This window comes from Anser brachyrhynchus, assembly GCF_964034855.1.
Source record: "Anser brachyrhynchus genome assembly, chromosome: 11".
In the NCBI taxonomy this organism is placed as follows: Eukaryota; Metazoa; Chordata; class Aves; order Anseriformes; family Anatidae; genus Anser; species Anser brachyrhynchus.
Genome location: NC_137706.1, coordinates 21,551,112 through 21,673,007, shown reverse-complemented (window position 1 = coordinate 21,673,007; position 121,896 = coordinate 21,551,112). Strand labels below are relative to the sequence as shown.

The 121,896-nt window shown below is 49.4% G+C and overlaps 2 protein-coding genes across 9 annotated transcripts; both read left to right on the top strand.

The window, feature by feature from the left end:
- The first annotated feature begins 211 nt into the window (after positions 1-211).
- On the top strand, positions 212-23,857 carry MORF4L1 (mortality factor 4 like 1). 6 transcript variants are annotated; one of them, XM_080551608.1, is made up of 14 exons: positions 216-368; positions 4,375-4,421; positions 7,225-7,292; positions 9,095-9,121; positions 9,537-9,623; positions 10,454-10,534; positions 13,119-13,181; positions 17,676-17,701; positions 18,293-18,381; positions 18,677-18,778; positions 20,354-20,442; positions 21,690-21,862; positions 22,166-22,250; positions 23,157-23,857. In XM_080551608.1, exons 1-14 carry the CDS (start codon positions 329-331, stop codon positions 23,239-23,241), a joined length of 1,062 nt encoding a protein of 353 aa, XP_080407734.1. In that variant the 5' UTR covers positions 216-328; the 3' UTR covers positions 23,242-23,857. The 6 variants fall into 6 exon arrangements, with proteins under 6 accessions (XP_080407737.1, XP_080407734.1, XP_080407732.1 ...); XM_080551606.1 differs by having other exon boundaries at positions 9,056-9,121; XM_080551610.1 differs by lacking the exon at positions 9,095-9,121.
- A 17,385-nt stretch (positions 23,858-41,242) lies between these two features.
- Positions 41,243-72,915, top strand: UACA (uveal autoantigen with coiled-coil domains and ankyrin repeats). 3 transcript variants are annotated; one of them, XM_080607469.1, is made up of 19 exons: positions 41,243-41,407; positions 54,137-54,270; positions 55,841-55,929; positions 56,932-56,996; positions 57,148-57,205; positions 57,659-57,729; positions 57,836-57,942; positions 58,887-59,068; positions 59,542-59,579; positions 60,869-60,955; positions 62,084-62,191; positions 62,958-62,990; positions 63,502-63,600; positions 63,788-63,824; positions 64,702-64,754; positions 65,832-68,534; positions 69,090-69,242; positions 70,210-70,275; positions 71,046-72,915. In XM_080607469.1, the coding sequence occupies exons 1-19, from the start codon at positions 41,351-41,353 to the stop codon at positions 71,115-71,117; spliced, it is 4,212 nt and encodes a 1,403-aa protein (XP_080463595.1). In that variant the 5' UTR covers positions 41,243-41,350; the 3' UTR covers positions 71,118-72,915. The 3 variants fall into 3 exon arrangements, with proteins under 3 accessions (XP_080463595.1, XP_080463597.1, XP_080463596.1); XM_080607470.1 differs by lacking the exon at positions 41,243-41,407 and adding an exon at positions 51,297-51,347; XM_080607471.1 differs by lacking the exon at positions 62,958-62,990.
- The last annotated feature ends 48,981 nt before the right edge of the window (positions 72,916-121,896 follow it).

Below are 121,896 nucleotides of genomic sequence, written 5' to 3'. Positions count from 1 at the left end.
TCTTAATCCCAGGGTCGTGGGTTCGAGCCCCACGTTGGGCGTGTGATTTTTTTTTTGTCCCTCTTCGCTTTTTTTTTTTGTTTTTCGTGCAGCCTCGCATCAGCGGCGCCGCTCCCCAGCCCCCCGCAGCCGCCACGACCCGGGGCGCGGAGGGGGGGGGGGACACGACACACACACTCCTGACGGGGCGAACTACAACCCCCAGCGTGCCTCGCGGCGCGGCGCATGCGCGGCGCGGCGGGGGCTGGGGCCGGCCGGCGCGTGATGCGGCGGCGGCGGCGGTGAGGCCGCCGGGGGAGGGGGCGGGCGGCGCGCGAGGCGCTCCTAAATGGCGCCCAAGCAGGACCCCAAGCCCAAGTTCCAGGAGGGTGAGCGGGGGGCGGCCGGGGGGGGGGCCTCGGGGCCGGGCCGGGCCGGGAAGGGACAAAGGGAGCGGGCGGGGGGGCTCGACACCCGCTGCTGGGCCCCTGCGGCCTCCTCTCCCCCGGGGGTGCGCTGGGTTTTAGCCTGCGCTTCTCAGCCCCAGCGCTCCGGGAGTCTGTGGGAAGCGTCCGTTCCCTGCACCTCAGCCAGAGAGACTGTTCTGGAAGGGCTGGCGTCCCTCCGGTCCTCTTCTCGGCTTCCCTGCCCATAAGGCCCGAGACCGCCCTTCTCCCCTCGTTCACACTACGCTCAATTTTCTTGCAAGCGTGGGCATTAAAACCGCTGGAACCTCCTGGCTGCGTCAGGACTTTCGTCCTCTCAGCCTTGAGGTGTGCTCGTCACTCGCCCTGCTTGAGGGGGAGCTCCGGTGGGCGCCGTGCTGGGGCCACGCAGCAGTTGGGGTGGGCTCACAGGATCCACGCTTCCATCAACGCGCCCGCCGTTCTAGGACAATAACGGATGAGGTTACGCTTCTACGGGGCTTCCTTTGCACGCATCTCGATTTTTAGGTAGTGGCTGTGCTTGGTACTGGTACAGGCAAGTGAAAACTCGTTTCCCCGTCCCTCACCGTGGCTCTGTCTCTAAAAATGCAGCTCGCAGAAGAAGGACTGGAAGCCGGCTGTTCTGCGTCCCTCACCGCACTGCTCGGGTGTGCATCGGGGCAGCTGGCGGCAGGACGTGTTTGGTTGTGCGTCGGCGTCCCCATGCCACGCGCCAACACCAGCGTTGTTAACCTGCAGAAATACACAGGAGTTTAGCCTGCGATTCACGTTGTAATAACCGAGTTAATGCGAGATGGAATGAGCTGCAGAAGCTAAAGGTCGAGTAGAATTCCAGACAAACGGTTCATAGCTGTAGGAATACATGCAGCGTAAATTTATAACAGACGTTCAGATTTGGACTTTCTTCCCTAAATGTAGATGTTTGTAATCTCAACATTAGCATTGAAATGGAGAAATGTCCCATGAATAAAGCTTCCTGCAGGCGTAAGGCTTAAGTGCTTTATTGTGGGCATTCACAACATGACGAGTAAAATTATTTTAATTGTAGATTTTTCAAGCGAAATGATAGGTGCGCTTAGAAGTTGTCTGTATTGGCACTCTTCACAAAGCAATGGCCGAGGAGGAGACTGCATTTGTCGTGAAAATGTATGAAAGCTAGGAAAATCTGAATGTCAAACGGGAAGTGTGAGTACCCTGTGAAACAGAAGGGCTGTGCGTCGATGTTGGCGTCAGAAAGGAGATCGGCGTCTGGTCCGGTGTGAGTTAATGGCGGCTGGTATCTCGGGTGTTAATCTTGTCACTGACTTTTTTTTAAAAGCAAATGGAAAATGTATTGGGAGTCTTCCTCAGACATCAAGTTCAACTTCTGAGAGGCTAAAAGCAGGTTTTTCTTCCTGATGGTGCTGATGCGATTTGTTTTTTGTCTGTTCTCAAGATGCTGGTTACCGAATTGTATGTCAGGGCCGTGACACAAACCTTCCCTTCGATGTGAACGTGGAACTTCTTGTTTCTATAAATGCTCTGCATGTAGAACAATTGAAGGAGTGGGCAGTTGAGCTCTGCCTTCCCCAAGCTCTTCTCACCTGAAGGTGTCGACAGCGGGGCCAGGAGAGCTGCCCGCTCCTGCCTGGGTGCAAGCCGTTGGCGCAGCAGGGATGTTCTGTGTCGCGTGGCGTTCTCGAGTGTTACAGAGCATCTTCAGCGAGCTTCTGCCAGCTATTTTAGCTGAAGAACTGTTCTCTTACAAACCCCGTCTCTGGGATAATAACTAGGTGTGGGTGTCTCTGCAGCGCAGGAGAGAAGCGGTCTGTAGGTGCGGGGGAGAAGCCTTGTGCCTGCCTGCGGTAAGCCGAGGAGGAGGAAGAGCCTGTTGGCGTTCCTCTGTGCTCGTGGTAACCTTCCTGCGACGCCGAGGTTCGTGTCCTTGCTCATAGTAGATGTGGACATCTTGCCTAGAAGGACTTTGCGTAACGACTGCAGGGGAGGTGTGGCTTCCAGCAGTGCTCGTGGGCTGTGTGAAGGATGAGGGTGCTGCAGTCCGCAGTTGTTAGCCGTGACTGTAAAGAAGTTCGGACTTTACGACAAAGTACTGAATGTACCGAAATGGGCGCTTCCGTTAACAGCTCTCTAAATACTTTTCTATACATACAAAAGCGTTTTACAGGTTGAAATACATTTACGGCACAGTTTTGTGTTCGTAGACTTCACAGTGAGTACTGGTTTCGGTTCCGTGGAGAGCGTGTGACCCCATGGGCGAGGTACGCTGTTCGTCCTACTCGAGGTAGGAACACGGCGGTAAGCTCACAGCTGGGTATTTCCAAGTCTGGGTGGGCGAGATGACGTCCGAGTGTAGTTATTGTGGCGGGACAGGCCGTTGCTGTGTCTGCTCGTCTCCCAGTCTTGCTGGTGAAGTGGTGCCTGCATCTTCCCTCACCTGTGTCAAGCAGCATCAGAAGAGCTTCGCTGACCTTGCCAGACGTGGGCTTTGGGAATGCGTGCAGGAGCTGCTCCGCCACCTCACCACAAGGCCTTGGGATGCGGCGATGTTCAATTCCTGCAGCGGTTTGTACGCCGATCGTCCTTCCGGAGTCCAGCTGGTTAAAAGCTACGCTAACGTTGAGTTAGTTACGTGTCTGTGGGGTCAAAATCGAGCCAGAAAAGTACAGGTTGGAAGAGGGATAGGAGCTCATGGCTCCACATGCCGTTGGCTGTAATTTATCCCTTCGGTACGCAGAGATGGGTTTTGAAGAGCAGAGTAAAATTTACAATAGAGGGCACCTCTAAACCTGCAGCCTGTGCTCTGGTCGTTCCCACCTTAGTCACTGCTGAGCTGCTCGCAAGGAGCTCAAGATGTGTCCCTGATGGGGCCTCCTGCTCCTGGGGGCCGCTTTCCCAGCCCCCTGTCCGCTGATCCGCGCTGTTAGAGCTGTGACTGCTGCAGCACTTCTGCCCTGCACGGCCTGGAAGTCGTGGCAAGAGCTGGATGTGTGCCGCACCCTGGAGCACGTTACGCAGCCCCTCTGAAAACGTGAGGTACCGCGGCTCTCAGGAAGGAAACATCTATCCCCAGATATCCTTCGTTAAGCACGCCCAAATTCCTGCAGTGGCCCTGCACAATGAGCTCTCCCCATTTGGGAAGGGGCGGATGGACGGACCTGAAGAACAATTTCTTCCCACTTCAAAGCACAAAGCGAGCACTTTTCTTGCTGCTGCACGAACCTGGCGCTCTTCTGTCCCACGAGTGGGGTGGGAAGAAAGTGCGGGGGTCTCTCTTTTCCTGACTTCCTTGTACTGGAGATCCTGGGTATTCTGTCTCCTACCAGAGGAGTAGGACAGGTAACGTTGCTTTCCTTTGTGCCTGCAGCTTAAGGTAGAGGGGTGACAACTCATCTGGAGAGCTAATTCCCCGCTCTGAGTGAACTTGCAACGTTGTGAAGACTGAGGAATCCCTCACAGCAAAATGGCTTTACCTGCTGGAGTCGTCCACGTGTAGCAGACCGGTGTTTTAATTTCTGCATCCGAAACTCAAGGCTTTGGGAGGAGCTCTGCGTGCCAGCCTGGCGACAGGACGGGGGGGTGCCTGTGGCTTTGGCTGGCAGCGGCCAGCAGTGCGGGCAGGAGCACAGGGCTTGGGGCCGGTCGTTTGCCGGAGTAACCAGCCCTTCTGGCAGGCTCGGACGTGGCTTGTGTGCAGCTGTCCTGGCATGCGTGCTCTTCGGGGAAGCCCTCGGGAGTCTTTCCTTCGTGGCTTCAATAATCGGCCGTTATCCTCTTGTACGAGAGTAAGCTGACGTTCCAGACACCAGCCTGCTTCTCAGATCAGACTCTGCCTTCGAGTTTCTTGCTTGGTTGACCTGGCATTCGTTCTGTGCTGCACTTGATAACGTATATTTTGCAGAAATGATATATGAGGATTATTCTAAGACGCTTATCTGCAACTTTCTTTCAGGTGAGCGAGTGCTTTGTTTTCATGGACCTCTCCTTTATGAAGCAAAGGTACGTGTGGCTGCTTACTGCTGCAGGCGGTTCTGACTGCTGCCCGGGAAAGTAAAGAATTGTGTACATTACCTGCTATGCCTTACGTTGTTGGCCTGAGGCCAGAAGCTAAAATGAAGGAAAACCTGGTAATGTATGCAATTAATTAGTTTTAAACCCTGTAGCTCTATATTATAGAAAAGCTTAATTTAAAAAAAAAAAACGCACCACAATGGTACCATGCAGCTGTGCTGGTAAATTACTAAAGGCTAGATCTTGTGTTCAACTTCTATAATACGCATGTTCGTAGGAAAAAAAAAAACAAAAAACACTGGAAGGCATTTGTATCTGTAAAACTTGGTGCTGGAGCTAATGCATGACCTGGTAGAGAGCAGTTTGAGCTCCCTCAGAGGTGCGGGTGGCTGAGTACACTCTGTGGTCTTCACGTGGGACAGCACTGAGGAAAGTGCTGCTGCGTTAACTGGACGGAGGAGCTGGCATTCTCAGTTCTGTCCCTTTAACCTCAGAAGCTGCGAGTTACAGACTTGTGGCTTGGAGAAGTGTCCTGACTGCTTCAGCTGCAGCTCTGTGGTGCAGCGCTTCCAGTTAGGCTGTTTTCTTCCGGGCCTTAAGCAGATGCCACTGCCACGCCACCCGTTTTATCGGAGGTGTAGCTCCTGATTTGGCTGCCTACCCCTGCTTCCTCTGAAACTGCCGATGGGGCTTCTGTAGCTGTGTGGATGAGAAGACTTGCAGAAATTTGTGGGATGCTTTAAGCTAAGACTTGCTTCCAGTGGGTTTTGGCGTCAGTAAATGTTACCTGGTATCACAAGAGACGTGGTGGTAGGGAGAGCTTTCGGCTGGCTGTTTACACCGAGGATCTGGATCCTTCCAGGCTCCTGAAGTGGCAGGAGGAACTGGGTTTTGATTTTTACAGGGATACTTGAATGGTTTGTAATGGATAACAGCCTTAGCTTTCTGCTCTTCCTTTGATCTAATCTTGCTCAGTGATTCTCGATGTGCAAGTTACTCGTTTTGTGGTGACCGCATCCTGAGCTTCCCACAGCAAGAAGATCAGAGAAGCACTTGTGTTTGCATTAGAATAGTATCGAAAGTTATGACTATCAACGTGTAGGATCTGTTTGTGCAATGCAAAATTAAATGGGGTTTACTTAAGACCCTTCCAGCTGAAAGCTGTTACCTTTCAACTGCTCTAAGCTGACTGGAAGTGCTGGTCACACGTTAATTCTCTGCTTCCTAAAATAGGTGCAGCCAGGAGGGAAAATATTTTGGTATAGGAATATATTTGAATTTTTTACTTTGTGCTCACTTATATTCTTCAAAACAAAGAGACTTTTTTAGCCTACAGTCTGTCTTTGGCTTTATGTCCAGGTCTGCAGTGAGCTAGCAAGTCAAAATGAGCAACCAGCGCAGCAGTGTATCAGACAGGGTTAGGATACCCTTCCTCCTCATTGCAAGTCTGGGTGACATTGAGTTTGTTCCATGCACGATGGTGTTGAGTTCAGCAGTAAAATACAATGTTCTGCTCTATGTTGACACCTAAGTATTAATGCTTTTTTAAATTGGAGAAGGTACGGGGAGGAGTTATGACTGTGGTCTTGAGAAAATGCTGTGCGGCAGAATGCTCTGGATTCTCAGCAGTACTTAAAGGTGACTCGATCAGCGTGGCAAGAGAAAAGGGATTAGAAGTTAGAGCCAAAGAGGGTGTGCTTTCATGTTTCAGTGGTGAAGTAATTTGAGGATGTTGTGAAGTGGTACAGTGGCATCTGTATCCCAGCACCTCCAGAGCAAAACTTTACCTTTCTGGATGAAGTGCCTTATCCAAGATGAAGCTGGCAGATTTAATTTGGCGTAGCTAGGACTTCAGGAACATGGACAGGCACAAAGATAAGACTAGGCAGGGTTACGTAGTCTGTCTTCTGGGTTGTGTTTTTGCAGGAAGAGGCATGTCTCCGGCTGTGTTCTCCTTTTATACAGATGTGGTAGCTTGAGCTCTTACCTGTCAGGGTGCAGGAGGAAGTTCAGTTACTGAGCCGTGTGCGTGCTTGTTCCGGCTCATCTCGTTGTCTTCCTCTGGCTGAGCTGAGGCGATGTCCTGCAGGCTGCCAGCAGGGCCCTGCGGAACTGTCAGACAGAAGAGTTTCAGGGAGGGATGCTTCGGAGAGGTGTTGTGGGCTAGTTGGAGCAACCTTCTTCACTGTCACCTTTTTGAATGGTCTCACCTTAATCTTGGTGAGTAAGGAAGTTGTTGTCTTCATAGGCCAGTCTTTAACAGAAATAACTGTTTTTACTTACATCATTTGTACATTCTTAATCTAGAAAAAGCCTTTACTGCAACCCTTTCTACTGAATATAATGCGCTCTCTGTGACTGCAGAGATCCGTATTATTTATTTTTTACTTTTGAAGACTCCTCTACTTCAGCCAGCTTACCTGTCTGTGAGGTAGGGGCCTGCATGTGAACAAGCTCTTTAGTGAATGGCTTTTGGCTAACCTTGGGGTAGTTAAGTGACTGCTTGTTTGCTCTTCTGGTCATCCTCAGGGGGTTCCGATCCTTCTTGTCAATGAAGGTGGCCCTTTGGATAGCTGAGCAGAGTTCTTTGTTTGCCTAGCCCTTCCAAATCTGCAAATAGGCAGTGACTTGTGTTAGACAACTTCCTTGCTGCTGTGAATTTGCTGCCAGGTATTTCATTTGCTTGCATGAAGTCTCCGCATGTTTAGAGTCTCTGGAAGCTTGCAAAGCAAAACTCATTCAGAGATCTTTTTGTTCTCATTGGTACTGACCAAGCTTTTCTCTGTTCCAGTGTGTAAAGGTTGCCATAAAGGACAAGCAAGTGAAATACTTTATCCATTACAGTGGTTGGAATAAAAAGTAAGTATTTCCATAAAATGGAAGCAGACCTTCATTGTCTCTTTTCATCAGTTTGAATACTGTCTTGATGGACAAGCTCTGCCCTCTGTGTCTTCAGAAGGCTCTATAAAATTGACCTGACTATTTCTGTACAGCTGAGTCAATGATTGATAGTAACACAAAGAAAACGTTGCCTAACTAGCTGTTTCCTGCAGACCTTGGTTATCTAGACAACCTAGCTTAGGGTGTCAGCAGACTAATGAATGGGGAGGCTTTGCAGTACTCTGTTCAAGTTTGACAACAGTTATTGTAATTCCTCCCTGGCAGAAATATTTAGTGCAAAAACTTTCCTGTTGCGTGCCGGTATGAGACGTAATCCTTGGTGCAGTGGATCAAAGTGCTCTACTCACAGTGTATTTCACTCTTAAATCGCTTCTGGCAGCAAAGATTTGGGAAAACATGCCTTTGTGAAGGCTGCTTTCAGAATGGGAAGAGCTACCTATTTCAGTGTTTCACAGGAGCAGTTTTAGCCTGTGTTTTGGTTCTGGCCTTTCACGCAAAGGTGCCATTAGAGATACTTTTCCCTTCTGCAAACATAATAGAATTCTTGGTAAGATACTTCTAAAGAATAAAGATATCTTCATGATAAAATGTTCAGCTCACTAAAGATTAGTTTTGTCATGAGATTGTTACGTTTGTGTAGTTTTTCTTTAATTTGAGTTCTGTTCTGTTACTCAGTTTCAAATTTAAGAAAAGGAGGGTTTTAGTGAATAGAAGCTTTAGCTGTTCAGACTCCAGAAGGCTTTCTGATTTGTTTCATTTCAGTGCTGCAGGCCCTTGAGTGAAGATTCTGTTGCTAATATCTTGATCTCGCTGACTTGAATAAAAGCTGAACGTCATATTTTAATGCCTACTGCTTTCTTTAAATGCATCTGCCTGCCCACCCCCTGCCCCTTCCTGCCAATGGGCAGATAAATGTTTTATTGTAAATGCTGACAGCTACAGGGAGTGTAACTGATTATTAAGCGGGCTGCTCTGTATCAATGAGGCAGCATAAATATGATACTTCATTTCCTAGTTTATCTCCAGTGTTGAAAGGTGCCGTAAATGATGTGACTCCTGCTTTTCTTTTCATGCTTGCATTATTTGAGGGTTTTTTGCCTCCAAGCTTCCAGTTAGCTACATTAAAAGTGGCTTTGCTGCAAGATCTAACAACTGGGACAATATGATTCTTTAACTTTGGGTTCTGTAATTACGGTCCTTTGTTACTTGTTAATTGCTCAGCTTATTTTTTTTTCTGCAAATACCAACAAGATATGAAGTTTCTTCATCATACAACGTAACGTGTACGGCAGTCGTATAACACTTCTTTGGAGGTCTCACAGCTGTACAGACAGGAGTAAGATAAGGAGCTTACCTATCTGACCAAAGCACTATCCTAAAAATGTAACCTTAGAATACGTACAGCTGTGTGTCTGTTTCTCTAACATTTGGATGCAAAGCTTGGCTTGTCTTGATCTTGGAAACTTTATTCCTGCGGTGGCATTGGTTTTTGTCACTTTGGTGTTCCAAGGGTGGCAGCTATTGCCATGTAGTGAAAATGACACAGGACTCATATAAAGAGCTTTAACTTGCATGTTTCAGAGTAGCTTGGCCACTTTTAATGTGCTTTTATTTGAAATAATTTGTCAGATTGCTCGGATTATCCACTCTTTGTCAAAGTGGAATTCTTGCTCATAATGGCAATTTCCCCAACACCTGTTCTCTTAAATCGTTCACTTCAGATTCTTCAAATATTCATGCCATCTTGGTTTCCTTCACAGACAGAAATCAGAGCTCTTCTTCTTACAGTAAGATCTTATTGCTGAATTTGTTAACCTATAAAATGTTGGAATAGATAAAGGAAACTCGCTTCATAATATAGTTATGGCTACAGATGCCCCACAATTTAATAAGTGTAGATTTTTATTTTTCCTGAGATTCTTCTGTATTAAGACAGTCCTGTCCCTCCCGAATTGCTTATCCTTCAAGTTTGGGAAACTTTCAGAAATGACTGAGGGTTACAGTTCCCTAGAGAAGCTGTTACAGCTTCAGACAGTGGGGAATGCGTTTAGTAACTTACACTCAGTTGTGCCAGTCCCTGACTTGTCACAAAAGCAAAGTTCAGTCTCAAATTCTGCAAAGCTTTTAATTGATCTTATTTTATGTAGAATGTAATTCTGTGGTGTTTTTGAACGATTGTTTGATTTTTATTTTTTTTTCCAGCTGGGATGAATGGGTTCCGGAAAGCAGAGTGCTCAAATACGTGGATACCAATTTGCAGAAACAAAAAGAACTTCAAAAGGCCAATCAGTAAGTATTTGTGTTAGTCCTCGTCAGCAGAATATTTTTCTCTATAGGGCTTCAATCCAACAGCTATATATCAAAGGAGGGCAGTAAGTTCAAAACAAACAAAAAAGAAAAACCACAACACACGCCTTCAAGAAGCATGTCCCTGTTCTTTGCGGTGCTTTGGCCTATAGAAGTATTCTGATCTCCGTGCTCCAGAAATTTGAGAGTTTTACTTAGTTTTAAAACTTATTTCAGGTTTCAATGAGGAGTAGGTTGATGAAATGGAGAGGCAACCTGACTAACCGCAAGTACATTTTATAACACAGAAATTAGGTGACTAAAAATGATCCTCATGCAGTATCCCTAAAATACATTGTTAACTGCAAAGGATATCCCTCCTAGGGGATATTTAAAAGCTGTCTGGACATGTTCCTAGGCAACCTTTTCTAGGTGGCCCTGACTGAGCAGAGAGGTTGGACCAGATGACCTCCAGAGGTCCCTTCCAACCTAAACCATTCTGTTATCTTCTCAGACAGCTTCAAGATGCATACAAATACTTTGATTTTTATGAGTGCTAGTCTTTTAATTCTTTTTTTGTGTAACAAAAGTGCTTTTATCTAGAATGCCCTGTTTTTCAGAAGCAGTTAGTGTGTTGCTAACTAGTTGCATCTAGTTCAACCCTTAGAGTCCTCTTCTTGCTATTGAGTTGAATTTGTTCCTCCTTATCCCAAATAAGACTTGAAATCACTTACTAGAAGTTTTGTGAATATTCTTTATAACCTATTCTCTTTTGAGGGGAGAACAAGGTTCTTTTCCTGTTAGTCTTATTGCCAAATGTATTCTTTTTAAAGGGAGCAATATGCAGAGGGGAAGATGAGAGGTGCTGCTCCGGGCAAGAAGACATCTGGTCTGCAGCAGAAAAATGTTGAAGTGTAAGAAGCTTTTTATTTAAAAACAAAAACAACAAAAAAACTCAAACTTTTGCTTGTAAGTTCTACTGTTGATCTTTAAATAGTTTTCTTCTTATAGTTTAGCCTAAAGAACCATTCTTTTACTCCTGACACGACCCATGCAGACAACTTACTTTTGAGGTATCTGAAAGGCTTTTGTTGAATTACTTTATTAAAACTGTCTTCCAAGATTGAACGATGTTTAATCTCGGATTAAGGTACTGAGTAGGTTAAACATTAACACTTCATAGTTCTTTTGCATACTATTCCTCTCAAGTTAGTTGCCTGACACTCAGTTATGACATGTCCACATAAGACTTGTGTATCTTAGTGAAATTGGTTTCTGTGCAGAACTTTGCAGCTCTTCCAGGCTGCACAAGCACTTATGTGGGGGGAAAAAAAATCCTTAAAATACCTTGCCTTCTTACTGTACAGTTGTTAAAACTGTGTTTAGGAAGCCTTTGGTGTTTTCCTGTCTTTTCCAAATCTAAACACATGCTATTAAAATGGTTTTGCATCTCAAGAGACCAGAAGCAAGCTCAGATGTTTATTAGAAAAAAAAAATCAGAATGTAATTGTCAGACTTCTTCCATTCCATCTTTTTTGTTTTTCAGAATAGGCTTGTGTGGCCTTACGCTTAGATTCTCATAGCTCTTTTGCTTTGCTCATGTGCCATGAAACCCTTCTGTTTGGGGTAGTACTTCAGTTTTTTAATCGTGAATATACTCATTTCTAATGTGATGTTTTAGATGTTTTCAACTGCTGACTCCTTTTATGATTCTAGCCTTCATGAGGAAGGAAGGGATGTCATTTCAGCAGCTAAGAGCATTTGGCAGCAGCCTCGCATTTCATGCCTCACTTATGGGTAACTTTGCGTTACAAAATAAGTATCGTTGGCTTGAGAAGTGCAGTGGCGGTGGATAAAGGCTTTTTTGCTCTAGATCCTGAATGCAGATTTCACTTTGCAGCTGGCCAAAGTCTACCCAAGGCTATAAATTGTCTTTTGCTCTCCGAAATGGGGAGTCAGATGGATCTGGTCATAATGCTACGTGCATATTCCTTTGGTCTGTTGCTACAGATTCCGAGGTGCCTTAAGCACTCTGGTTTCGTGTGCTTTGTCAGCTTGGGACGGGCTTCTGACAGGGACGTAGTCAGTCTGTCTTCATTTGGAGGGGGTGGGGAAAAAAGCCTGCTCAGACAGTTCCTAACGAAAGTCATTAAAAACTAATTAAAATATCTAAATTGTGGTAATTACTAATGGGACTGCTCGAGGGGTTGTTGCACTTGAGTCTGCTTGTGTTTTATTCAGTAGGAGTAGAACTAATTTAATGTATAATTTTGACATAGGTGGTGATGACTCAATTGTAAATGTGTTGATGACTACAAATTGCATTACAGAGAACATCCTAATAGTAACTTCAGGAGCAGGATCCCCGTACTGTCAGCTTCGGGCATCTTGGGAGCTCAGGCTGACTGCAGTGGGGTGGTGACTTGCTCTCTGGGGCTGAGAAAATGCTAAATGTTAACCTCCACTTGATAAGCAGTAGAACTCAGTTGGCTTAATCCTCTCCACCACATGTAATAACGTTGCATCCAACGTAGACTGACGCAGCAAAAAGGACTTCATCTTAAGCTTCTGTTTCAATTCAAAGCTCAAAAGCATGTTACCGGGTCTGTCTTCACTCTCAGTTAAAACCAGTTGGGCAGAGGGAGTGGTTTTGCTTTTTGCTGTCATCACAATACTAAGCATTAGCGATCATTTCTGGTGTAGCAGAACGTACAGGAAACTAATTCTCTGAAAGCATTCCAACCACCATGAAAATTTAATTTCTTGAAGGTGGAAGATGAGAGTAGTAAAGGGGAAGGAGGAAAACCTGTCATTAAAACAGCAGTCTTGCGATGTGAAAGGTATCTATCACAGGGTCCCATATGCTTGTTGCACTGATCTTGCTCCTAGTCTCTAGCCATTACCAGCATCCTTCTAAATTAGACCTCTGGTTCTTCCAACAAAGTCTCCCTGTCTTCTTCCCTACCTGGAGGCTGAGGGGAGGAAATGCTTTGACTGAACTTAGCAGTGATGTAGGGTTGCGATACTGTACATTATTGACTCAACTGCTGCTGCTCACATCCTGCTTACACCTGAAGTCAAGGTGGCTTCTGACAAATCTGGGGATACAGCTCACGCTTCGGGATTGTTCTGTTGTTATAAATCTAAGGTCGCTGCAGGTACACAACGTACCGTTGGTGGGGAGGGGGAGAAACGGATCAACTATTCTAAAAGGGGAACGCTGTCAACCTATTTAGGCCTCTAAATTTACCTTTTGTAGCATTCTTGGAGGATTGAACAGAGGGAACTGTTCAAACTTATCTTTAGAAACTTAATCCTCGGATAGCGAAACAAGAATGCAAAGGAAATAAGTCTAAGAAACATATATCCTCCAGGAATGTTCAATAAGATTGTAAAACACCGCTAAAAAGGTAAATTTCTGAATCTTAAATAGATTCTCTTAAAGGCTGAGCACTAGGTCTGACATTCTTTCCTTAACTCAACCCCCATTGTGCCTAGATTTTTCAGACGAGATGGAGCGCATACTGTTTGCTGTTTGGAGACCCCTACAATATCGACGCGGTGAGTTAAGGATGGATTGTCAAACCAGGATTTTCATCCTGAAATCCAAATCTCCTTGCTTTCATAGATTTCCTTTAGCGACTCTTAAAGTCGTCAGCTGTAATGATGTAAGCTCTGGTAGCAATTCAGTTAACAATTCAAAGTGCTGCAGAATATTGTGTTTTTTTTTAAAGCTGGCGTGGACTAACAGTACTTAGTTTCTCTGGAATGCATACGTTCTCAGTTGGGAGAAGGGTTATGTTCTGAGCAGCTAAATGCATTCGGTGCCCGCTGTTTAAAAAGTGGAAGACAACTGACTTCAGGGTTTTGAAACTGGATTGTTCTAGAAGATTACAGTTGTTCTGCATGTTTACTGTAGCCTGGAGTTCTCTTTCCATGGAAATCAGTAATAAACGGCACTGTGCTCTGTAAGTCTGAGAGCTCGGCTGCTGCGGTAGGTGGTGGTACAAATGTGAGGATTGATCTTGCTCTGTAATCTACTGTATTTTTGTCATGGCGTGAGTCTGCTCAGAGTAACTGTTCTGTAAATTGCAGCAACTAGTACAAAAGGTTTTTTAAAGCTATTTATAAGCGTTATTTTATCAAATAGAAATATGCATGAAATGCAAATTGTACACAGTTCTTTTGAAATTAATCATCATATGGTAACTAGAAAAATTCCGATTGTAAACATACAAGTGTCTTCTGTGGGTTACCAAAAGTAAAATACAACCCTACAGATTCTGGCTTTTCCAGACTGTCTTATATATGGTGCTGCTGAATTCCAGTTTCTAAGAATTGATGCTACCTTTGATGGGCCTAATGTGATTATCGTGTTAAAATCAGTGACCTGAGTCAGCCTGTGCTTGGAAAGGAAGAAGGGCAACCTAGAGTACTAGAGTGAAGGTACGGCACTGAGTAACAGGTTTGAGAAGATGTGTTTTTTTGATGTATTTGCAAGCAGTGTCACCAGAGATGCTCTCAAAGCAGTATCTCAGCTTAAACATGAGTTATTGTTACTTTTTCTAACAGAAGTCCTGTTCTTAATCTGAACACGTTACTCAAAAGCATGCGCTCCTGCTGCGTGTCCTCCGGGGCATCCCCTACTACCTTTGGCGTAGCTAGTAGCTCTCATGCGAGCTGCTTCGTCCTCCAAATGTCAGGCAGCATACGAGCACTGCCTGCATGCCAGGTGCCTGGGGCTGTAACAGCACTGGAAGCGCTATTCTGGCTCCAGCTGGAGACTTCCCTAACCCGCTGTGCTGTCTGGTGGTCACCTGTAACACGTACCTGGGGACCGTCCTCAAGTGAGTCAAGTCTGCGATGCTTTTCTACCGAAAATATCCTCTGCTCCTAGCAGCCTGTCAGCAAGGGACTTCTGAGTTGGAGGCTATATCCATGTGATGGGTTTAATAGTCCTTTGTAGGACTGTTTTACACTTACCCAATAAATTCTGAACCATTTGGGCCTCTGGCCTCCACGGCATCCTGTGGCAGCGTGTTCCTCATTTTAATTCGTTACTGTGCTGAGAAGGGGGAGGAGGATGATGACTCCTGTCTTTTTTAATGCTTTCTGCTTGGGTTTTTGGTCTTTTTCTTCCGTCTTGAGGAAGGATTAATTGGTCCATCTTCACCCTTTATCTCTAATGATATCTCTACAATTTCCCCTCTTCCCACCCACTGTTTACTCCTGGTATTGAGCTGCTCTGCACTACTGACTGTTCCTGCTCTCGTTACCTCTTCTACTTCGGTGTGCCATGTGAGGTCAGGTTGCCTGACCGTGCAGGAGATGTGTATAGTTCTGACTTTGGTATTTATCCTTTGCTAATAGCGTTGGATGCTGTAACTGAATTTTGACAGGAATGCTGCTCCCTGCAGCTGATTTAGTAACCAAGCTGCTAGAGCAGTAGAGGGCTGGCAACGACCATTCAACGTACTTGCTTTTCACACTTCAATATTTTCATGTAAGCTTTTGTTACGTCCAGTAACTTGTGTTACCTTGTGTTAGGAGAGACTTCAAGATGTTGGACAGCTTACTTGCATCTGTGCTGTTGTATTGTCAGTAAACTGGCACCTTGCTGATCTCCCTCTTTGGCATTTACAAGAGTCTTAACCTCAAATCCCAGAGCCCCAAGTGGTAGCCCACCTTCGTTCTGCTGCTTGCATCCTAACCAGCTGTTGTAGGGAGGTTCTGAAAGATTTCTAAGTCTTGTTAAAAGGCTCAAGAATTTAGAGAAAGGAAGAATTCTGTGGATAATAGCAGGTATTTGATCTAGATGGTCACGGACTCCTAACAGTTGTAGAGTAAGCAAACTTTCCCATGTCTTGCTTTTTCTCCTGATGTTATTTATGTGTTGAATTCTTCACTAAGCTACTCTTGTTTTCTCCTGACAATTCTCTAGACATGACCCTGAAAGACACTTAATGCTGCTCTGTGTTCCGAGGCTTGCTGTTCGTAACGTAGGTGTAAAATGGCACGGAAGGATGTGTTTCAACCGTTCCTAGATGTTTCATCTTTTTGTGTCACTTCGGGACTTGAATTCCTTTGCAGTAAGTTACCTGCCACCGTGAGGAACATGCATGATGTTCTTCAGCTGTATGTCTCGAATAAGCCTGCTGGGTCTGCGTAAAGTGCTCTGGTTAGCTAAGATGTGCTGCTTATCGTGGGCTCCAGCTTCTCTCGATAAGGCTGTCTACAACCTCTGATGCAAATGCCGCATCTCTCTCCTGGATATTGAGTGCACTGCATGCTTACGGTACTCTGCACAACAGAAGCATTTCATCCTGCACAGCTGTCTTAACCTAGTGAAGAGTATTATTCCAGCCACTCTGCTGTACAGGCATCGAAAATCTGCCGAGTGGCAATGCTTTGTCTCTACCCTGAGATCTTTGTTCCCTAAATCAGATTCATCTTAGACTTTGTGAACAGACGGCTGCTTTGACTTGAAGCACGAATGTAGTAACTTGAAATGTAAGGAATCAAGAAATAAGGAATGAGGCTGGAGTGCACAAGCAACTGCCCTGAATGGGTTTGTGCTAGGCTTTGTGCATCAGTAACATAGGTGTGGTTTTCTGTCCTAATTGCAGTGGTTCTTAAAGTACTTTAGATTCTGTCTGCTCCAGTTTTCGAAGACTCTGCTTCTAGACTGTTCTGATTTTATTTTTATCTTGTGACATTAATTCTCAAAAGAACTCCCTGTTTCTACTTGTTTACTCTAGGTTTGGAAGAAAAGGCATTCTCTTCAATACACAAGTCCATTATCAGTGACTTCACTTGGCAATCGTTACCTCTTCCTGGAGAGGGGATTTTTATTCTGCCCACAGTTCTTTTTAAGCCTAATGATTGCTTGTGACTTGAAGCTTGAAAAAAGTGTTGCTTTTCCAGTCTTCAGACCTTTCTGAGACTGACTACTTCCTGACTGACATAATCCCAGTTCAAAGACTGAATACAAATGTCTTTTGACGTTGTGATGAATTAACAAAGAAATAATCTTGTACTGGTAAAGAGTTTTATCCTCACTATCTGGAATCCAGGCCACTGATTTCTGTTTTTTTGAGAGAGGTTTAACTGGATTCCTATCAACAGTGAGCAAATGGAAACGTGGCTAATAGACTCTTAATTCAAATGTTCTAGAAAAGGTTAGTAAATGTACAAAGTTTAAGTTTAATTTTAGTTAGTTTTAATAATTTAGTAGCTTAATTTTTGTCATTAACACGTCTTGACATATCTGAATATTTGCATATAGTGTTTTTAAAATTCTTGGGAGTTAGCTTCTCAGCATAACTGTTGGAATAAAAATAAGGGCTAAGGAGAGAGAATTTAGACAAGTCTGAAGTGTTTAAGTGTTAAGAGAGCAGCATCTGGAAGATGATAAAAGTTAGGAACAACACTCTTCAATATTGTTCCAAATGTTTCCAGTAAGTATAATCACGATCTCCCTTAAACTTTGGACTGCCTATGATTGCATCATCATGCAACTTCATGCATATAATTAATTCTGATGGTGATATTCAAACTTTCTTACGCTGCTGTAGTGGTAAAATTGTTTGTTTTTTCAATACTTTTCTGGAAAGTCAGCTAGTTGAGACTTATCTGATAGTTTCCATCACCTCTGTTTCCTTGTCCTGTATTTTGTCTTTAAGTGATGCCTGAAACGCTGAAGTAGAACATCTATAAGCATTTGGAAAATATGAAATATCTGTAGATGCTACTTGATAAATGTTGGTCAGGTCTGTTCTAAAATACTTGTTCTTGGCCTGTCTTCGGGACTTCTGTAGGTTTACGTTTAATGAATCCCCCAAATGTGAATAGTACCACTTGTACTGGAAAAATCTTAAAGCATCATAACTGTAGTGATAAATCATACCTGACACTTCTCCTTTCTTTTGCTGTTACCGAAATACTCCATAGGCTAAGTATTTGATCATGGTTCTGAGCTTAATGGACAATTTTTCTGGCTTTCAATTCTTTAAATACTTGTCTTTATATTTGCAATAATTTGTGTTCTTCTTGCAGGAAAACAAAAAAGAACAAACAGAAAAGTAAGTATATCTTTATTTTTTTATGGAAGTGGATGTCCTTAGTGAAGGATTCTTAGCTGGAGTAAGATCTTAAATCGGCCCCCACCAAGTTTGGTTACACTATCACCTTGTGGTGTTCCTCCTGGATCTTAATGTCCATTCCCCCGCAGCAGGAGGAATGTATAACTTGCTGATTTGCACATAAACTATTTGTCAAGATTTTGAGTTCCTGCAAATTAAAAGCAAAGTGGTATCCACATGAATCTGAAATAATTTGGTAAGTTAGATTTGTTTTTTTATTAACATGGGGCCCAATTCACAAAGCTGAGTTACTGGCTCCAAAAACGTTCTTCCAAAGAATCTTACAGATACCGATGCGCTGGTTTGTTCTTAATGCAGAAATCTCCATCTTCAGATAGGCATGAATATAGCAGTTTAGAGTCACAAGTGTGTGATGTTCAGAATACAAGTAATATTAAAACAAAAAGCACGTAAAAGATGACTTGAAGTCGGAATCTTACTTTTAAATCCTTTATTTTTTTTTCTTTATAATGGCATTTCTTACTGACTTACCAGACTCCTTAAGCAGCATAATTTCTCTTTTCTGTACAGCTCCTGGAATTGGAGAGGGGAGCAGTACCAGTGAGACTCCTCAGCCTCCTAGGAAGAAGAGGGCTCGAGTAGATCCAACAGTGGAAAGTGTATGTGTTTGTGATTCTCTTACAGGGTTTTTGACAGAAAATAGAGTTGCTTTGCTCAGACAGCAATGTTTGTTCTGTGGTACGGCAGCGTGAAATGCTATGATTTTGCAAAACCCTAGGGTTGCCAAGTGGCCTTGCAAAATCTGAGTTATTTCCCTGTTCCCTCTGGAGTCTACTTTGGCAATTCCTTAGTCCAGTGATGTATTTGAATTGTGGAAACAAGCGATATGCTGACTCTTATCTTGGACAGTTATCTGAAAGTAATTAGTGTCGCTTCATTTTTTTTTTTTTCCAGGAAGAAACATTTATGAACAGAGTTGAAGTAAAGGTGAAAATCCCAGAAGAGCTGAAACCGTGGCTGGTAGATGACTGGGACTTGATCACCAGGCAAAAGCAGGTAATTTCTAAAAATAAATAAAAAATACATTTTAAAAATCTGTGTATAGGCAAGGACAATAAACTGGAATTTTATATCCTCTTCAAGTGCAGGGTAGCTAAATCTCCTGTAGAGTTTGACAGAAGCCTGCTGGTGTAAACAAAGGTCACCTGTGAGTTATGACCATGCAACAGAGCTGAATGTAAATTTGTAGAATAGATTCAGTTTAACTGGGCATAAGCTTGAAAGACGAGTAATTTTAAACAAAGTGTGGTGTTCCTCAAAGCATGCCAACAGGTCAAACATGCTTAGAACAGTTTGCTTAGCTGGTAGAGAATTAGTCTGTAGGAACACTGCACGTGGTAGATGTTCCATCTCAGTTCCTTCCTGTCTTGTTTACATGTCACTCATTGCCAAGTTCTTAAAGTATCTCAAGTTCTAAAGCTCTGACAGAAAACAGTCTCTTAGAGCAGTGATTCTCAACTTTTCTGCCAGGTAGAATCTATACAAAGCTTCTTGATGCAGGAATTTTATCTAGGCAAGACAGTCTTCCATTTTAAAAAGTATAATATACTTCCATAAACTTGTTAGTAAGTCACGACTCTAATGTGGAGCTGCTTACTTAAATTGGCAAGAAGCATAGAAAATAGCATTGAAAATTGTATGTTTTTGATTTGACAGGCTGCAATTGCAGGCTTTGACTTTTACTGCTGCTCTGAGGTACTGTTTTCCCAATGAGCAAAAATCTTGTCCTACATAGATAAGGCTGACTTGTGGTGAATAGAAATGTTATGCTTGCACCAGCAGGAAAGGTGCTTAAGTACTAGTATGCGTTACGCTGACTCCAGTTCTGCAGACTGGATTTTTTTTTACCTGAATATCTTCAGACTATAGTGAAAAGAAAATGGTAAGTGAACTGGGGCCCGTGCCTCAAAAAAACAAAGCAAATCCGTGAATTTACTGTACGCTTAGCCTTGCAGTGTATGACTGAACTAGTATCTGAGTACAGGTGATCTGTGTATGGTGTTTAAGATGGAAGATAATCCATCTTAAGGTTGGTCTTTGTCAGAAAAGTCAATCACAGCTACAAATATTTGTCTTCAGTCCCGTAAGCTGTGATGTAGCTGTGATAGTCGTTAGATGGTGCAGGCAGTGAAACTTCCCAGCATGTGCCTAGTGGCATTGTTTGCTTCGCACAGTAGTACCCGTTGCTGAACTGTAGAAGCAAGAAGCAAAGCAGACGAAGAATAATCAAAGCTGTCACCGTTGCTTTTGCAACAGCCGTGTGACCTGTGCTAGGCAGGTCTGCACTGGCATTTGTGTGCTTTGCTGCATACCTTTGGCTCTTGGGTTGACTTTGGCAGTTCAGGTTGCTTTTGAGCAGCAGAAATGTTAAATGGGAACACGAATGCAGTTGCTGTGGAGTATTTCAGTATGCACAACTAAAACAGTTGATGTTCCTTCGGTAAGAATTAACACCTTAACCTGTTAATTCTAGAAATATCCTTATCTCTGTCTGTTTAAGGCTAGCATGTAGATAGAAGTGTCTGTGCAATTTAGACAACTTGTATTTATTCAATTTTGTTTCTTTCCCAGCTCTTCTATCTTCCTGCCAAGAAGAATGTTGACTCTATTTTAGAGGATTATGCAAACTACAAGAAATCACGAGGAAATACTGATAACAAGTAAGTAGCAGTCATTTCAAACCTTAACTACATCTTTTGCTGTTGTTGCTGCACTTGAAGTTCATGGAAAAATTAGTAAAGCTGTTTAACGTATCCCAGCCCTATGCCCAGGTTAATGTTTGAGACCAAGGTGATCGAGGAGTTAAGAAATCTGAGAAGGTAATTCAAAGCCGTGGTTCTGCTTTCTGGATGTTTTTTCTCCTTCATGCCCTGCCCTTCCCCAGGCTTTTTTCCTGAAGGAAGCTGACAGAAGCCAAGTCAACCATTCTCCATCCCCTTCGTTCTAGCTCAGTCTTCCCACACTGGGTGAAGAAATTAGGTGTTGCTTGCTGTGTGTAAGCTGAACAAACTATCAAAAAGGCCACACAGCAGATGAGCAAAAAGTGTTAGTGTATTGGCAGGCTTTCTCACTGAGGTAAGGGGTGGAGGACAGGCAGGTAGATGATGACTTCTTTTAAAAGAATCGGATGGGCAAAGCTAATCCTCCTGAGGTGGTACTTTGAAGATTCTTGCTTGTAGTTGCATCAGCAGTCCAGCTGTGACAACAAACAGGGTGTGTTTATTCTTAAATGAAGCTTTTTCTTTTCGCAGACAAAAGCCTGAAATGTGAAACTATTCTTCCATTCAAGAGGAAGTATATTATTAGCTTGTCAGGGTGCTTTAATATATTTATCTAGTTGTAATGGCCACTTTAAATTTTTGCTGGGTGGAGTGACAGTTGTACTATTCAAGATGTGTAGCATGATTGCTTATACAGAAAATAAATTCCTATACAGTTATTCTTCAACTAGTTGTGAAGTTGAAGGCCTGCAGGAGTACGGCACTGAGAGTTACAAAGAGCCAATTGCCTGAAATATTGGATGGCTGTCCCCTTCCATGAAGCAGTAGTTCAGTCTGATTACTTTAATCAGACAGTTTTAAACTGTTGTGAGTTAGGATTAACTTCAGTTGAAAATGAAGAGCTGGTAAGTGTCCTTAGAAGTTCGCTGCTTTGAACGGACTGTGCAAGCTAATTTGAGTAGATGACTAAAACCAAGTTTTCTTCAAAACAGTCAGTTTTTAAAGGAGGTCTTGAAATGCACCATTCCTCGCAGCTGTACATTTTTAGGTCTCCAGACAAATTTCCTGAAAAAATCTGAAGGCTTGTAAAAGACTTCCAGAACTTTGACAGACTCACCAAGCCAACTCCAGTCTTGTGTTCAGCCAGGCATTAGAACAAGATCTGCAATGTTTTCTCTGTTTACCAGGGAATATGCAGTCAATGAAGTTGTGGCTGGAATTAAAGAATACTTCAATGTCATGCTGGGAACACAACTACTGTACAAGTTTGAGAGGCCCCAATATGCTGAAATTTTAGCAGATCACCCAGATGCTCCTATGTCTCAAGTCTATGGTGCCCCACATCTACTGAGGCTATTTGGTAAGTATCTTGTCTCTGAAGAGAGGTTAGAAGAATTAAATGCTTATAATTCCGTCTTGAGTATCAATGGGGGTGAATTGCAGAAATTTGACAGGCAACTTTGAAACCTGTGGCTTCATTCTTTCTTTTTACTCCATATGGCTAATGGTCAGTTATTCAAGGACTTAGAATGGAAAATAATTGTTTTAGGTTAGGTTCTATATAAAAACAGATTCCTGGGCTTTATATATATGGTAGTATAGGTTTAGTCTTATTGAAATACTTAAACATCTCTAACAAGAAGTGCTACTTGTTTTGAAACAGTACGAATCGGAGCTATGCTTGCTTACACACCTCTTGATGAGAAGAGTCTGGCTTTGCTGTTAAACTATTTGCATGACTTCTTAAAGTAAGTACTTTTTAAAGCCTTTTAGCAAGAAAAAACTTGGGTCGTGTTACAAAAGTCTGCTTATTTTCAGTGAATAGGGGTGTGTGTGTGTATATGTATGCGTTAGGCCTGTGTACGGTATCTTCAAACATTGCCGTGAAGTTTCTCAAGCTGCTGTACGGTAACATGAGTAAGTTTAACTTCTCTCCAGTTGTACTGAGGTTATTGCTGGTTAAACATGTTTATGTATCTGTTAGTCTGCAATTTTAAACTGTCCAAGTTTGCTACTTTTTTCAAAATAAATGTTGAAGCATTTGTCATCTGCTTTTTTATAGCCACTACAATTATAGTGAACTATTAAATTATGTAAATTTATCAACAATAAGTAGACATTTGATTTCAGATAAGTTAAAAAACATGAAGCCAGTGCATTGACCAGAAATACTTGAATCTGTAAAATGAGAATTAATGGCATACAATGCGTATTTTGTTAACACATCCAGATGGCCATGGCTCCTTTTGCTCTAGCCATCATTCATTTACCCAGGTAGGTTCTGTATTTGTGCAAATAGGACACCGCACGGTTCTCTCTTGTCCCTGCCCCTCTGAGTACTGGCCCCAGTAGCTTGACTTCTGGTGCAGCAGCTGACTGAACCTCAAATGTAAACCGTTTCATCCTGTTAATCTTAACCTCCCTGTGCTCACTTGGAGCCAGAGCTGCTTGACACCAGCTTGTTTGGATTTGATTTTTGGCATGAGGTGTCAGATCCTTAATTGCTTTGGACAGCTGGCTTTCTAGTAGATGAATGTTAGATTTATACTCTTGAAATCATTCATTATGATCTCAGTTAAGCGCCTTTTGATTCACTTGTGATGCTAAACAGATTTTAGGAAAAAATCATTTAATCTTCTTAATATCTTTCATAGGTACTTAGCAAAGAACTCCTCTGCGTTGTTTAGTGCCAGTGACTATGAAGTAGCCCCTCCCGAATATCATCGGAAAGCAGTATAATGGCGTGCTGCTCTGCAACAAAGTGATCGTTGGATCCTTGTAATACTGTCCACTTCTACGTCTTGTTCTTCACCCTTCTATTGCACATGTCTCTATTGCACAGACTATGTAAACATAAAGTGAATAAAGTTGTGTGTTTAATATGGAACTGGCATTTTTAAGTTCTGAAAACTTTCTTGTACTAAAATGGATGCTTGGAGTTTAGTGGAAACTTTGGTGTTTCTGGCTTGCTACTGTTTGCATCAGTGGAATGTAAAAAGAATGCAGTTATATTTCATTGTATGAACTCTTCTGTGCTCATGGGTCTGTTGACGTTAAGATGTGCCTAACGAATCTGCTTTACGGCATAGCAATGACAAATCCAGACTCTCAGACCCATGAGGGTTGTGATCACCTAGTTGTGGTGCTATTAGTCTGACTCTCAAACCCATTTTCTTTCTTGGTGTTGGAAGTAAAATGTTTGGTCCATAAATGTATGTTTTTGTTTAGGTAGTTGAAGGACTGTGACTTTTTATATTCTAACAGTAGGAAAATGCATTATATAGTAGTGTCTTGGAAATGTTGGTCTCTTACAGAGCTGTTTTACAAATCTTCAAATAAACTTTTTTAATTTCAAGTATTGTTTCTGGTATTTCTCTTTGGACTGGTCACTTATGATAATGTCACGTATAATCAAAGTGCATTGCTCTGAATATAAAGATCTGCAGTACTGACTTGGAGATGTTTTGTTTCTTTTTAACTCTAGGGATTATTAGTTAAAGCTAATGCATCCAATTTCAGTGAGGTGGATTCTTTTTCTCTGGGGTCATTTTGGAGTTTGTAAGTACTGATAATGCAGTTTTACTACTTCTGTCACAAAGTTCTTAGCAAGAAGCGTAGTTATCTGTAACTGATTGTGTATGCTCAGTGTATGCTTTTCATGGAAAATATAAAGTCAGTATTGAGCTTATCTAACTATGCCTTTTCTATTCTTTTCCTTTTGCTTCTTTGTAAATGAGGCCAATAATTTTCAGCTAGTATTTCTGAAATACTATCTTCATAAAACTGGTTTTGTAGGAGTTCTTAACTTTTTATGACACTGGAAAAGCCAGAAATCAATACAGAAATAATTATTTTAAATGACCTTATTATACTTGCCATTTTGCGTACCACCAAGTATCGAGTTCATCACTCCATGTAGCCTGTTACAGACGCAGAACACATGGTGCTTCTTCAGTGAAAAAAGGCTTATGTAGTGGCCTTGTCCTATTTCTGAGCTAGCTACATTTTTTTTACAAGTCTTTTCCTGAATACGGATGTTTTATTGTGACTTCACTGATCTGTTCTGTAGCTGTGTCTTAAGATGAACATTTTAGTAAAAGCATGTTGCATCACCTGTCCTCACCTCCAAGGTTCAAACGCTTTCTCCTGTGTAAGGCTGGTCAAGGGCAGAACAGATGTGGGAGCGTAAAGCCTGGACCCTGCGCATGCACTCCGCCGGGCTTCTGTCATTTTTGTACTCTAGTTCAATTTTACATGCATAGTAGTATCTTAAGGGGTAAAGTGGAACGCAAGGGAGTTATACTGTGAATTGCACAGCTGAGTCAACTTGCTGTTTGTAATGTCTTTCTGGAAGCTGTTGAACTTCCTCATGGGTCCTGACTCTTGTCTCAATCCCATTGCAGATAGAGCTGTGGCAAGAGGTAAAGAAATGGTTGTAAGAGAAATGTGAAATGTTAGCTAATGCTGGCAAGAAAGAGGGTCTTATACTGCAAGGTGCCTTGCGTATATTATCTTCATGAGCAGATTTCTCTTGTACTTGGCCTTGATCTCTCAGTATCAGGCATGTGAAGTTTATCTGCTGTCTTGACATTGCAAGTTCCCTGCAAGTTGACTTACTTTTTTGGTCACTAACAGAATTAACTCCAAGCTGCATGATTGTGTTGTTTAAGACCGTGCCCTGCGTGGATGTTTCTTTTCCTTGCTTTCCTGTGCATTTCCCAAGGCAGCTCGTATGTGCTCGGGCGTGGTGATGAACGTGCATTCCAGCCTTCTCAGCTAAACTCCGAGCCATCTTCTCTTGGATGTTTTGTCTCCATCTCCTTCTACCCTTAGGCCGATTAAGAAAGCCTTCTGTAAGGGCTCATCTAGGTCAACTTTCTGGTAGCTCACTGCTGTTTGTAAATCATGTGCAGCACACAGCGTTATTTCATGGCAGAAGCTAATTCCCTAACCAGTAAGAAAAGAAGCCCCTCGACCGCTTGGTACGTCAGCTTTGCTTTGTGTGGCAAAGGCTTTCTTACCTTGATTCTGTGTGGCAAAGGCTTTCTTACCTTGATTCTGTACCTGTGGGACAGGATCTGGAACTCCCCTATGAACAGCTTCATCCCATGGGGATAGCCGAGCATTGCATTTCACTTGGTGTGTGTTCTGCCCCCCTTTCGGCAGGAGAGCAGTGCTGCTTGGGGTGAGTACAGGACCGAGCAAGGCCTTAAAAAGACAGTTAATAGCATTGCATGGCTCCTCTGTGACCTAAGCAATTGCTTTTTCTAGGCAAAATACCAGGTTTTCATCAGCGATGTTATTGCAGGAAAGCACAGCACCTGGGGACCCGTGAAGGGCTCTGCCAAGGGCAGGGTGTGAGCGAGCCCTTCCTGCGGGACCCCCTGCTGCTCCTGCTCGGGGGGCCTGGAGGGAGGCTCCCCGGGCACGGCCCCGCTCCCCGGGCACCTGCGGGGATGGGAACGGGCTGCTCCGGGCCACGGGGCCAGGGGAGCAGGCTCAGGTTCTCAGGGGCTGTCTCTGTCCTTTGAGTTAGGAGCAATGAGAGGAAGCCAGCTGGGTTAGGTCACCCTCTGTCTGCCCTTCTGTACCCAAGCACAAAGGCGTACGAAATTGATCCTATTCCGTACAGAGTGCTGCTGTTTCGGGGATGGTCTCTCGGAGCACAGGAGATAATGAGCTATTGCGAGGAGCAGCAGGGATCTCTGGTTAAATGGAAAAGAACAATATTGAGCAATTACAGTGGGAGTTGCCATGGAAACCCCGAGGCAGCGCTAGGGTGCAGCTGCAGCCTTGGGGCGATGGAGCAGGGCTGCATCGGGATGGATCAGCCTCCATCCGGATGGATCAGCCTCCATCGGGATGGATCAGCCTCCATCCGGATGGATCAGCACCCTGGTAAGGGCCGAGGCAGCTCCCAGCCTAGCGCTGGTGTCCTGGGTGCTGCTACCTGCTGGTGGGAGCAGAGGGCCTGGAGCTGGGTGCTCCCTTTGCTGCCTGGTGCTGTTACAATCCTCGTTACAATCATTACAATCCTTTCGTTTTCTCAGCCTTTAATGAGCAGCTTTGTGAGGTTAACTAGCTACCGCTCTTCATTTACCACGGCCATTACCCAGAAGAAGAGCCAAGATTTTATTCTGAGTTTGAATGATGGGTTTATCGTTTGCCAAGTCACCCCAAGACTGAAAGCAACCTCTTGCTCCCGTTTGTAGGATATTTGCACCCAAGCCCTTGTGGTGATTTTACCCAGCTGGGCAGCTGAGCTCCACCGCAGCCCCTCCCCCCCCCCCCCCCCCCCCCCCAAGTAAAAGGGAGAGAAAATACAGTGAAAAGGGCTCAAGGGTTGAGATAAGGACCGGGAGATCACTCAACAATTACCACCATGGGCAAAACAGGCTCAGTATAGGGGAGACTAATATAAATTATTACTTATTATTAACAAGCTAGAGCAGTAAGAAACTAAAAGCAAACTAGAACCACCTTTCCCACCCCATCCACCCTCTTCTACATCGCCCTTTTCCTTCCTTCACTCTAATCTGAGGGTGGTTTCTTTGTTTTCCTGCTGCAATTTGAAGTCTGCCCTGCACGATGGCCTCGTGTCAAAGGAGATCCCAGAGCTCCTCCGGCCCTGCCTCACCGGTTGCTCCCACCCCATGGGACGGGAGGCAGCAGCGTGCGTTGTGTGGCTTTGTGCTCAGCTGTGGCATCTTCGCAGGTGAGCATTTTCCCCCCCGAACACGTGCCCCATGTCCCCCTGGCCTGTGCCCCTGGTGCGTGCCCAGGTGCTGGGGGCTGTGCCGGGACGCAGCGGCAGAGCTGTGCCCGCCAGCAGGGGCTGGAGCTGGCGGCATCCCCCCACCTCGGAGCTAAGGCGCTTACACCGGGGAGTAAAGAGCTAATGGATCCCCCACGCAGCCCCAGCAGGGCTCGAGCCAAAGTCCATTAAGTCTGCGTGTGGCTGCCTCTTACCTCCAGTGGGCTTTCCGTGCAGGCTCTCCCTGAGCTTTCCGTGTGCGCTAATGCCATACGTGGGGATTACTCAAAGCCTTGCCCGAGTCACTCCTGTCAATCACTGACACAAAGTGGAATTAGTGAGCTAAATGTGGAAAAACGTGGCGAGCGATCTGCAGAGCGTGTTCCCCGAGCACCCAGCCCGTCCCTCCAAGGACGTGGAGGTGCCCCCTGCCAAACACCGCCCCGAGCCCCCCGCTCGCAGCCCTGCTTGCCCCGACCCCCACCGGTGTGGCAGCACGGGACCTGCTGGCCCCGCTGCCTTCCTGGGTGTCAAGCAGCCGTAATCGGCTTCTGTCCAAGTAAATCAGATTTCTCCAGCTGCTGCGTGACAGGGAGGGAGAGGGGCCAAGACGTGCCTGCAACACCCGAGGTTTTTACCAGCCCAGCTCCCCTCTTGGCGCACCGCGGCCTTTGTACCTCCCTTACTCGTGTGCGAAGGAGGTGCCCGAAACGCACGGCACTGCGAGCAGCGCGCTCTGCCTGCCTGGGCCTCGTCTCCCCGAGATCTTCACATCTCGCTCACCTCCTGCCTGCCCGTGGGGACACCCCTGGCACCGGCCCTTCCCTGCGGCCGTCACCCCCGTGCCACAAAGCCCCGCGCACGCACCCGGCCTTCGGAGAGCACCCGGTGCGGTGAGGGTCACGCACGGCTCAGCTCCGATGCCGCTCGTCACCTTTAATTTGCACCGAAGGTTGCTAAATCTAGAAATGAAGGCTGCTCGCTAATTAGTTTATTTAAAGCAGTCTTTCAGGAGCAGCTAAATCAGCCTGGAAATGCTTCCTTCTCCTGGGGTTGGAGGGATGTCATTACCTCGCCGGGGCAGGTAATGGAGCTGGAGAAAACAAACACGCACCTGCGCATCTCCCGGAGCCTGGGGAGATCAAAGCCCGTGACAGAGCACGGTGTCACCTAATGAAGGCGGGAGGGCAACGCCATCCCTTCTGTCCCCGCAGTGCTTTCATTTCAGGATGAGCAGTAAATGATGCCGTGGGATTGCTTCCCGAGCCTGCCAGGCGTGCAGCTGTGAGCACTGCGCGCCACCGCGCCGCCTCGTCGCGGGACGTGACAAACGCGTCCTGCTGCGAGCGCTTTGGAGAGGAGGCTGCTGAGAATCCACCTTGTTTTTGGGGCTGCTCGTCACTGAGAAGCGCAAGAAATTGCGGTAAAGGTTGTGCTCAAGCTGTGAATTTGAACAAATTCTTTGTATGAAGCGCACAGCCGTGCCATTTTTAGTTCTTTGTTGGGTTCCTTCTCGCTGTTTTCTCCCCCCTGTGCCCCTCTCCCCAGGGAGGGGGGGCTGTGGGAGCCCACCCTGCGCAGAGGGGACAGGGTGGGCAGGGGGCACCAGCCCTTTAGGGACTTCTCTTTCTATGGAACACTTTGCACACAAAGAAAGAAAAACACCTGAAAATAGACACGTGTGCTCGCACAGAGGGACAAGACTCGGGGAGCACGGCAGGGCAGGCTCTGGGCCCCCTGTGCGGCCCCAGCAGGGACCCGGCCGTGCTGGCCCCGTGGGGGAGCTGAAACGTTCTCCCTGTGCCGCCGCGGTGAAAGCCTGGCCTCGCTTCAACCCCAGCGCACAACAGTGCTCAGGTGCCCTCCGCGGCCCCGCAACAGCCTTTCCAGGGGCACTTGGCTGCCTGGTAAGGCTTGCAAAAGCGCCTGGGTGCCCAGACATGCCCGTGCATACCTTTTGTGTTTGTTTGCCTTATGACAGTGCCGAGAGCTTTTGTGTGGGCAGGGAGCGTTTCATGCCCGGCATGCCAAGGTCCGGGCCTTGCAGCCATGTCCCTGCAGCTGCCCCCGCACCACCCCCCGGCCTTTCTCCAGCCCCGTGCGGGGGGTTCAGGATGGGGCCCGGTGCCAGCCGCAGGGCTGACGGCAAAGACCCGGACCCGTGGGGGCTCGGGGACCCAAACCCCGGGGTTTTGGGGTGTGGAGGTTTCCTGTGGGAAGCCAGAGATGGAGCGGGGGGCTGCCCTCCCTCTGCAGCCGTAGCTGGCAAACACAGACCCGGCTGAGGAAATCCCGTGGTTCCCCTAGAGCCAAAGGAGATGTTTATTACAAGTCAGTGGAGAAAAATAGATCGAGCTGCAGTCATGCCCTCAGAACAGCATCTGTGTCTCATTTTGATCCGTGTGCTCTTGGTGCCAGACCTGCTTTGTCAGCCCTGCGGTGGCTCCCGCTTGCCCAGGAGGGCTCAGCTGGGGACGGTGACGTGGTGGCTCCGGCGGCGTCCACAACAAGGAGAGGCGGCGCTGCCCGGCGCCTGGCTGCGTCCCTGTGGCTGCCTTTGTGCCCTGGCAGGGCTGGGAAATGCCCTGGGCTTTGGGGCTGTGGGCAGGGCTGGGAAACACGCGGGCCAGGATTATGGGGCAGTCTCTGCCCCGGTGCAGGCCAGCCGGGAGCGATGCCTGGGGCCCTGACGGCTCCGGTGCCTGCCCCCTGCCTCCTGTTCTGCTCCCGCCTGGGTCCGTGTTTGGGAGGACGGGGGCAGCAGACGCCCCACGGGCCTCCCCAGGGCTGGTAGATGCAGACATAAAACCAGGGGGCTGAGGCTACCCAGAGAGCCCACAGCCGCCTGTCCCCTGCACCAGAGCCCTCAGCGGGGCAGGAAAGCGCAGACGAGGCTGGAGAAGCCCCGTGGGGAGGCTGCGTGCGGCTCAAAGCATTCCTGTGCCCCTGGTGGCTCGTCCCCCCGGCTGAACGATGCCCAGGGGGCAGGGGATGGGGCTTGTGTGGATGAGGGACCGAGCCCAGTGAGCACACGGGTGCTGGTGGGGCCTGTGGCGAGGATCGCCCGCACCGGAGCCAGGCTCCAGCCACGCTGCCGGCACGCATCCTGGAAGCAAAATATCCGCTGGTCCCAAAGTGGGGACGGTTCCTGGCAGGGCTGCTAGCTGTTGTTCCAGGAATATTTCTCCTCTTGCAGCATTTGTTATTGCTGGACGTCGCTACCCGTCGCTGTCAGAGCCGCCACCTCTCGGGCCGCAGCACGCTGAGCACCGTGGAGCTGGCGCTGGGCTCCTGACTGCCTGGCTCCTGCCCCAAAACTGCCCCAAAGCTGCCTCCTGCACCGGCCCCATGCCAGCTTCACCGGGTCCTGGTGCGATGGATGGGGCTCACCCGAAACTGGGAGCAGCAGCGAGGCCGCGGCCGATCCTGGCCCCGCGACAGCCCCGAGGTAAAAGCAGGGCGGCCTCGGGCTGCGTTATCAGCCGCTCCACTCACCGCTTTTGTTTTTTAATTGGGTGGAGAGTGGAAAACCCTGCGGCCCCTTTTTTGTATAAACAAGAGGGATTTATGGTCCCCTGGCCCAGCTCTCTGAGTCGGGACTAACGAAGTTTCCACCCCTCTCTCATCTGCCCTGCCTTTATTGCCGAGCTCCCTGGGGGAGCGGGCTGAGCGATGGCCCCCGTGGCCGGCCCCAATCACAGCACCTTTGTCAGCCCTTGTGGGTCCCAGGTGTGCACCCCAGGGTGTTCAAAGGGCCCCGTGCTGCAAGCCCCAGCATCGCAGCTTGCTGGTGCTCGGGGACGAGGCCGAGTCAGGCCCCGCACACCGCGCCACAGGCAAACCCTGCTGAAGGCACAGCGGGTGCCCTCCTCTGCCCCCGGTCCCAGGGGACACCAGGAGCATGGGGCCGTCCCAGTGCCACGGGGCCCCCGGCAGAGCACACCTTGGCCTCCACCCCACAGCCGGCATCCCTCGTCCATCTGGACATCCTGCTTCTGCCACCAGCCCTGCCCAGGGCTGGTATCGGCGCCGCACCCAGGCGAGCGTGCCCGGGCTGCCGAGCAGGAGCCCCTGCCCCACGGGGAGCCCGGGGGCTCCGCCTGAGCCCAGCTGCAGGGAGGGCCACGATCCCCTTCCAGCTGAGGGACAATGACTTGCTCGGGCCTTCCCTGCGTGCCTCTTGGTTCATTACTCTCAGCAATTAGCCCTTGGGAGCGGCTGGGGAGTTGCTTCTCGCGTTCATTCTTTCTCACAGGAGTTTCACATCAGAAGCCCTTCCCCGTAATTTGGTCTGATGTGTCTCCTTGCCCCGGCTGAACCTGCGTGGCTGCTGTGACCTCAGCTGCCCACACGCCAGGATGAACGCGGCGCCGGTCCTGCCCTAAAACCCCCGGCTGCAGGCGGACGGGCGCTTCCACGAAGCTCAAGCTCCGTCCTGTCGCTGCCGCTCGCGAGGGGCCGTCTGCTTTCCCGAAACCGCTCCTCTGATCTCCGGGCTGCAGAGGTGCTCCCGTGACCGAATAGCTACTTGCACACAGACGTAGTTACACGTGCTTAGAGGCGTTTTCCCCATCCTGGGAGGCTGAATGATATTATTCTGATTACGAACTGGTGTGTCACGACGCGTGCCTCAGGCAGAGGTGGCTGAGGGCGTAGGTGGCCGACCTTCGGAGCCCGTCCTGCAGACACCTTCCTGGGACCCCCTCGAACCCCGTCAGCCCGGCTGGGTGCCCAGGGCACGCGGCACCAGGCAGGTTACGCGCTCCCGCACGGTGCCGGATTTGTCTCACCGCCGCGGCGCTGTAACAAAACGCGGAGGGATGGAAAAGCCCCGCGGAACAGGAGATGCCCAGAGCGGTGTCTGGTATGTTCTCCCCGCCCCGAGTGGAAACAGGCTGGAGAGACGGGCTGAGAACGCTGCGTCCATCGGCATGTTTCTACTTTTAACATGTTAAAGACCATGTCTGTAACCTGCTCTAATTTTAGGCTGCAGTGTATCCGCGCTGAATTCCTAGCATGGAAGAATGAGTGCAGGTGTAAAATTAGATGCATTATTTATGGGCTGGCGGTTACCAGAGCTCCATCACTAAAAGCTCTGCGCTCACTCGTGTCGGCGCTTCTGCCGCCCGTGCCTCGTACCAATCGCCTGCTGCAGCTTTCCCACCCCGGGATGGATTAGTGTGATCCCGACCTTGTTACCCAGGTTTATAGGGAAGGGGCACCATTCCCGTGTTTAGGAATTGAGCCATGTTGGGATCAGTTAAACATTTAAGGGGCCTTTCATTCCCGGTGGCTTTGGCTGCCAAGAGCTAGAGCAGCGTGCTCAGTCGGACGCTGAGCAGGTATGAACGGTGGGCGGCTAGCCTCTGCCACGGCTGGGGAAAAGCTCGTGCGACCTAACTAGCACGAAGTGTTAATCAGCATTAGCGTGGTCCAAATTCCATGATCAGGAATGCTAAATACAGAGGGGGAAAGTGCTCGGATTATAGCGGCTTGGCAACGGGCTCTCTTCCCCGATGTCTGGGTCTTGTGCTCCAGGATTTCAGCTTTCATTCCAAATACAGCCCGCTTTCTTTCCCCCATCGGTATGGATGACAGACCCAGGCGACGCAGCAGCCCTAAGCCTGGCGGTGATGCGTGGCAGCCCGGGGCCCAGCACGGTGCAGCCCCCACTGGGACCTGGTGCTGGACGGGGCTGTGACGCAGGAGTGCGGCTCGGACAGTACCCGAGGTTTTTCTCCCGGCCTGATCCCTGTAAACAGTAATTGAGCATGCAAAATAGGGGAAAACTCTTCCTCTCTTTCCACTTACGTGCAGCTGGAGCACATCGTACACACCTGCCAATTTTACTGGGAAAGCACTGAGGTGGAGGGGCTTGTTTGTTGTGGCAAAGTTTGCCAAAGGAAAGGTTTTGCACCAGAACACGGTCTCCTGAGCTTCTCATTTTGTTTAATACTCTTATTTTGTGTTAGATTGTTCAGTCCTCGGTTTAAATGCTTTTCACTGCTTGCTTTATACCGACCCTTGTTTTCCAGGTCTCCGTAGCTAATACTTCTGAAGCAAGCCAGACTTCTGCTGCTTTCCTTCAGGCTGGGACTGCGGGGAGGATGTGGGTGTGGACGCCGCGCCGTCTGTTGTGGTGCAGAATATGGCACTGGGACGTCCTGGCAGCCGAGTTCACCGGACCCCAGCAAAACCAGAGCTACAGTGGGCTTACCCATGCTCCTGCCCTGCCTCACACACGTGGTGCGAGGCTGCCCGGGACGTCCGGGCGTGGTGCAGAGGCAGTGGGGTCACCCCGGCTGGTATGAGCCCTGCGTTTGGGCACCGATCTGGGAGCAGCAGGTCCCAGACAGGGACGTGCGCTCCTCGAGAGCACCGGGGCAGAGGTATAGATGCTCCAAGGTGCTGTCCCAAGGAAGACGTGGTGCCCCGTGCTGTGGGACCTGCCCGGTGCCTGCCTTGAGCCCGCCCTGGCACCTGGAGCATGGAGAAGCACATGGAAGGGGCAGCAGAAAGGGCTCTCTGCAGCGCAGGTCCCAGGCTGCCGGGATGCTTTGACCCACGGGTGCTTTTTTGTCTCTTGTGGTGACGAGACTGAGAAAATCTGTCCCTGAATAGCTCTCCAAGCTCGTGCTTCGTGGCTGCAGAACCAAACGGGCAGGTATTTCAGGCCGCAGCTCGCTGCCTGGCCCGGCGAGGCGAGGCGGGGAGGCGCGGGCAGCAGGACGCGCTGCGCCTCCTTCCTTGGCCACTCCACGGGCCGAGGCCCCCGCTCTGCAGCTGAACCAGCTCCCGGATCTGTGTGCGGATCGCTGTCTGCTGTGAGCCAAAGCTCCTTTCCAGAGCTGAATCCCATTCACAGGAATTTCATACCCCATTTTACCACCAGTCAGCATCCAAGAGGGAGCAGCGAGTGCAGGGGGAGTTGAGATGCATTTTGCAGGAGAAACACAAAAGTGGCCTGCGTGGGACCTGGGCAGGGCCAGCAGGAGCAGACGGCCGCGTGCCAGCCTCGCTGGCCTCCTGAGGCACTCCCAGTGCAAGATACCCCAGGGGTCTGTGCACGGCAAGGGCTCGTGCAGCCACCTCCCCGTCCCTCCGCTGCAGCTCTGCTCTGATTCCTCCTGTGAGCCCCAGGCTGCCCCAGGTTTTGCTGCTTCAGGTTCAGCTGCTCCCTCAGCAGAAGGCAGGATCTCAAACCCCGCTGGTTTTCCGCTGATCAGACAAGATGGGGAGCAGACAGGGTATGGCAGTGATAATGAAGCTGTTCTGTGAGCTCGGAGAGGTGTGCGCTGCTTCTCTGGCTTCAGCAGAGTCTGCTGCTGAGGATTATTGTGGGAGGCTTTGCAGTCGCTGCTATCGCATTGCAAATGCCAACCTGAGACCCTGCTTGCTTTGTTCCCCCAAAAAAGAATCGGGGTCTCTCCTGTGCTGCCAGGATTCCCCAAGAGACACGGTGTGAAGCTACTCAAGGTCAGGGGGCTCTGGTTCCAGTTTATCCATGCGAACTTAAGCAAGGCTCCGACCTGTCAGTGGTCCAACCCCAGGCTTCCTGCGTACAGGGATAAGACACTCGCTGTTCCCCACGGAGACCTTTCCTTCTGCTACCGACTCCACCGCTAAAGCTTTGGAAACTGCGACCCGCGTTGCCTGGGAGCCCGTTTCCAGCGCAGGCAGCCAGCAAACGCGGCCCGTGAGGATGGAGGCAGACGTGCTGACAGCAAGCAGCTGCCGGAGACGGCTTCCTCCAGACCCGGCTGGCACCCGTGCGCTGCCGCTCCCCGCAGACAGCACCGGCTCCCTGGAGCTCGTCTGCAGCTCTGCCGGTGTTGAGATGGATTTGCACGCTGTCCGTTCGCACGGAGCCGTGTTTCTCTCCCTCTTTCCCTGAGAATGAATCAGCCGTTGGATGGGAGCGTGGTTCCCCCCAGCCAGCCCGTTCTGTCTTGCCTGCGAAGGCACTCAGGTCGGGTTATGGTTCGCTCCCTTTGATCGTTACATTCCTTTCGTCTCCTTATCGCTTCCCTTTATCCCTTCTATTTGTCTGCCCTCCGCTTTATCTGTGTGACCAAACCAGCCCGCGGGTGACGGGCTTTGTCCTGCCGCTGCCCTGTTCCGCTTGGTGCAGCCCCAAAAGCGCCGGTCCCTGCAGGGAGGTCCCTGGTGTTCCCTGCCAGGGCCAGCGCCGGGGCTGGAGGCCCGACAAGTGCGGGGTCCCACAGAGGGACGGGACCCCTGGCAGAAGGCTCCCGGCCGTCCCCATCGGCTCGCTGCCGTAAGCCCCCGGGGACGCGCTGCTCGTCGGGGAGCGCTCACAGGAGGGGTGCAGGGCCCCACGTAACCAGGGGCTTGTTTCATGTTGTCCACCTCCACAGCCATTCCAGAAAGTCTTTGCAAGCCCGCCGGACCTCGTGGCACTGGGCTGGGCTCCCGGTTTGCACCCCACGAGGCTGCCTGATAGAAGTGCTGCGGTGCGGGCGTTGTGTGAGCTGCTCAAAGCCCCTGCCTCCTATTGCTGATTGCTCCCACAGCTGAAAATGCCCCTTTTGTTGCAGCGTGGGGAACAAGACTCCAATGGTTACAATTTCCTGATGCGTGTGTGAATGTGAGAAGCTCCTGGTGTGCTCTCGCACCCACTCCTGTTGCTAATTCTGGCTACGAAGCATCCACGTCCCTGGGGCTGACCACAGCACGAGTCACAGCGCTCAGACACAGCTTTCCGGGGCGGGTGCTGCACTCTGTACCTGATCCGTCGCCCTTAGTTTCATTTGGAAGTTCAGCTCCCTCACACCCGTGCTGCCCAGTTAATATAATTTACCATAGATGCGGGGGACCACAGTGCTACCAACTTCCCAGCTTTACTGGCTGGCTGTCGGTGCTGTTGCCTCACCTCAACAATTTCACTTCTCCGAGAACATATTTGCTCTCTCTGAGCAGCAGAGGTGCTCAGCAAGGCTTGGACAGCCACGATGAGATGCCTTTACACGTTCACCTTCCCCAGCTGCATTTCAAAATCCTCCCCTTACAGCCAGAGCCAGAGTCCCACGCAGCCACGAGAGCTGCAGCCACTTTCTGCGCGTGCGTGGGGAAGGCTGAGGAGCTCTTTGGTCCCTGCCTTCCCCCACAACCCGAGCTTTACCCAGCTCCACTGCCAAAGCAGATTCCCTGCCTTTGGGGCGTTATCTCCTTTTGGGGTGTGCTTGAATCAGTAAGGAATACTCGGGACATCCTGTTCTCTTGGCTGTTTAGGTGGCAGGCAGCGCATAGTTTCCACACCCACCTCTGACCTGATACACGGCTCTGGCAAGGCGCTTCCCACCTGTTCCCTTTCCCACTGCTGCCCTGCTGGTGTGCGCTGGGAGCTGCTCGCGACGTGCACGGCCTCGTGCCCGGGCTGGGTGCTGTGCCTTGTGCCCAGGCTGGGTGCTGTGCCTTGTGGCCGGGCTGGGTGCTGTGCCTCGTGGCCGGGCTGGGTGCTGTGCCTCGTGCCCGGGCTCGCTGCCTCCCAGGCCAGCCGGGTGCTCTGACACAGCCCCGAGGAAGCAGTGAGAGCAGCCAGGCTGGCGGCCGAGCTTTTGTCAAAGTGGGCTCCCCAGAGGCTGGCACACATTTTGTCTTTTTCCTAAAACATTTTGTTTTTTTCCTAAGCGTGGCACCGTGCCGGGCAGGTTCAGGAGCACAGCGTGTGAACCCTGGCTGCAAGGAGGTTGCCACCTAAACGTGCTTCCTCCCTTCACCTTGGAGTCCAAAACAAAATGAGGGTGAAGCAAACAGAAAGCGCGGACGCTGCATCACGTTGGTGGTGCGTTGTACAAGATTTCCCAGTGCCTGACAGCACTTCTCTGCTGCCGTGGCTCCCCCATCCCCAGGGGAGCGGCAGCGTGGTGCTGAGCGGGTGCCCCTCTCAGGCGCGCTGCGTCCTGGCTGCCAGCCTGGGCACGGGCAGGGTGTAAGAAGGGCTCGCAGAGCGAGGGCTCGCTGCATCCTGCTAGCAAAGACTGTGACTCCTCATGGGCTCGAGAGCAAAGGAGGACAAAATTATATCCTCCTCCATGCGGGTGCTTGGCATGGAGGTTAATTTATCTGGGTGATTAAGGCAGCAAGTGGTGCAGGCATCGGCTGGGTACTTCAATGACCCAAACAGAAATAGTGAGGGGTGCGCTCCCCTTTCAGTCAGGTTGGGGTTTGATTTCTGTGTCCCGTTAACAAACTGATGATAAGCCAAATGCCTGCAGGAGTGTAACGTACTCTGACTGATCCATTTTTCTCTCTGATAAAATGCCTGAGAAGCAAAGCTTGTTGAGACGCGGCTTTTTGGTGGCACACGTTGCCACGCAGAGGTCTGCTTAGAGGGTGCTCCCTGGGGGAGACATCCCTGGGTGCACGCGGGGGCCCAGGAGTCCCGGTCCATGTGCAGGACTGCTGCTCAGCGGTCTCTCCTGCTCATAAGCCCAAAGTCAGTATCGCCCATGTTTGTGGAGTGCGTGACCACCAAGCTTTGTGCTGGTTTGCAATTGATACAAATATTTCCCTCTGAACTCTGGCTGAGAGCATTGCCCAAATGTTGCTCTTCCAATAGAGCAGAAACAGACCTTGGCAGTGTACCGCCCTGACAAGCCTCCTCCGTGGCGAAGCCATTCCTTCCTCCGTTCTCACTGTACAACTTGGCTCCAATTAGTTCGTCTTGACTGCTAGATGTGCAGGCCAACACTGCTTCTATTTCACAGGAACCTGCCAGAGATTAATTAGATTCCAGGCCTGTTAGAAGACCAGCCAGCAACTCGTGTGTGCCATTAGCCCCGTACGTATCACACAAACATTGCTGGAATAAATATACCCTTTGTTGTGCTGCAGGAAGCAGAGATTGTCACAAAAAATGAAACACTTGAACAGATACAGAGTGTGATCGCTTCTGAGCTACATAAGCAGCTTGCCGAGGTCAAACTTTAGCCACGGTTACTGAAATGGCACCAAGTGTGCATCGGTGTGTGCAGTCCTGCCGCGCTCAGCAGTAGTTTGACGATCCCAGGGCTGAGCACCCCTGGCAGCACGGCGGGACAAAGGCTGCGGTGTACACAGCATCACTGATGCACGAGCACCTAAAGGACGTCCACCAAACCGTACGTCGGTGTACAAGGAGGCATGCAGTCAGCGCCAGCCATTGCTCCAAAGAAACCTGTGGTTTGAAGTCCTAGAGAAAGAAATAAATGAAACGGAATTGGGAAGAGAGTGGAACAAACACCCAGCAGGAGCTGCACGTTTCCATTTGGTCCCCGTTTGTCAGCAGTGAAGTGACCTTATCTCACCGCCCCCAGGTTGTGCTCTGCTGTTTGTGCCCGAGCAAAGCAAATACAAGCCCCAGCAGATTGGCTTGTGTTGGCTTGTCTCACTCACAGCCGAGAGTTGGGAGGAAGTCTGGCCAGACAAGTGGGGAACGAGGCGACAGGAGCCAAGAACCAGTAACAGTGATGGTGAGAGCACGCTGCAGGACAAGCGAGGATGCGTCTCGCTAATAGGCAGAGAGGGATGGGCCGTGGAGAGGGGCGATGTACCGGGAACTACCTGCCAAGAATCTTAGCAGCAGCAGCTTGAATTCATTTGGGGAGAAAAGTGAGAAAAAGGCCGTAGTCAACGTGGCCGGAACCTGGGAAAAGTGCTGGCACCGTGGCCAGGGGAAGGGCTAAAGCATGGACATTGGCACTGCGAGGGCCCTGCTTGGGCTGGCGAGGCGGAGTGAGAGCTGCAGTACGTGCTGCTGAGACAGCGAGATCAGCTGGGTGCCCTCCTGAATCGGTACAGCCTGGATGCCAGTCAAATGCACAAGTCAGCCCCCAGTAATTTGACATGAAACATCTTGTTCCCGTGCTGATACATGCAGCACTAGGGCTGAAAGATGGTGTTCGCGTGGGGAGCTTTCTGCTTTGACAGGAGTCAAAAAAAAAACGGGCAGGCTCTGCTCAGGCTGCTCTGGCTCACCGCTTTCCCCTGCACAGCGCTGGCGACGAGAAACGCGGTGTGACTGTGACAGGCGTCACCCGCGGCTGACTGCAGCAGGAGGAAGCTGGTTGACAAGGCAGATGCCGTCGTAATGCCCTAGCTGCTGAGCCTTCAGAAGAGCAGAGACCCAGCTGGTTGGTGCAAATTCATGCGTGTGTGTGGTTATCTGTGGACGGGGAGTTGCTTTGGAATCGGCTGGGCACTTGGAACTGCTACGCGCTGTGTCTCGGCACTGAAATGATAGCAAGGAGTTATTTTTAAAATTCTGATTTCCCTCTTACTGGAGCGATTCGGAAGGAGCTTCCATTAAACAACATAAAGTTGGTGGAGGGAGGAGAAAGCTACTGCTGTTAGTTTGCTCCCAAAACTTGGATATTTTGGAAAGCTGAATCTTTTGGTAATAGAAACGTCTTTTTAATCAACCAACCATATTCTGCAACAACTCAGACTTGAAGATTTGAAGAACTGATTCTGATTTGAAGAACTCAAACCAGTTCATCTGCCCCAGGCTAGACCGGTGCCGGTGATGGGGCTTAACTTTCTGCTTGGATTCGTCAGTGAACATGAATGTTACTTGGTCATGTTTGCTCAAATCCTCATGCAAACAGCCCTTTGGGGAGCTGTGCCTTGGTGCCCTCTAGGAATTTGCTTTTGTACTTTTGGCTAACTGAAGGAAACCACTGCTTGTATTGCCACGGGTAGGGAACAACAGGGGAATCCTGATCTCACCAGCTTCCAGCTGCTGTTGTCATTTTACCAGTCGCGTCGCTTTGAGTTGTGCCGGGCAGAATCAGATTACCTGTGCTAGCAGGGACAGGAGGGCAAGGCCTGGCTGCACTGGTGGGAACCAGGGTGCAAAGGGGACTTGAAAGCCTCAGAGTAGGATGAGTACTGTCTGGCTGCATGACAGAGAGGTGTCCAAAGGTGTTAATTTCTCTGAGGGGAAGCTGCTCTTTGAGTCTGTCCCGAATGTGTGGGGCTGGAGGTGTCACAGATAAGGGAGTTGGCTCCTGGCAGGAGGGAGGCTGCATCAAAGGGCAGCTCTTCAGGGTGGAGAGCCCTGACAGCGTTGCGTAGCATTCGGGACACGAACACCTTTTCTTTGAAGAGTTTAAACCCGGACCTTTTAGGTGAGGCTGGGCTGGGGGTGACTTGCTGGGGAAGGTTTTCGCTGAGGAGCCTGCCGGTCCCTCCCAGCGACACGGACACGCACGTGTGGCTGCGGGGCTCTCGGCGGGGCAAAGTCAGCCCGTAGTCTTTGGGCTTCTCCAGCGTGTATTTAAAGACATCGAGCATCTTTCCCTCCACACAGGCCACCTAGAAAGAAACTGAAGTGTTTAAATATGTGGTTTGCCAGAATTGATTAAAGAGCGCCGGCATTTACCTTGCACATTTATTAGAGGGAGATGTGTATTGGTTGGATTTTTCCAATCCTGCCGCAACAAGCAAGGTTTTAGGGTTTAAACACAACAGGACTTGTAATTAAATAACACGCAAGCCCTTAAACTCCCCAGCACCGCGCCATTGTGCATCGGGGCTGGGAGTGAGGTGACAAAAAGGAAACGTTAAACGTGGCTCGGGCTGAAAAAAGCTGAGACCGAACTGAGGGAGCTGCTTCCAGGGTGAGGGAGCTGGAGGCGTGCGGCGGGACGGGGGCAGCCCCCCTCAGGGCCCCCCTCAGGGCCCCCCTCAGGGCCCCCCTCAGGGCCCCCCTCAGGGCCCCCCTCAGGGCCCCCCTCAGGGCGCTCCCGCCGCGCGCCCCCTGGCGGCCGGGCGGTTCCGCCCCGCTCCGCCCCTGCCCTCCCTCCCTCCGCTCCGTCCGCCTTTAAAACGAGGAAGTCCCTCCCCCCTCTCCGCCTGCCCATTGGCCGCGGCGCCCGCGCGGGAGGGCGCCGATTGGCCGCGACGCCCTCGGGGGGCGGGGCCACGGGCTAGGGGTGGTGCGGCAGGGGGCGGGGGGGGCGCGATCCTGTCCCGGCCGCGGCGGCGGGGGGCAGGGGCCGGGACCGGGACCGGGGGCGCGGAGCGGGGCCGGGGCCGGGGCCGGGGCCGGGGGTCGCTGCCCGCCGCCCGCCCGCCCGCCGGGGCCGCGCCATGAAGAGCCTCAAGTCCCGGCTGAGGAAGCACGAGGCCGTCATCGCGGGCAGCACGGTGCGTGGGGCTGCGCCGGGGGGCACCGAGCCCGGCAGCGGGGCACGGGGGCACGGGCTGCGGTCGGTGCTGCTGCGGCGGCGGGGCTAGCGATTTTATTTCATTTTCCCCATTTTATTTCATTTTCCCCCGTGTATTATTTCATTTCCCCCCCCCGTATGATTCCCATTTCCCCCCCCGTATGATTCCCATTTCCCCCTCGTATTATTTCATTTTACTTTCCCCTATTTTATTATTTTCCCCCATTTAATTTTATTTTATTTCGCCTCCCCCAGCCTTGCCCTCCCGGAAGGCGATGCCTGGGGCAGGGGCAGGGCACCCTCAGCCCCTACCCCCCCACGCTGTCCCTTGCACCCTCCGTGCGTCTGCGCCTCCCCAGACCCAGGCTGGGGTCGGGCGGCCTCGTGGCTCTGCTTTTCCTTCGCTCAGCCCCGCAGGTGACCTCCGCGGTGGGGTGCCTGCGTCGTGGTCCTTCACCCACCGGGACCCCCCGGGGTACCGGGACCCCCGGTTGTTGCTGCCTGGGCCCGGTCCCCAGCCCCGCGCTGGCCGGGGACGTAGCGTAAGGGCTGGGCTGCTGTGACCTGCTGGCTTCTGCCCCTTCTCCCTCAAGGTGCTGCATGTCCCTGAAACGCTGCTGCTGCACATTTGTCTCAGAGCTGGCAGCAGGGCTCGGCAGTACCGGCCCGCTTGGAGACGTGGGGGTGCTCGGGGGTGACCTGGCGGCGGCTCCCCGACAGCTCCGCGTCCGGGCGCCTCGCCTCGCCGTGCTGAGCGCCGCGGGGTGATTCAGAAGTCTGTTATGATAATTCGGGGTGTGTGGGTTCCTGGTTCCTGCTGCTCGTTAGTCGCCCGGTGCTTCAGGACCGATGGTTAGGTGAGAGTAAGCCCGCGGTGATTAAAAGGCAGCAGGCCCTGCGGAGGTGATCCAGCATCTGCCTCGAATAGGTGTTGAGATGTTTCACGTCGCGGGTGAGGGCTCGGCAGGCCTGCCGTTAGCAGTGGGTTTGGTCAGTCAGCGCCTCTAAGATCTGAAATTATCCCAAAATGCGCGAGGGGAAGCTGCTTTCGCTGAGGTCCTTGAGGAGCTGCATTCTGTACCCGTGATGTACTTTGCTTATCTAGTCGTGACATATTTTGGTTGCACAACCGCTCCACCAGCTACTCAAAATGGGAAAATAATTCTGCCCCGTGTGCGGGTGTGGATGGTGAGGCTGGAGGGGGCGCGTGGATAGACCCCGGCCCTGCTGCTGCTCCGGGGGGCGGGTGTGGGAGCGCTGCCGAGGGGCGCTGGGTGGATGGAAACTTCTGGGGAAAGAGTTAGGCGTTTTGGGAACTTCATCCCTCTGCTCTGTCCCCACCCAGGGCTGTTTCCTGGGGAGCAGAGAGAAACTTAATCCCTTCATCATGCTTCTGAACGCTTTCTTCCAGGTTAAGGTAACAATTACGTGCCCTCTGGTTTTCTGACGGTGAGCTTTTGGGAAAGGCTTTACTACCTGTCTTGCGATGGAGGAAAGCCGTAAAAAGCAGCGGAGAGTGATTGCCGGTCCCACCATTACCCAGGCTGGGAGGTTTGGAAAAGGAGCTACCTGGTTGTGCCAACTCCAGCCGGCTGGTGGTGCCTGGGGAGTAATCTGAGCAGCCTGCTCAGCACCTTCAGTGCTCCGCGTGGTGAGACAGGTGCCGCTTGTCGCTGGCAGCGTTGTGGGCCGGGAGCTTTATGGCAGATCCCATACAAAGCCCGCGAAGGCCTGAGGGCACGGTCCTTGCTCGTGGTCGGGGGTGATGCCACGTTCACCAGCACTGACAGGATAAATCAGTTGGTGTACTTGATTGCGTTGGGGTGACCGAAGAAGCAGCGTGTGCTGCTAATCGTCCTGAGCTTCCAAAGGAAGCGACAATGTTGTACGTGTGTGTGTGTGAGCTAGGTTGTGTTTAGGGACGTGTTCTTCCACTGCGCTTAGGGGTTCTGTCTGTAGCTGCATGTGCGAGGAGCACACCAGAAATGCCTGCAGACTGCCTCTGCTTGAGGTCTCCCAGGGAAGGCGCTTGGCGAAGGACGTAGTTATTGTTCGAGGAAGCTCCTGCTGCCCCACGCCTTCGCCACTCAGCTTTCCCTGGTGAGTTCTCGTCGCTGGGCTCTGTGGAGGAGAGGTGCCTACTTCTTTCGTTAAAGTTTTTTAAATTCACTTAGGAAATAGCCACGAAGGGGTTCTGCTAGGTTTGAGGCGCACTGCCTGACTGATGTGGGGTTTACAGCCTTTCTGGCCCTGGGGAAGGGGCTTTTGGGCAGCCTGGGGAGGGCGGGCGGCTGCGGAGCTGAAACCGCACCACGAGCAGCTCCCCTGGGAGCGCTGCGCTCGGGCACGGCGTGAGATGGGTGCCCGGGACGTGCCTCGGGTAGCAGCAGTGCTGCGTGGGGCCCTGCACGTGGTGAGAACGAGCAGGTGTAAAACCGCGCAGAAACTCCTGTCAGTCCTTTCTCCTCCAGAAGTGATTTATTTATTTATTTTTTAAAATATATCCATAAAAAGCCGAAGGTAGTGTATAATTAGTGGAAGCTGTTTTGGAAAAAAGCAAGGTGGGCATCTGAGCGCTTGCCTGCTGTGACGATGTCCGAGGGGTGAATTAACATCTGACCAGCTCGTGCAGTTACCGACAGCTGGACTTGTTTGTGTCAGCGCCCTGGTGCCCCTGGAGCTGCCGAGTAAATGGGTGACGTCCTCCGTGTCAGGGCTGGCACCCCGCTTGTCCCTGCTCGGCTGAGCCCGCAGCGAGCCCCGCTCTGCCCCCGAGGGGGTGAGGTCCCACCGCCTGCCCTCCTCTGGGCGCTTCTAGCGGTGGAACTGCAGCTCACCTCCGTTCCTAACTGACCGGCAGCGCTCTGTGAGTACAGCAGAAAAACTTCGTTAACAGCAGCTTGCAGCACCAAGGTGCTGTGGAATGCGCACTAATAACTGGAGGAGTGAAGGGAAAAATCGAGGTGTTAAAGGACCTGGTTTTAACCCAAGCCAAGATGATGATTTCTCTGTTCAACTTGTTACCTGAAATAAAGGTGGCTGCTGCTGACGGCAGCATACGCTGACTTGAAAACGAACAAGACTCTGGCTTTGTGTCGCCGCTCTGCCCCGTGCACAGACGGAGCAGCTCTCGCCAGCCACGCTGATCGCGGTGCTGGGGCCGGTCAGCAGAATTTTTCCAGCGTGGCCGCTGCTGGCCGGAGCGAAGTTACTCATCCCTGCTCGCCTGCTTCCCTGACCTCCGTGTGCAGCCTCGCACGGCTTTACAATGCTGTCCTCGGGCAACGCCGCCAAGAATCAACAGCACTGTAATATTCAAATGTCAAATCCTAGGCTGAATGTGGTTATTCTTTAGGGGATGTTTGGGTTCCGGGAAGCTTTATTAAGGCTCGTGCTAACGTGTGCATTCCTTGGAAAAACTTTGTGCTTCATTTGCATTTAGTTAAATAGAGCCATGTGCTCGCCTCTGTGATGTTTGCGGTCGGTGTGGAGAAACACGAGGAGGGGGAGGAACGGCAATTTGTGGTTCAGCAAAAGCTGTGTGCTGCAGCCTGCGTGCAGGTGCGTTGTAATTTTCAGGCTGCTTTAGAAAGGAGTGTTTGTCAGTGCTTTATCACTTTGGAATGTAGCAATTAAAAAGAAAATCTAAAAATTGGAGGTTCAGGGAGATCCTGCGTGAATGTCCTTAGCTGACTCGCAGAAATAACTCTGCAAACAGGGCCGAGGTCATCTTTCGATGAATCCATTTCAAGTTCATCTGACCTGCTGCTCAGATAGAGCTTATGCAGTGCTTCATCGGTGGCATTTAAATATTGATATTTTTTAGCAGGCTGGCACCTGATTGACCGGTACCATCCCATCCTGCCATCAGCGGGTGGTGACCCAACAGGGTCGAGTCACTGACGTGGTGTTTCCCTTCTCCACGTGTCCGTGCTGGAGGCCGCTTCCCTGCGGGACGAATGTACAGCCCCGTCACGTTTCATCGTCCTGGTGTTCTCTGACGCTTTGCTACAGGTGGGATTGTGCTCCCAAACCAGGGCTTTGCCGCGAGTCCCGAGGAGGGCTGTGTGAGGCACTGCCCAGCTGGCCTCTGACCCGGCCTCTGCTGTTTCGGAAGGGACGAGCCTCCTCCCCAGCCTCCTGCTCCCCGGCCACCAGGGCTCCCCGGCTCCCGTCCCCTTTTTGGGGGCAGCTGTGATGCCCTCCTTGGCCCCGGGGGAGCAGCGCTCCTGGATGTAAGCACAGAAGGCAGGGCCCGGTTGTGCTGTGAGTTGCTCTTACCAGACTGTTGTAAGATGCAGCTGCCGAGCCCCTGGCTTGTTCTGGTCGCTTTTAGCAGTGCCCGAGCTGGTCTGTGTCTCGGGGCTGAGAGGCTGAGGGTGTCTTATTGACAAAGTTATGTTAGGTTATGTGTCCTGGGCAAAGAGACACCAGGAAGTTGCATTATAAAAAAAAAATAATATATTTATTTTACTGTTATTTTAGCAGACTTAGCATCCTTCTGGAGCTGCGTGCAGAGTCCTTCGATGCTTCCACTGCAGCTCGCGTGCTGCTGTGCTCGATGCCGGTGGTTTTTCCCCCTGCTGCAGAAGACTCATGGAAATGATAGGAGGTGGTTCTGCTGTTAGGTACACGTCGCTCCCTGTGAGAGGGACCTAGTACCTGGCACAGCTTTAGAGCCCTTACGGCGTTTTTGAGAGGACTATTTGACGTGTTGCATGTCTAGCTAGAAGTAGGTTCAAATAATCGCTTAATACCTGGGATATGCTAACTTGTAGGAACGAAAATGCCTTCAGAATTGGGTAAAATGTTTACATTAAGGTCTTAGGTAGTTGCTATTTGTTTTCCTTTAAGCTGCTTTGTTAGGTGACTTCGTTATATTAATTACAGGATGCAGTTATATTTAAACAAGCCATGCAACAGCACGGCTGTTAATAAAAGTTCTCGACGTGAGCATTTTGAGAGAAGCGTGCAAACGAAGCGGTACTGGGAATGCTGCTGGGTTCGATCACTATTTAGACTAAGCCTCACCCACTTTGTAGCATTCAATAATTTTTCCGTAGATGGAGAAATTGCAGTAAATGAGGTGATAACATAACGTGCTGCGTGTGGGAACCTGCTGGGTGAAACAAGAGCTCCGTGTTCAGGCTGGGTCTGTTCCTTCCCTCATGCAGACTAAACAGCACATCTTACTCCTGCAGTCTTAAACTCCAGAACGCTTTTATATGAAAACACACATGCTGATAAGCAAGATATGCTTATAAAATACGAAGTGCCGTGTTTTCCATTTGAACTAATCTGTTCCCAAACCTTGTGTCTGCAGCTTTTTCTGGGAGGCTGCAGCGAAGCCAAAGCCTGCGAGACGGGTGGTGGTAGCGGACGTGCATCTGTGCTGCGGGGGGGAGCTACACCTGGTGAACGTCCCTGTCAAAGGCAGAGGAGTAGGTTAGGCTATTAAAACTATTTTTAGGCTCTGTGGTTTTCAAATAAATCAAATTACTTCAAAGGCAATAGTCCTTTTGTGCCATGTGAAATCACAGGGTGTGTCTGTTTAAATGTTAATTTTAATCACAAATGTACTCTGACCTCTGTAAAATGAGCAGGAAAACGAAGTGTGTGAGCTGGTAGACGTGCTGCGCCTGCTCTTCTCTCCTCTGCGCTCTGTGACGCGTGTGCATTTTCCGAGTAACTCTCCTTTATCAGTGGGCGCCTTCCTTTCCCAGCAGGAAAACTGCTTAAAGCCTAAACTGGAGAAGTGATTATCTCACGACAGAGGGCCCTAAAACTGATCATTCTTAGACTTTTCTTTTTCAGTAATTACTCTTTCTAAACAGTCTTCAAAGACATCAAAAATTGCAGTTTCAGTTTTATAACTATTCATATAAAAGCATGATCTCTGTATTTTCTCTAGGGAGCTTATAGGAACATTCGTGTACGTGTGACCATTGGCTGTAAATAGCGGTGGCCGTGTTTTGCCAGAGCTCTTCGCTCCTCGGTGTGTTATGCGCTTAAGTCAAGCACTAATGGCATTAGAAGAGGATGTGCCCCCCCCCTTTTTTTTTTCGTTAATAGGATTATCTGCCTAGCTCGGTGGTGACGAGAAGCTGTGTTCGCTTTCATAGGTTTATGTCAGCTTTCAGGCTGAAAGGTTTAAGAAGGGCTGTGAGTTACAGCTGGTATTTGGGAAGCGGGTTAGGTGGCTGCTGGGGAGTCTGCGTGCTCTATTTAAATGAGCTGTGCGTTTATGTAGTCTGTTTGTGCAGCTCCGTAGGCAGAGGAGACTCAGGATGAGCAATTCCCATTTCAGGTGGAAGTTTCTTGGGCAGTACTGCTGTCTCAGCAGCCAGTTAACTTGTCGTGCATTTGTTAGCTTTGTGGTAAGACTGTAATGTTGTGTTATGCACAAATGGAAGATGGCAGTATTGCATCTGCCTCACTTTCCAGCAGGGGTTAGTGTCTGTTCTGGACCGCAGCTCACAGCGTTGGCATCTTCACTCGTCTGTCCTGTTGGTTCCCATAGCCCAGTATTGCTCTTTCCTCTTGTGCATCAGGATCACTAATGAAGCAATTTCTTTGCTCCAGATTCCTCCTCGGTGGGGTCGCTTGGGTGATAGTGGGTGAAGTAATAGCGTGCTTCAGGGCCTCTTCCTGCTATTTTTTTATTTTTTTTTGCTTAAGAGGGAGATGTCCAGTAGCAGCAAGCTCATATTTGCTAAGTATTCTGCTGTTTATTTAACGATAAATATAGATTCTATTACAATTAACAGATCTTAAATATTAACTTTTCTGGTTGATAGCAGTGTACAAATATATGTATTTTAGCCCATCACTGCTGGTAGTACCCCGTGGTTTTCATTGCCAGCAGCCGTGTGCCATTTCCATTGCCCTCGGTAGCACGGGACGGCCTGGCTTCGCACAGACCGAACCTGGCGTGCCCGGGCACAAGTCCCTCTAGCGGCTGTTGTTCAGGCTCTCGCTGCTTTCTCATCTTTAAATGCTTAATTGTAATGACGGGCTTGTTTCTGAAGGCCACGGTCTTACGGCCTCACAGACTTTGGCTCTGCGCTGTGCCTCATGCCCTGTTTAGTAAATAATGGAGACAGGCGATGTCCGGGCTGGGGCTTTGCACTGTGCTGTGCGGGGTGGTGCTGTGGGATGGTCCAGGGGCTGCGGAGAGGGAAAGTGGCTGCTGAATGCCCCGTGAGATAAGGGGCTCGGGGTTCGGAGGGAACGGTGGGTGTTCATGCAGCACGCAGTGAAGTCGTGCAATTCCTTACCAAAGGCTGTTGAGGATGCTGAAAGCTGATAAGGACTTGAGGAAAAACAAGATAGTAATAGAGAAATTAATTGGGAGTTACGAGGCAAGGAGAATCTAACCCAGGAAGCCTGAATCACTGACTGAAAGCTGGGGGAGCTTGTGGAAAAGTTCTGTGCTCGCTCTCTTCCCCAGCCTGCCGGTGTGTGATGCACAGTGCGTGCTGCCGCCTAACGAGTCGGGTCAATGTGAAGGCCTCAAACCGAGGGCACAGCAGACAGAAGCCGGTAGGAAGAAATGCTGCCGAGCCCAGCCAGGTGGGGCTTGTCTTCAGGGACCTGGGGTGGGAAGGATTCCTGGCAGGCTCTTGGAGCTTGGGAAGAGCAGGTGTGCAGCGGCAGCACCGCCCTCAGCTAGGCCCCGGTGGTGCGCTGGGGCAGCTCAGCACCTCTGGAGCCCTGCGCTGCCGGTGTCTCGTGGGGCAAAACCAGGTCTGCCTTACCACACTGGGTTACACTGACAGGGCGCAACGTGAGTGCTCGTTAACTGGTCGGAGGTGACTTAGTCTTTCTTTACGATTAGCAGCATTGTCACTGTAATAGATGCTTGTTTGCTGTATAAGCTCTTCAGGAATGAAAAGCAAAAAATTCCTGTGTCAAACTGCCATTGATAAAAGACGAGCGAAGAAGCAAAACTCGCGACTGTTTTGAGAATCAGTCCCTGCTCAGTAAAATTCTTCAAGAAAGCTAAAAGCGTTAAGTGTGGTGGTTTTGTGGTCTCTGACCTCACACTTGGATTTTCATTATTTTCTGCCCTTCAAGCTTGCCGAGTTGGAGGTGCCCTGGATAAGAATCCCGTCGGCGCGGGTCCGGAGCCGGGCTGTTTGCTGGGCCCGCTCGGTGCTGGTGGCGTGGTGGAAGCGAGCGGCGCTTCCCCGGAGCAGGATGTGCTTCAGCAATCCCGGGTGGCGTGGACGAGGCCCTGGTGGGATGATCTTCAGCATCACGGGGCCACAGGATGGGCACGGCCCTCAGGTCACCAGGAATGTCTGCAGGCAGGCAGAGAAACCTTTGGCTTGGGTACGCCTGCAACAAGCACGTTCGCCTGGGAGGCACAGGCCCCTGCGTGGTTTCTCACCAAACTCTGATTTCAGATTTATTTTTTTTTTGCTATTGCTGTCAGTTGTAAAGTGTGTGTATTTTTTTTTCCCCAAGATGCCACTTTTAGGCGAGGAGACAGACTTGGTTCTGGTCAGAAGACAACTTGTGAGAGGACGTGGTCATTGTGATGGTCACTGAATGGTTTTGGAGCACTTTTGTCACACAGACACTAATTGCGGAGAAGTCTTGGGGTGCTCTCTTGAAACACGTCAGAGCGATAAGGCAAAGGGCTGTTGCTCACAGCAAATAACATGGAATAGCTTAAAAATTGCTGGGAGGGGGTGAATTTGTGCAAATATGAATAGACGTGACTTACCTGTAACAGCTTTTCTCAGAGGAGTCATTTATTTTAAGTTGCTTGCAGTCTTTCAAGTGTCCTACAGGGTGTGTGTGCGCGTGCGGTTTTTCTTGCTATGCACCGTGTTTGTCTCCTGCAGACTGAACAGTGCGTCGCTTGTAATGCTGACCTAGTCCTCTAAAAACGGCACTTGGGAGATCTCCTTTTAAATTTAAAACTTGTGAAAGGAGACTCTGCATCTTCCCCGCTGTTAATCATTATGCCGTCTATTTAATGTTTTGACAGCCTCTGTGACTCTTCTCGTTTAACAAGTCGGGAGACAGGCTGGCAGCAGCAGTAAGCCGAAACCAGGTCCTGTTCAGAATGGTTCCATCGCTGTAAAAGGAGATTTTCTTTAAAGCACAGGCATGTGTGTTTTCTAATTTAAAATGGGTTACATTTCTGTCAAAATAGGATCATGCATTCCATCTGCTCTGCAGTTGTAACTGTCTGAAGTCTGATCGTGGGTCTGGTTTTGGCTTTGTGGTGGAATGGGAAAAAATTACTCCTGCTAGTATTTCAGTCCTTCTGTGTTATTAGTGGGGATAAGTATGGCCTTCCTTGATGTCAGTTGCCGGTTAATTTGACTAACATGTTTGTTATTTTAAAGTGAGTGTTTGTGTGTCTGCAAGCATAACACAGTAGTGAGCTTCGTGCGTGCTTGTCTCGTTTGTTAACGTTGAGCCCAAAACGCATTACTCACGGCACGAGCACGCGGAGAATGTATTAATAGCGATTGCTTTCTATCACCCGGCTATCAAGTAGTGGATTATCAGAAAATAGATCTGGGCTGATGAGACTGTCTACGTATCGCTTACAAGATATTCCGGAGCCGGGCAGTATTTACTGGTGAGCTGGGCGGCCGGTGGAGCGCTGCGGGCTTGCTGGCAGGCGGCGGGACCCGCGTCCTCCTGAGGGATGAAGGCTGAGGAGGATCCTGAAGACGGAGAAAACATGCTGGGGGATCCAAGCTAAGAGAAGGATGACAGAACAAAATGAGCTCGGGGCGGCGGAGAGAATCCGTTCCTGAAAGTGGGAAGCCGCCTGGCTCGCTGCTTTGAGCTGCGGCGGTTTGTAACTCGATGCGAGATAAATCGGTTGCTTTTGGCAGCAAGGAGCCGCGAGGTCTATGATGACTTGTTGGTTTTCTTGTGCAGCTAAAGACACGGTAGGTTTCTTAGATTTCATATCGTTGGCTGTGGTTTACAGCTGCAGAAATGCAGAAGCCTGAATTTTGTAGCCGTTCCTTTTTAATTAATGAGTTATGTCTTTAACAACGCTAATTGCGGGGAAATTTCCTGAAATATAAAATGCCCAGCTGGTACTATTTGACTTTGTCAGTATCCTATGATGTTATTTAAATGTTATAATGAAAGAAAAAGTATTTTTACTGAGATGATAGTAATTAAAAGTCTGGTTAATCAGAAGACTCATTAAATGGGAAGAAAGAATGTATGGTAAGGGGTTGTGTATACATCCGAGTGACCTTGTGCTAGTGGCATGAGCTGTAAGTCTGCAACTCAGAAATCTAAACCCAGCTGCAGACATGCAAGGCATCATTGCTCTCCTCTAAGGATGTGAAATATGCTATGCTTGAATTTATAGGCGACTCGGCTTGATGCTACGTATGTATAGTTTAAGGTATTTAAATAAAACATATAACTTGGATAATAAAGTAGCTTATAGAGGAAAACTTGCCAGGCCTCCGAGGACAACTGTTTTCCACCCTGGCAGTGCCTGCAGCTTTCACCGTGACCAGCAGTGTCACCGCTGTGGTGACTTTGTTACGCCAGGCTGGCTTGGCTTTTAAACTAATGGATGTTTGAATCGATTGGCAATCGGTACCGCACACTTTGGTGAGGAAACACCAGGGCGTGTGACTTCAGCAGCTGTCTATCTTTATTACTTCATGTCACTTAGCAAGTATTGTACCGAATAAATTATTGCTGAGACTTCATGATTTCTCGGAACATAAACGTGATTGCAGTACGGGAAACAAAGATAACTGCAGTTACAGCTCCATCATACAGGCCGTTCCACAGATGCAGAGCAGTGGCCGTGGTTGTTTTTTTTTTGGTTCTTTATCTCTGTTTTCTCCTTTACCTAGTGAACGTGGGTTAGATGCAAGGGGAGAGGCCTGGCCAACTGGCACTGGCTCTCCCTGCTGTGGATCTTCCAGATTCTGTGACATTAAACCTTGAAAAATCCTGATTTTTGCTAATAAGGCAGTTGTAAGGAGAGGGTGGTTCTGTCCCTTTTTCTTCTATCAAAAGCTTTTTCAAAGCTGAGTCCTCGGCATCCAGCTTGGCTGTGAGGCTTGTCACAGACTTTCCCGAGCAGCGCAAAGCAATCGGAGGGGTTGGTTTGGTACGGGGCAGCCCCAGTGCAGCGCTGCGGGGCAGATCCTAGCCTGGGGCCTGGAATTCCAAACTTGAAGTAAACAAGGAATAAGCGGGGGGGTGACAGATGTCTGGGTTTGCGTGGTGGTTATTTATAACTGACTGGTACTTCCTTTGCGCGCTGCATAGCTTGGGGAATTGCAGGCAGTTTGAAGCTGTACACTTTGAATTTCTCGTGCACAGCCCCCTGGGCGTTCGTCGCTGGAACGTCACATGCTGAGCTAAGCTGCGGCTCCGAATGACCCAGGGGAGGCAGAGAACGCTCAGCCCGCTTGCGTGTTTTTGGTGCGTCTGTTTGGTGTTAAAGCCGGGGAGCTGTTTGGGACACAGCGGAGCTAGCTGAGATCTGATTTTTAAGAGCGGGCAAATGCAGTGAGTTGCACCAGCGAGGGCACTTCTGCGCCTGCGTCAGCGGGCATGGATGTCGCCCGCGGGCAGCGCTCAGCGCTCGCTTTTGCCCAGTGCAGGTTTTGGTAAATGTGAACTTGGTGGAGAGAGGGCTAAACTTAGTGCGTGCTTTGCGTGTTGCTGAATTCATGAAAGCTGAAGTCTGCTGTTGATTATGTGTCGTAATTGTTGTTCTATTCAAGTGTCCCACAAAGTTTACGCTCGTCTGTTGTTCTCTATGCTACCTTTACTATATAAGGGTTGACAGAGGGGGGAAAAATCGTAGCAGCTGTGTTTTATCTGCCCACTTCCTTATGAAATCATTTTTCGTGAATTCTGAGAAGCTTACGCTGAAGATGGTTACTTAGATTGGAAGCTGTTAGCAGTAGGATTTCTGGCTCTGTTGCAGTTCCTGGCTTATCTGTTCCTCTGTGGTGCATCTTGTTTATTGACCTGTGAGTTCTGAGACAGACAGGTATTAGCTATACAGAAATGGAACAGTTGGCTGCTTTATTTGACTCACAACTTAAATGACTGGCAGTAAAGACGAACAAGAAACCCTTCCAGTTTTCCTTTAGCCAGCGGAGTTAATTGCTTTGGTGGCACAAGAGAAGCGACGCGTCTTCCCCAGAGGGTGCGCAACAGCAGCATCCGTGAGGAGAGAAGGGAAAGCAGAGATGCGGCGAAAAGGTAGCTGGCCTGTGCAGGGCCTCGCAGGGCGAGCAGCTGACGGCTATCAGCAGATAAAACAGGATGGAAGGAAGTGTCTAAAAGCTGCTTAATATGAGAAACTGAAAACTTTGAGATTGCTTTGAATGTATAAGGAGCTACTGTGTGTGACATTAGTTTTAGACCTGTTAGATGGAACCGAGCAGGATGAGGAAAAGCAAAGTGTTTTTATCCCCCAGTGTTCTCCTTTAAGGGTCAGAGTGACCTAACCAGGCTGGCTCGGAGCAGTGTGCTAACAGCCTGATGGAGATGCTGCAGTATTATTGTCTGTAAATAACTAAAAGTCTTAAGAAGCACAACCTGATATGTAAACAAAGATATCTTTTCTTATTCCCTCCCCATCCCCACTGATAATATGAGATTCAGACTCCTATTGCTGTTCCTTTAGCAGATCGATGCTGTGCCACAAGCTGACCTGCTTTTCTAATGCTCTCTTATACAGCTGAATACAGACTGGAACAAGTATGATGACAGGTTAATGAAAGCAGCTGAAAGGGGCGATGTGGAAAAGGTTTCATCAATCCTTGCCAAAAAAGGAGTCTGTCCCACTAAGCTGGATGTCGAAGGGAGGTCTGCGTAAGTAACTTCCAGTTCTGCAGTGGTGGTGGTGGGGAAGCTAGTGGGAGTAGCTCAATTCCCAGGGCTTGCTGCTGCTGTGAAAACTATTAAGTATATAAATGTACGTGACACACACTAGTAGATTCAAGCCTCATCTAGGCTAGTCTTGCATAAGCTTTTAATCAGGAATTGAACAAAGGAAGTTACATAGCTCCTATGCTGAAGTGGAGAATGGAGAAAAGGAAGCCTTTTTGAACAGAAATCTGAACTGGGGTTTGATCCTGGGAATACAAAGGTCTAGCAGTGAAGATGAACTTGACGTATGTAATCTAGTCATCTTTGGCAGAGGTGTATGGTTAAATTCCTGATCTTTTTCTGTATAGATGACTTACTCATGCAAATCAACAGGGATTGCCCCCAATTAATAGAAAGAAATATCGCCAAGCACTCCTACTTTGTTTATTTGAAGCATTCTGAAATACAAAGTTTAGCCAATCTGTAGTTGATATTTTTAGAGCAATTAAAACTCAATTCAAGAAGGCTACTGTAGGCAGTGTTCTTTAACAGACTAGCTTGATTAATATCTAAAATAAGCACAGTCAAGAGTAAAGATAAATAAATACACTAGATGATGAACTCAGCCATGATCTGTAGTAGTATTCAAATGCTTTGAATGAAGTGTTATTAGAACTACCAGATGTAATGAGAGTTGTGTGGCAGGCTAAATTTCACCTTCCCAAGCTCCTGGTTCTTTAGAACATATTACATTAGTTACCCTTAATGCTTTTGTAAAGCAGACTCAAGCTATTGACTTCTGACCTGCCTTTCGTCTCATCTTTGCTGCTAAAATGTTTAATGTTCTGACAGTTATTCTGAAATGACACACACAGGAATACTTGGCAGGGTGGCATATGTCTTGCAAACTGCTGACGACTTAGCTTATTTGCATTTTCAGCACTGGGGATCTATTCTTGTCTCTTCTAAATCCAGAGATAGCTTGGCATAAAATAAATGTTTCAAAGCTTGGTGTTACGTTTGTCTGTTTCTTGAAGTTAAGAGTGACTCTGAGTACTGACAGGTAAAGATTGCAATGACGGGTACAAGGAAGATGAACTTTCCTTTTTACTTCGTTACTTAAAAGCTCAATAGCCATCTGGATTACAGTGCTTCTGAAAATGTTTGGTTTGACCCCTCTCATCATAGCTATTTTCTGAAAGGTGCTTTTTTTGAGGTGCTGCACCCATCCCCAGCCACCACGGAATGCCAGATAGCTCAAATGTCAATTTCTCACAAAGAGTCTTTACTTTGGCAAGAGCATACATTTAAATACTCAAACCTGAAGGGGGGGGAAGGCAAGTGTATTGGTATTCTACTTGAGTGAATGATTCCAGGTAAATATTGACTACGTCTCAGAAAAGTTGTATTGTTCCTTAAAGAGAAATTTGCAGAACTGGATTTGGACATTGTACTAAGTTGAGTTTGTACAGTATAATTCTTTGAATATACAATGATTTGCTTTGACTTTCCTGGTTAATACCACTATTTTTGTGTATGAAACAGTTGTGCTTAAAGTTTTTTCTGTGTTTAGATTCCATGTTGTAGCGTCAAAGGGAAACCTAGACTGTTTGAACACCATCCTTATTCACGGAGTTGATATCATAGCCACTGATGCTGCAGGTATGCCTCATCAAATGTGCAAGTGCAACTTGCAGAAGTTCTCAGCTCAGTTTCCACTTTGGTTTAGGGTTAAGCTAAGCTGGAGGGTAGATCTCCTTCCTTTCTTTAGTGTTTCCTGTGGTTGGCAAAACAAAACAAACATACTTAACTGTATGGTCTATTTCAGCCAAGCTATATCTGCTTGAGAATAACAGTATGAGAACTGTTTTTAAATGAATGTGTTAATTTAAATAGCAAATGTGTTTCACTGAGTGTTGTTAAGTACTGCGCGCAATGAGGATATGACTTCAATGGTACGGCAGGTGTTTGCGCACCTGTATTGAGCACTCAAAACTTCAGAGCACCTCTCTGCTACCTTCTTGGTTTGCATATGTGAGATGAAAGTTTAGCACCCATTTTAACTGCCTGTTTCACAACATCTTTTCATAATTTTGCCTCGGATTGTCCATCTCATAATTTAACTTGGTAAATGAATATTCTCGTTTCCAGCTTCATTACAGAAATAATCTAGCCTCCTTTCATATGACAGCTTTATTTTTTTAAACTCATACCCTTTCTCACTATTCATGAATTCTTGGTTGCAGTTTCTCTTAAAAAATTAAATAAAACCCACTGTTTAGCAAATAGTGAAGTGTATGCAAGAGAGATGACAGTTATAGAATTGACAGATTGCCATTTTTCCCCCGTCCTCCCCCCCAAAAAATGGGATCACTGTAACTAAAATGATGTGGATGTTGATCTAAACTGTCTCTTGTCCTGGAACTAGTCTTAACTAGCATATTATGATACATAATGAGGCACATGGAATGATAGAGGCAGAAGAACAGAGGCTTTTGTTCAGATGAAATAAACAGTCCTAACAACTTCAGCGAAGGACAAGTTAATTTCTTACGAATTAGTGTTATGTGATTAGTAATAGAACATAGGCATGTCAAGTGTGTGTGGTATTTCTAAATGCATGTTCAAAATAGATCCCGAATTGACGTTGATATTTCTTTTTAGGTAGAAACGCATTGCACCTAGCTGCGAAATACGGACATGCTTTGTGTCTGCAAAAGCTGTTGCAGGTACTGAAAGATATAACTTGCCCTTTGTTACGGTTTTTATTCTTTGGGTGGAGTGTGGGGGACGGTGCTCTTAAATATACTGGTTTGAAATCGAGATTCTCTAAATGCAATCTGAAGCCTATTTGATAACCCAAGTTCCTTATTTTAACAGTACAATTGTCCAACAGAAAATGTGGATCTTCAAGGAAGAACTGCTCTTCATGATGCAGGTAGAAGGTTTTGCTTTTCTGGTGACTGTAATATGAAGTCTTTAATGATAATGATTCTCTGTGCCTAATTATTTTTAACTTCCACTGCTATGTGTTGTAATGACATGTGCCCTCAATAACAAGCTTGTTAACAGACTTAGAGGATGTAGGTCTATAATTCTCTTCTGATGCCTGTGAATTGTCTAGTAAAATCTTAAGTATCATGAAGAGTGTTCTAGAGCGATGATGTTAGTAAGTTAACTTAATAACTCTGGATTTTCTGAATCTTCATTATGCTGTGCAGTGTCTGAGTTTACGTGTGCTTTTGGAACTGCTGTAAGAGAGCAAGTCACATAGCCTCATGCTTTAACTTGCATGAATTTTTGTGAAACCAGTGCACACAACAAAGTATTTAGAGTTTCATGAAGGCTCTGTTCAGCAATATAACCTGCTCTTTCTTCCTTCTCTCAAAAGCTATGTCAGACTGTTCCTCTAGCATACAGCTCCTGTGTGATCATGGGGCCTCAGTGAATGCAAAAGATGGAGTAAGTTGTTGCGTATACCTCTCTCCCATACAAGCCCTACTGGAGTTCTTATGCCTTCTTTGCTTCCCCTCCCTTTACTTATTTCCTTCCCTCTTTCCCTCTTCAGGATGGGAGGACACCGCTGGTGCTGGCCACTCAGATGTGTCGTCCCACGGTTTGTCAGCTTCTAATAGACAGAGGAGCAGACGTTAATGCCAGGGACAAACAAAACAGGTAAGGCATGCAGAGGGTTGTCAGAACGCCTGCTCACAGTTAAAGGGTAGAAGGCTGTCCATTAGCTTTCAGCCTACAGACAAATGTTAAATTCAGCAGGAAAAAACTCTGACCTGGGACTTAGTCCAGAAGTAATGTTCCAATTCAATAATTCAGACAAAATTGGCTTTTCTTATTGCTTGTTCTTGCACCTAAAATACCTGTAGGCTTGTGTGGAAAGTGTTGCATACTGCTGCCAGCAGAGAAATGGTGGTTGGCTGCTCTAAAGATTTGTGTCCACTGCTGCAACTTGCACTCTTTGGGACCCATATGTAAAATGGGTCATGACAGAAGTGGTACTTGAGTCCCACTGGGGCTTCCAAGGGACCTGAAGGCCCAGAACTGTTTGATTCTTTATACATGGAGGAGTGGGTGGGAGAGAGTTTCTAACTGAGCTCCTTCTGCCCGTTATTTCTTGGAGGACGGCTGCCTGGTGGTCAGTGGACATGAGGCTGCTGTGAGACAGAGCACAGGCGCTTGCATTGCATGTCCTGAAGCTGGCAAGTGTGTGTTTGGGAGGCAGTGCCAGGGCTCCCAAGCACTCGCTCAAACTTTGTCTAAATGTTGTCTTGTGTGTGTTGTGTCTATTGATGTTTGTATGTAAACAGAGTAAGCCAAAAATTGCACGAGATTTCTAAACAGCTGGGTGGTGCTCTCAAAGGCAGCAGGCTTATGCTGGGCTTCAGGAAAGTGCTGCTGTTAGTGTTGCTTTGCTTTCTGACAAATATTTAAATGTTGACTAAATGACTTTTAAAAGCGTAGTCTCCTCTCTTGAGAGAGGAAAGATTCCTTCACTCAGCTTTCCATGATCGCAGATAAGTGTACAAAGGATTATATCTGTAAGTGCTCCTTTGAAAGCACACGAACCCAGCGTCTCTGAATGCAATCTTTCTCCCCATCCCCAGGACTGCCCTAATGTTAGGCTGTGAATATGGCTGCAAGGACGCGGTAGAAGTTTTGCTCAAAAATGGCGCAGATGTTAGTTTGGTTGATGGCCTTGGTCATGACTGTGCTTACTATGCCAGAATCGGTGACAATATTGACATTTTGACTTTAATAAAAGCTGCCATTGAGGATTCCGGCAAAGGTATGAAGAACGCGCTGTTACTGCTTGCTACTACCCTTTCATTTGGGCTGTGCGTCTTCCCAAAGTTATGTCCTTGTGTGGCTGTAGGATGGCTGTAGTCCTTTAAACCAAAAGGTGATACCCAGCCTGCATAGGAGGGTAAAGAAGAGTTATGTTTCTTTGCTTGTGTTTAGTAAAACTTAAAGTTTATGCATGCTGTGACATCATGAGATAAAGGGTATCAGTGTTGATGACTCTGGTATTGCAGTATTGATCATAGGAGTTATTTAGCCTTATTTATAGGACAAGCTTTGTACTTTTTTTTGGATTAACAGGGTGGGGTTGGGGGGTGGGAAGGAAGGGGAAAACGACTCTTTTTTGAAATGTCCTTCCAAGACAGAAACATAAGTAGATTAACTAGGTATGCCTTGCATGAACCTGAATGAAATACATTTTTTTTTACCTTCCTATTTCATGTTGTGTTTTATTTTTAGGAAGAGATACCATGAAGAAAGGGCAGTCTGAACAAAAGGTAAGTCTTATTGAGTTGTTTCTTTAACTGACCCAACAACATTTTTCAAGGTGTTCTTAATTCAAATGTTCGGTGTATATCGCAGAAAGGTTGCAGATTTGTGGTGTAAATCTCACTGATTTTTTTTATCTTTGGTACTATGAAATAATCAGCTTTGTTTGCTGGCGTGTAAAGGTGATTGAGTAAAACTGTCTGTTGTAAGCTACTCATGCACGTGTAGTTTTTTTTCCAAACATCAGTGTAATTATTGCATTGTCCTCTATCAAATCAGGCAAAATACTTCAAAATTTTTAGGATTTGTAATCGTAAATGCCTAATGCTGCTCAGCAGGCCCTTACTTCAGACCTATGCTACATGTGTATGCTGCAGGTCAAGCAATGCTTCCTGTACTCGTTTTGAGTATGCTGGCCTCTTTTAACAAATCTACACTGAAATACAGCTTTTCGTCTAGGGCGGAACTGTAAGGTCTGTTAAATCAGTCCAGGGATGCTTTGAAGGGACTCCTACTTGAATATAATAGTTTTAGTTGGTAAGGACTTACACAGATCACAGGATCCAATTGTCAGATGGGGCTGACCCAATATTAAAACATATCATTGTGACCAGTCTTCAAGTGGGCCATCAGCCACCGCTTCTAGGAAGCCTGTTCCAGTGTCTAACTACTTTCCTGGTAAAGAAGTTTCTCTTAATGTCTAGTCTGAAACTCCCCCAGCACAGCTTTGAGCCATTACCACGAGGCCTGTCACTGCATACCAGCGAGAAAAGATGAGTACCTCCCTCTCCACTTCCCATCCCTAGGAAATTTGTACTTGTTTCCCATCCCTAGGAAACTCGTACTCTCTACATGTTGCAGTTGTATGAGACTAAAAGAGGTGAGGTGTAAGCTGTTCGCCCCCGACTGCCAAAATTCAGCACACAGCTGGTACTGTTGAGAGAGTGGCTAATATTGCACAGTGATGCAAAACTGATTCAGTATTTTTGAGTTGACCTCATTCGTAGCATGGAAGATTCCATCTATAATTAGATGGTGTTTGTATTTCTATATGAAAAATATTTTATGTGCATATTTGGGGTTTGAGCTTTGACAAGCATCCTGTTTTCTGTCTGGACGAGATCGTGGGTGGTCTAGCTCTTATTGAGAAGCGGTCTGTCAGAGTTTGAACGCTCAGTGGTATTGCCCCCCAGTGGAAGCTGAAATGGGAGTTGAGAGCAGCCTACTGTCCCCAGAAATGGATGTTGTCAGACTGCAACAGGAATAAAAATTAACACTTTGAATGTTGCAATAACAGATGTCTAATATGTCACAAAAGTGGAATCGGCTGCATGCACAGGAAGAGGTGAATGTCAGGCTGTATCAGAAGGAACATAATGCTCAGGTAAGCAGAAAGGATTTCTACAACTACATGTTCCCGTATGCATAATGAACCAGGCATATTAAAGACAAGATGTGATTGTAAATAAGCATTAGCAATTCCATTAAGAAAGGTCATAGATATTGCTGTTTACTTAAAACTTAATTGTGTGAGTATGTAAAGCGGCAATTATGCAGATAAGCTATAACCTTCTGCAAGAAAATAAAAGTTTATATAATAAATACTTGTGAGTATCTTCACGTCACCCCTTCCCATCTCTTAATCTTGTGTCTACTGCTTTCACCTGCAGTAAGATCATAGTGTCACAAAACAGAAAGGTGTTGTAACGTTCTCAGGAGATCTGTGCTTGTATTCCTTAAAAATAACGTGTATCATAACTGCTCTATTAACTGGTATTCATTTTCTTGTCATCTTACTGTGTCAATACAGTTTTCAGAAAGGTAAGTAACACTTTAAGCTGTGGGGAACAAACCATGGAGAAATTGAGGCTTTCATTTTGAAATCCTTTCTCTTAAAAGAGTAAGGATCTCTAAATGAAACTTGTCTGCTTTGAGCTAAAGTAGTTACCGCAGGTGGTTCTCTAGCAGTGGCTAAACAGCCTTTGTTTGGATGTAAACGCTGGACGGATTGAAGGCCCAAGACTGATAGTTTTCATGCGTTGGATTCATATGCATTACCAGGGTGACTCTTGGGGTTGCTGGAACACTTGTCCATTTAAAGGTTGCTGCACTTCATGCCGGTGAGGTTTTTTCATTACACCTTTGGCTACGGTGGTTGGGTTTCAGGAACTGTTTTAGTACTAGTTACTTTTACATGTTAGCAGACAGTCGGTAAGCAGCCTCTTTAGTGCTGTCAGCACTGAAAGTAGTCTTACCCTGCTCATACTCTCAAAACCTTTACGTACACTTATGTCAGAATGAGCTATTAGAAACAAAAATCTTGAAGACTTTGAAATGTGCTTTTCTAAATTCCAGAATGATGGAGACCTAAAGTGAGGCCTCAGTATCACTGGGACTTAAGCAAGGCTTGATGTGTCCTTTAATGGCTGTTAAAATTATTGGTGAAAATTCATTAGTTTTCCCCATGCGAGTAGAGTATTTATTACTTTATTTTGTTGCCTTTTTTTTTAAGGAATTGGAGTTAGAAAATCAAGATTTGAAGGACAGAATGAGAGAAGTACAAGAAGAGCAAAGGATGTTGCTGGATAGAATCAGTGGGCTGCAACTACAGTTAAATGAGGTAAACTCAGTATTCACTGCTTTACTGTAAAATATTTCTGTACGTGTTGCTGTCATTTTGTTCTGCAGCGGCCTGTAGTCTGTAGTAATACTCAACATGTGAGGAGATATTACAATTTTGTCCACTGATCCTCATAAAGTTGAGCAATAGCATTTATAGCTATACTTCGTAATGTAATAGGAACCATGAGGTATTCTGGTATATTGTAATTTGGAAAGTAAACTTAATCTGCCATTTAAATGTAGGTGTTGTGTGCAGGTACTTATAGCCACTGCTTATTTTCCAGTTGTTAGTTTAAGTGGAAAATGAGCAAAAACTCTTCAGTTGGCAGAAGTGGGTGGGGAAGGGGTTTTCAATATGGGATTGCTCTCTGAAATTTGAATTCCCATTTCGTACCAGCCCCCTCCCACCCCCTCAACAAACAACCCCCCCCCAACCAAACCATTCCTCCTGTTTACTATTCACATTCAAAAACCTGCAGTTTTTAACTGAAAAACTCTACTCTTCTACCTCAATGGCATATGGTCTAGATAACTGAAAAGGTATTCTATTTGCTTAGTACGTATGTCAAGAGACAGTGTTTTGACAAACATCCTTATTTTTTTCTCTTGCCAGAGGTTAGGTGGTAAATGTGAGGGGAACAGTGTATTGGAAGGATGTAGTATTAGAAACTGGGGTCGACTCATCAGCTAATGAACTGTGTATAAGCCCCTTGAAAACATTATTTTAAAAATGATTTGTGGGGGGATTTTTGTTATTTTTGCAGGAGCAAATGTTTGCAGATGATCTTGAAAATGAGGTATGATTATATCACCTTAAAGTGTAAGAGAACTGTGAAATAGGGGAAATGTATATTGCATATAAGAAACGGTATTTAAAATCAGAGAAAAGAAAAGCTATATATAAATGCTAAACAAAATATCTAGTGATATGTTCTCAGTTCATACAGCTGTATAGCATTTGTATTACTACAACTAATATATTCTAATTTCTATCTCACCTCTAAAGCAGACTTAATGTTGTAAGTATCTGTTTAAGTAGTGACTTTCATCAATGCAAGGCTAATAAATACAAATAAACTGAACGATTGCACATGATATTGGTACATGTTCCCTTGACTCTTTCTTCGAGACTGTCCTTGTAGATGAGCAGTTTTGTAGAAGAACTTTAAAACGAAGAATTCAAGGATTCTTTCAGTGCTAATTTTGGTTGAAGTTCTCCCTAAACTACTTTTTAAAAGTTGCTTGAGATTTTATGAATCTGTCTATTCCTGTGGCTTTGGCTATTTGGCACTTTTTATTCTCTTTTAGAAAGATGAATTGAAGAAAATCCTAACTACCAAGGAAAAACAGCAGGAAGAAAGCTTAAGAACTATTGAAGCTCTGAAAGCTAAACTCAAATATTATGAAGTACGTTAACTGATTTGAAATGTAGTGAGATACTTGATATTTACTGTAATAAACACTTAACCCTTTCAACAATTTTAAGTTCGTTATCTAATTTGAAAAGCTTTCTCTGCTCTTTGATCCATAGCTTAAACATGGTAAAAATTTGATGTAAGCTTTATTTTTTATATTTCCTGCTGTTTGCTTTTAGGTTGACTTTGTGGCATCTGGAAGTAACTTTGGAAATAGTAAGTATAGTTCTTAAATTTGCTGTGCATGATGCAGTGTTAGAAAACAAAGTGTTTTTTTTTCCTTTTTGTTTTAACTATAGACAAACATAATGTGGTTTTCCACTCCGCAGACCTCAGAAGGCAGGCAGCTGGGCCGACTTCTGTTTGTACCTGAGTTCTAGGGCATTATTGATCACTCTTACTCACAAGTGATTGTGGTCTCATGAAATCTGTGTTGTAACTATGGCATGTCTTCTAATAGCTTGAAAAACAAGCTGAGCAAGGTCTCTGCTCCAAACGGAGTCTTTCCATTCTTCATAAACAGCACCCTGGCTCATGTCTGTGATTTGCTTCTGCTGAGGAAGAAAGCTGTGGTCATCATCAGGGCTTACTGTAGGCAAGTTGGAGCACAACTTTAAACGCAGTACCTCAGCCTACACTGCTGTTAGAAATGGGTTCCATTTCCAGAAACTGAAGTCTTTTACATCTAACTCGGTTACAGGCCTGTCTTGCTTTTAGGTAGCTTAAAATGTTGCTTCATCTGACTGACATGAGCCGTTGTGAGAAGTGTTTGTCTGCCTGGATCATTTATTTGTCTTGCAAAGGGATGCTTTTCCCTGTTGCTCTCTTTAGCAGCCATGCAGCTAGCTCAGGGTGGCTCTTGTGACTGTCTTGCAAAATGATAGCTGCCCTGGGATGGTAGGGATATATCTTTTCTTTAGAGGAGTTCGTCCAGATTTCCCATGTGATTTAACTTTAATACCGAATACTTAAATACCAACCCACATAGCACAGTTGCATTAACAAGAATAAAATTAGGAAGGAAAAACATAGCTCTTGTGATTTGTGTTACTGTTTTTAAAAGGACTAAATGCTATTTTCTTTGAAAATATAGGAAAAGAAGATTTATTACTTAAGCAAGGTCAAGTGTTTGCTGTGGAGTCACAGGTAATAAATATTTTTTCTAAGAGAAACTCTAAGGTAGTTACGCTTGGGAATACTAAATATGCTCATAAATGCATAAATGCATATTAAACTGTTTCTGAATACAAAATTTTATACACTAGCCTTGCTATGTTTTTTTAACAGCTGGTGCCCTCTAGAGTTATGTATGTGAAATAGCTTTAAATACTGTGAAGATACCAGTACTGAACGGTTTGTAATGGGCATTTTTAAAACCGAATCGTCACATTGCTGGGTTAGCAGTCACACTTCCAAATATAATTGGTTTTTCATCTCCATAACTTTTTCCCGCTTTGAATTCAGTTACAATTCATAAGACTTTATTTTCCTGCCAACTTAATAATTTCGTGGCAATTTTGTTTGCTGATAGCTAGCAGCCTTCAAAAATCACCCAGCCAAAAACCCAAACCCTGTCCCAAGCAGGAAATAAGTGGCTTTAAGCTAATCGTGTCAGGAAGTGACCTGAAAGTGGTAAGTGCTTGGAGCACGACTGAGTTCCTCAGAACAGGTCTGTGCCATGTAATGGCCATAGTGCCTGGTGGCAAAGTGAAGGTTGGCAGTGAAGACCTCATAGCAGAACAGCGAAAGTTCTTATCTTTTTTATATAGCCTTTACTGGATGGGGAATAAAATGACTGTTTTCTTCAATCATTTCTGAGAGGAGGTGCTGTTAACCATGACATACTCAGTCTCTTCCGATTCCTTTTTAGTGTTGTTTTCATCTGCTTGAGGGAGGGAATGCTTACTAAATTGAACTTCTTTGAGCAGATGTATGATTAAATATGAATAATGAGGGAAAATAAAATTAATGTACTGTACCTGCATTTTAATGTGTCTGATGACTGGGAAAAAATAACTAGAATTATAATCAATTTTTATTGTTGAAAGCTGAAATATGTGTTTTATAGTATGGGCAGGAATAGAATAGTTTATTTTAAAAAAAAGCTCTGAAAATTTTATGCTCATATCAGCATAGATATAAGGTAGTTATGAATATGACAATGCATGCGTACCTGACTTGTGAAATCTGTGTGTATCTACTTTTGTGCCAATTTATCTTCAGTCTAGGTCTATGCTGAGACCCCTGGAGCTGTCCCTGCCTAACCAATCATCCAGTTCAGAGAAGGAAACTTTAAAGAAAGAGCTTGACAACATGAGGACCTGCTATGGTGCAGCAAAAGAAGAAATAAGCAAATTGCAGAGAGAACTGTCTCACAAGGTATCTGAATGTAAAGCTTTGGCATCAGAATGTGAAAGAACCAAGGAGGAATCCGACGGACAGATAAAACAACTGGAAGATGCTTTAAAAGATGTACAGAAGAGAATGTTTGACTCGGAAGGCAAAGTTAAGCAAATGCAGACCCACTTTCTTGCTCTGAAAGATCACTTGACTAACGAAGCTGCTTCGGGAAACAGTAAGCTAACAGAGGAGCTGAAGGATCAGTTGAAAGAAATGAAAACAAAGTATGAAGGAGCCTCTGCTGAAGTGGGTAAACTAAGGAACCAGATTAAGCAGAATGAATTGCTAGTGGCAGAATTTAAGAGAGATGAAGGAAGGCTGGTAGAAGAGAATAAAAGGTTGCAGAAGGAACTTGTTAAGTTGGAGATGGAGCGAGATAAAAAGGGAAAAAATGTCATGGAGTTAGAAGGACGGCTCAAAGAAACAGCAGCAAAGTTAGCCCACTCTGTAACTTCAGAGAAATTTGAGAACATGAAGAGTGTGTTATCAAATGAAGTGAATGAGAAAGCAAGGAAGTTAGCGGAGATGGAAGGAGAGCATGAAAAACTGCAGGCAGAGATTCGCCTTTTAAAGAAGGAATCTGAGAGTCAGAAAGCTAAACTTGCTCAGCATATAAAGCCAGAAGACCATGAACAAATGAGGAGTGGATTTGAGCAAAAAAGTGAGGAACTTGGGAAAACAATTTCTGAATTATCACAGAAGAATCAAGCTCTGCAGAAGGAACTTGAAAGATTTCAGGTTGATAACAAGATGCTTAAGCAACAAATCCAAGTGTTAAAAACTGAAATAAAAAGCCAGAACGTGCCTTTAAAAATTCACGAAGAATTGAAAAAAACAAGTGATGTGACTGTTGGTGATCTGACCAAAAAGCTTTTTGAAATAACTAAGAAGTACAATGAAAGCAGAGCAGAAGCTGAAAAATTACTGGTGGAGAAGAACAACTTAAGTGAGAACATCAGCCACTTCCAAGCTGTGTACCTGTCTCCGGAGCAGCACAAAAAAGAAATGGAAGCTCTAAAATCTAGTGGTATTGAACTTGAAAATCAGCTTGCTGAGCTTCAGAAAAAATATGATGATGAACAAGAAAAAATGTGCAAACTAGTGTCTGAAAACACAGTCATAAGAGAGACTCTCAGGGATCAGTATGTTTTGGCTACAACACATGAAGAGATTAAAACAATTTTGAATAACACACTAGAAGAGACTAATAGGGAGCTGTCAGATCTGAAAGAAAAAACTGAAGAGATAAAGCGAGAATTTATGAGGGTAAATGAAGAAAATGGAACCTTGAAAAATAAGGTGAAACTTTTACAGAATCAATTACAAACTGAGTATATAAGCTTAAAAGATCATGAAGACAAAGTGACTACTGTAAATAAGAGCATGCAAGAACTTCAGGAAAACAATGCTGCAATAATGGCAGAATATAAGAGGGGTCAAGAAGAAATCTTACAGTTACATGCAGAAATTGAAGCCCAAAAGAAGGAACTTGACACAATTCAAGAGTGCATTAAATCAAGATATGCCCCAGTTGCCTCCTTTGAAGACCGAGAACAACGCTTTGAAGCTACAGTGAAAGAATTAAAAGCACAGTTGCAGGAACAGGCGCAGAAGTGCAGAGAAAGTGAGGAGGAAAACATGAAGTACAAAGAGGAGAATGAAAAGCTCAAAAATGGCATTTTGTCCATCCAGAATGACTTGCAACAAAACTATATCCTTGCCGAGAAATCCCATGAATTGGAAAAAATGTTTGCAAGCAAAATGGAGGAGCTGAATCAGCAACTGAGAGAATTGCTGCAGAAATATACAGGCAACAAAGATGAGAAAAGTGAGCTGCAGGAGAGTGCCAAGCAGACCGTACCTCTGCAGGCTCCTGTGGAGGGTCAGCACCTTTCAGTGGAACAAATTGAAGCCTTGAAGAAGGCGCTTGGTCACACTGTAGAGGATCTGAAGGAAGCCCTCAGAAGTAAGAAGGAATGTTATGACAAAGAGACACTAAAAGTAGGAGAACTACAGCAGGAGCTGTTGGATCTAAAACAATCTTCAATACCTTTGGTAGAATATACACAAATGAAGGAAATGCTGGAACAAGAAATCAAAGCAACCAAAAACAGCTTAAAAGAAAAGGAGGGTGAAAACCAAGTTAAAAATGAGGAAATCCTGAAGTTGCAGGCTGAGATTCAGCTTAATCGACAAGCTCTAACAGACCTGGAGAGCAAAGAAATGATTGACATGTCAGAATACAAATCCATGAAAAGTACTCTGGAGGCCCAAATTAATAGTATAGCTGAAGATTTGTCTTGTGTAAATAAAAAGTATGAGGAAGCATGTGAAGAGGCTTTGCAAGCTAAAAAGAACGAGCTTTCTTTAAAAGATGAAAAAGAATTGCTTCAGTTACGGAGTTGCAGTATTGAGCAAGAAATTAAAGACCAGAAAGAAAGGTGTGATAAATCACTGATGACAATTATTGACTTGCAGAAGAGAATACAGGAGTCGGCAAAGCAGGTGGAAGCCAAGGATAACAAGGTAGGCTGTCAGATAGTTAACGGTCCTAACGCTTTTAGTGTAGTGGCAAAGAACTAGGTTTCAGATGCAGTTATGTAGCTGTTCAAGTATGACGGTGTATTGGGCATTAGGTATGCAGGAGAGGCCCAGATCTGCAAAGCTGAAGCCCTGGCTTTGGTAGCATTACGCTAAGTTTTTCTAATTCCTTGTTAGTTTTTGGTATCGTATGCTGTGGTCGACCCTATAAAACTACCAACCTGAGTTCCAGACTCTTGGGGTATAAGCTCATTCTTCCATCAGTTTGGTGACTTGGTGAATGTTTACAGTTGTCTTTTAAATACAAAAAGTATTCCTGTCTTTGGTTTCCAAGTGTTAATATACTTTGGTTCTGTACGAAAGATGTCTCTCCCCTCACTCCCCCCCCCCCCCCACATCTCTTAGCCAGTATGATGGCACGCCAGGACAGCAACTCTTCAGTGGTTGCCAGTCTTCACCAGACTTTTTCTAAGTTAATATCGCTTTTTCAATGAGGCATCCTTATGAGTTTTTTTTTTTTTTGATGTGCTTCTTTTAAAGATTACAGAACTGCTTAATGATGTGGAGCGGTTAAAACAAGCTCTTAATGGCTTGTCTCAGCTTACGTACACCAGTGGGATTCCTTCCAAGAGGCAGAACCAGCAGGTTGAAATGCTTCAGAACCAAGTAAAAACACTGCAACAACAGCTAGCTGTAAGTAATCTGCAAGGTGTTGTCCGACACACAATTACGCTGCTTACAGTAATTCTTTGGTAGTATGTGGTCAGTAGAGCACAGTGTGCTTAGGCTATGCGGAACAGTAGAATATTCATAAATGTGCTTTTGTTTTTTTCTCTGACCGTTTCTGTCTGTAAATCTGTTTGCTTCTTTCTGCATGCTAGAGTTGCAACGTTTAGGAACTCTTCCAGATGAAATGGGCACAGAGAACTTGTGCTTAGGAGATATGGAAAGATGCTGCTATAGTTCATGCCAGGACCATTTCTGTATGCTAGTTCCATGTTAATATTTCTTACAAAAAAAAAAAAGACCAACCGTGTATTTTCTCTCTCTGAAAGAAAGTAAGGTGGTCCTTTTTTAATGGATTTGGTTATTTTCTGTTCTCTTGTCTGCAAATGTTGTGAAGTGTATTACTTACCATTAAGCACTAACAATGGAGGGAAATGCTTCGTGGTAAGTGCTGTGGTTTTGTGCACAAATGCATGCATTTTTGGCTCCTGTGACTTCAGTAAAGCTCTTAATTAAAGCTACGGTGTGAGCAAAGTCAGGTATTAGTATATCTGATCAGAAATAGGATGCATCTTCAATAGTATTTGCAAGGTTCGCCCTTGTAAGGTAAGCCAAAGCATGCTTGAATTGTTTTTTTTAAACAGATGGCTAATGCTGTTGGTGAACAGCTTTTCTGTTTTAGCACCTGGGCTGATACACTAGGTCAGCCTGTCTCTGACAGCCTTTCAGCAAAATTACTGCACTGCAAATAACCAATAAAAAAGGTGAAAAAGCGGCTTTCCCTGATTAGTGGAGGGGATATAGCTAACTTTAACCTTGAAATTCTTCTTTGGCTAGTATACAAGTGTGCAGAACCAAGGCAACAAAGCTGGAAATGGGAAGAATAGGTATTGATTTAATGACTTCATTTCTTTTTCTTGTCTTCCTTTTATAGGATGCTAAAAGGCAGCATCAAGAGGTAGTTTCAGTTTATCGGACACATCTTCTTAGTGCTGTACAGGTATGATAGTCCCAAGTTCAGATTGTTTTACTGTGTCATCTGGATGTAGAGATTCTTAAAACATTTCCACCTGTCATGCTAGAAGACGTCAAATAAACTTGAAATTAGCATCTGTTAATTAGGTCTTAAAACTAGCAACCTGTTTTGAAGCTGAGAGTTTTAATTGTGAAGTTGAGAGAATGGACTGATCCCACAAAAAAGCACAGTACAACTGTAGTCTTGCCATGCTGCGTTCTCATGGCCATTTGTCTACGGTGTGATTATATATAGCAGGAACCTGCTTTGAGGATGATGATGTCTGGTGATGTGAGCATATTAATTCTGCATTATCCCAGGTAATGCGGGAGAGAAGTCAAGTAGAAGCTGGAAATTTTAATGCAGGCGTGTTGAGTGGCTCTCACTGAGTGAAGAGCTGAGCAACTAACTTGTGTTGTGGCTTCAGACACTTAAGTGTACAAAAGAAGGACCACTGCTACAGCAGCAGGCTGTTGCTTCCAGAGAACAGGAACAGTCTTATATTTTTCCCCCAACTCATATTTTTGTACAAGACTCTGCTGGGTCGGAAAGGCAGACCATTCTTTCTCACATGGGAAAACTGTAACAGAGTTCCTAAAGCATTTCAGATTTATCTAGAGAATGATAAAAATACAGCAATGAGTTAAGACTTCTGAGCAATTTTGAAGAATCTCCTAATATGAGCTTATGAAGGGCTGACATTTTATGGGACTCTTTTCTATTTTACTTTTTAACTAAGTGTTTGCTTGCTCTAGGGTCACATGGATGAAGATGTGCAAGCTGCTTTACTACAGATCATTCGAATGAGACAGGGACTTGTTTGCTGACGTGCTTAGTGCCATTGTTCTTGAAGGCTGCTGCAGCTTGTAGGAATGCTGTGATTATGGTAGTGATAACCTTCATGAGATTTATGTAATTGTGATAACACAGCTACAATTAGAACCCCAGAAAGTTACTTCATATAAGAAACAACTTAAAAAACTGAAATATTTTCTTCCAAAACAGTAAAATAGAGCTAAGTTTCAGAGCTGACACTTCTTTCAAGAGATTAATAAAAGATGTAGAACATATTTTAAAATTGGTATGCGAATTGACTGTCAAAATGATGACGTAGTAGTTAAATTATTTCAATGTCTGATTGACCACTTCTTAAAACAAGGCCTATACCTAGGAATTCCAGTTTGTCCTATAACTTGAACTCTCATGGTGTGGTTGAAAATAAATTATGTTCAAATGAGCTTGGCTAAGTATTGTAGCTGTATAACTCCTTCAATTAAAAAAGCGGCTATTTTATTTGTAACTTAAGCTGATCGACACTTATTACAATGTGTTTAGAAAGTCAGCTGCAAAGCTAGATGGAGGGTATTTAGGTATACGCTGTAACTTGGCTGGCCAAGTTACAGACTTTATTTAAATAAACTTTAAGATGTAGTGCCTTTGCTTTTTACAAGACACAAAAATCAAATTTTCCATCAAAACACTAACTTTGTTTATCCCCCGACCCAAGAGATTTTTCATGAATGCTTTGTAATATTGATTACTGTAGGCTAAAGTAGTAGGACTGGAGTGTCATAGTTGGTAGAGCAGCATTTTGAAATAAATGCAATAGTTCTACTTGTGTATAATTTCATTCTTCATTAGGCATAATAGGGGTGTAGACTGAGCAGCTCATTTAGCTGTACACTAGATAATTTAGTTACTGGATTTTCAAACACTATTTCATGGAATTTTAAGGTATTTTCCTCTTAACTGTAAAATATGTACTATAATCTGATTATTTATGGGGAAAGATGCAAATAGTAAGATTAATGAAATGAGAATTTATGTGCTTGGAATCTACCTATTAAAGCAGGGCTTCATTTTTAACTGAAGGATGATATTCCCATAAGTAAGTTTTATGACAGAAAATAATTTGGAACTATTCGAAGACAGTAATTCAAAAGTGAGCCTAATAACATATGTTGGTGTTTTAATAGTGCAAGCAGCGTGAATGCTATTGGTAGCCCTGTTAACTTCAAGCTACTTGGCTGAAAGCATTTGCTTACAACTAGCAAGTAGGAACCTGGCATCCTGATGCAGAGAAGATAAGCTGCCTTTTCCATGTTCCAGAAAAATAAAGACTTAAGAAAGAGTGCTGAATTCTTTGCTTCACGTTAATTGGGCTTCCCAACAAGCTGTCTCTTGCAGGCTTAGGTCTCTTTCTTTTCTTCAGTGATGTTATATTTGTTTCCTTTTGTGTCCCTTTTTGGGCAGAGTCATGTCATAGAATTGAAGAGATGACTGGCACATAGAGGGGGATACAGAAAGTGATAAATGTGCAGGACAGTTTTTATTATATAAATACATTTAATATATTTACTAAGTATGTCTGTAGTACAACAGATCTAGTGCTGCTTTCCTTTAATTTCTTAGAGGACTATTACAGAAAGCATCTCAGTATATTTACATTACTTTTAGCCAAATTCTTTTATGGTTGCATTACTTGAAACTCTTATTAGAGAGAAATTGTTTTAATATACTAACTCTGGCATATTTTGATATTGTATGTTTCTTTATTGAGGGAGTTCTATGTATGTTTTTCTAATTTTTTCCCATATTACATTATTAATAAAATATTTTCTTCTTTTTTTTATTGTAGTGGTCAATTCTGTAAAAGGTAAAGCAATGTAAATAGTTTTGGCAAAGTAGTGGGTCGTGAAGGATATTGAACTCATTTGAATGCTCTCAAATACCAGGTAACACATTTATTTTTAGATGTCTGCTGGGATTGGTGTTTTTTGGGATTGTTTTTTTTTCATCTATTTTCAGAATTTGTGGTTGATAAAATTCTGGTGATATTAATCAAGAATCAAAGATGAAGCTTCACCAGTTAGCTCTTCAGAGTAAATCTGCCCTGGCCACCTCTACATCAAACAGGGCATGCTGTCTCTTGTACCTGTCCCTATGTTTTAGGGGTGAGGCAGTGAAGTTTTACTACTGCTTTTAATGAAAGCATGTTCACGTAACGTTAAGTTGCTGCCTGACTTCATGACTTGCTAAGCAGTCTTTGCAGGGTAATTCCTTGCCACACTATTCGAGTTGGCTCATTTGGTATGAAAGGAAAGTGAGGGGCTCCCTAATTTTACAATTAACTTGATTTTTAGTTATTTGGTGCATCCTCGCACGTGGGACGTGAAAATGAGTAAGGTGGTCAGTTGTTAGGGTATGAACAGTGTAAGTGAAACTTTACTGTATTTAAACAGTGACTGGAACAATGATTTCTTCATTGGACCTTTGAAGGCTTTACAGGAGTTGCTTGTTTTCTGAGTCAGTAAGCAGAGCCTTTCTTCAGGGTTCTTGTAAGTCTCTTCTTTGACCTTTAAGTGTGTGTGTGCTTCTGTGTATAAAAGAATAAATGTTTGAGGGCTTCTAAACAGGAAATGACACTGAAGTAGAACTGTTTTTTGATGTGTCTGTGATTTGATGTGTCTAAATATTCCCTTAGCCAGTAGATGTATTCTGTCAACTTCACTGAGTCAGTTAACGTACAGGGTACCATTGAAGTGATTTGCACTGATAATATTCTCATAACTTTATATACTCTCAGATGTACTATATGGGTCTTGTAATCTCCAACCATTTATTTTTTTTTTACTGCAGAATAAGGCTAACTATTTAAAAGCTTTTTGAATGGTATTCATATCTTCTTTTATTTTTTTAGTAAGCAGAGTAATTTCCTTCTGCTGAAATAATTTACTTTTGTCATCTCTCTTTAAACGATCAACATGCCTCTTAAACACCAGCTCAAAACATCGTCGAGTGTAAGCTGCTAGCTGAAAATACTTACTGTTCTTCCACAACTTGACCTGTGCCAGAACAGATGCTGAAAATGTACAACCTCAGTGTTTCCAGGTTTCTTCTTGAGTGAAGGCTCGATTGTTGTAACTGCTGCTCCGGCAGTGACACAAATAAGTTTCTGACTGTTAGGTGACTTCAAGATCATTTAGCAATTTTAACCCCATCATGTTACTAGAAGCCTGAATGTGACTGCTGGCTTAATTCACTGTTGTACATATAGGAACTCTATACATAAAGTATGTGAGAGAATAAATAAGTTTTGTGTTTATATGAAATGTGAATTGGTACCAGGGAATAGAGAACCTACTTTCTTGGTCTGTTTAAAAATGTTTCTTTAGCTGGAGATAGAGGAATACTACTATGAGAGGGGAAAAATAAAGGTGAGAAGTTGGTGCTTGTCTGGAAACAAACAAAATCAAACGCAACAAAAATTGCCAGGCCTGAATATCTTGATCTCAATAGTTGCAATAGCGCTCCTACAGATATACTTTGGCTTGGTGCAGGTTATTAGTAGTTTCTTGTCACTGTAATCACTTGAATATAGGATCTAAGAAATCTGGGTGCTTGTCTGACACTAGCTGTTGTGTGTGCCGAGAGTTTCAGAGCACTCTGTTCCTTCTCCTCCTCAAAACCGTCTTGCTAAGCCCATTTGATCTGCTGGAGTTCAACATTTATTTTTTGAACAGTGCTTTCATGCGTTGAACTGTGCCTTGTTTGCTCTAGTAGCATTTCTGTCTTGGCATGGATTATTTTTTCTTTCTCGGTTCATTATCGAAAGAGTTAGTGGAGCTGAAATTAAAATGATGTAGTAACAGCTCAGTTGCACATCAGAAAGTTGCTTTCTTCTGGAGGAGTGGTACCCAGAGCTTCCGCCAGCGTGGCGTCAGTAGGCAGCTGTGGAGCTCTTAGCTGTGGTTGCGTTACCCTGGGCATGAAGCTGTTCTTAACAGCAGGTTTGTGTTTGGATGCAGTGGTTAACTGTGAAAAATTCTTACTTCGGGGTGGGGGATATGCAAGACAAAGAGTGCCCTAGAAGTGAGAAACTAAATCTCAATTTCCTTGGGAACAGAGCGACTCAACATAGCATGTAATTCCTGCTAGCTGAGACTTTTTGTTGCCTGCTGGCTAAGTCTGCCAGCTCACCCTCTTGTTACCTTGGTGTTGATGATGCTGTAAAGTCATAGCACGTAAGAAACTAAGCTAAACGTTTTGGGGTTTACTAGGCGTGGATTGTTTAAATACTTTACAAATGGGGAGATTTCTGGGCTCAAACCAAACGAACAACTCTCTTGGCAGTGCTGTGTATGAGGTTTTTGGCTCAATTGAATCATGAAGGTGAAGGTAAAATCTGGGCTGTGTTTGCTCATCAGCAAAATTCCCATGGCAGTGATAATCCATGTGTTTGGTATAATCAAGCATGAGGAATCACCTGTGTAGTAAAGGAAGCTTTCAATTTTTATGCTTTCATGGACAAACATTGCTGATAAATGAAGGGGGGAAAATGGGAGGTCACAAAAATGTCAGATGTAAATGAAATGCATTGAAGAGGTTTCAGGGGTGCTTCACAAGAGATGTATGGTGATCTGTTACGTGAAACAGGAAAGCAATATTATAAGGTAATGCTGCTTATAATTGATTGTTGGCACAATGTTGCTATTATTCGGCAGCCCTATTTTAAGTGGGTATATGACTTTTAAGTAGCTGACTTGGAAATATGTCTGAGTCCTGGAAAGTTTGTAGAGATTACTGCTTTCTTAATCTAATGCGTGTATTGCTCTGCCAACTCAGAAAATTAACTTTTAATAGAAAAAACATACATATAACTCAATTGCAGCTATTAGATCAGATGGATTTTACATTAAGTGAAAAAGATGCTGAGCATTAAGGGATATTAAATTGTGAAGCTTTTTACTGTTGGACTCAGCTTTCAAGCCAGCACTCTACTGTGAAGAATATTTATTTTTACATTTACCAAATATCTTAGATGACAGGAAAGGAATGCATTTGAAAGGAAAATAGAACATGAAAATATGACTTCTTTTCAGTGTGAACAGCTAGTTTTATTTCATAATAATTAGTTTTACACTTCATTAAATGCTGTTTTTTTCTTTTTTTTTTTCTCCCGCTTATGTGCTCTTAGGATACAACAGAGATGACTTCAAAAATTCTCTGCAGGGCATCAAGCCAGAGTTTTGTAATCTGGTGGGAGTATTCCAAAGTAAGAGAGGACCTCTTGAAGTTTCCTCGTGTTGAGAGTCAAGTGTGGTATAAGAGTTATTTGGGGTGCAAGGACACTTCAGCTGGTGTCTTGTCTTGCCGTACTACTTGCTGCAGTTTAGGAATTGGAAGGCATTGCCCTAACTACCAGTGGACCAACTTAAAAACAATTAGTGTAGATCAAGTAAATCTATAATGTGATCTGGTCATGAGGGACTTTGACACACAACTCTTAGTTTTCAAGAAATTCTAGCACTTGATGATAGGAATACTTATGCTGTTGAGTTCAAAAAAAAAAGTCTAAAAATCACTGGTGAAAAATGGTGATCTTCTGACCATGCAGACATATTTCAGCTTGAAAGCTCCTCTGAAAGAAGTGATAAAGGATTGTTTTGAGAGAAGGGAGAAGTAAAATAGATCTTTTTTGTCAATGGTAAGGAATTCCCTAGGAAAAAAGTAGGAAGAGGAAAGTTAAGAAAAATATGCCAGTTGTGGGATAGCAGAATGAAAACCCTTTCAAATATGAAAATGGCTAGAGCTTCAGGAAAAGCTGCTGTGCCTGTATAGGAAGCCAAGGAATTAGAAGTATGGTAGGTGCTACAAGGGGGAACAACAGACAGGTTTTTAAAAGAAATGTGTTGAGAAATACCCAGTAAGTGCTATGGGCCTGACTTAAAATTGTGAAACTGGAGAATGTTCTAGCAGGGGAGCTGTTACAGGAATGTACAAGAAACGGCAGAATAGGTGGCAAGGTGTGATACTAAAGCGACCAGTTCATGGGCTAAAAGCAGCGAGAACATTGTTCTCTAGGCTTGAAAGCTACAGCGAGAAGGCAGCTGACTGTGGGTGGACTCCTGCGACTTATATCACATTTTGAAAAGCTTTAATTTTAGCTCAAGCATGAATTAAAAGGCAGCAGGCCTTTCCTGCTCTGACTGCTTCCATGCAGTCTCAGCTGAGATGAACCCGTGAAGATGCAGACTTCTGTTGGTAGTGCTTGGGCTGGGAGGTATCAGTAGACCTGTCAAGCAGTGTTTAAGGAGTTGGCATCCTACATCTCTTGGAGCAGGGCGCAGTGCTGGCTTGCCTGATGGGGAAAAGGCAACGTTGCTTCTAGCGTGGTAAAGCTGGGAAAACGTGGAAATTGTCAGCGAAGTCTCACAGCGTAACGTATGAAGAAATGCTGAACTCTTCCATCCCTTTCAGCAAAAGTAGTACTTCTGCTTTGTACCTCCTACATTTCAAATATGAAGTGAAAATTACTCCAGATTACTGCTTCTGCTCCAAGGAGGCTGCTGAAATGGTGTATGCGTGAGTACTTCCTAATGCTGCCATTTGACACATAGCAATCAGCTCCAGAAGTAATAAGCCTGAACAGTACGGGGCACTTGATCGAGGCACGAACTGGCAAGCTGAGTTGCTTGGAGGTGTTTGTGACTGGCTGTGGTGCCCGGGTAAGCACAGGGCTGCCCTCTGCCAGCAGCTCAGAGCACTTTGGCCAAGTCTGCAGCATCTCGCAGCAGTGTCTCAGCTTCTAATGAGAGACGTTTGAAGAGGTCATCCCACTTTGAAAGGGACTGGGGGGAAAGTGCACTCATGAAGCGTGTTGCTTTCTGCTCTTGTATGCCCCTGGAGGGACCAGGTGTCTAGAACAGCAGTTGGTGGCTGCTGGATGAGCAGGAGACTTGGAGCTTTTTCAGTGGGTTGTGACAGGAAGAATTTGGCTGTGGAAGTGCAGACTTGAAGTGCAGCTGATAGATGCTCTTAAATGCTGATCTCACAGGAGCTAGGGGTTCCAGCAGTGGCTGCAGTAGGGCCTGGATTTTCAAGTGATGATGTATTTGTCGTCTTCTGCCTAGGAAAAAAAAACAAAACTGACCTTGTCTTCATTTAGGCTTCTTGGGCTGTTAGTGGCTTGCTCTGATCTGAAGCTCAGAGTTGTCAAGTTTCTTAAAAAAAAAAAATAATAAAAAATTAAAAAATAAATGACAAGTGTGTGTACATATCTCAGCTCTTAAGTCTGACACTCTCAAGCTGTTGGACTTTCTCTGGAGGTGCTGTGTTACCATCTACACATACAGGGAGTGGGCGTGATGCACTCAGAAAATATGGGACCTCTGGCACTCGCGCATATTTTTGTACGAGAAATCTGAGGCAGAAATGTGGCAACCCTTTTCAAGCAGCTTCCTCCAGCCTTGGGTAGTTAAAGCGTCTGGCATGTCCTACTGTTGCTAAAATGTAAAGAAAACCAGTGGGGCATTTAACTAATGCTCACTGCGATAAAGGGAGCTCTTTGGTAAAAAGCAAAACCCTGCAGGCGGTTAGGGTGCAGGAGGAGCAGGGCCCTAAAAAGGTAACAGTCCTCTTACGGTTTCAGGTTTGCTTGGGGAGAGCGAGGGAGGTACAAAAATGCATGAATCTGGGCAGCTGTGAAGAATCCTGGCAGGAGATTTTTTCTCCTTCCTTAATGAGGGTTCTTAATGAAGGTGTAAAATGAGCTGAGCGGGGAGGAGGGGACAATTCCTCTGCAGACTGGGGAGGGCTCTCAGACTTCCCTGGTCATTCCTCTGGGTATGTATGGGGAAAGGATGAGAGGGCTGCTGACAGAAGGAAGGATGGACAAAGGCTCACCCCTCTGAGAGGGACAAGGAATACTTTGCTGCACTCGGAGTCTTTAAGAGATTTATCCTGGGTGAGTGGATGCAGACTTGTTGCTTGGACCTACTGGACTTCCCTGCCTGTGTTTCTCCTGGTTTCTTGGAGCAGGACCGGAGTGCCTGCCTCTAAGAGGCAAGAGGTGGGTGACACAGGAGCCAGAGGCAGGGTCCTGGCAGGCAGTGCAGGAGCCGGCCCTTCCCAGGAGCTTCAGAAATGCCTCAAGGGCTGAGAGCTTTCTGTCTGCAGCAGAAGAGCTTTCACGTGCTTGTTCCTTAGCAAAACTAAAACCAAACGCTATGGGAGGCATTGGTAGCAAAGGACTGTTCTTTAGCTATGGCTGATCGAAGCTGTGCCATCCCAAGAAGAGGCTGTGTTGGCTCACCAGTGACGTGGAGGCGAGGTGCTCCGTGCCATGGCTCGCTCCTGATGGAGGGGAGCTGTGTGCTGCTCACGAGCCCCTGCACGAGGGATGTCACAGTGCATCAGACTGGAGAGCTAGGGGAGAGGACAAAGATGTGACATTGCATGGGAGCACTTAGCTGCATATTAATTTCTCAGCAAATGTTATGAGTGTTTAATCTGCTTATTCTCTTGAGCTGTTCTAGAGCAAAGAACTCTGCTGGTGATAAAGGAAGAGTGATTTACAGCTTTAAAATTATCGGGGCTTCAACAGATCACCAGCCTCAGATTGCATGCCTTTCTTGTTCTGCTTTATAGATGCTTCCTCTAAAGCTCAGTCAAGGCTGTGTGCAGGCATTTGGTGTTGTCCTTGCCAGAAAAGTGACCTTGGACAGCCAAAGTGAGGTTATTTAAACACCGCCCCCCTAAACACCCGCCAGCACAGCCCCCGTGCCCCCAGTCCGCTCACTAAACTCCAGCTGATTTGCTTGTGGCATCCTATAGAGTGTATGATTTAAAAACTTCCCAGGTCACCTTTGCAGTATCTCAGATGCAATTGATGGGGAATCCAGGGATGCATTTTAAAGTAAATTACATGGAACAAATAAACCAATCTGCTTCTAAAGCACTTGTGCCTTTGAAAACACTGGCACTGCTGCTGTTTTTTTTAAAGGGCATTTGTATTCATTCTAATTGAGTTGACCTTAAAAAAAAAAAAAAAAAAAGATGTGGGTGGTGTTTTAGGAGATGTCTGTTCTTAATCTATGCCAGCCTGCTCAGACAGCCACAAGGGTAAGGACATAGAAGTAGCTCTCCTGCAAAATGCTGTCTGTTGTACCCCGGACTGTGAGCTCTGGCAGCAGCTGGCACCGCTGCCGCCGTCCGCAGGGCTCGTGGCCGTGTGCCTGGCCGGCAGCAAGCACGGCGCTGTCCCTTCACTGCTCCTTTCGGCAGTTAGCCCTTTGCTGGCCTGGCAGGAGGAGAAGCCTGCGAGTGTCGTTCTGCTCAGGGTGACTTGGTCTCCTGCTCTGCCTTCCCCTTATCAATCTAACCATCCTCTCAGGCTCCGTGCTGTGGGGCGGCGAGCTCCTCCGTTCGGCGAGCGTTATTGATGTTCTCTGGGGATTAGGCAGAGCTCACAGCAATCGCTTTGCACTGCGGGCCCCGTTCCAAGCGCTTTCAGCTGGGTTAGTGATCATTAACAACCTGTCTGTGTTCCATCAGATCACCTGGCAGTACAAATTTGTCTACCTCGAGCATGATCCTGTCATTGTATTTGTCAGACTAGCTAGAACTGGCAGTCCTGAGCTCGTGCTGGCTCTGTGGTTTTTGTGCCAGCTGTGGATAACAGATGGTACCTGCTCTGCCGTAACCTCTTTTCTGCAATCTGATAAAGCTAGGCTGAGGACAGAGGTTGCCTGATCTGGCACAGAGCCTGTCAGGACAAAGTTGACGTGCCTGCCAGCACCTCTGGAATGTGTTTGAACTGGCTCAGGGAGTTTATATTGGGTCAGCACTTCTGGGCTACACGCTTACAGCGTGTTTTCATCCTGCGTCAGACACCTCAGACCTGAAAAGCGATCCTCCAGGGGAGGGCAACAAAGCTGCTGAAAGGGCTGGAGGGCACGTCCTGTGAGGAGAGGCGGAGGACGGCCCTGCTGCCTGGTCTGGAGAAGGGGAGGCCGAGAGGCGCCGCGCTGCTCTCTGCAGCCTCCCGAGGAGGGAAATGGAGGGGGGGTGCCGGCCTCTGATCCCTGGTGACCCATGTCAGAGCTGCACCGACTGGATGTCAGGAAAAAATCTCCTCACCGTGAGGGTGGTCAAACACTGGAACAGGCTTCCTGGAGAGGTGGTTGATGCCCCGTGCCTGCCAGTGCTCAAGAGGCGTTTGGACTAGGCCCTCAGTAACACGCCTGATTTGTGGTTAGCCCGAAGTGGTCAGGCAGTTGGACTAGATGATCGTTGAAGGCCTCTTCCAACTGAACTATTTATTTCTCTTAAATAGTGTTGAAAGAGGGTCTCCAGTGAGGGTCCCCATCAGTGTCTGTTTTGTTGCAAGCTGGTTTTATTCCTCTTCTCTTGAAAGAAGAGGATCTCATCCCTCAAGGCTGAGTGAGATTTGGAGGTGATGTTTCCCGTTATGTGCATTTGGTGTGCTGTGCTATTCCATGATGCTGCTCACGGAAAAAGTGCTGCTGAGTTGAGTATTTTCTGGAGGATGTGACAAAAGCCTACTTAGACACATGGTTATTCAGATGAGCCTTTCTTATGGTAACAAAACCTAGCCTCTCAGCCTTCTTCCTGGGGCCAGGAGGAGGCTGGGGAGAGAGGAAGAAGGCTCTGGTTTTCTAGGCAAGTCAAGGAACCAGGAAGGGCTCTAGATCCTGGCTAGCAAACCTTCTGCTCTTTCAGCCAGTGACCCCTGGGCTGCTGTGGGAGAGGTAAGGCATCTTGCCTGCCATGCCAAGGTTCTTACTGCATTTGTCTCTGAAAGATGCGTACTTCCCCTGTTAGTTTCAAATGCATTTAATTGAAATGTGCTTACAGAGCTTCTGCCTGTAGGCTCTGGCAGAGATGTTCTGCCCTGTGGCTCTGAGTTTTTTTTGTGCCAGCTGACTTCCTAATTGACAGCATACACTCTGCACTAACACAGCAAGCCGTAAACTGTAGCAAGCATCACAGGGAGGGAAGGTTGGCAAGAGGTTTCTGACTGTACCTTGATACAGGAGCACATTCCTAGGTAAGTGTTATCAGGTGTATTCCTGTCTTGGTCTGGGGATGCTCTGGTGTTTCTGTTGAAATAGAGATGCCTGTGAGAGGTACAAATGCTGCAGATGGGTTTTCCTTGGGCTACAGAAGGTGTGTGCTCTATGCCAGCTGGCTTGCCTCATCAGGACAGAATATATTTGTGACTCTCATAGCTGTCCCGTAGTCCTGGGAATGTGCCCTAGGGGGATAGGTGAGGGAGAAATGAACACAGAGGGTCTGGAGCTGGACAGCAAGACACAGGGCTTTTAATTATTAGGTGGGCTGATGCTTGATGTATTAATGGGCATGAATGTGGAATCCCCTGGGGGAACTGATGGGTTTTGAATTGCATAGCACTCTGCCTAGTATCGTTCCCCATGTAAACCAGGATTTGGCCCAGCTGCAGCTTGTCTGCAGGACTGTGACTTATTCATGCTCCTGGAACAGTTTAATGTCTGAAACATTCACAGATAACAAGGTGGGAGATGTCCTGACTTAGCAGTGTCCAGGATGAATGAATTAATGCTGTTGGGCAGAAGCATTTACATAGGAAGAAAAATGCCTGCTGTATGGCATGTTCTGTACAGCTGCCCAATAGTTATTGTGAAGAGGTGTTTCTTCTCTGAGTGTTTGTGCGGGCACTTCTTTCAAACCTTCCGATGTTTGCTGTGGAAATGTTGCGTGGCATGAGGAGAGGTGGAGGGTAAGTGGGAGATGTGTGTTTTCAAAAGAAATACGTAGTCCTAAAACTTCTGTTAAAATGAGAATTTCCATAAATAATTTCAGGAGAAAAAGACTCTTGAATATCATGCTTAGTGGAAAACATTGCAAATAATTCTGATTTAAAGGTAGCTCGTCTTTTCCTGATACGATTGGATTTCATGGAAAAAGGGGGGGTAGTTGTGCACCGACTTAGCAGAAGCAGAGCTGCCCAGGCCTACGAGAAACCCAGTGCTTTGGGATTACTCATGGCTTTTAACGTTTGGCACGTACTTGACAGCTGAATTGTACACGCTCTGACACGCTCCCCGGGACTGGGATTTGGCCTCCCGCAGCCCCTCCATGCAGCTGGGAGGAGCTCGAGGCTGCAGGCCCGAGCTCTGTTTGTTCCCTGAACTCCTTAAGGCTCTGGTGGAGCCTCCCCGGCCTGCTCCACGCGCTGCTTCACCCAAACGCCTCACATGGGCCCTTCGCCTGCGTGGAGAGGCCTGTGGGCGGCCGCCTGCGCGAGCTGTTCCTAGCAGGCCTGCCGGTGCAGGTCGCTTTGGCTGGCTCCTGGTGGGGCTGGATTTGGGCAGCGTGGTGACCTCCGTGGCAGCAGGCGGTCGGGTGCCTTCCTCGGCCTCTCTGGTGGAGGTTGTTCCACCCAGCCCTGCTGCTTGCACGTCCCTGGTGCTCATCGCTTCTGCCCTGGTTCACGGCCTGCTTTGTGACTGTTTGGTCTCCCACCGACACTGTCCCTCGACACAGACACCTTCCCTTGTTGATGTTTACTGCCAGTATACCCCTGTGCCCTCCAGTATACCGTCTGGCCCGATGCTGGCTGGGTGCTGAGGCTTCTCCATGCCCCTGAAACTTTGTTCCCCCTGGGTGCTGGCAGCGACCCAGCTTCAGCTCCTCAGTGTCTGGAGCGTGCTCTGAACATCCCGCTCTGTTAACCTGTGTTGGTCCCCGCATCGATCCATGAAGGACTCAGGTGTGTGCTAGAAGCGAGTTGATACAGCGACTTTAATGCCTGCTTCCTGCACTTTCCTCTCTTACTGGTTCTTTACCCTGCCAGTTCTTTACCCTGCCCTTTCCATCAAAGCTAGCTTGTTCACAGGGCATGGGCACAGCCTCTGGAAGCACAGCTGAGCCTTGCTGTTGTCCTTTGTTGCAGGAATCAGTGCTCTGACTTTAAAACAAACAACCCTAAAAAAAATTCCTCCCCCCGCTCCCATCCCAATCAAAACCGACAGCCCTCTTGGGGTAGCCTTGAGCAGTCGGCTGGGGACGAAGGTCTCTGCAAGGTTTTACTCCACTTCCCATTTACCTCCATCACGTCAACCCTTCTTTGAAACTGGATCCCAAGTGTCACGTGGGGGTTGCCCTAACTTAAATGCTCTTTCTCATGCTGTCACTTGTGGGTTTTGCTGTGTAGACTGGGCAACAAATTAAAGTGATTAAAAAAAAAAAAAGGCAACGAAAAAACCTCCCACAAAAACCAACAAAACACCCAGATTCTGTAATTGCTTTGGAATCTGATGAGCAGCAGATGGCTCTGTGCTCTTTGCAAGCACCCATCCTCTGCACATCAAGGAATAACTACGTCATGTTGTTCAACAAGCCACAGAAAATTATATTTTAATCCAACCTTGCTTCCCCCTTCTTCTTCCCACCCGCTCGCCCCCCCTGTGGTTTGTTGTTTCACTCAGTAGCTTGCCATAATGCATTTAGTCCTGCCTGCCTGTGATTGGAAACACAAGACATGGCTTCATTACAAGCTCTATGGCTTCCCCCTACACTTAACATACCGTACAAATTGTTTGCTCAACTTTGGCATCTTGCCTCAGAGGAATTTTTGTCATTTGAAGGTTTTAAATCAGCTATTTGAGCCACTCACAATTGTAAATAATAGGCTATTAGTTTATAAGAGACATGCTTGCTGGCATTTCAAACCTCTCGGAGGGATCACACTGTCTTGGAAACCCTGTAATGCCTATGGAACTGAACACTCTTAAAAAGAAACCCCCAAATACTGCCCTGGGAAAATTCATTTATAGAAAATAAGTGAAATGAATAGATGTTTTTAGCCACATGTTACTCATTTTCTTTTTATTGCTTTAACATGCCTTCACTGGAACATGTTACCATCGGAGGCTGCTGATGCCAGCTGTACACCTGGCTCAAGCTGGAAAAAAATGAAGTTTGGCCTTTCATCTTCTCTGTTTTCTGTTATGATTGGAACCAAGGGTTGGCCCCAGATCAGACAAAGGGTGAACTGAAAACCATCCTCAGAGCTGGTTTCTAGAGGAAGCCTTATAGGGTTGTGTGTGGGGGGTTTGGTTTTTTTTTTCCCACTTTTTGGAGCTCTTGTATCAAGTTTATATACTGGCAGAGGCAGGAAACCATTGTGTACAATATGGCAAACAGAGCTAACAGGCAGCCAGGCCAAAGGCTATAAATTATTATTTTAATTTCTTGGTTTATGGTTTCTTGTTGACTCCAGATCAATAGGAAAAAGGTGCATTGAGCCACCTCTTTTAATTAAAAAGGCTGCTGTGATTAGGCTCTAGTGAGGGATGGAGAGATGTGTGAAGAGGATGTGCCTGGAAGCAGATGCTGGTTTCCAGGGCGAGGAATGCTGCTTTCCCCTGTGCTGCGTTAGTTGCTCGTGTCTTCTACTGGCCAAGTTTCTCGAGGAGCTATGGGAGAAACCCAACTGCAGCGCTGCTTTATGAAGTTTTCTTCTAGCCTGTTTTGTGTTTGCATCCTCACATCCTAAGCCAGTGGACCTTGTTTCCCATAGAATAAAAAGGCCATGTATTTTAGTGGAATCTTCTGCTTATTTTAAAATAACTCCAGATTCATTTCACCCTAAACTCAGGACACTTGGCCCCATAGTGCTGAGAAATCATTAGCATTTTGTGCTTAACAGGTGCAGCAAAATTTTTCTTTCCGAAGATTTTCCAGGGTGAAACGCACATCTGTAACAAAGCCTGTATTTTTCTGCTCGTCACCTTCAGACATGGCCATAATTAAATGCAGATATCAAGATGGAGGACTAGTTTGTGTTCCATAATCCGTAGAATGACCCATCACATGATGCTTGTTTGAAGTCTTAGTTAACCTTTAATCATTTGATGCTGAGTCTGGCTTTGATTTTCCGCAGAAAAAGTATGTTTTGCAAAATCTTCAGGAAGGAAATATGCCAGTTCTGCAGTGTTTCTCATTGTGCTGGAAATGTTACTTTCAAAACCTCCCGGGAGATACGGTGTAAAATGAATGCTCTTCCATTTCCTTGCCTGGGCTCTGGCTCTTGTAAAGCTGGTATCCAGGATCAGAATAGTAACTTAAATGTTGTTAAAGCTTGTTTTTCTGAAGGAGACCTAGGACGACTGAAGGGGATGTCTTGGTGCAGGTCTCAGATGTGGAATTTCCTCAGTACTAAGGCATGCTGAATAGGTACTTGAGGGAACACTTACAGGTGTTCAGAAAAAGCAGAACTAGCAATGTTAAATCTTCAATGCATTCCATCATAAAATCGGAGCCAAAGCTCTTTAGAAGCATGTCAGCTTGTTTGTTTTTGTCTTACGGGAGGTGCTGTTTCACTGGCAGTGAGCTGGTAGGTAAGCCAGCCGCTGCCATGCCAAAGAGCGCGGTGAAGAATTCCCCTTGCCCACTCCCACCCAATGTGTTGTGTGCGAGCTTGAACCGACGCCTGTTCAAGTTGCTGTAATAAAAAATCTGCCTTCCACAGAGGATTTGGCTCAGAGCCTGGGGAGCTGGGAACTGCGCTTCCCATCAGATGTGGAAACCCGTAGGCTGCTTCACCGCTTGTGCAAGGCGGTGCCTTGGATCAGAGCAGCTTGCTGCACCGACCTCTCTTGAGCAAACCACGGTTTCTAGCACTCCTGACCTCCTGAATTCTTCATCTACATGCCAGCGCTTCCTTTTCACCACCATTCCTTCCCCAGAACTATCACAGCTGATTCCTTCTCCAAAGAATGGGAAATAAGCTCCCTTACCTCCAGCCAAAACCTGATAACCGCCGATAAGCGGCTTGTCAGCAGGGGCTGTGACAGGAGATGGTGTGAGCGAAATGGCAGCTCGTGGAGGGAGGGACACGTGCTTCCAGCCAGTGCTGGAGGGCTCATCTCCTCCTCATGTGGGGTGCTCAGCCTTGCATCTGCACTGGGGCCCAGGAGAGCGTGGGCTGGACCCGGGGCTCTCGGTGGGGCTGTGCCCGGAGGCTCAGCAGTGCGGCGTGCGGCTGATGTGCTGAGCGAAGGGAGAGTTGTAGGGGACATGGGCTCCCCCAGGTGTCATCTTATCCAGAGTATAAATACTTAGCCTGTTTACTTGCAATTTGGGCATGAGGCTAGAGAGTGGTATTGGGCCAAAAAAATAAATAAATCTGGTCTTGACTTGGGGACTTCATGCTTTATAAGTCGGTGTGTTCTATCCTTGTGGTTCTGGCTGAACCTCTGGGGGTATCTTTCAGCCCTGCCTTGTAAGTGCTGTTGTGGGCTTGTGAACCCTGCTGGGAGGTGGGCTCGTGCCTGACAGCCCGGGGGTTCAGATCTGCAGCCCTGTAAAGCTCTGGGAAGTCATCTTAAGCTCACGGGCTTTGAAAATATTTACTTACCTCGTGCTGAAAGGTCCGTAGGGACAGTCGTGGTTCTCTTATGGCAAAGGACCTCTCTGGGGTAAGTGGAGAAGCTGGGAGAGGCTCAACTTTTGGGACTCGCTGAGGGCAGGTTTTGGTTTGGTCGCCAAATCCCTCTTTGCTTCAGCTTTCCATCTGTGCACTGATGATAAAAGCAGCAGTGTGCCTCTCCAGGAGCTTGGGAGGATAAACACACTAGAGGCTTGTGAAACGCTGAATGTAATAGAAATTGGGGCTGGCTAATGCCAAGAGAGAGCTCTCTGCTGACATCTAAGCACCACACTGCCCTTCTCATATATGTATTATACTCTTATTATTTGGCTTCCCTGAATGAACTCCATGGAGTGATTCTCATGTTAATGGAAGAGACTGTTACGTTGCGTATTGTAGCATCCTTCCACGCAGGCTGGGCTTTGACTTCTCAGGCATGTGCTGTTCCGTGCTTATACAAATAACAATTTTCAAGATCTTTCTGCTTCCCATGTGCCCTTTGCTTGTGGCCCCACTGGGGAGGGGAGGAGCAGGAGCCCCGTGCTGTGGATGGCACCGCAGCCTGCAGATGGTGCCAGAGACGTGGCCAAACGCAAGCTGGTTGCTGCTGCACAGCTCTCATCCGTACGCTGATTTAGGGAAATACTGTGCTCAGCAGCACAGAAGTAATAGGAAGATAATACAGGCAAGTTGGTGGAAATTGAGAGGAAATCTGTACCAAAAGCATTCTGTAGTTTGGGAAAGATTGTTATAGAAACCTATTGCTTTAGGTGGTTGAGAATATTACTTTGAAGCAGGGGAAGCGTTGAAAACAAGACATGTGGAAAAGGCCCTGGCTTTGTACAAATTCCTTATGGCTTCATGGTCCTCATGCATTGTTTGCTGCAACACTGGTGGGGCCTGGTCCTGGACCCTTCCTGCAAAACAAAAGGTGACGATGCCAGGAAAGCAGAAAGCTTTGCTCACTAAGCGCCCTGTGAAGAAGGATACCTAAAGGAGGTGCTCGTCCACCACCAGCCTCGTGTGCCGGAGGTTGCATGCCAGCTTGCTGCTCCGTCCCGTCTGTTGTTTCAGTTGTTCCGTGAGCATGACCCCTGGTTCTGAATATTCTCAAAGGCATTTTCATGAATCTCTCAATCTGAGAATGTTTAACACCTTTTGTAGCATCAGCTGCCTCAGTTTGCAGCTAAGAGCAGTCAAGCAGGCTGTCGCAAAATTGTTTCACTGAGAAAACAAGGATGTCTGGAGCAGTGGTGTGTCTGCCGTGGTTCATAGCTATCACAAAGCTGAAATGCTTGGTCTCTTAATTTCCAGAGATTTCAGATCGACTGCTTGTTTTCCTGTTTGAAAGTACTTGCGGTCAGTGAGAGCTGGGTGTCAGCTACAGGACCTAACAGAAGTCCCCGGTCCGTGCTGCCGCAGCAGATGCCTGCTTCGAGCACCGGCCTGGTACGAGAGCTCCGTTCTCACTGGATCTGGGGGACCTGCTCAGCAAAGCACGGTCTCATTGACTGTGTAGTCAAAATGTATGGTTTTTTCTTCTGAAAGAGGTGAATCCTCCTCCTCCAGTGTCCCCAGGACCAGGGTCTCTTCCTATTGATGGCCGGGGACAGCACCCTTGGAGGATGCGGGGACCAAACGGCTGCTGCACTGGGTGAGCTGGTCACTGGCGGTGCCCAAACAGCCCCTGCAAACCTGGCTTTCCTAACCAAAACGTGCTTGTTGGCAGTGCTGCTGCCCTGCCCCGTGTACCCACCGTGCAAATTCCTCTGCTGACTCCTCGCTGATCAGGCAACGTGTGAAAGGGATGGTGGTTTAAGAGACGGGCTGAATCTGGCTTTGCACTAGGCTGTGGACGTAATTTATGTTCTGTGGGCTACCCAGCTGGTTCCCGAATGGGGTAGCATGGATGGCATTTTCCTTTTCAAGTTTGGTTTCTGTGGAGACTAGTTTCTTCATAGGTGATAACTTTACAGAGGAGACTAATGACCACATGTTGATGAAATACTGCTGCGAGCCCATCTGGAACTGACATGTGTCTTTGGGTAACAGCTGGTGAGCAAAGACAACAGAGGGAGCTGCCCTAGCAAAAGTGGAAGAGGTTGACCCCTTTTCTCTCTGACAGGGCTGTTAGCTTTTTAGGATCAAAGCTTTTCACATTTGGTCCCTGTTCTTGAAGAAGCACAAGTGTTTCCACTGCAGACATTAGTGATTCTGGCTCTGCTCCCTGCCACCCATCCCCAGATCCACTTTGCAAGCATTCTCCTTGAAACTGTAGTTTACAAAAATAAAACCTAGATTAAAGCCAGTACAGCTGCCCTGAGGTTTGAATCAATGCTGGTATGATGTGTTGCCAAAGAGAGAATTACTCAGGAGTGTGGATTAGAGCTGTTTGTCTCCAGGAAGACCTGGGCTTCAAAGCCAGGGAATTTTCACAGCTAGAGCTGGTGCATCTCCAGCTACAAGGCTCTGGTGCCCTTCTCCATGGGCACTGGGCTGTCAGCTGTCTTGTTTTTATCTCGCCTTCTTCATCTCCCTTCTTCGTATCTGGCTCCCGTGCTTTTACTTTGGCTGGAATTTGCTGACCGGGACTGCCCTGCAGCCTTCCCCGTTGCTGTCTCTCACCAGCTGTAAAAACTTCAGTACTTTAAAAAATATTTTTCTTCCTGTTGGGAGAGAGGTTAGACTTTTTTGTTTTGTTTTAAACAATGCACACTTCTGCAGCACTGCTGAGGGTCCGAGCGTTCAAGGAAGGTTTAGAAGCTCCAGTTTTTAGCAGCTGCTGGGTCTGGAGAGAGAGGCGCTGCTGCTGAGCTCTCGCAGGAGTTGTCTGTGCGGGGCTCGTGCCATATGGCAGCATCTCAAAGCAGCAGTGCACGAGCTCATGTGCTGGCCTGCATGGAGGGGAGGCTGAGGGTTCGGGAGGGCTCAAGTCAAGGCTGACGTTCAGCAGAGCCCTGAGGGCCAAGTTTTTCTCCTCCCGCTGCCCTGACACTGCCACGGGGAAGGGCTGCAGCAAGTGGTTGGTGCCATCTCCCGGCTGCGGCAGAAAGGCAGCCTTGGTGGGAGATGTGTCTGAGCAGGGTGTGAGCTCCAAATATCAACCCTCTGCCAGTACCAGGGGGATAGCCCCTGGTGCCCTGCCTTGGATCGGGGTGCCGTTGTGCCAGGAACTATCTGAACACGTGCAGATGCATCCCCGAGGTGCTCAGCACTGGGCGCTCACTCTACAGGCTCAGCTCCTGTGCACAGGGCCCCGATGGACGGACGCTCCCGTTCCCCTGGGCCTGGTGTGCTCCTGATGTGCCCCGCAGGGCCGCGGGCGCGCTGGGTTTCTGGCTGCCCGTTAACCCAGGCGCTGTCAGCAGGAGTGCTGGGAGGTGGCACCGCCGCAGGAGGCCGGGCTCACTGCTTCCAAGGCCGAGCCCAAACCTCGCTGATGCCAGGCGTGCTGCGGAGCCTCGCCTCTGTCTCGGCAGCGTTTGTTCTCCAGGGACTCTGCCTCCTCCATCTCTGGAGCCAAAACTCCTTCGCTGTGATTGCTGCCTTTGAAGCAAGCTAAGCCTTCCAAGTGCGAGCTTGAGCCAAGCTTGGGCTCTGGCTCAGCACTTCTGACACGAGGCCTTCTCCGGCTCTGGGATGTGTCATCTGCGACCTCCTGAGGGCTCACGGGGCAGGTGCTGTTGGCACCGTGACGTCTGTAGACGTTACCTGGCTGTCAGTAGCCAGGGCCTGACTTAACCTCTCCCATCCTCTGCAGGCTCCTCTCCCTTGTCCCCTGTTCATCGCCGTACTTCTTCTAGCAGGGGCATCCTTCGTGCTCCAGGGCAGGCCAGATGCTGGCACCGCTCCTTCTTCTTTTGCTCTGCCTCCTGTTGTGTCTCACTGCCTCTGCCAGGTCTTATGGGGCCAGAAAACGGCTGGCACCTCGAGCTCCCTGCTCCTTTGCCTTTCTGCTCTCCCCTTGCGAGCTCCAGGCCTTCTCACCAAGAACATGGATGGACCTTGAGGAGCCCGTTAGTTTGGGTAGCCAGTGACCCCAGTCCTGACAGCACGGCTGGGAAGCGACTGACGTGTTCTCTTAGGCCGACCTGCTGCAGTGCAGTGCATGGATGTGGCACGAAATGCGGGTCTGTTAGCACAGCCACTAACCCCTTCTCTGCTGTGCTGCTGGAGAGAAAGACGAGGAGCAGGGAGGAGGCAGAGGCAGCAGCAGGACAGACCTCTCCCGAGCTGGAGACATCGCGTGAGCCGAGCCTTGCTGCCAGGGGACAGACAGACGTCTTTTGGGGGCCCTTCAGCGTGCACGTTCGCATGCTCTGGAGGGTGCGTCCCGTCGCACTGTCCGTAGGTAGCACGGAGCCAGGGCCGAGGAACGCGCCTGGGTGCCTGGTGCCAGGGGTGGGGGGAACTGGGTGGCAGGAGATGGGGTGCAGGAGGGCGCTGGGGAACCCCCGGCGTGCTTTTGGAGAAGAAACGATCGAGATGCTGGTAGTTGTCATTTGATGGATTCCGGCTGTATTTATTAGTGTTCTGTTTTTGGCTTTGTTTGTCCATCTCCTTAACGAGGTCACGGCCGTAAAACAAAAATAGGATCCGTGATAGATCTCAATCTTGCCTATTAAATCTCTTTTAAAAATGCACTCTGGATCTTTAAAAGCAAAAATCCAGACTGGCACAGAGCGAGGGTGAGCCACCAGCTTCCCCCCGAACAGAGAATTTCTCCCAGCAAACGAGGACCTGCTTCCTTATGTGTCGAGACCCCAGGATGGTTTAATTTCTGTGTCAGTGCTAATTGATTGGAAGCAACAATTTTGCCAGACAAAGCTGTAAATTAGTTTCAAATGGGGGAAACAGGCCACCCACTGCCCAAATATCATATTGCAGTAACAACATTAAACATAGAGCAAACCATAACCCAGGGAAGGAAAACCCAAGTGAAACCAGATTTCCACTCATTCCCTTTCCCTCGGAAAGTGGAACCAGATGGCTTGTGGCTTTGATAATAAGAGAGGCTGATTCTTTCAGATACCGCTTAAACTAAGTATCACACAAAGGGATGGGCTGAGAAGCAAAACCTCACAGGCATGAATTTTGCCTCTCGAGACCATCGGCATGCGAAACACTCCCAATAAAAACATTACAGAAAATTGTCCTCCTAATTGCAACTGGGCCCTTCTCGCCGGGCCGGCCCCTCTCATCGCCTCGTGCGAAAGAGCAGCGCTGCTCCCAGCAGTTTCGGCCACATTTGCAAATCCTTCCCTGCACCTCCGGCGAGGCAGCGGGTGCCCGCCCTGGCTGGGAGCGTTTGCAAAGTGCCTGCGCAGCGGCGCCTGCCTTTGGTGAGAAGTTCGCCGCGCGCCCGGAGGCAGCGGTGGGGTAACAACCGGTGCCTGCACCTTACCTCCGCAGCCAGAGTCCTGCTTGGATCCGGGCCTGCCAGGGCTGAGCGCTGAGCAGCTCCGCGGCTGTGCCGCAGCTTCGCAGCGCAGCTCGGGCTGACTCACGGTCTCCGCTAACAGGGAGCGGTGCAGGAGCCCTCTCGGAGGTTTCCCACATCATTTTTTGGGTCTGATGCCGCGCGGCTCGGTGCTAGCAGCCCCGTCCACGTGGTGGGCAGCTGGGTTGCGCTGTACTTGGGCAGTTCTCCACGTACTCCTGTAGCACCTAGTGCCCTGTCCCCAGGGCAGCACGTTGGAGAGCTGGGGGTGGATGGAAGTGTGGTGTCTGCCCTCGAAAAGCTGGTGGAAATTCCTTCCTATTTCTGTGGAGTTGGGTCTAGCAGGGAAATCTTTGTCTCCTCTGGGAAGTCCTCCTTCCCCAGGCTGGTGCTGCCTCACCATCACAGTGGCTCTGGGCTGTGGAGGGACCTGAGGGAAAAGCTTTCTGCTTTTTTTCCTATTTTTTGGTTTAGAAATACATTTTTTTTTCTTTTTTTCAAGCCAAGTCTTCCCGCAGCAGCCCTGGGACTTGGCTTGGCAGGGGTGTTTCCTTGTGCAGGGAGAAGCAGGTAGGTGGTGATGTGAGCAGTGGCGGAGCAGAGACAACGAGCTCCTGTTGGCAGCTCTTGGAAAGTTTATGGGCTGTGTGGTGATGGTGTCAGGGGAGCTGTGTGTATGTTGTGCTTGGATGAGGGCTCTGAAAAACCATCAACAAATAATTGCAATTTCCTCTTTGCCTTGTGGTAAGGCTAGATCCAAGCCTGAGAAACCACTGTTGCTTGCTGTAACGATGCACTAAATAGAAATCTCCACCTAACCCAGTACAAAATGCTGTGCAATCACTTTTAAATCACTGTGGGTTGCTTTAGCCACAGATGCAAAGTCTGACATCCAAATGCACAACAGAAGGTGGGTAGGAAGTGCTACACAGACCCACATATGTGTGTATGCTGGTCTCTCCTGCTTGTGGAGGGATTTTCTTTCTCTTCGTCACCCAGAGCAATTCGGGAGGAGCGGAGCCGTGTCGGTGCGTGGATCTGCCGGCTTTCCCGCTGCACGTGGAAGCGCTGAAGGACGGCTGAGGCTGGAGGCCGGGTGGCTGCCTGCCCGGGGGTCATGTCTGTCCAGGGCAGAGCTGCTGCTGCCTTGCCCCAGTGGCCAGCAGATCCCGGGCAGTGCCTGGCCAGAGGCCCACGATGCTCTGGCCCCCATGCCTCCCAACCCTCGTGCCTCCCAGCGAGGCCGTGCCCCGCGGAGCAGCCGCCTACGAACGCTTCCACTCCTGGCAGCCGGGCCCAGGATGTGCCTGACAAGCAGCAAAGCTGTTTCTCTGTTCCTTTGGCAAAGTGCTTGTGAAACACAGGATGACACAGCCTCGGAGACCGATAAGAAATTCCCATCGCAACCGGAGAACACCCCCGTGGTCCTTGAACTGGTGAGGACTGGCAGCTATCATTATGCATGCAGCATCTTCCCCCCGGGTGCCTGCAGCATTACAATGCCGGGTTCTCCCAAGCTAATCGCTGTTTTGAACAACAAGATTGATTGCTTTCTCCTTTAATTATTTGCAGATCACTGAGACTTTGCAAAATGCTCTAGGTGACATAAGCCACAGTTTAGTGTGTTAGCATTTGCCCGTCTTGGGGATTTTTCAAGCTCAGCCACCAGCGGGGCTGTGGGAAAGGAGTGCAGACAGCGCTGTCCTCTAATGACCTGGCTCATGCACATGCATTATTGACAGCCTTAATACGGAGCTTTGGGGAGAAGACTGGCTGTCTCGTCACTGTCCTCCTTCCCTTTCTCATTAATGTGGATGAATTCAAGCACTTAACAGCTTCTGGCTGCTAATTTGTAGCTCAGAACCGCTGGTGACAACCTGCACGGTGCCCGTTGGTGCGGCTCGGACACCCTGGACTCGCTGTTCGACGTGCTGCTCCCAGGCTGCTGCACCCCGGGTGCCATCTGCCCGGGGCTGCTGCGCTCCTCCGTGCTCCCCATCACCCCCAGAGGAGGGTCACCCCTCTTCCTTCGTGTCTGCTGACCTGGAAATCGTTTCTGCGAGTGCTTTGTGTAAGAGTTGCCTGGCGTAAGGCTCTGCCTGGGAGTCTCTGTGGCGTGCTATTTAAACCCCGCAGATCTGTGCCTTCTTAAAAGGTCACAATATCTGCATAGACTTTTACAGCTAAAGCTGCTGGAGGGCTGGGGAAGATATTGTGCTTGTCGAGTCGCATTCGGCAGAGAGCAGCTATTCCCGTCGTCACACAGAAATAGCTGTTCTTGTTCTGGGGAGGATGCTTCGCTCTCAGGCTCCTTCCTCTGCCGTGGGGCGCACGGACTCCAAGCCCAAACACGGGGCTCGTCGGTGGCTTCAAAGTCACGGCGACACCGCCTGAAGAGCGCGGTGCCAGCCCCTGGTTATCCACCCGGCCGGGTCCCTGCAGCATCTCACCCCAATTCCTGCCTCCCGAGGGGCACAGCGAGGGCCCACGTGGGGACGGGGCTGTCCCCGGCAGGGGCAGGAGGGCCCCTCCCAGGACGCTGAGCGCCACCCTGTCTGCTCGGCCAACGTTTTTTTCTGATAAAGAAACAAATGAGCTGTAGGGAAATGCGCGTCTGCTATATATTTCCAATTAAAGCACAGCTTGGCGCTGATTAGATCTCAAAGTTACACCAAGAAAGGGGAAAAAATGTAAATAAGCGGTATTATTTTTTTTTCCCCCTCGTCCTTTCGACAGATGGAGCCGCGCTGATTAGATTATCTGATCTCTTTCTAAAGAACAAATTGTTGATGGGAAGCTCTCTCTGCGGGCCCGATGTGGCTGCAGGATGACGCCGGGTTTGTTCCCCACGCCGCTGCCACCGACCCGGCCGGCACAGCCCGCGTGCCGTCCCCGCGCTGCTCCTGCCGCCAGTGGGCCGGCTCTGCCTGCTCCGGGAGCGAGGTTTGTCTTAAATGAAATCGCTTCCTCGGAGTAATTACATGAGCTAATTAGGGACCTAATTGGCTAATTAGAGCAAAGTGACAGTTCCTTCGCTCCACGGGGAAGGAACACGGTGTAATGGCAGGAAATCTGCACAGCTCCTCGTGCCAGCGCTCGTGGTGCTGGTGGAAGCGGGTGGTGGAGGAGGTGCAGGGTGGACCTGTCAGCCTGGGCTGCCCTTCGGCCGCCTCGCCAGCCGTGTTGGAGGGACACGAGCCCCTCTCCCACCGGTGCCCTTGCAAGCAGGCAGCCCGCTCTGCCCAGTGCCAGGGATGCAGGAACGAGGGCGGTCACGGTGCCGGATCAGCGCAGGAGGTCCCAGCGGGGAAGCGGGACCTGGGGTGCCAGCAGCCTCCAGAGGTGTCGGAGGCAGCGACCGGAGCGCGGCACGGTTCTGGGCTCGGCTTCGCTGCCGGTCAGAAGGGTTGGGGAACAACTGAACGGAGGGAGAGGGTTTTCCCTTCACCATCTTTTTGTTCGCGTCAGCCGCTGAGCTGCGAGCGCTGCCCGGGTCTGTGGTTTGGTTTGGCTGCCTCGCCGGGGAGCCCTTGGATGTGGTTGGGTTGGTGAGGGCCTGGGGTGGGAGCTGCAGACCTGGATGCTGTTCTCTGCGCTGGCACCAGTTCCGTGTGGCCTCCAGCGAATTTCTCCACAGCTCCAGGACACTTTTTCTACTCTTTTGCCAGCTTTGCCTTATGAGGGATTTCTCTGCAGCAAAAACATGTCTGCGTGTACCCACAGCGACGCTCTCATCTTGCGTGGAGCCACATTCTCAATCTCAAAATGACTTAGGCATCTAAAAACTGCCTTACTATTTCTGTGAGCATCCAGAACTGAAACTTAGGGCCTTGCTCACGTATGATCTAACCCTAGGGGACCATAAAATCTGTTAGGCATGTGTGCCTCTGGCAGCAGAGGTCCCTAGGTACCACGATGTCCATTACCTGCCGTTCCCAGCATGTCTGAGCCCCGTGTGTTGGAGGCCCAGCAGGAGCCAGAGGTGCTCCTGGAGTCCCCCCCCGGTCCCTTAATTTCTTAGAACCAGCCTCAGCCCGCGTTGGTGCCAGGCCTCGCTGAGCAGAGGTGAGCCCGGCCAGCGAAGTGGATGCGGGGAGCAGGAGCCCAGCTGTGGGTTTGCCAGTTCCTGGCAAGCCCAAAGCCCCGAGCAAACTCACTTGTAGTGGCTGAATTTCACGTGAAAACTCTGCAAAGAGAAATTTCCCATGAACTTCGTACAACAAAGGAAGCAGCAGCCTGGGCGCGCTCGGCAGCTGGCCCTCGCGCATCCCAGGATGGATATAACCTGAAGACCGACGTCTGGTCTGAGGGCCAAAACCCCGTGAATTTTGTGTGTTTTTTGAGTTTATTGTGAACACTTCACCAGGTTCTAACATATAGTTACTTGTTCTGGTAACTGCTTATTCGGTATTTAAATTACAGCAAGGGATACTCCCTCCGACACCGTAACGCAGCCTGCAATCTTCCTCTTGCTTTATACGCTTGCCACGAGGTGCAGCGCAGCGCTGCCACAGCCCTCTCGGGGGAAAAGTTCAACCTGTTCCGAGATGTTTTTGCAGCTGGAAGAGAAGGGCCTTGTAGCGCTTAAGGATAAATCGGTTTCAAAGTATTTTTGTAGTGTATAAAATAATATTTTATATATATGGAACAAAACAGGCAAGGCAAAGACGTTAAACTCCTCCAGCAAATTGCTCAGGGAATTTTTGTTCGGCTCTGTTTCTACTGGAGGGGAAATCTTCTGACCGCGATCGCGGCGCTGAGCGCCAAGCAAACACCTCGAGGAAGAGCCGAGGCTGCCCAGGGTCACCAGCAGCCCGAGGGCGAAATCCAGCCCAGGGCTGGGGCTGGGTGCTGGGCGCTGGGTGCAGGCTGCGTGGCCGCGTGCCCAGGGCCGGGCTGAGCCCTACGGAGTCATCGCCAGGGGACTGGAGACGAGCAGGCTGTTGGAAAGCAGCGCTCCTGTCCGGCAGAGGATGTCTGGGGTTTTAAATGGTTTTTGTTCAGAGCTTCGGCCTCAGGCTGAGCCCACCTCTGTGGTTCATCCGGACAAGTACGTCCCTGCAACGGGTTTCGGATTTGTCAAGCAGTGTTTTCCAACAGAAGCGAACGCAGCTGAAGGTGCCCAGGCCCTGCTGCGTGCCATGGCCCGTGGGGCAGGGGACACGTCCCAGAACGGCACCCGCACCGTGATCGCACCCCGGGACACCGCTCTGCTCCTGCGCGGCATCTCTGCGTGGCACAGACCTGGCGGAGAGACCACGAACCCCTCGGCTGCAGCTTTTCATCTCAGCCTTGTTTGCCTTGCTCGCCAGGCCACGCTCCTGCTCTGGGGCAGGGTCGGGAAGGAAAAGCTTCCAGGACCACGGGAGCAGGCACCAAGCCCTCCGAGGCACCTCCTGGGAGCCAGCATTTTCCTGGCAGAGAAGTTTTGAATGAAACATCTTTCTTAGAAATGCCTGTTCGCAGAATTTGGGTTTCCTGAGGAGTTTGCTCATCTAAACTACAAGAAAGCAGCTCTCCGGAACAAGCCCTTCTCTTGTCTTCCCGACTTGAAATATAATTTTGGTTTCTAAAATAAAACAAAAAAAAATCAGTTTCGAATTGACGTTTTGACTTGAAATGTCATTTTGTTTTTAATTGCAGAACCAGAGTGAAATGACATTTTAAGTCAAAATGTTAATGTTTTGTTTAGACATCTCCCATGGGAAAATTCAGATGTTTCATTGGAGCTGACATTTGCCTGCGAAAGAATCCCCAAACGGGTTTTTTTTTTCTCTGAGCAGGGGTGAGGAGGTTTTCCTGCGCTGGGCGTTTGAAGAGGCAGCGCCGGGCTGCCCAGATGCTCTGCTCATTAGCGCGGGCAGGAGGGGAGGCCCCCGGTGTGTCGTTAACCACCCGCGCCGCCGCTGCCGCACGGAGCGGAGGAGGAGAGGCTTCGGCGCTCCTTTGGCGAAGGTGAGCGGGTCACCAGCCTAATGCCGTGCTATTAAGCTGCTGCATCTCTTCAGCAAAATCCTCTGGCACTTGAAATAATGAGCGCTGATAATTCCGTGTGGTTTGTATGCCCTTGCTTAAATGGCGAGATCCTGCCTTCCCTCTGCTCATCAGGCTGAGCGGCCCATCCTGAAACCTGCGGGTTTCGCTAATTCTGTTCAAAGAAAACGTTCAATTACTGCAAAGTAAAGGTTTGCTTTGCTGGAGAGCCCAATCTGCAGAAGCACCCACTCGTGCAGGGGAGGAACACCCCTCCTGCAGCACCTCTGTGGCCATTCCAGGGGAGGAAGGGAGACGGGAGCGGAAAATCAAATGCACCGGAGAGGATTTCTCAGCCGCATCACCAGACCTGTGTTAGTGGTGAGGCTTCCTCCTGACACAGGGCAGGCTTTGCTCTTGTTCAGGGCAGTGTCTGCGGCCAGACACCGAGAGGGTGCAACGTCTGGACCACAAACCCATCTTTTCCTCCTCCGTGTTGGACGGGGGCAGCTCAAAGTCAGGCGGAAGCTGCAGGACAGGAGTGCTGCACAAGCTGGCTAAAGGAGATGTTGAGCAAGCAGATCATCTCGGTGGCAAGATCGATGAACTGGAAATGTTTGAGGATGCTCTCAGCGAAGGGACTCCTGCGGACTGACAGCCACGGTGCCTCCGGCAGAGTCGGGGCCGGGCAGCTCCGGGTACGGCTTGGGGCGGGGAGGGGTGAGGATGTGACAGCACCGTGCTGATGGCCACCAGCATGAGCTGCTTCATCACTGGTCCGTGGGCACAAGGCCACGTCTTGCTTCCTCACATCTAACCTCTCCATGCGGTGATGTGCTTCTGCAGCCGCAGCGCTGCCAGGGGGCTGCTTCCTGGCGTGAGCAGAACTGCCGCTGAATGTTAGCAGGGAGATGGCGCGAGAGCAAGATTTACACTGGACAAAGCACCTAAAACCACCAGCTCCAGGTGGCCTCTGTCCTCACACCTCCACTTTGACGTACGCCTCTGTTCTGTTATCTGTGTCAAATGGAGCAAAAACAAACAAAACGAAAGAGGAATCTTCCCTGCTGCCTACGTGTCCTTACGGACAAATTTGAGAAAATGCCACAAGTCTCTGAAGGCACTAAGGAAAGGCTCCAGCAGCCGCAGAAGCAGCTGACAGACTTGCCCAAATCTCCCGAAACGCCCAAATCCAGGCTGGTTTGGGTGCTTTGGGCATCTCTGCTCCCAGGGCTGCGCAAACAGGCAGCTCGGCAGCTCCCAGGCCCAGGGGCGGTGCTCTGTCCCTTGGGAGGAAATTAAAAATGCATTGATTCTAATTCTCAGACATCTTGCCCGGGGGTTAGCACAGTTTCTGCTTTTTCCCCCTCAACCAGAAAGAAAATAACTTCCAAAAAGCTTTGGTGTTTGCTTCAGCCTTGTTAGCATCTCCGCCGAGGCAGGGTGCTGGAGGGACGGGTGCGCTGTGCCAGCGGGAGGCACCAGGCTGCCGAGCTCTTCCAGGCTGTCCTGAGAGCTGGAGGGGATCCGGCCCTGGGGGTGCTCCCGCGGGCTACACTGGCCAGAGCCAAGCCCTCCATCCAGCCCTGCCTGACCCTGGTGGGCTGTGGGGAACAAGGAGCTGTGGCACGGGCATCGCTTCAGGCCATTCAGCACCTGCCTTCTGCGCAAAAACACTCTGAGATTCCAGTTTGGAGCTAACAAATGCGGTAAGCACAGAAAAATACCATTTCCCAGCTGTGCTTTACAGCCTTGCCCTGGTGGCGCCTGCACCGGGCCTGGGTGCTCCCTGGCACAGTGGGAGCACCACAACCCAGGGCACAGGTTTCCACTGCATTTTCTGCTTTTGTCTTGTGACAATGAAATCCCTGCACCAGCACATTGCTCCCCAAGCAATCCCTGCTGGTAGAACACATCAATCTGCATAGCATCCACCGAGATCCAGGGAGCTGTTACTGTGCTTGCTCCTCATTGCTTAGTTCTGAGGTGTTTGCAAATACTAGAATTATCTTTAATTATTGCTCAAAACCAAACAGACAACATCCCCCGCGTGCATAAACCCCGCCGTGCTGGGCGCGCGGCTCAGCCGAAGCGCAGAGCGTCCAGGCCGGCAGCGGGAGCAGGGCCCTGGAGGGGCGATTACAGAGAGCCCTTCGGCTTGTCGTTCTGCTCCCGTGGGTTGTCAGGCTGCTTTGGCTGTCTGTCTGCTCTGCTGGGGTTTCCCCTCGCCGTCCCCTTTCGGTAAAGCTTGAGGAAGGCGCTGCCGCGACAGCACGGCGGCGGCGAGCCCTGGGCAGCGGGGGACAGCAGGGGCTGGCGATCCGGGGTTGGAGCTGAGCGCTCGGACCTCGTGGCCACAGCAGGCGGCCCGTAATCTCACTTGAAGGCTCCTGGGAGCGCACGCTCGCTCTGGCTGCCAGCATGCGGCCGTCACCTCGCGTTAACGGCGCGCCGAGGCCGCTGCTCCACGTCTCGCATCTCAGCTTGCTCCGTGCACAGCGGCGCGGAGCAGCCTCCCTTCGCCCCGCCGGGGCTGCCCGGGAGGGCGGCAGGGCGAAGCTCCCAGCCTCAGCTGGGCCTTCCCAGCTTCCCCTCACCCAGACAAACCACAGACCCGTCTGTACTTTGGTTTAATTGCTGCTTTTCTGCAACACTTCAAAGAATGTTTCTAACCGCAGTATGTGGCACGTATTATTAGATTTGTTTTTGGAATATAATGATAAACTGTTGCTATTATGGAGGTAGACATAATTATCTGAAATCTATTTTAATCTATTCTGCCTTTTAAATATTCTATGTTCCCTTTTAATAAGAGGTAGCATCCACCCTTTGATGTTATAGCGGAGGTGTAGAAAGCTCTCCTCTCCTTGCTGCAAATGTTAATTGAATAGCCTCCCTTTCTCTTCATTAGCTGCATTAGCTTGCATTAACACCTTTTAATATCTCTTTAAAATCTTGTTCAATTTACTTTCTTTAATCTTTTCCTTTCCCAGAGTGTTGCATCACTTTGATCCTCATCTTCTTCTTTTCTTTGATGACAACTTTGAGTTTAATTTGTATTTGAATTGAAATGGAAATTTCCTAATTCCCCAGAATTCAGCAAGCATTTTACACAGTTTCGGCATCTGCATTAACGCTCGGTGCTGCCCATTTAAGGAGGGAGAGCAAGAGGGGAGGGAAGATGGCAAAAATCTAGATTGCTGCCCTAAAATGCAGCCTCCGCCCTGAGGGTCCCTCTTTGCACACAAACACGGGCAAGCTGTTTTGCTGTCAGATGCCCTGAGGATCACAGGCGAGGTCAATAAAGACTTCCCACGGTTCTCAGGAGCCTGGCTCCCTGGCCCCGGGTATCCGCTGTCCTGGTGTGCCGTGCCGTGCCGTGCTGTGCCGGCCCTCAGCACGTGCAGCACGCTTCCCCTCGGGGTGCAAACCTCGGCTCCTTGCCCTCCTTGCCCGCCTCGCACAGCGGGGCAAGTGCTGGAGCCTGTTCATCGGGCACAGCTGTTCTGGTGTTCGCTCCCTAGTGGCCTGGAGGCAAATATTGTGATAGAGGGTGCTGGCTTCCCCCTCGACTGCTTCTTGCAGGTGAAGTCAGGGAGCAGGACCAGGGTCAGCACTCTCAGCCCTGCCTTACACCCACGAGCTTATGAGTGAGTAATAGCTCAGCTCGTCTTTTGGTCTCGCGTTGGGCAACAAGCAGCGGCGACTTGCGTGGCAGTGCTCGGGGACCTTGCCTACTGCTCTCCTGGGCACCGGCTCGCGGTGCGCTTCTGGCAGTGCTGAGCACCGCTGCGCCCTGCCCCGTTCTGCAGGGCTGGGTCTGTTTGTTCTGGTCACCTCGCAGGCCTTCAATAGAGGCGTTGGCATCCTCTCCGTACGTCACCTTGGCATCACCTTAACCTCAGTTCTCCCTGAACTGTTGGGCCTTTTAATTACAAACTCTCTGATGTTGGTGCCCAGCCTTCAACCTGCGCCTAACGACGCGGTGATTGCCCGCTTGCTTACGGGGCACTACGGGGAGCTCAGCACCCGCAAGCCTCCTGCTGCTGGGGGTCAGCAGCTGACGAGCCGTGCAAACAGAGCACGCCGGGGCTGCCGGGGAGTCACGGGCAAGCTCGTTAGTGGTGGCTCGCGAGCGCGCCTTCCTGCCAGTCATCTGTTTCTTGCTGGTTTTCCTTCTTGCTTTTCACATGGACAGCAGTCAGGCTGGTGGCGCTGACTGTAATGAGAACTGAATGCCTGCACTACAAGGCCAGCAAGGTTTATCGCTCTCTCTGCAATTAAATTAAGCTTCGGCAATGGATGCCCAGGGTATGTATGGGTGGTTAATTGAGTTCTCCATGCCTTCCGCCCCCACTGTGCTTGCGCCTCTCAGGTACCACCTGCACCATCCCCAGGGCCTGGGGCTGACTCCATCCCCTATGGCTCTGTTTCTGCCTCTGAGGATGGTCCCATCCCATTAAGCAGAGCAGGTACTTGCAAAAACCATTGTTAATGGCACGTGCAGATTGTGTGCCTCCCTGGTGGGTCTCCTCCTTGCTGCGCTCCCTCCTGGACCCGCTCTGTCTCCAGAGGCAGCCCACCCCTCGGCGTTGCAGCCCGCTGACGGTGCCTGTGCATCTCCTGCAGGCTCCGGCCTCACGCGGGAGCGCTGTGCCCGTAACAGGCTCACGGGGTGAGATGTTCAGCTCCGCAGGTGGGGACACAGAAGGCTCGGCTGGGAACGGCCACCCGGGGTGGAGACGCCCTGCCAGCAGGGAGGGCGCAACGGCGTGTGATAGAAGCCGCTCGTGCAGCTCGATGAGATATCGCACCTCCCACGGGGAGCGACGTGGAAGGCTTTCTGAATCTTTTTTTTTTTTTTTCAGGCTTAAAGCATAATAAATCAGCTTACTCTAGAAAGAGAGACAGATTAATATTTTTAAATACTTTATTCCTGATGCTGTTCATCAGAGCGCTTGCTACCTATTAAAAACAAATTGGCATGGATTTTAACAATAACACTAGAGATGAATCATGTTTTTCTGAGCACTTCAAATAGTGCTTGTTGAGTCCAAGAGAAGAGATCATTGATTGACATATTATTCACGGGCTTGATTTCTTGATTTATACAAATATTTTCCTTCTCTGTGTGCATTCGTCCAGTCCTTCAGATGAATAACTCCGCGATGGGCAAAATGTGCTGCCCGTTACCGCGGGCGGCTGGGCTGCGTGGCTTGGCTTCTGTTTTGCCCACCCCTAAAATCGCCCTTGACGTGACGGGGGTGGAAGCTGCGCACAGGGCAGTGCACGGCCGTGGGCTCAAGGGCTGCTGGAGGTGTGGGCCTGTTCCGCGCCCCCCCGGCCCCTCCGTGCTGTGTGCAGGGCAGGGCCCCCCCCGTCCCCACCCCTCGCAGCCCCCGCTCTGCGCGCTGCCGGCAAACCCAGGGCAGCGCCGGCTTGTCAAAGGAAGCCGCCTGCCTTCGCCGTGGCTTGACAGCGGGTGAGGATGGCGTCCTGCTTATAGCTGACAAATGATCTCTGTCTCCAGCACTGAAACGAATTGATCTAAAGTCTCCGGGGAGGAGGCGTCGCGATGGCGGGGGGGCCGCGCCGTGCCCTTGTCAGACGGCTGCGCGCTCGCCGCTGCTGCACTGCCTCGAGCCGTGGCTGTGCCTGGCCTCCTCAGAGGGATGGGGATTTGTGGGGTGTTTTGCATGTTTTTCCTTTTTAATCCACGTAAAGGAAGATCTGATTTTTTGAAGCGTTGCTCTTTTCCTTCCCTTCCCTTTCTGGGAAGAGGAGCTTTGCTCGGAGGCTCGTGCTTTGCACAACCTCCTGGGGAAACGGGAGGCTTGTCGCTCCCAAACAGCCGCCTGCGCCCCAGCTCCGTGTGATCCTCCGCTAACCTGGTGGCAGCATCTCGGAGCTGTGCGGGATGGGAGGATACAGAGGAGTCTCTTTAAGGGATCACAGCTTATCAGACAGAACAGTAAACTCCCCCGCCTGGGAGGTGCCTTGATGTTCGGTTACGGAGCCTGACCTTCCCCCAGGCACCTGTCGCTGCAGTGCAGGGCGTGTGTGCTCGGCGTGTGCCGAAAGAGGGATGAGATGTTCCTGGGAGCTGCGGCTTCCCGGATTTTCTCTCCTGTCCCCGCCAGACGCCTGCTCCTCCTCGCCTCGCCTGGGCACGTGCAGCCTCCCGGAGGAAGCAGGGTGCGAGGCTGTCCCTGTGCCAGGCCGAGCGCCTCCCACCTCTTGCCTTGTTCTTGGCTGAGCGTGTTCTTGGGAGCTGGGGTCACAACCCGGGTGTCTTCAGGGGGCTCCCGGCAGGTTCCTGCAGCGTGGGGCTGTGAGCAGCATCGTGCCAGCACGGCTCAGCCTCGCACCTCGCGATGCCTCCCCTGACCGGCTGTGTGCGGGGCAAGGGCCCGCACCCTCTGTCCCCTTCAGCTCCTCCAGCAGCTGCCCCCCTGGGTCTCGTTGCTCCGTGGCCCACGGGCACAGGGGAGAGAGGCAGAGGCTCTAAGCGGGCCAGGCGAGCTGCTGATACAGTCCCGAATTTGTGATGGAGCTGGGCTGGGAGCGGAGGGACAGGGAAACATCCTGCGGCTCCAGTGCGAGGTGTCAGAGCCCCTTGCAGCCGCCGTTATCGTGCCCTGGATCCGGCCCTGGGTGCAGCTGTGGGCAGGCAGGCTGGTGGCCCTGAAGGAGCCGTGCAGGGCACCCGTCCTGGGTCACCTCGGGGCTCACCCTGCCTGTGGGCTGGGGTCCTGTGCCACTGGAGGGGGGCCTGGTGTCCTCCCTGCCTCCCTCCCGATCTGCGGGGTGCATGAACGCCGCGCTGAGCACTGCAGGGGCTGCGATGCGGTCTCCTCTTGCTGTCTCATCTGCTGGGAAAGACAAATAACCTGCAGCCTGCCTGGGTTTTCCTGTCTGCTTACATCCTGGGAGAGATCCGCCTGCGTGCTGCGCTTTATTGAAGTGGACCTCTCTCTATTCTTGTGTGTTTTTTTTTTTCTTTTTTTTTTTTTTTCCATTTCCACACACCTTGATAGGCCTCCGGCTGTGAAACTCCAGACAAACCCAGCTCCACCGCCTGGGTGGCACGGAGAGGCAGGGGACAGCCAGGTGCCCACAGAGCCCCCTGCTCACTGCCTGTCCCCCCCTCCGTAGGGCTGCAGGAGGCTGGGGCTGCACGGGGCTGCTCGCAGCCCTCTGGGAATACCCACGCCCCAGGTTAAACCCACAGGGTCCCGTAACAAATCACCACGGCTCCCAAAACATCCCGAGGAGCCGCGGGCTCCAAGCACGTCGCTTCCTGCCCGTGCCTCCCAGGGCTCGGTGCAGCGAGGGCTCTGCTGGCAGCTCTGCATTAAGGAGCCCAAAACAATGCTGTTGTGATCGTTAAGTACAGGTCTTGGGCTGCGTGTCGTGAGAAGCCTGCCTCACCACGCTCACGCTGCTGTTGAGGCTGTATTGTATTTTTACGCTCGATGCTATTTCTCCCATGATTTCCAATAAAAGCAGAAAAGGAATCTGAAAACTTTCCTCGGTCAGGTTTAATTAGTTTCCAGATTGGAAGAACAAAGAGCTCTGAGGCGCTGAGGAACCGCTGGAAATTAAAACTTTGCTCGGGGTGGGAAACGCTGGGGAGATGGCAGGCTGGCCGTGCCACGACGCGCGCTGCCTGCGCCGGCGGCTCGCTCCGGCCACGAGCAGGGAGGGATGCGGCGGCTTCGGAGGCAGCGCCTCGCAGGCTGCACAGCATCCCCTGTGCACCATGGAGAGGGGCTGTGCTGCCCGGGAGCTGCTCCCCAAGGCCTCCCGGCGCTTGGCAGCCACGTTAAGGTGCCTGTGTACATCTTGGATCCTGGGTTTGACTGAAAAACGTGCCCGCAATGTGCCGGGTAGGGTGCTGAGCTGGGGTGGGCAGCTCTGGGGGAGGCTGGCTTGGTGACTTCTTGTAAACCAGCTGCAGTAAAGCAGCCTCTCGGCAGCTTTTAAAACTATAAAGAAAGGAGGTTTGAACACTGCCACAGGACTGTACCCACATGAAGGGAAAATAAACCCAGTCTTCTTGTGCTTTGGTCAGAAAAGCAGTGAACACCCAGCACAGACTCCATCCTGCTTTGCTGGGGAAGGATGTCTCCCCCTACAAGGGTGGTTTTACTTCAGAGGCCTGTGTGCAAGAATAATGAATATTTCCCATTATTAAATCCAGTTTTTGTTGCTTATGGCTTTGCACTGAGCTTGGGGGGGAAAAACTTTCTGTGGGCAGCGTCTGCTTTAGGTTGAAACTTTGTATTTGGGAAGTTTTGGCTAAAACAACTCAACCACATCTGAGGGCGACGGGAGGGAAGCAGTCTGCTTTGGCATGTTTGAAAAGCAAAGCGAAACGCACGCAACGAGGCCGCCGACACGCGGGTCCGCACGGGCTGCGCGGCCGGGAGGGCACCCGGATGGGGCCGGAGCGCGGTGCTGGGGGCGCGGTGCTGGGGGCACGGGCTCCGGACGTGCCCCTTTGCTGCCCTCAGGGACTGCGTCTGCCCCACTGCAGGACGGATGGGCTGAGCCTGGCCTTCCCTGCCCCAGGCTTTTGGGCTGCTGGGGCTGGGGCGGGGGCAGAGGGCAGGGCAGCGATGCTGCGCGGGTTCCCAGGCTGCGTGGGAGGGCTGGGGTGGGCGAACGGCGCGGAAAGCAGGGGGCTGCGGAAGGGCAGGGGGTAGGATGCAAGGAGGAGCAGCGAGGGAGCCGCGCTCCTCCTCCATCCTCAGCACAATTCGCTCCGAGGGATCGCGGTGCTCCTGTATCGCTCGGGCACGTAGCGAGGAGAGAAAGTTGCTCCCAAACGTGGGTTTCCATCAGCAGCAAGCGCTGCAAACGATGGGCCCGTTTGGTTGTCTGGGGCTAATCTCAGGCTGCTGGGCCCAATCTCCTGCAAGGGGCTCAGGGCGGCTGCTGGCTGCCTGCGGGAGCCTCCCCCTGCACTAAGGAGCAGCAGTGCAGCTCCCTGGGGGCTCCAGCCCCTGCCTGCTGGGGGCGGTGGGGCTGGTGCAAGGGCTTCCGGGGGCTCTGCAGGGGGAACTGCTCCCGTCCCACTTTGCAGAGGTGGAAATGTGGGTTTTGTTGGGCTGTAGGGCCAGCTCCTGTGGCTGAGATGTGCCTTTCAGCCCAGGGACCACGCTCTATCGCCTTTCAGGAGCCGCTACCTGCAAATCCCAGCCACTGTGGGCCTGTGGCATGGTTAGTACAGAGGCCAGAGCCAGCCAAGGTAAAACATGCCTGGGAAGAGCAGAGCATCCCCAAGGACAGCGTGGTCTGGGACGTGGCGAGGTTCCCTGGGGGCCGGTGCCCAGCGGGACGGGCTGTGCTCCACCAGCATCGCTGCTGCTGGCGCTGGGCACATTGGGTGGGGGCTGGTGGCACAATTTCATCCTTTGGCCTTGGGGCTCTGCTACAGCCTCTTGTGAGCTGGGAGCATCCCAAGAACAGCTTCAGCATTGCTCTGCTGCATTTCTCCTGGCCACAGCCCCAGGTCCTGTCCCTGGGCATGAAATGCCGATAATGCTGCTGGGCAAGGGAGCCAGGGCTCTGCAGCAGCGGTCATTATGAACACAAGTAGCAGATTGAGAGCTGGGGCTGGAGATGCTCAGCTGCATCTGAACAGGAGCACATCGCTGATACTGGGCTTATCTCATCTCTCCCGAGCTTCTCTTCCTCCCCCTGCTGCTGTTTGGTCCTGCGGCAGGAGAAAAGCACTTTCCCAGTAAAAGTTGGGCGAGTTCCTCCTGGGCGCTCTCTGCAAATGCAGCACTTGCATCCATCTGAAAGGCTCGTCGAATGCGGGCCCATTTCTTTGCAGATATTTAAATGGAAATCCGGCAGGGTTATTAAGCACAGAGCAGTGAATTTATTCTGGTCATTTATTATTGATAGGTAACATGACATTATTTTAATAGTGTTCTCTGATCCTGCTGCGGCACAGCAGCGTGGGGTTGGGCACAAGCTCGGGGGAACCCAGATCTGTTTCCCAGGTTTCTGCAGCAGGGCCGATGCGGGATGCTGTGCCTGCAGCCCCGAGGGCAGCCTCTCCCCCGTCCTGGAGCCCCCAGCGCCCGTTGGGACCACGTGCGAGCCTGCTGGGCTCGGCGGGTGCTTCTTCCTCCTGCCAGCCTGCAAGAGCCTTTGTGCGGCGGCAGCGACGGGCTGGCTGGGACCAGGCGGATAATGCGGCCCTTGTTTTGGGGCTGTTGGTCCTGCACGGGTGAGGGGTTGTGTATGGGCTCCCCCAGGGGCAAAGGAAGGAGGAATTGCCCGGGATATTCAGACACAAAGCCCGGGCAGCTGCGGGAGACCCCCCCAGCCCTGCCAAATGGCACTCGTTAAGCCTTGCTGAAATAATCCAGCCCCGTACCTCCGGCACGGCCCGCTGGTCCTGGCAGCTGGTGCTGCCTGCCCCAGGCCCGGGGCCAGCTCGTCCCGCAGGCAGCCCGGGCACAGAGGGCAGGGGCAGGATGCCCGTGAGGACCCGCCTGCCCTGTGGGTTTGTTCTCCTCCTGCTTTCTGGCTGTGAATGAGCCGCGGCCTTGAAAAGCCCCCGATGCTCAGCCGCCGTCAGCAGGAGCTCCCCGCGGGTGCAGGCGTCAGGGCAAACTCCTTTCAGGATGAGCCGACACCTGCAGGACTTCTCCAAGCTGTTTATTCAGACGCCGAGCCACAGAGCCACTGTGCAGCTCTGCGCCGAGTTTGCTCTGGGTTATGATGGAGAGGGGGCTGGAAATGAAAAGGAATATTTTCTCTTTGAAAAGGAGAGGGATCGTGTCTGCTGTGTTAAATTCAGAGACCTGGGTACGAAAAAGATGTGTGTGCGTGTGATGAAAAGCTTCCTGCGAGTTCATCCCGTGTAATTGGGATGAGAGCTCTTGCTTTGTGCAAACCTGTGACGTCGGGCACGGAGGGAATACGCGAGCCGAGGGGCACGCGGAGACACAGCCCTCGGTGCTGTTTGAACATTGCCTGCAAATCCCAGAATAGGCCATTAGAAATTAAAGAGATGCTGTTAATCTGGGTTGGAAATAAAGCGGGACACACATGAGCTCATCTGGTTGGTCTGGACTGCTTCTGGTGTCAGCTTCAATTGGAATAAACAAGTGTTGCTCGCCCGTGCTGGGCTCCTGCAACGCAGAGCATTGCTGGGAGCGAGAGGCGGCTGCGCTCCCCGGTGAGAACCACTTGCCCAATTTCTGCTCATTTTTAAACACAGGCAGTTGTGAAACCGAGAGGGTACTCAGGGGTACTCATTACCACTTCTTCTTTGCAAGAGTTTTCCTCTAGCGCCCATAAAAACACTTCTTGCTCTCGCAAGGGATTCCACATCAAATATTCAAGGCAGATTACAGCGAGAACCACACAGGAAAAAAAAAAAAAAAGAGTATAAACTGTTCAGTTGCTTTAATAAAGGAGCCAAAAAGGTTAACACAGAGGCGGGGAGGCGGAGGGGAGGGAAGAGGCTGTGCAGCTCCTGCTCGGGGCAGTGCTGCTGCTCGAAGCGGGCGCTGCTCCTGCGGAGCCAGCTCGGGGCGCAGGTCGTTACCCGCTGCCAAGGGCAAAAACCGAACCGGGATGGCGTGCACGTGGCTGCTCCCAGAAACTGTGCGGTGCTGCTGTAATAAGAAAAAATAAAAATAGGGCTGGTGAGTATTCGTGCCCTGCAGGCGTTTGGTGGCCTGCCTGAAAGGGGTTTGCTCGCTGTAGGTCTGGGCAGGGATCACTGCTCCGCGGGGTGGCAGGGATGGATGTGAGCGTCCCGAGGAGCCCCCGAGCAGGGTCGGGCACCTCTGGGACCCGCAGGCACGGCTGGGGAATGGCCCCATGAGCACTGGGCAGGCTGGGCCAAGCCCTCCTTTCGCCCTTGCTCGCTTGGCTCCGTCTGGGGGGAGCTTTGGGGCCGCTTTGTGTGAGTTTCACCTGTAAGACTGGCACGTGCTGGGAGCTCTCCAGCCATTTTGTTGGTGGTTTGTCACCAAGTCCTGGAACCCGTGATTCCAGAAGCCCCTTTTTTTCCAGGGAGCCGGGGAGGGAGGTGAGAGCACCTCTGCCTTTATGGCAGGAGGCCTCCGGTCGCTGAACAGGGCCGTGCCGCCCGCAGGGGTTTTCCCCCCGCGGTGCAGTGCCACAGTGAAACGTTCAAAACCTCTCAGAGCTCCTGAGAGCACAATTTCACCTCGCAGATAACATCTCCCCCCAGAAACGTGCTGCTGTTTCTCTCACACGTTTTCCTACTGCATAATTGTTTTTCTCCTCCTAATTGCGCTGCAGAGCGTAACCCCAGCTTGCAGCGACGCGATGCTGTGTGGGAGCCCGGGGCCAGGGCCCAGTTTTGGGGGGCTGCTCTCCCCCTACAGGGAGCAGGGAAGGACCAGGGGCGTGCAGGGGCTCTGGGGCTGCGTCGCTGGGCAGCACTTGGGGCTTTACTGCCCGCCTCGTGCAGCCTGGTGGGAGGTTGTGCGGTGCTCATGCGGTCTCCTGGGCCTTTCTAACAACCGCCATGCGTTCGTAAGAGGATGCTGGGCTTGGCTTTGCCAGTGCTCAGGCTGGGAAGCTCAGCAAGGAGCCTCCCAAAGTTGCCCCGGCCCTCTTGGGGCCACCCCAATCCATCCGGCTGCACGGAGAGCTCCTGGAGAGGCAGCAACACATGGTTCACCTCGGGGACCCCAGCTGAGCCTGCCCATGCTGCAGCACTGGTTGCAGCAGACGTGGTTTGGATGCTGAGTTAAAACGGCCGTGCGCCCCCAAAGGCCACCCCAGGGGTCTCTTTGCAAAGCCCTCGCAGCCCTGCGCCCTGCTGCCACCCCGCATCCCCCTCCCGCGGCGATGCTGCGGCCGCTCGCCACCACACGGGGGTTTCGCGGAGGATGCGAGTGGGGAGGCCCCGTGCTGGGAGCCCGCAGCACGGGGAGCTGGTGCTCAGCACCCTCCCGCGGGGTCCCAGCCGGCTCACGGCCCTCTAATTGCTCGGGGTTTTCTTTCCCATCTCCCAGTGCCTAATTGCTGGCTTTCTCCGCGCTAGCAGCACCTGTAGCGCTCTGAAACGGAGCTCGTGAGTCACAAGCCACCCACGTCGAGTGTTTATTAAGCCACAGGGGAAAAAGCACCGGGCTTTCAAAACACTGCATACCAGGAGCCTTACCCGGCCGCTGCCTCCACCCTACCCAGCCCCGCACCTGCAGTAAATGGTCCAGCTCTGCCCCGGGATGCGCACGGCAGCACCTCGGGTCTCGGGGGGTTGGCACAGGGGGGGCCCCAGCCTGTCCTGAAAAATGGGGGTGTCCTGGGGCTAAAAGGGTGGGCGGGGGGGGCAGCAGCAGGCACTGCTTCGCCCTCCTGCCTGCCCGTGGTGGCTCCATGCGTGCGGGAGGGGGATGGCCCCGTCCCAGGCAGCGCCGCGGCCGGCGAAGCGGCAGGCAGGTGGTGGCACACGTGGTCCTGAGAAGCAGCATGGGTTGCTGTGGTTTCGTGCTCGTAAGCAAATGGATTTGTGGCTTCAGCCGATTGACTCATAGCTGAAGTGTTACTTGGCAAGTGGAGGAGAGCTCCCACCCCCAGCGCCGCTCCCCGTGCATCCTCACCGGCAAACAACACATCGTGAGCGACAGTTTAAGGCAGGATGTGGCCGTGGTTTCTTTTCCTTTTCTGTTTTTGGGGGTCTTTTTTTTTTTTTTTTTTCCTTCAAGCTGAGATCTTCTCTAAAGGAAACAAATCTCTGTGGCCTGGCCCAGCACCGGGGGTGCTCCGCACGTGGGGTGGAAGCGGTCGGGTCGGGGCTGCTCCTGTGGGAAGAGCAGGTCCTGGTTCTGCCTCCCCCCCGCGCTCAGGCCAGGGGGCTGTGGGATGGGATGGGGATGGGGATGAAGATGAGGATGGAGATGAAGATGGGGATGAAGATGGGGATGGCAGTCCTGTTTCCCCAGGACCTGGGAACCACAGCGTGGGAGGGGACCTGGTCTGTGGCCTCTCTGAGGGCTCGCCAGAGCAGGGCTGGTTTCTGTTGAGTCATTTGAGAAACTTCTCGGTGCGAAAACGGCCCTGTGCCTCGGGGACTGCGCCGGGGGCCTCGCTCCCGCCGATGGTGAAATGAATAAATCCTGCCCCAAAATGAATAAATCCTGCCCTGAAATGAATAAATCCTGCCCCGAAATGAATAAATCCTACCCTGAAATGAACAAATCCTGCCCCGAAATGAATAAATCCTGCCCTGTGTGGCAGGAGCCACTGGCGATGCCGCTCTGTCACTGCTGCGGCTGCAGGCTCCCAAGGTGGGAAGTGGTTGTTTTGGGGTGAAATTGTCTCATTTTCCCTCCTGTCTCTCTGTGAAGGCTTTGCTGCACAATCACACCGGCCCAGAAGAGACGGGCCCATGTTGGCACACGCAAAGCACCAACTGATGAGGGTTTTGTCAGCATGGGCTACTGCTGGAGCAGCGAGCTGGGCACCGCGGGGGCACGCTGCCCTGGCTCCCTGCTTCCTCACTGCCACAGAGCTCGTGTCACGGCTCCCCTCGAGTTCTTCCCCTTTTCCCTTTCTCCGCTCCAAATTTTCCAGCTTTGGAGAAGCCCCCGTGGCGGAGTGGCCGCGGTTTTTTTGCTTTGCCTGTGTCAGGTAGGGAGGTTTTGCATAGCGAGAGCGGGGAAGGCGCGGGGGTGGCAGGGACGGGAGGTGAGCGGCAGCGGCGGCAGCTTGCAAACCGCCGGCACGGAGCCGTGCTGCAGGCACCCAGGGAGCTTTTGTGAAACGCTGCTGCTGGTTGCAACGTCTGCCTGGCGGCGCCGGCCCTCGGACCCGCCTGCGCTTCCCGCACTCGAGCTGCTGCTCGTGCAAGCGGAGGGTTTGCTTCTGCAGAGCTGGTGGGGGAAAAACCAGGAGCGAGAGTGCAGCGGTGCTGGGCTGGTGTCAGCAGCTCTGGCGGGGAGCACGTGGCTGGCAGCGGGCAGCGGCGAGCGGCTCGGCGCGGGGTCAGAGCTGCTGCGCACCCGGCACTGCCTGGCTCGGCGGTGCCCCTGCTCCGCGACCCCCTGGGCTGCCCCTCTCTGCCGTGCAGGCCTGGGCTCTTCCCTTTGTGCCCAGGTGGCTCTGCAAGGCCGTGAAGGCACATCCCTGGCCCCAAAAATCGCCTCCTTGGTTGGATTCTGACACCATCCTTGCTGGCGGATGTGAGCTCGCTCTGCCAGGGTTGCTGCTGAAGCAGGAGTGGGGTCTGCGCTTGCACCCGTGCTGGAGAGGGGCTGATGTGACCAAACTCCCCGGGCACCACTGTGTCTCGGCTGGCACTTCTTCCTTGCTGCTTGCCGTGCTCCGTGTTGTCACCACCTCATGTCTCTCCCACCACTGCTTTCCCCACGTGCTCTGTGCCCATGTCCTGCAGGAGCTCCCCGTGCAAGTGCCATGGGGACGCAGCCCCTCACCGCCCACCACGGCCCCGTGGGCGCACGGCCGGGCTCCAGCCCCTTCATCGCCCCGGGACCGGGACCGGCTGCCGGTAATGGGGCAGGAAGTGGTTTGTGGAATGGTGGCAGTGATGAGCTGGTTCAGAAATGCGGCTATGGCTTGAGGTTTCTGCTCTGGAAAGCTGACTAATTTCCACCAGAAGTGAGGCCGCAAGAAAAAAAAAAAAATCCCAAGAAATGGCTGTGCCACTAACCTTTTGACACGGGCTTCTGGAAGAGGCCGAGGGGCTCGGTGACGTGGATGTGCCCGGTGCACAAACCCCGGGGGGGGCTGCAGGTCTTTGGGCTCGCTGCTTGCCTGCCGTCCTGATCTTTTTAAGGTCAAAGAGGCTCCAGCAGCACGGGTCGGAGAAGCGACGTCCCCAGAGATGGCTGTGCTGGAGGCACCCAGTCTCTGCTCCTCCCCGCTGGCCGCAGAGCAAATCCAGAGCTCGGGTGCTTTTTCCCCGGTGGCTCCCCGGTCCCACGCCTGAGTGCGGGGCTGCGTGACCAAGACACAATTCTGGCCAACATTAAAACTTTTGGAGACCCAGCTCTCGGCAAATATCATCTTCTGATGCACAAAATCTTCCCCTTTTATTTATTTATTTATTTATATTTTAATAGGAGATGCTGATGTAAAAGTACCAGGGAACACCAGAAAGTTAACGAGTGGTTTCTTCTGTCCGCCCTGGCTCTCTGTCTCCCGAGACGAGCCGAGTGTTACGGTTCTGGGCACTTTTGGAGCAGGTGGCTGTGCCCTAGCTGGGACACACAGACCCAGCTGCCAGGGGTCCTGGTGGTGACCCCAGCCCTCAGGTGGGTAAGAGCAGCTGCATCCTGCGGCGTTGATTTGGGTCTGTGCCAGTGGCACTAATGCCTGTGAGTGATCCGGATTTGCCTTGAGGACAGTGCTTGAAAAAAAATAAAGCCCATCCAAGATGCCTGCCGAAATGTGTTTTTTCCTGGTGCCAGTGCGAAGAAGGGGGATGTATAAGGGAGCCATAAAAAAACCCCAGTTTTATCTCTGTAAGACGTGAAGCGCAGGCCCTAACAACAGATGAGGCCCCGCTAATTTCTTTCCTCAATGCAGTTTAGTTTCATGGGTGACAGGATGCAATTTGTGTTTGAGTTTGGCTTTCTAGTGAAACTCTTGGCTTGTCACTCTCAAGACACAACAAGCTCCTTAAATAGCAGGCTAAATTTCTCCACCTAGCCTAAAAAAATAAAACAGTACTCTGCCAAATGAAAGGACATATTCCAGTATTCTTTGTTGTTGCAACAAATTGGGTGGATACTGTCAGACTTCTGTATTCTGGGAATACTTCCAGAGCCTCTCTTTGTGTGCAAGTCGGTTACCATGTAATTGTCAACTTAAATTGCAGTGTTGGATAACTCCGCTCCGGCTGGAAGATAATCTGCCTCGCGGGTGCCTTCGCCCCAGCAGCGCTGTGCCCGGCTCCCCGCGGTGGCAAGGGGCTGCCCCGAGGGCATGGGGACGAGCGCCGCGTTGGATCCTCGGTGCCCGCAGCTGGTGGCACCTCTGCTAAAGCCCTGCCTGGTGTCGGGAGGGACGGATCCTGCTCCTGTGGCCGGGGCAGCCCCGGCCCCCGGCCCCACGTGCCGCTGTCTGCGGTGGAGGAGAGATAAAAAAGTTTGCTTTCGATGCGGTGGGAATCGCGTTCACCCTCTTCCTTCCCCTTTCAAATTGGCAGCTCGTTTTGTTGTGTTTGTTTTAGCCTGAATCCCAACGACAATTAGTGCTAGAAGGCTAGATTAAGCTGTTTTTACTTGTTTTCTTTTTCACTTTGATTTCCACCTCCTCCAAATTCTTAATCCTACTGAATATTTCATCTCCTGTAACTCCATCAATTGAAAGTCTCCCAGCGGGACGTACAGGACCAGCACTATTAGAGCTGCTTTGCTTTAGCTAATGCTTCTCAGCGCTGGGCTGGGTTTGTTGCGCAATTTATTTCAGACGAGAAAACCACAGCATCCGCTTCAGCACGAACCGCGCGGGCGATCTGGGAACAGGGCTGCGCGACAAACGAGAACTTGGGCAGCTGATGAGAAAGCGGAGCGCCCCTCGTTCCCACCTTGCTCCTTCTCCAACGGCACGCGCTTTTTGCAGGTGGGGAGCCTCTCGTGGTGCCACAAGTAGGAGGGCCGGCCGCAGACGTAGGAAGCTTTCTGCCTGGGGTGATCACCTGGCTCCTGCCAGCCCCGAGGGCCGGCCGGCGCGGGGATGTGCTGTGCCATGGGGAAGGGGTCTGCTGGGGTGGAAGGCCCTGCCCGAGGGTTTGCAATCCTGCAAAAATCACGCTTTTCTGCCCTGCACTCGCCGCTTCAGCATGTGCTCCGCCGATCGCGTTGCCTCATCTGGGTGCACGGCGCTGGCTGGTGTTCGTAGCAGTGCCTTTTGCCACCCAAATCGCCAATCGCTCAACAACATCCCTAACGGCGTGCAGGGAGGTTTCTCTGGGAGGAATCGAGCTGCCCGCACGTCCTGCTGCTGCTGACATAAAGCAGGGATGCAGCAGGCTTTGCCAGCAGGTCCTTTGAAGCTTGCAAAGCTTCAGTGCTCTTCACCTGGTCTATTTGTTCCTTATCAAGAGCCCCAAAGTGTCTGCAGCCTGGATGGGAAGAGCTCTTACTGAAGCGCCAGCAACCGGCTCCAAGTGCTTTTGCCAAGGGAGCTGCGGTGGCATATGTTTGCTCTCAGAGCAAGGTTACAGTCTCGACTCATTAGAAGTTACTTTTCTCATTTTGGGGCATATGTAGAAGAGCCTCATGCCAAGCTGGCAACGTGCGCGGTGGAGCAGGGAGGGCCCTGCGAGGCTCCGAAGGAAGTTTGCACTTGCACTTCTGTCCCCAGTTATTTTGTTTTGAAAGCAGCACGGGGCGTGCCCTGCGTCAGGGCTGGCGCAGCAGGGGCTTGGAGCCCCGCGTGGCCCTGGCAGGATGGCAACGCGCCGTACCCCAGCCTTACACCCCCCACGCCTGGCCTTCCTTCCCCCCCGAGACCTGCAGACGAGAGCAGGATGCTTGCTCAGAAACCGTGTGGAATGGGACAGAGCAAGGGGTGATGAAAGCCATCAGACCCCTGGCACGGGGGTGCGGTTGTTCCGCCTGGCTCCGGAGCTCCCCAGCAGCACTCTTTGTTGGAGAGATTGATTTCCTCTCTGGCTTGCACAAACTCACCCGAGGCTCCCTTGCCAGGCAAAGCTGACGGACGTGGCTTTGGGGTTTCGTTCCTTCGGGCCAACAAGATCTTGCCTGTTTAGCAGAGTTCTTCCACCTCCATACGTGTGTCCCTGGCCGAGATCCGAGGTGCTCAAAGGCTTCGCGCAGAAGGGCTTTGCACGGCTGCTTCTCGTGACTGGGTTCCTCGGTGTCCTTTTTAAAACTTTCTCCTTGTGTCCTTGCTGGGTTCTTGTGCTACGAGGCGCATCGTAGGGTGTGGTGTACACAGACCTGATCCGGGATGCTGAGCGCTCTGCTCTGCTCAGCTGTCCCCGGATTTACTCCCCCGGCAGCAGCCGTGCAGTGATTTACTCTGCCTGTGCTGTGGGCAAACCGGCAGCCCCGATCTCTGATGAGCTGCATTAGACTTGGGTAATTCAGCACATTCCTAAATAATGGGTCTAATAGTTTTGCAGGATCTGCAGCCCATACTAATGGCTCATTGCTGAACCATAAGTGGTTGTATTATACTTAGGATTTATTGTAGGCCGAGGGATTAATTTCCTGAAATATATGATCATGATGTTGAGGTTAAATTAAGATCTCATTCAAAAGGATTCTTTTTATTATATTTAATTTGTAACCCTTTTTCTGTAGCCATTTTACAGCTATTCCTCCCCCTCCCTTAAATGTTCAGTGTCATGTTTCCAGGAAGAACCTTATTTCATGCGGACTAATAGCATTTTTCATTACTACCTTTTACAGTTCCTCACCGTTCAAGTTACTCTAGTCTCGGTTGTTTATACACAACAAGTTCTTAAATCCTCTCTTAGAAAATAAAGACGTTGATGCACAAGCAACGAGAGCTTCTGGCAGAGCCAAAATCCATCCGTTCCCTCCTTCCCCATGTGCCCCCCTTCAACCTGCTGTAACTAAAAGCCCTTTTACTCCAGCGCTCGAGCGCTTTGATAAAACGCATGTTGAGTAAATCTTACATGACATTTTTACTCTGGGTGGTATGTATATAAAGTCGGTCTCGTTCGGTGCTCGCCTTGCTTCGCCCTTCTTGATGATGCAGTTATTAAACTGATAAATTAACTGTGGAAGCCGGTGCTAGGAGGTGCCGGCGGGCAGGGCTGAGGGCAGTAGTGGGATGCTGAGTGCCGGGGTCTGGATGCGGCCCCTGGCCCCGCAGGGACGTGCACAGCCGATGCTCGAGGTTCCAGTTTGGAGAGGTTTTGCCATGCCGGACAGGGACGAGGAAGGGTCCTGGAGTGGGCAAGCATCCGAACCCGGGGAGCCCCCGCGCCCCGGTGAGCCCAGGCAGCCCCCAAGCCCCAGCCCGGTCCCCAGCCCAGCGCCGCGCTCGGCCGTGCTCCACCCCGAGTGTCAGCCCTGCCTCGTGCCAGCATTTTCTGTTTTTTCTTTTTCTTTTTCTTTTTTTTTTTCCCTCCTCCAGAAGTGCTGATGGACAAGTTGAGTAACCGTATCTGCTTGTTACAGGACATCTTGAGGCTGATTGCGGAGGTCAGGACTCAACTGGAAAGACCGCAACGGGTTGCTGACTGGCATCCACGGCCCAGATAAGATAAAAACAACTGATGACAGCAGGGAAGTGAAACAGTCATCTCAGCACTTGGATTAGTGCCCGGCAAAGAGGAAGGGAAAAAAAAAACGAGGAGGGCCGGTGGGGAGGAGAAGGGGGTGGAATACGTATTAGAATAGAAACTCTGGAAAGAGCTATCAGGAGGCAGCAGATTTGGGTGTTAAATATTTATGAATTAGCGGCACTTGTCACGTTCTTCCTGAGCGGGGAGGCTCCAGGGCGGGTGCGTTTGGGCTGCTGGCGGTGCCGCAGCCAGGAGGGGTGCAGGGAGGACGGGGACGGTCCCCAGGACAAGGTGACCGGCGAGGCACCGCCGCGGCGCCCGGGGCTGCGGCAGCCCCGCGAGACCCGCTCCCGTGCAGAACAAATGCAAGTGAAGAGGAGCAGGATAAATGAGGTGCCATAAAAGCCACTACTATTATTCAGAAAATTCCGCTGAAGAGCATTGGAGTAATTAAACCATAATTGCTTACTGCTCGGCTGAAGTGACATTGTAAGTGGCTGAAGGTGGCGAGGAGAGGAAGGGGCGGCTCGGCTGCTGCTCCGAGCAGGGACCCCGGCACCGGGGCAGGCCCCCAGGCCCCTGAGCTCGTTTCCAGCCTGGCCCCCAGCCCCAGCCCCTGCCAGCACCGTGCTGCCCGTGCCCTCCTGCCCGGTGATGGGTCTGGAAGTGCCTTTCCCCCAGGTGCACCCCGATTCTTCATTTGCAGGGCACCGCCGCGTGTTGGTCCTGGGTGTAAGGAACTCCGGGTTGGGCTGACGCGCTGAGCTCGGAGCTTTAAAGGAGCCATTCCCAACCGTGAAACAAATAGCCTGCAAATCCTGTAAGCACTTAATTACACAGCGATGTTTATGTAACATTTTAAAGGGCTCGTGTAATCTGGCAGCGCGGAGGAGACTCGAGGTAGAGGTTTAAAAGCGTGGACCTCCCCAGCATGCGGCTCCACGGCAGGATTTCCCTTCCCCGCCATGCCAGCCGGGCTGGGATGAGGAACTGCGCCTTCAGCTCCGGTAACACGCTCCGAATGCTGCTGGGGTTTCCTCGTATTTGTGTTTTGCAGGAATACTTTGTGCTTTCGGGACTTTGCCGAAGCGAGGTTCAGCACAGGGTGCAGCTGAGCACCCCGTCTTCACCTCCTCCCCCTGTCGCTGTCCCCTCCCCACCTCTGCTCCATCACTGTGGTGCCAGGAGGCAGGGGCAGCCTTTGGGCCATGGGTATGGGGGCAGCAGGTCTGCAGCCCCTCGCCCCCCAGCCCCCCCATGCTGTGGGGGCATCCCAGCCGGGGAGCACAGGACCAAAACGCCAGGCCCACCGCGATGCTCACGGCTCTGCCCACGTCGTGTCCTCTCTCGGGCAGACTTTCTGCATGGAGAAAGCTTGTCCCGAGAGGACAGAGGCTGGCTGCTGCTGCTGCTGCTGGCCTTCTGCTGCCCTGGTTCCAGCTGGCATAAAAGGGTTATGGTCCGACACCAAGAAGCAGGCAGTTTTTATAGAAAAAATACTGGAAGTTTCATGGAAAAGAGCATCCCCGCTGCGGTGGTCTGGAGAAAAACCTCGCGGAAGCCTCCCGCTGCGCTTGCGGGGAGCACCAGCCTTCGGCATTTTGAGGAAAGGAGAAGCTGGTTACATTTCCACCGGGCATATTTATTTTTATTTTTTAAATAACTGTAAAATGAGTCACCTGGCTCCGCCGCAGAGCACAGCCCACCAGCAAGGAGCGAGCCGAGGAGCTGCCAGCGCGTTTGCTGCCAATAAACCACTTGCGACCGCAGCAGCCTCTCGCCCCGAGGAGCCAGCTGGAGGGGACGCCGCGGCCGCGCTGCCCGGCACCGTCCCCATCCCCGCTTGCGGGGGACAATCCAGGGCACTCGTGCTCCTACAGAAAAAAAAAAAAAATCCCTAAATGTGAATCACCCAGGGCTTCCTGGTGTGTAAGCTTGAAGCCTGGTGCAGGCTCGTGGCTGCACGGACCGGGTGTCCCTGCGTGGGGCTAAAACGCCAAGTGCGAAGGAACAGGGCTCCGGCGATGCAGACAATAAAAAGTCTCTGCATTCCGCTGAAGTTTCTTGAGCAACTGGCATTTGCCCATAAATGTACTTAAGCAGAAAATCACCAGAAAAGTGCTATAATCTGACAGATTTTTCACAGGCTTAAATATTCATGAATTAAAAGAATTGGCAGAATTTTCTACATTATTAGCTTTCATCATGGCTACAGGAGCAGTTGGTGCACTGGCTGCTCTTCAAAAACTATTAATCTAGTCTGTCATCACAGCAGCCATTTTTTAATTAGCTACTTTACTGAACGATCTGGTGCAGTAGTGAGACTGGAACATTTAAATGGTATTAAAGTTTTAAAGGTGCCCCTTTCCATTTTTAATCTAAATTCTGAAACGCAGCAATAGGGAAACCAACGTGGAAGCGGATTACTTCATTTCAATGGTTAACTTCTTATTTTATTTTGGAAAATCATGTCTTGGAAAACCGAGCCGCTTCTACCAGGGGAAGAAATTGCAAGAAATAAATTGTTCTCTAAACCCGAGTTCACAACATTCCTTCCCGATGAAATCAAAACGAGATGTTTGCAGCCAAAGCATCGCGTGCGTATTTGATGGAAAATAACGGGACATGGCACCGCGTGCCTCTGGCCGGGATTTGCTGCTGTCTGTCCCGCGGTGTGACAGCACGTTGCTGGGAATCCTCGTGGCCACGCAGCACCGG

What these genes read in the sequence shown, in the direction of transcription:
- MORF4L1 (XM_080551607.1), top strand. Translation starts at nt 329, where the DNA reads ATGGCGCCCAAGCAGGACCCCAAGCCCAAGTTCCAGGAGG. An exon ending in GAACTTCAAAAGGCCAATCA is followed by an intron (nt 9,624 to 10,453) that starts GTAAGTATTTGT and finishes TTCTTTTTAAAG; the next exon opens with GGAGCAATATGCAGAGGGGA. An exon ending in TGATCACCAGGCAAAAGCAG is followed by an intron (nt 18,779 to 20,353) that starts GTAATTTCTAAA and finishes TTTCTTTCCCAG; the next exon opens with CTCTTCTATCTTCCTGCCAA.
- UACA (XM_080607469.1), top strand. Translation starts at nt 41,351, where the DNA reads ATGAAGAGCCTCAAGTCCCGGCTGAGGAAGCACGAGGCCGTCATCGCG. An exon ending in AGAAGGAACATAATGCTCAG is followed by an intron (nt 60,956 to 62,083) that starts GTAAGCAGAAAG and finishes TTTTTTTTTAAG; the next exon opens with GAATTGGAGTTAGAAAATCA. An exon ending in ATCTTCTTAGTGCTGTACAG is followed by an intron (nt 70,276 to 71,045) that starts GTATGATAGTCC and finishes TGCTTGCTCTAG; the next exon opens with GGTCACATGGATGAAGATGT.